General features: G+C 31.5%; 1 protein-coding gene across 5 annotated transcripts; it reads left to right on the forward strand.

Moving 5' to 3' along the window:
- Positions 1–6,148: 6,148 nt before the first annotated feature.
- On the forward strand, positions 6,149–99,705 carry LOC139514443 (regulator of G-protein signaling 7-like). Of its 5 annotated transcripts, XM_071303726.1 has the most exons (17): positions 12,408–12,605; positions 12,722–12,954; positions 26,571–26,667; positions 27,835–27,885; positions 41,611–41,717; positions 57,313–57,364; positions 61,158–61,299; positions 69,493–69,574; positions 72,463–72,537; positions 73,386–73,472; positions 74,372–74,433; positions 74,878–74,991; positions 75,710–75,841; positions 76,404–76,478; positions 77,586–77,700; positions 79,053–79,145; positions 95,179–99,705. In XM_071303726.1, exons 2-17 carry the CDS (start codon positions 12,889–12,891, stop codon positions 95,215–95,217), a joined length of 1,389 nt encoding a protein of 462 aa, XP_071159827.1. In that variant the 5' UTR covers positions 12,408–12,605; positions 12,722–12,888; the 3' UTR covers positions 95,218–99,705. The 5 variants fall into 5 exon arrangements, with proteins under 5 accessions (XP_071159826.1, XP_071159825.1, XP_071159827.1 ...); XM_071303725.1 differs by lacking the exons at positions 12,408–12,605; positions 12,722–12,954; positions 95,179–99,705 and adding exons at positions 6,149–7,146; positions 84,954–88,284; XM_071303724.1 differs by lacking the exons at positions 12,408–12,605; positions 12,722–12,954 and adding an exon at positions 6,421–7,146.
- Positions 99,706–115,136: the final 15,431 nt, after the last annotated feature.

The following is a 115,136-nucleotide window of genomic DNA, read 5'->3' on the forward strand; positions in this document are numbered from 1 at the left end:
ATCATTTTTTTCAAATAATAAAAGCAAATCATATATGAACAAATATTTCATCTTGACAAAGCTTGTTACATTGTTGTAAGTACTTGTAACAAAAGAATACTTAATGATGCCTATAGTCAAGAAGTTCTAATGGTAATGTCACCGCGGAAATTGGGTAACTTGTAGGGTTGTGTAACAAGAGCCTGACTGAATGGCTGCACCAGATCACACAACGAACGATTGCTCTGAATAGCAATGAGAACTTTGACACTGAAACTTTGGTGAAAACTAACTCTTGAGACTCTGCAACTAGCAATGAATAAACCAATAATTCATCATGGAATACTAATACCTATATTAAAGATGGACTTTGTTCAGTGTAAAATCCCGATTCCAAATCATGCTTATCAAAATTATAAACAAGTATCTATAAACCATTGAAATGACACGAATAAACACAACAAATAACAATTAATTTGAGTAATATTGTTCACAGACAAGATTAAACTATTTTTAGAACTTGAAGAATAAAGTCAATTTACTAATCTGATTATAATATTCAAAAACATAAAAAGGTAAAATGTTACTAAATAGCTAACAGATTAAAACATGTCACAAAACTGAGAATAAAATTGCACACCAAAGCATGTCCTGGATATGAAATGTAAATAGAAACGAAATGATAAAATAAAATGAATTATAAAACAGTCGTATTAAGAATTAAAGTGTCTGAAAAGATTGAACAGAAACTGTTGATAATATAAGAAACAAACCTAATGTCCAAAATAAGATATACATAATTTGGTTCGACTTTTTCCACGTTCACAGATTCCTCCAGCCTCGAATGAAACGCAAGGACGCAAGTATTGTAAAGTTGATAAGTATCTATAAAAAGTTCTTTGGTTTTTGAAACGTCCATTTCTGTAACAGTGACTTGCATTTTGATGGTTCATATGATGAGTCCTACAAAAACTTATTTGATTTGCCATATCGGCAGATTTGGTCTGTTCGAATTTTAGAGTTGTTCCGAAGTTCATGGTTTTTAGTAGTTTTATTTCCGATTTCAAAAGTTTGATATTCACACTTGAAAATTAAGAAATTGTTCTGAACACGAGCTTTAACTTATTTTAAAACTTGCCTTCTAAGGAGATCATGTCGTTCTACAACTGTAATATCGGCTACTGAACTTTGGTATTACATAATGCAGATCAAGAAAAAACACGATTGGTGATAGTTGTTAAGAGTTCAACTTTAAAAACTTGTCCAAAGAGGGGACTACTGTATATTCGACAGAGCAGTAATGGCAGTCGTGAGATTCAATGTCTCTGTTATATATGTATATAACATAAGAATAGTTAACAGGAGTGTTTACAAAAAAAATGTTCCACCACTAAGGCACTTGAGAATGATCACTAAACTTTCTTTCTATTTTGTGGTGTTACACTGATATTTCAGGTTAGGGTGAAGGTTGGCGCCTGTTAAAACGTTAAAACCCGCTGCATTTGGTTGCATCTGTCCTAAGTCAAGAACCTGTTGTTTCGTGGCTTTCGTTTTTTTATATAGATTAAAGTAAAACCGTTGATTTTCCTGTTTGAGTGATTTTCCACTAGTCATTATTGGGCTCTTTATAGCTTGCTGTTCGGTGTGATTCACTCAAGGCTCCATGTTGAAGGCCGTTTTTGACTTATAATGGTTTACTTTTACAAATTGTGACTTGGTTGAGGCAAATTCAAGTTAGAGAATGGAAACTAAAAATTCATCAATTGTAAAGGGGCATTCACAAAACCAAATTAATGTCACTTTGACAGTAAAACTTACTGTTGCAAAAGATGAAAAGATACCGAGGGAGCAATCAAACACGATACCGGGTACGCCAAGCACCATACAAACAACACAATGACCAAACGAAAGAAAAAAACCAACAAAAAAAAAGACCCCACCAAAACATTGAAGGAAATAAGTTATCCAAAGGGATCAGTATATGTAACTTTTATTTATTTTTTTTCATCAAAAAGAGGGTTGAAGGTTATTTGTTCATATTTCTTATTGTGACACAGGAGAAAAATCACAGTACAATACAAAACCCCTCTTAAAACAATAAATGAAATTGAGTGGAACTTGCAGAGGTTGATGGTTATGAAGCTATTTCTAAGTAAGCGCTTGAACAAAATAAAGTTTGGCTTCAGCTGATCTCCAGAATCAATTTCGCTATAGATCTATTCTTAACCAGAATCTGAACGATTTTGAAGATTACCACTTCAAGGATACTCCCAACTAATGGCACAAAAGATATCACATGGACTATTTCAGACTGTTTACATTGATTGACTGTTGCTTGCATTTATCCAGAGAAAAAGACACATTGAAGACGAAAACAAAACAACAACGACCGGCATATAGAGCAATTTGTACTGCCAATAGCAAATATAATATGTTTTCGATATGCCTTTCAATGGTAAACCTATGGACCCGTCAGAGGTGCACGGGTTTTAAACGTGCATGCACTCTGCACGGATCACAGGATTCAAAATGACCTCATTCCTACAGGACGTGACTGCACATTCATACATCCTGGACAGCCAATCAGACATCCCATTCTAGCGAGGGATTAACTGCAGGACGGGAGAAGTTAAAGGATGATTTGTTTTTATTTCACCTTTGGGGTCTAAGTTGTATGACATAATTAGATATTTAAGTATTACATCGAGTTGTAAGAGTCCTTATTAACATCTATACCTACTATTTGCCGTTTTATAGCGGGCTAAACCTCTCACTTGTAAGACAGGCGCATCAAATTCCATTATATTGACAACGATGTGTGAACAAAACAAAGAGACATAATAGGTAAAAATGTCAAAAATAGGGGTACAGCAGTCAACAGCGTGTTATTGATATAATCACTATAAAAACAAAAAAATATTGATAACAAAGAAGCGCAAAAAGGCATATAGATACAAACTAATTATTAAAAATGAAAGACACGAATACAAAATTTGTCATAGAACAATAACACAATGACAGGATTTCTAAGTACAGAACCACGTCGTATGCAGCAAGAAACACAAAAAGGCATATAGACAAAGGCCATTAGCAAAAAATGAAAGACACGAATACAAAAAAAAATATATTAGAACAATAACATAATGAGGGATAAATAAGTACCGAGTCACGTCTAATGGATATCATAAAAACAGACTTGACAGTAAAAGTAATATTCATAAAGACAAATAAAAGAATAATATAACACGTTATTTTTAAGACGACGAATGCAACGTCAGTACCCCGAATCTATACTTCAAGACCATCGTGTATTATATGTGAAGTTGATACGGAGTATTATCAACAATTAAGGTCTTGATGCCTTCCGACAAACTTATTTATGAAAAGGACGAGACGTTCTTTGACAAACCCCTGGTTCATCAACTTTCTGCTCAGACATTAGTGGCGTTTTACAAAAACTGAGTAGGAGCTGCAAGCTCTTGAATACCGAATAAGCTGTGACATGTATAGCCCTTATGCAGGTGAAGTTGGTATATTGCTACTAAGGGACGACATCAAAAGTTCAATGAAGGATAAAAAACTCAGTTCACATATTTTTTTTCACTGACCCCCACACCCCCTCTTCACTTAATTTGGGGAAAATTGATTGACCAATAGGGATATATGTAAAATCGATTTTAGATTAACAAAACTTGCAGCAATGTTGACCCCCACCCCAAAACTATTTGATTTAAGTTTTTTTTTATCCTACATCGATCTTTTGATGTCGTCCCTAAGGTTGGGGAAATTGATAATTTCAAAATTAAAATCGTCTCGTTTGTCATAGATTCTTGTACTGAGGTGACTGTGTAAGTCAAATTCGTGGTACAAGTCTAAAAATAAAGCGGAAGGAGTCGTATCTGTTTTTTCTTTAATTCCTGTTTCGGGGAATATATTAATGAAACCTACTCAGTTCGGATTGTTAATTAAAAGAACATCATCAAGATATCTGAATGTGAAATTTAACAACCTGGCTTCTTTGATCTTATTGTTTTTGACAAGTGTCTGAAGGAACTTTTCATATGAAAACAAGGAGAGGTCGATAAGGAGAGGTGCACGGTTGGTTCCCATAGGAATGCCGACAATTTGTTGAAAAAGTCTACCCCCAAATTCAACAGATATATTGTCAATAAGAAACGCATACTAATCACTTGTTCCTCTGTGTAGCATGTCTTACCTTTTTGTACACTATTAACAAAATATGCCGTATGGTATCTTAAAGTAATATACCTATTGCGTATGCTACCATTTTTGTGTTGTGGATTATTTCTTTTGGACGATTTTTCAATTTTATATGGGGAATAGTGGTATACGGGGTTGAAAAATTAAAGGTTTTGATCAAACTAATTTCAGAGTATTTAATTATCCAGAAGTACTCAGTTAAGATATAAAAAAGAAGATGTGGTATGATTGCCAATGAGACAACTCTCCACAAGAGACCAAAATGACACAGAAATCAAAAACTATAGGTCACCGAACGGCCTTCAACAATGAGCAATGTCCATACTGCAAAGTCAGCTATAAAAGGCCCTGAAATAACAATGTAAAACAATTATAACGGCCTAATTTTTGTTTGAATTCACAAATAGTTAATACAACTACGCGAGTAAACAGTTTCACAGTACTTATGAAGACCTTCTTTCACTGCGGACAGAATGTGTGTCAATCTAATGGACATTTTTTTAGTTGAACATGCAGATGAGACGGCAATGTAACAATGTTTACTTTGTACGGAATCTTGTGAAGCCTTGGTATCCAATACAAACAATGAAACGGTCCTCCGATTTGTTATTCAATGTAATGTTCACTGAAGCCATGACGGACTTATGATTCGTCAAAAACTCATCCTTGTCAAATGATATGTTTTTGTATTTGGGGTTACCTGGGTCACGGTGCTCATTTATCCCTAATTCTTTTACAAGACAATCGTGTAATACGATTATTTGAAGCTTTGTCCGCAGTAACAACAACATATTTATCATGAAGAGATGATAGACATTTCACAGCCTCTTTGTCCCTGGAAACAGACTTTGGTCGATTATTCACACAGTTTTTCAACTTATGAATGTGACGTTTTATCTGAGACCTGATTTTTTTTTACCCATTCTGTAGTCAAAGGAGAATAAAGCATGAACGATTTATGTACCACTATCACAACATTTTACGTTATAAGGTTATTTATTGACAATTAGACGAAAGGGTTATGAATGACATAATGTCGTTGAGTTGCTGTCTGTACCAATGCCTCTGTTTATTCAAAATCTATTCAAAAGAAAAATCGTGACGAAAATATGTGTTGTGAAAATGAACGGACGGACGAGGCCACGATTGCAGTATACTAGTAGCTTCCACTCTTATAGTGCCAATCAACAATAATGCAAGACTTTCCCTCAACGCCGATGTAGTTATTCCCCTTTGATTACTGATCAGACTTTTATAGTGTTGAACCAACATGTTAATTACTATATTTTGGACCCAAAAGGATAAATGCTTGCTATTCCTGCGGTGAATACCAGCTGGTAATACCCATGACGATGAAAAACAGATAATTTGAACTTTGGAAGAAAAAACCCACTAAAAGACCGACACGCACACGCAAGGCTCTATATACATGCAAAACTTCTTTTAAATAGAAAGGACGAATGTTTTAGCAATACAAATCCTTATTTGTGGTCAAAAAAGAACTATGATAGATAACTTTAGCTTGCAAAAATGAAACTAAAAGATTTCTAGGACGAACCGATTGTGGATATATTTGAAAGCAGCCCAGTATAGATCAGTATAGCCGTAACACAGATGGAAATGATTACTGAAGAAAGGTCAAACTATCAGATTTCTTTTAGTGATCCCAAAAACTGTTGTCAAACCTAAAAAGTTTCAGTTGTCTTGATTCTGGCCTTTTGATGCAGAATCTTAGTTTTAATTCTACTTTTACAACTACATTTTCTCCGTTTTTACAGTTAATTTTTATATGTTCTATATAAAATTAATGCAATCTACCATAAATATTATTTGATTATTATTCTTGTGATAGTTATAATATGATAACACAAATCAACAGTTTACAGCACACTCATACACACGTGCGTTCTCAATGAACTTCCGTGCTTAACTTCAAAATGATCTTTTCAATACTGAATATTCACACAATGTTACCAGATGATTCAAAAATCATTAATTTATTCCAATTCAAAATGGCGATATTTACATAACACATATTGGAATAAATATTAGATGAATTCTATAACTGCAAATACACCAAACCGATCAGTCATTAGCGACCAATACTAATACTAAACACGCTTAGCAAAAAAAATACAAACAAATATTATACATCAGAGGATATTATTAGATATGCGTAAGTAGACTTAGAAGCAGACGATATCAAATCTGCTAAAGATTGATCGATCCTCTGTTCAGTCAGTGGTAGCGAGATTCCTTTACTTTAAGAAGAATGGCTCTAAAAGACATAATTAGCGACCAGAACAGTGTGCGGAGTGTTCTTTGAAAATGGTCGGTATAAGTACTTTATGTTGTTTTTTCTGGACGGATTAATGTACCATTTATTTTATAGTATGCTGCGGGAAAACCCATGTACATATAAACAACAGCTGATTATCATTTTCTGAAGCTTTAATGAGGTCTAATTAATCTCACTGATCACCGGAAGTTATTGAATTGCAAGGATGTGATGGAAATAAGCAGACGAGAACTTGTTCCGAGGATTTACATAATAAAAATGCAAAATCTAAACACTCTAACAAGATGAGAAAAATTAACTTTAAAGGATGTAAAATGAAGTTACAACGAAAAATATCCACAAATAATTTTTGGAGAGTTGAGTGGAATATTGTTTAGTTTACCCCTTCAGTATTATATAGTTTTTGTGACATATGTTTCTATGAAATGTGATTTAAAAAGAATCTTAAAAGAGTTGCGAGATCTTGGAGATATATTGCTGTATTGGCATAATGATTATTGATGTGTAGTTTAGTTCTGCATAAGGATATGGCTCTAACGCCAAGATATAAGCAAAGAACTGAATCTTTGCCTAATGCATTACATGTTATGTTCGGAAATGGCCAAATCAACCCAGAAGACAATCCAAATCATTTGGTATACAAAAAGGTAAGAGGGAGATGTTATATAGCGATTAAATGCTAATTTTGAAGAAAAAAACTGTGATTTCCAAACCAGACACCGTACGTGCCTCGCTTGACGTTACGTTGAGCACTATGCTGAATTAAATGTATAGAAAGGTACTGTCTTGTGCTCTTTAATCAGATTTGGCACAGTAAATTATACAAATATTCGAATTTTCTTATTTCATATCATGGCATTATTATTGCTGAAGACCGTATGCGACCTTACTTTGACCTATAATGGTTTACTTTTATAAATTGTGACATGGATGGAGAGTTGTCTTTTTGGCTCTCATACCACATCTTCTTATATCTATATAACGTAATTTAAAGGAGTATTAGAAACATCATCTGTAATTTTAAACATCAAATGGTTCAACTGCTGTCGAATTTCTTTGATTGTTATAGGTTATAATCCCAGGCTTAGCCTTTAAAAGTACTCGCACACTCATTGCAAGATGGAACCATTGGACAGACACAATTTAATATATATAATTCGTTGATTGCAAGCATCGAAAGACCAAAGTTAAGACCTTTTGACAAAATTTTGACAGTTTGTGTGATTTACTGTCTTACACTGTCCGGCGAGTCCGATCGCACATCATTATATCGATAATAACTATTGATATATTCAACTAGGTCAAACTATGTATCAATATTGTGCATTTAAAGGCATATTAAAATCAATTTGCACATTCATGGCATACGCATATACGTAGGTTCATATCTATGCGAGTGTAAGACAGAATGCACGATTTTACTCCATAAGAGTGTTAATATTATGTACCTGATGATTTTGCCTTTTTACTTGCTTAGGCATTGTAGGTACGCACTGTAATGGATGTATTGCTATTTGATATATACATTGCTTACTCAAGAATTTCCCAGGACACTGATATTGATAGTTAACTCGATACCTACTATTCTCTAGTACCATTTAAACGATTATCATCTTAAATTCCGTCACCACACAAGAGTTGACTGTGGTATATATGTTTAGAAATATTGTTATCCATTGCTCTTCTTCCTACCGACAGTAATACCCTTGCCACGTTCTCTACACGTTAAGAACCATAGGTGACCTGTTGTAAGTCTTAATTGCTTTCCATATTCAAAATGTCCTTATTTCCCAGTGGCAGCTCAGCTTTCCCTTCCTTCACTCAGTCGATAACATGTTGCAGTACCTACCCTTTGCATGTTTTTTTTTAACTTTGTTTTCGTCTTGGAAGAAGCCTGAAATATTTGCCAATGAACGTAAAGCAAACACTAAACAACCAACCGCGAATCGACCACAAAGTTGATTGACAGGTTCTAGTCATACTTCTCAAAATGTTGATGTATTTTTTGACACCCAATATGACATTGGATTTATTATTCAAGGCTTAGTAGATCTCTTGTGGTCCTACCGTTCTCAACCATTTTCTTGGAACAAATAAAGTTATATCATAGTTTTAACATAACATAGGCTGTTGTTTTTCTCGTTTTAATTATTGCAGACTGTTTCATGTCTATATGCTTGATAGGGCTTTTTGTTCATTGCTTAGAGTTATACGATGACCTATTGTTCCTTACATCTTTTTGGAGATAGTTATCTCGTTTACAATCAATTCACATCTTTTTATGTTTTACATTTAATATAAAATTGGATCGTACGTGCGCATGGTGAGGTATAAATTTCAGCACATTCATATAAACTTTCAATTTCAAAGTCCATACATATTCTCCCTCGCCTTGCTCCTCTGAATGTTAAGTACATCTACTCTTAATTCAATTGGCTATAGACAATCATTATTGTGTTTTTGGTTTTAGTGTGGTGTTCATTTTGCTGAACTATGGTATACATTATTGTTTAGGTGCCAGCTGAAGTCCGTCTCCGAGTGTGAGAGTTTTCTCGCTGCGTTGAACACACATTAGTAGCCTTGTGCTGTTGTTAGGTCTTTGGACGGGTTGTTGTCTCTTTGACATGTTCCTTCATTCTCTATTCTATTCACCTCATAGATAATTTGTGTAGATGCTTAGCGATTTCTATTACCATATTTACAATTGGATTGATTATCATTTGTTGGGTACAAAGATTCGTTGATTTCATGGGTTAGGGTAAAACAAGAATGTAAATGTCCAACAAGATCAAGTTTCTTTAGTCATGTTTACCATGTTTACTGTCTGTGTCAAAACCACGAAACAAAGTGTTCAGGAAAATACACTCAATTTTTCATCAGTCCACAAAATTGGAACAAACGAAAATAGAATGTACAGTACATGATCATGATGATTAATGCTGAAGTTCTTATTTAGAAAGTAATTAATATTGTAAGTTAACTCGTGCATAAAGTTGGTGATATGGAACTGAACTTTCTTTTTTTCCGTATAGAAAATTTAAATTAATATTGATGCTGTATTTTATTTTAATTTTGTAATTTCAGTGTTTTCCAATTTCATAGTCTTAACTTCCCCTTCCAGCCTATATATGCATGTATATACGACATACATGCATATAGTTCCTTGTTTCCAGCAAATATTTTTATACATTTACATGGGTTATCACATTGCATTTACACTGACTTCTTCATAAAGCGGAAAGGGGATCAATTTATATATTGATATATAGTTAAATGAAAAACAGAATATAAATGGATTTAGGTTACGTCACGTTTGTTTGTGTAGTTTCTTATAAATATCACTAGGTACACTAAGTGGGCTAAGCCACAGTACGGTGACCTATAACCATGCTAGGTGTTAAAAAAACTTGTACGTCATTTTGGTCACTAGAAACAGGGACTTTCTATACTATACTTAGTATAGAAAGTCCCTGCTAGAAGAGAGTTGTCTCATTGACAATCATACCACATCTTCTTATTTGTGTATGTCATATATGTAACATTCAACTTTGGCCTGTTGAACCATATCTGAAAATCGAAAAAATAATGCATTTATCTTTTTTTGAATTTTTTGAAATATTAATTTTCTTTCTTCAAAATCAGGTTGATATGTTGTTGGTACATAATATTTCGTTTGCTTGATAAAAAAATAATAAGGTGACCAAGAGAGCAGGGAATACAGAAATTGTCATTAGAAAAAAACCGAGCATTTATGAACTTTTATATATGAATGTTTCTGTTTTCCAAAAGGAAGATCTAGCTGTGTTTATGCCTCTATACTTTGGCTCTTCTATATGTTGTCTAAAGCCGTTTTCTATACCTTTACTGTCACATAATCGCAAGGGGTTCACATTTTTGTGCTGGAAATAAATCTATTTTCATTGTTTAGCTTATTTCTTACCATATAACCACCGTAACGGTCTCGTGTAAGTGCTAATATCGAGTGCAGAAGGTCATGGGTTCAACATGTTCAAGCCAAATCAGGTCAAACCAAAGACATGGAATTGCCATTTGATTTTTCTCTGTAAAACACGTTGCATTTAAACATAGTAAGACTTAGAGCAAGGACGGGTTGGCTCGGTGTCAGAAAAAATGTGTACGGTTAGGGTGACAATCATGTCTTCATGCGACCTTTAACTGTTTAACCTTGTGAATTTAAGTACAAATCCATTTTAGCTTGTTGGTTAGAAGTACAACAACGCATGATTGGTTCATATTCATAGCGCATTGACATGTTCTCGGAATACTGATACATGTAATACTTGCCCATGGATGTTTAACATCAATCTATAATAATCATCTCACCCGATGATATGCATCATTAATGGGACACAATGTTAACCCCATTTGTTCACCGGTTTCGTGGATATTTTGCTGTAGAAAATTGATATTGCATATCTAGTTCTGCTTGCGATGATATTTTTTTTAAAGGCATGCCTTTTTTTAAATGTCACCAAAATTTTTAGAGCTGTCTGGTCCAGTGGCGGATCTAGAAATTTTCATAAGTGGGGGCCCACTGGCTGCCTCAGAGGGGGCCCGCTCCCGTCACGCTTCAGTGATTCCCTATATAATCAACCAAAATGTTTGCTCAAAAGGGGGACCGGGCCCCCTACCCCTCCTACATGCCCTAAATCCGCCTCTGTGGTATCTTTCGATGATGAATCTACTCAACTTCAAGGAGGCTATATTGCCGGAGCCGGTAAAATAGCTATTTATTTAGAGTTTTGCTATTTTGCCGGTCTTAATCAAAATTAAAATAGGATTATATATAAATTATGAATAGAAAAATATCGTTTTTTCTATTCATAATTTATATAGCATATACGATATTTTTTCTATTCATAATTTATATAGCAGCTACACTTTTAAGATCTTAAATAATATATCTCTATACCATGTATACTTGAAATATGTCTTCCTTAACATATTTATACAAATCGTGCATATTAAAATTGACAACTTTTAAATATTTAAACCGATATTAGTATTCTTTTTCTCTAAAATGCAAGGCATGCGACATCATATATAAAAAAAATCGTCATTCTTATTACAACTTTTGATAAAAAATAACAAAAAAACCAAACTCAAACTGCTTTACAAGCGTTACAAAACCAGTGCCTTGCTTTTAGTGCATTTTTTAAGTCAGGGACAAGAAGATTCTGCCATCGCAGACATGAACTGTACATAGCATTTGTTTCTTTCGCGTCTGCGTCAATTTTGCAAAAAAAATAAATGCCGACATACATGTACATTATACTCAACATTCATAGAATATATGCTGACAATAGGCTAGATATGCATCGTCTGTACACTATTTTCTTTATTAATCTAAATACTTATTGCCATGCAGACCAGCTAGATTATTATTAAAGTTTTTCATGAATTAGTAGTCCTCGTTTCACGTTTCCATATTTACACAGTTATGAGGGGGTCAGTTATCGTTTAGTCGGCCGGTCTGAAATCTGCTGTAGCGCTTCATATAAATCGAACTTAGCGTGTAATTCAAGTTTGTTTGATATCAAATTGTCGTCTTCCATTCACGACCGTTAATGTTCAACAAAAATAAACATATACTAATACATCATATATCAAGTTAACGAGTGCAGTTCACAAAAGGCGAATAAACCAGATCTGAATGGAAAGGATGAGACTAAAAGGTTATTGACATCTATTATCATTTGTGCATAAATAGTTTCAATAAAAATGCATTTCATATAATCTGATTGAAAGTATGAAATAAGACCGGCAAAATAGCAAAACTCCATATAAATCGCTATTTTGCCGGAGCCGGTAAAATAGCCACTACCATTTTTTCCCCCTCCGACACAAAGCGGATTTTACACTCAATTCCGTATTGTATTCGTAGCTTAGAATTGTTACATCCGGTGTTTTCCGTCGTTTTCCAGCATCAGTACCTATGTTTTATATCATGATAATTTGTAATTCGTTTGTTATTCAATGAAGAAGAAAAGGTACCTGGTTAGTTATACTATTATTATTTAAATCATTTAAATGTCGAACAATTGTAATTGAAAAGAATAACTACACTTTTTGATATACCTGTAACATCTATGTTCAACTATATTTATTTATAAATACATAAATTTGAAAAATTTTACCAGGCATGCGCCGGAAAGTAAACATCAGTATGTTGATGGTTTTCTGAAACTAAAGAAGAAGAACCGCAAATACTGAAATATGTCACAAGTCGAAAAATGACGTCTTGAAATGCTGTTTTATTTTTTATTTTTAATTGTTTTGATTTCACTCCTCTATGAAAGCGTCACTGTAAAAACCTAAAATAGTCATTTAAGACGTCATAATTATTTGGACTAGTCTGTGACACAAACATGTCCTTTATTCATCACATGTTGTCAGATGTGTTGTCAGGATCAGACATAGGCACTGTACTTCAGGTCAGACATATTCATATAAAAAGTTAATAGAGACAAGTATTACCTGTGAGAGTCTGGAGTATCTGTGATAAATTATCTAAATACAGAATTTTTAAAAATTAAAACCACAGTAAAACATGTTAAACATGTAAAATGGAATCTTGAAATAGGCATTATAGGCCTTCAAAAACTTTACAATTTTTACAAATTGTGACATTTAAAATATACAAAAGAACCAACATTTGAAAACCAAATACCCAAATTCTCAAAATCTGTCCGTCCACTCTATCCTGACTTCAGTCCTGAGTTCCCAAAATTATTAAGAACTGATACATTGATAGTTGCATCCATATTATATCCTAAAGTTGGTTTCTCTACCTTTATTTTGCCTAAACCAAATAGTATGAAACTTTTAAAATACAATGCTAATTACCACAAAACACAGATCAAGTCTGAATTTTGATCGTGTCTCTTTTAACTGTTCTACAGTATAAATGTCCCACAACAAATGGAAAAATGGCTGAATTTTTAGTTTGCCTCAACCAAATTCTATGAAACTTATACACAATGCTTTTTACCACAAAATACAGATCAAGTTTTAATTTTGGTTTTGTATTTATAACCATTTAAGAGTTATGTCCCTCTACAAATTGAAAAATTGCTGAATTTTGCGTTTCTGTTCTTTAACTTTATAAGTTAGCCTCTACCAAATTTTATGACACTTATATACACAATGCTTATTACCACAAAATGCAGATTAAGGTTAAAATTTGTGGATGTCACTTTTATTGTTCTAGAGTTATGCCCTTTAGAAATGGAGAAAATTGCTCCATATTTTGTTATCGCTCTCTTACTTAAGTTAGCCTCAACCAAATTTTATGAAACTTATGACGCAAGAAATTATTATACCTGTTGTTTTCAATTTATTACATCACTGGGTCAATACCTCTGCTGGTGGGACTGTCAGTCTCCGTGTGTATCATCAGCTCAGTAGTTAGTACTTCGGTACTGACATGATTTAACAAATTTTACTAAAATTATCTGTTTATAAATTTTGAAATTATTAAGAAACTAAGGTTTCAACTCCCTAAGGCAAAGTTGGCTTTAGATGAATTTGGCTATTTATTTTAGGCATTTTTGACATATAGCTCTTCAACGGTTTCGGTACTTACACATCTCCGTATTTCAAATGTTTGGCTTTGAGTGTTACTGATGAAGGTAAATCCAGAAAAGTGCTTCGGACGCAAGAAATTATTAAACGTGTTGTTTTTAATTATTTTATGCACAAGACTTACATTGTATAACCACAAAACTTAGATCAAGTACAAATTTGGGTAGCGTCACTTTTCCTGTTCTTTAGCTATGTTCATTTATAACTTGATATGATATTCAAAGTGAGGACATCATCTGTGTCCCATGACACATTCCCCATTTATTTTTTTTTTTTTTTTTTTATGACATAGAATGTAGACAGGTGGGTACACAATTAAAACTAGTTTAACCCCAGAGAGTTTGTGCCAGTACCAAGTCTTGCTATCTAGTCTAAGTGAGTAAGTAGTTATTACTGTAATCACTAACCAGTCAACACTGAGGTTGTGAGTTTGAACCCCAATCGTGCAGGTGCACTCAACTCCAATCTTATTTGACATTTGACTAGGAGTGTCAGTTTTCCTATCTAAGGTCACTGTTTTTCTCTTGGCACTAGCGATTACTCCACCAATAAAAACTGGCTGCCACGAAATAGCTCTAAAGCAGTGCTTAAAAGTGGCTTTAAACACACAAAAAAAAATCAAAAAATCAAATCAAATGATATCTGGATTGTTAGTTTGTTGGATTTTTTTTAAGGATTTGTTTGTTTCTCTGGGTTTCTTTTTAGAGTAGAGTGGTTGATATGGTCTGTTGAGCTGTGCAGTATTTTAATGATTTATTGTATAATTTAGCAAAAAGGTTGTACCAGAAAGGATGAAGTATCATTAACATTAAAGAAAAGAAAAAGAAAAAGAAATGATTTGATTGATATGACTGAAGTACATTGGGTTATTAATCAATTATAGAACTGTTGTCTTATTAATTAAAAGAGAACATGAGAACAAGTTGTTTACTAATGATGGGACATTGTAATCACTAATGTCTGGTTATCTGTAATGAAGAATGATCAATATTTAAAGTCCATTAACCGTTGTATTTATAGCTCACTTTAATCAAAAGAGATGTAAATCTGCTTTAGACACCTTTTATTTGTCATAAAGAATTCAAACTAGAAATCAATGCATAACCTTTAATGTTACATATGTACATGTATCAATGCATTTACTCTTTATGGATGAATTAACTTGTACTTTTATTCCAGTTTTATTGAAAATTCAACATTGATTTTAATTACCTGCATAGTCAGAATGCTGTCGCTGATTTTGGAATTTCAGCATGGCCAAGAATTATATTTTACATGTATCTGCTCTAGAGAAGAAGAAATTGCATTAATTTATTACCTGTTCACTTCATCTCTGATATAACCAAGAATAAAGCTTAAAAGCTTAGAAAATACCATATAATTAAGATATGAGCAAAAGGTCATAGGGATATTCTATATACAATGATATATGGAACCAAACAATTGTTATAAAATAATAATAAAATTAAGAATGGAAATCGGGAATATGTCGAAGAGACGACAAGCCGACCATTGAGAAGACAACTGCTGAAGGATGAATAGATATAAGAAGATGTGGTATGAGTGCCAACGAGAAAACCTTGACCCAACATGTCCAAGTCACAATTTATAAAAAAACATTATAGGGAGAAGTATGGCCTTGAACACAGAGCCTTTGCTCACACTGAACAGCTAGCTACATGTATAAAGGCCCTAAAAATGACTTAGTGTTAACCTCTTTTGAATGATTACCTGGAGATAATTTAAAAGAAACCTTTATCGATGTGAATCTATTATTCTGAAATATTGATGACTCTAAACTCTTCAAGAAGTTGATACGTGTGTGTACCATATCCACTACATATCATACATACCTCAAGCATTTGAACTTAAGAATATTTTAGATTTTGTAAATTTCCAGAATTTTCAAATGTGTTTGTTTGGTATACATTGTATAAAAGTCTTTTTGAAATTTTTACATTATTATCTACATGTACATCATTTTTTGAAATCACAATAATAAATTATCTTGCAAATTTGACCATTGTTCAACAATTGCAATAATAACATGCAAAAATTTCAGAATTTACAGTTTTTCTATCTTGGATTAAAATTTTGAATAGTTCTGCATATCTTGGTGTATTTTTTGGTAAAGTTACATTTACACATCTACTTTTGAAGCAATATCAGTTGTAAGGTTCATATATCATGTATATTTGGTCAAATCATATTTTCACATTTCATATCTTGGTGTAGTCTTTTTCACATTTCATATCATGGTATAGTCTTTTTCACATTTCATATATCATGGTGTAGTCTTTTTCACATTTCATATCATGGTGTAGTCTTTTTCACATTTCATATCATGGGTCTTTGCTAAAATCACATTTTCACATTATTTATTGGATCTTTGATTTTGACAATTAAAATTCATATCTTGGTGAAAAGTAGATATATTTATATCAGTCACATCAAATCATTGTGGACCAGTATTTTGTATAGTTTACAATGGTTTATATCTTGTTGTTATCTGTAGTTTAGTTTTAATTTGATATGGCATCTTTTTGACATCAAACATTCCTATGGTTAAACCTGTTACTGAATGATGAGATATGTGATGAAGTTACATTGATATGTTACATCATTCTGAATGAAAATTTTGTCAAATAATAATAATAATAATAATAATAAATTCTTTATTTAAAGAGGGTAAACACAGTTAGTTACAATCACTAATCTTCCCTGAGGCCCTCATATACATGTATGCAATACAAGTAAAAACAAAATGGTAATAATAAAAGAAAAAAGCAATCATACAACATATAAACACAATTGTATAGACATAATAGTTCAGTGTACATGTACCATGATTAAAAGATATAAAACAGTTAAATATCGCATGTAGTAAATAGACCTAGTATATACAAATCATTAATCAAAAAGATTAATCTGTTTGGAATCAGTCTTTAAGTTGATATTTTGTACCAAGCCTGATATTGGTTATCTAATACTTTGTGACACATTTTCAGATCTATCACTTATTTTTTCTGTCTACTACAATAACATATATTATTGTCTTCTTATTGATGCATATAATTATATGTAAAAAAAACTTTTTGTTGCATTTTATCTCAGCCAGAACAAATCAGCTTAAGTTCCAATTAAGCTATCTATTTGTATTCTTTACCAAATGAATCATTTTCTGATCCATTGCTTATGTACTTCCTGTTGCCAGACACATTTATGTTCTTTACATTACATTTGTTATTTGTTATTGCAAATACATGTATAGGACATTTCTGTAGCATTTTCTCATAGCTTCTTTACATCATATGATACCAAGTTTAACATTAGTTAGCTTTACCATGTGCTTATCTAATTTCTGTTATCTACTTCAACATTGCTCATATGTATTTTATTCTACCCAAAAAAGAGAGCAGGGGTATACATTATTTGGCATTCTAACATCACTGGGGTAAAGCTGATGACCGTAACTGCATTCACGGTCATCCCAAGATGTCGGATGAAAAATTAGGTCAGTTTCTGTATTGTCTGTTAAAGTGTTTCTATATCATTTTCTTTACAAATCATACATTGAAACGATGTAAATTTATAAAAGAATCACTCGGAAATCATTAATTAGTTCCGAGAAATGTGCATGAAACGGGAAATTCGATTTGAAAAAATCGCCAAGATGACCGTAAATCACAATCGAGATGACCCGTAACAGAATCAGCGATTCATAACAAGGCTGACCGTAACTGCTTTTAAGATGACCGTAATTTGTAAATGATGACCGTAACTTTTAAAGGATGACCCTCAATTCTAAGAAATATCCGTAATTATATAACTATCTTTTTGTATCAAATGATTGCCACAAGACATGCAAATGAACAGAAAGGGAAAACATGCCACAAAAGCGCGATAAAATGACACCTTACAAGCATAAAAATGGGGTGCACAGCCTTCAACTGCTCGACAAAAGATTTGTGTTTGTTTCTGGGATTCCTTTTAATGACATATAATAAATACACATTTTTAAAAATGCCAAAAAATTGCATGTACACCCATTGATATTATATCGTCTTTCATTTTGTCGTGCAAATAAAATAACAGAAATATTTTGAAAATATCATTCGAATAAACTAGTGAAGGTGAGCTCCAGCAAAGTAGATCCTTAAAATAGTATTGTACGAAAAGCGTATCACAAGGCGGAACGTTGTCAATTTGTATATATACAGAAATGTTATTCATACAGTCAGGATTCTACTTCTTCAAAATTATCTCCCCATTACGCCAGTTCATGCTATAGTTCAAAACAAGAGGCTGTCACAACGACAGAAAACCGGATTTATCAATATTTATTTGTGTCCTGGCAATATCACAAGAACCATTACTGATGAATGGTGAAAGTGAAAATCGTCAATATCAAATTTGACCTCCATTTTGTCATCAGTATCAACATCTTAAAATTTGAAAAGCTTAGATTGAATGGTTCATGAGTAAATGATACAACGTGAATGGAAACGCAATTTGACCTCTAATTTGCCATCAGTAACAACATATAAAAATTTCAAAAGCTTTGGTTGAATGGTTCATGAGAAAATGCACGGACACGACTGGAAACACCATTTTTTCAATCTTTCAAGAACCATAACTCCTGAACGGTAAAAGTCAAAATCGCCATTATTGAACTTGACCTCCATTTTCTCATCAGTAACACCATATTAAAATTTGGGAAGCTTAGGTAGAACATTTCATGCGTAAATGCACGGACACGACTGGAAACTCCATTTTTCAATCTTTCAAGAACCATAACTCCTGAACGGTAAAAGTCAAAATCGCCATTATTGATCTTGACCTTCATTTAGTTGTCAGTAACAACATATTAAAATTTTAAAAGCTTTGGTTGAACGGTTCATGAGTTAATGCACGGACAACATTTGATTGCCGCCCGCCCGCCCGCCGTACATCCCCAAATCAATAACCGACAGTTTTGTCACAAAAATCCGGTTAAAAAGAAATTTATGAAACATATTCATATCCGCTAACCGAGCCCTTATTGAGATCGACAAACTCAACAAAAAAGCTTTGAATACAATACGGATATTTCTTAGAATTGATGGTCATCCTATAAAAGTTACGGTCGTCCTATATAAATTACAGTCAGTCTTTACAAATTACGGTCATCCTTTACAAGTTACGGTCATCTTTTTACCAATCACGGTCATCCTTGTTTTATGTTACGGTCATCTTGAAAATATTTTGATTATGATTTACGGTCATCTTAACGATTTTTTCAAATCGAATTTCCCGTTTCATGCACATTTCTCGGAAGTAATTAGTGATTTCCGAGTGATTCTTTTATAAATTTACATCGTTTCAATGTATGATTTGTAAAGAAAATGATATAGAAACACTTTAACAAACAATACAGAAACTGACCTAATTTTTCATCCGGCATCTTGGGATGACCGTGAATGCAGTTACGGTCATCAGCTTTACCCCAGTGAACATGACGTCCTTCAAACACCCATGGTAAAATTTGAATATATTGCCTGGGCTATTCCGATCGTACTCCCACAGCATATATGCTTTTTTATGAATTAGGTACCTGAAATCATAGAACTATGACGTAAGAATATAAGCATTTTATTGGAAAATACACACTTGTCAATGTGAAACAGAAAATCATCACAACAAGGAAACTCAAACAAAACTTATTGTAAATAGTTTAAGCATGTAACTAATTCAGTTTGCTATGTTCTTTTACATCAATTTAATAGTGCGTTTATTTATGGAAACGGCAAATATTTGCCTCCACCTAGAGCACTTCGATCCAAAAGTATTGCTGTATTTGTCCTATTAGAATCGAAATAATTCATGGGGGCTTGAATGTATCGTGATTTTTACCACAGGTTGTCCTTTTATGCCGATATTTTACCCCTGGCTATCGCTCAGGGTAAAATATTTGTCAAAGAGCCAACCCATGGTAAAATCACAATATATTCAAGCCTCCATGAATTATTTCTTAATAAGCTAATATTAAATTTGTGGTGCTACTCTGATGGCTGATAATCCTGCTACTACATTTACTACCAAACTTAGATTAAAACTTGGTTTGCATGTAAATACATTCAAATTTGATAAAACACATTTTGTAAAACAATTAAAGTTAGTATTTTATGTTAAATTGCATATTAGACTTGGGTTTAAATTCAGTATTTTTTGTATGTAAATTGTACTTTATTAATGGAAAGAATGGAATACTATCATCTGGCCACCAAAAGAAATTGAAGGGTTATTGAGATTTGGTTTAGGTAACTTTTCAACACCTACATTTGTATGATTGTAATGTTTTTTTAACTATCTTTTTGCAAATAAAAATAACCGGATCACATGATTCCTATATCTGTTTGTCAGGTTTTTTGTTTGGTTGCCATGGTAATGATCAATTATAAACTGATATGTTTGTTATCAAACTTATATTAGTGCAGATTTTGTCATAATGTAACTTATTGATGCTAGCAAAATCAAACAAAAAATGTGATATTTAGTTTGCACTGAAGATAAAAGTAAATAACATTATCTCAATTCTTGTAACTCAAAACATCGCTCTTGTCAGTTGAACAGCTGGTCATGTGCTATCAAATTCTCACAACTTACGTAATACATGTCTTAATAAAATTCAAAATGGAAACTAACAACATGACCAAAGAGCAGAAAACAGCCCAAAGCCACCAATAGGTCTTCAACACATCAAGGAAAATCCACACCTAGAGGCGGACTTCAGCTGGCCCCTAAACAAAAATGTGTACTTGTAGTTCAGAGAAATGGATGACACACTATTTCCAAAACATTTCAATGAACAGAAATTTAAAAAAAAAACGTACAAGGGTTACAAACTAGGCCAGAGGTTCCTGAGTTGCCACCATCGATTTCCATTTTACTGTTTCCGCTATGCGTCGCCAGTAAATATACATTTGCAACTATCAAATCAAAATGGACGGTGGCACCTCTTCAACTACAGTACTGTTATAACAATTCTAGTGCACTGTGCATTACAAGAAGAAATAATACTTTAGACTTTGGAAAAACGTATAAATTTGAAATAAAATAAAATTCCACGAAACTTCATGAATGATTTTGGCGCATAGAAGTCATTGCTAAACATGACATCATACAAATGAAAACTTACAAACGGAAGGTAATTTCGTTCCTTCTAAGATTCAAATTTGGATAAAATCACATCAAAATGGTGATTATTAGGTAGACGTTGTTTTATTTTTGACAATATTGTAGTAATTGACATTTGTTGATCCAGTGAATTAAAATGGTGAGTCCCTCCTTAGTTACGACTTGTCAACTGGATTTGATGATTTTTTTTAGCGAATGAAAAAGATTGTTACATATCAAATGCATTAGAATAAATCTTGTACAATCTGCTAAATGTTTGCTAAGTATTTGAAAATCTTTTCAATTGCCAGATACTAGATATATTGTTAAATGTTGATTGTTCCATGTCATTTAATGTAATTTGCCAGGGATAAATATTACATAAGTTTTGATATCAATTTTTCAAAGAGCTTTTGATAAATTTCAGCGTAACTGTCAAATTGCATGAAAAAGTAATGCAGATTAGATACATCTTTTTTTGCAGTAACCCAGATCATTAGAGAACTGAATCTTTTTGATTAAGATTGTGATGTGTACTTAGTTACTTAATGTAGTAATGTTTCATATTCTACTTTTGACCTTACTTATAAACAGACATTCATGACATTCTAGATATATATTACATGATGACTTTGTTGATTTCTTGTTGAAATCTTCCTTTTTATTTCGAAATAAAGAGAATATTAAGAACACTGTTATAATGAAATAAACATAACCTCCATCGACTTTTCAAATCAATGGGCCAGTTGCATATGTATATATTTGTCTTCTGCATCAGCTGTTTTGTGTAGCAATCCTAGTGTATTGATTTTTCTAAGAGAATTCCAAAGTAAATACTTTTATACATATATTGTGAATGATATTTACATCTGTTGAAATTGACATATTAGAAAATGAAATCATCTCTAGTGAAATCATTGATTTGATCCTCAACATACGAAAAATACATCAACATTTGTCCCCAATAAAACACCTTGAACATTTATATTAAAAAATCTGGAAATTATGAGAAATGCAACTGTTTAAGAATAGAACCATTATTCATGTTATTGGAAAATTTATAGATTTTCTTGTTGTTTTTTTACGTATTGTTTATTAACCAAGTGAAGGAAAGTATGTTCATTTTCGGTTCACTTACTTTCTATACTGTGCGCATAGAGTGAAATTATAGCATCTTTACTTAAAAAATAATATGGAAATGCTAACCATATTTATTTGAAGCAGAACTATATCGATATATGCTTTACAAAAAATTCTGGGCATTAAATGACAGCTACATGTTAATCTCTCCATTTGTCCATATATTACTGTAAACAAATGTTCTTGGATATTAATTTGAACACCCCTAGTAAACTTATACAAATAAAAAATATATATATAGGACAGAAGAAGAAACCTATTGATTTTGGGATAAGTAGGTACAAGTTTAAGATAACTTACTGAAAAAAATATGAAAAAATGGTTCACAATATTTATATATGAAGGCACTGTGATCTATAGCATGCATGAATACTCACTCAATTTGTATGATTTATATATCATCTGATCCAGTTCTTCAGACTTGCTTTCATTAACTGTCCGCACACTTTAACACTGTATAACTTAGTATTGTTTGATTTCAGTTCCTTGTTTTTGGACTGTGTAATATTAACATTAAAGATACAAGTGCTTTTTCTAGTCTGATTAGTGATGCATGTTTTCATCATTCTTTTTGTTGTGGGAAAACCTGGAGCTTCACGTTGGCATCATCGTCTGCGTTGTCGTCGTCTGCGTCATCTTCGTCGTCGTCTTGCGTCCTCGTCGTCCGAATAATTGATTTTGGGAGTTTTGGTCCCAACATTTTAGGAATTAGGGGCCAAAAAGGGCCCAAATAAGCATTTTCTTGGTTTTCGCACTATAACTTTAGTTTTAAGTAAATTGAAATCTATGAAATTTTGACACAAGGTTTATGACCACAAAAGGAAGGTTGGGATTGATTTTAGGAGTTTTGGTTCCAACACTTTAGGAATTAGGGGCCAAAAAAGGGCCCAAATAAGCATTATTCTTGGTTTTCGTACAATAACTTTAGTATAAGTGAATAGAAATCAATGAAATTTAAACACAAGGTTTATGAACACAAAAGGAAGGTTGGGATCGATTTTGGGAGTTTTGGTCCCAACAGTTTAGGAATTAGGGGCCAAAAAGGGGCCCAAATAAGCATTATTCTTGGTTTTCGCATCATAACTTTAGTATTAGTAAATAGAAATCTATGAAATTTAAACACAAGGTTTATGACCATAAAAAAGGAAGGTTGGGTTTGATTTTGGGAGGTTTGGTCCAAACAGTTTAGGAATAAGGGGCCCAAAGGGTCCAAAATTGAACTTTGTTTGATTTCATCAAAAATTGAATAATTGGGGTTCTTTGATATGCCGAATCTAACTGTGTATGTAGATTCTTAATTTTTGGTCCTGTTTTCAAATTGGTCTACATTAAGGTCCATAGGGTCCAAAATTAAACTTAGTTTGATTTTAACAAAAATTGAATCCTTGGGGTTCTTTGATATGCTGAATCTAAAAATGTACTTAGATTTTTGATTATTGGCCCAGTTTTCAAGTTGGTCCAAATCGGGATCCAAAATTAAACTTTGTTTGATTTCATCAAAATTTGAATAATTGGGGTTCTTTGATATGCTAAATCTAACTGTGTATGTAGATTCTTAATTTTTGGTCCCGTTTTCAAATTGGTCTACATTAAAGTCCAAAGGGTCCAAATATAAACTAACTTTGATTTTAACAAAAAATGAATTCTTGGGCTTTTTTGATATGCTGAATCTAAACATATACTTAGATTTTTGATTATGGGCCCAGTTTTCAAGTTGGTTTAAATCAGGATCCAAAATTATTATATTAAGTATTGTACAATAGCAAGAAATTTTCAATTGCACAGTATTCAGCAATAGCAAGAAATCTTCAATTGCACAGTATTGTGCAATAGTAAGCAATTTTCAATTGCACAGTATTGCGCAATAGCAAGAAATCTTCAATTGCACAGTATTGTGCAATAGCAAATATTTTCAATTGCACAGTATTGCGCAATAGCAAGAAATATCTAATTGCACAATATTGTGCAATAGCAAGAAATTTTCAATTGGAGTTATCTTTCTTTGTCCAGAATAGTAGTTGAATCAACTTAAATCATTGTTTTATACAATATACAATGTATATTCACTTTTACTACCAACTGATAAATTAAAACAATCTTTACCATTCAGTGATAACAAGCACTTTATTTTACATTTTAATATTTTATGATGTATTTAAATGAGTAGTTATTGTTGCAAATCCCATTAGGAATTTGAATTGAGATCAGTTTTGGAAAAAGGGAAAGGGGGATGTGAAAAAAAATGGGGGGGGGGGGGGGGGGGTAAATTTTTCTCATTTCAGATTTCATAAATAAAAAGAAAATTTCTTCAAACATTTTTTTGAGAGGATTAATATTCAACAGCATAGTGAATTGCTCAAAGGCAAAAAAAATATTTTAATTCATTAGACCACATTCATTCTGTGTCAGAAACCTATGCTGTGTCAACTATTTAATCACAATCCAAATTTAGAGCTGAATCCAGCTTAAATGTTGTGTCCATACTTGCCCCAACTGTTCAGGGTTCAACCTCTGCGGTCGTATATAGCTGCGCCCTGCAGAGCATCTGGTTCTAGATGAATTGTTTTGAAAAAATCTGACCATGTGAAAATCTAATCACTGGTGGGTGTTTAAAGCTACTGGTGTTAATGGCAGATTTTGGTAGTCTTCTGTATATTTAGGATTTTGTATTCTTTTACATACTTCTTAATACTGTGATATACTCATTTTCTTTAAGGTCAACAAAAGATATATTTTAGATGTTATCACACATTTGATAAAAAATTTACTTTAAAAGTAAATCATGATCAAATTTTGTCTAAGGCTTTGAATGTTCTCAGAACATGACCAAGTATAACAATAAATATAACCCATAAATAAAAGTTAGGGATAGTAATTGACAAATTGTCTAATATAATGATCCCTTGATAAAAAAAAGATGAATTAAAGTCTTGAAGTATTGTGGTAAAATGATGTTAAATTAAGAAATTAATTGCATGGCCTATCTGTCTGTAATGATTATTATAGATCACAGAACTTAAAAGCACCATTTTTATTGAGGCAAGATAACTGACATGTTATAATGTTTATTAAACATGCCTTAATGCTTGTATTGGTATTTTTACACCTAGGAGAATTAATGATTTTGCAGGTTTTGATTTGCACACCTGTAAGGAATAAACTGCACAAACAAAAAAGTTACTGAAAGTGAGATGTTGAATTTAACCAGCATTTTTTTTTAGTGTTTTGATACATTTAATGTCTTTGATCTCTAGTATGTGCTTGGCTCTTTTATTGGGTTATAAAATTGAATGCAAGATTTGCTGGAGTTTACTTTTGATGGTTAAAAACTTATCTATTGCATCTGAAGTTATACTATACTTGTCAGAATATTGTTGAAAAAGAGCTCAAAGTTATACTTTATACTGCAATCAGCTATTTTACTATACAGATAAAGCTATACGTATAAACATTAGCTTTATAACCTCAACTAACCTATAAGCCCCGCCTTCTTACCAGAACTACTATATTTCATCAACAACGTCACGTCACAACCATGACAACGTGTAGTAACAATGGTAAAACTTTTATGAATTTAAACTTGTTATGTCTTCAAATTTATATACCATGTTTATTAAATGTTATTAATTAAGTTCATTTTTCCTTTCTAATTCCTTAAAATGTCAATGTCCTATTGCCTGGACTACGGTCATAGGGAAATACCCAAAAATGGTACCTCAAAAGGGAAATTCCAAACACTTTTTTTTAAACAATATTTGTTACATATTTTATTTTTTTATTTTTTTTATTTTTTATCGATTTCAGTATAAAAACAATATACGTAAAGTGTCTAAATACTTGTCAGAATATTGTTGAAAAAGAGCTCATTGTACAACAAGCACTCATATTTTTTTTTTAAACCAGCCATATATGAAATACAGACTGTACTCGCAATTGTTAAACATGTATATATATATGTATATATTCTGTATTGCTTCCAGAAGTAGAGTGTAAAAGTAATAAACACAGTAAACACAAAATAATTAATCAATTGAACAAAATATGCAAGATAAATCAGAATGTCATGATCAGTTGAAATGACTTAGTGTCAATAATGCATATTTCAGTTATTTTAATCTGGCATTGAAGTTACAAATTTATAGATAAGTAAATAGAATTGTGTATTTTTTAGATGGAGACTATTGTGGAGAAGATGCAGGATGAACAAACTGGTGTTCCTGTTCGAACTGTCAAAAGCTTCATGTCAAAAGTCCCTAGTGTTTTCACAGGTAACGTTAACTGGAATATAGATATCCTGGTCAAAGAAGAGCAGTGTAATTTGTGTTCTTCATGAACGACAATTGTTTCATAGGAACACTGATGTTAACTATTGCTGAAACAGTCTTACAAAAACATGGTGTTTATCTTTTATCAGAGACTATAGAAGTAGGAAGTAAATAACTATACAGCTTTCAATAATGAGCCAAGCCCATACCATATGATATGATATATAAACAAGGCCCTAGCTGGTATGAGAAAATGTGTAACAATTTAAAAGAGAAAACCTATGGCTTAATTTATGCTTAATGTAACTAACGAAAAACAAACCAGACAGCAGCCAATGGCAGTCAATACATGCTCCAGCTGTGACACAGGCAAAAAAGATCTTAGTCACTTTTTAAATTTGATCAGATCTACATGTACATGAATTTCTTTCAAGCTTTAATGCATTAATTATATAAAGCAGGTCTAAAATAGTGATGTGTGAGTTTGTCTATCTATTAGTTTTTTCCCTATATTTTTTGCTCTAAATATCAATGCTGTTGTTTAAAATTGTTTTATTAAAAAACTAAAACAATTGACAATACCTTTTATACCACCCCAATTTATTCAGAAGAATGGATATTGAGGATATGTAAAAGAAAAACTTCAAATCTAAAGTTAGTACGACCTAACTTAAAAGTAATATTTGTATTACTTCCGCCAGTAGATCCTTTTTCTTGTTTTTCTACATCGATTATGAATTGGTGACTTTACCAAAGGAGTAATGACATTGGTAACATGTCAATATGCCTATTGAAGGTCAACAAGTCCTCTAGTTGGATGACCTCATGTAACAGTTGCATGTAAATAGGAGGACTTAGAACAAGGACATTAACTTTTATAATATCAGACGGATTATAGTTAAATCAATGGAAAACTAAAGTACATAAGAAAGGAGTAAACATCGTTTTCATTTCATAATAAAAGTTGTTTACATTTGTTTTTTAGAATTCAAGGTTTAATAGGCATCACAGGTTTGAAATAAGGAAGAAGCTAATAAACCTCTAGATTGACATTATAAAATAATTATCACTAGTGCAGCCAGATATCTTCCTTCAGCACTGTTCTGCTATTACATTTGTTGATAAATTTTACAAAACCAGATAAAGTAAATTGTTAATATTATTTTGCAGGTGTTGATTTGGTGGCCTGGATGATGAAAAATGTAGATGTTGAAGATCAAGGTAGGTTTCGAGAAACATATGGAGAAAAAAAAAATAAAAAAAAACTTTACACTTTGAACCTGAAATCACAGATTGAGTAATGAAAAAGATACATAATGGTATATCTGAATGGCTTTTATAGAGAATATTCATAAATAATGTCTTTAGCCATCTTATCATAATGTGCATTTTTGTATGTGTCCTACATTGGATTAAAACATTGCTAATAATTTTCAAATCACATTTTAAACTTAGCCTTTTTTTTAAGGAAAAAACATTAATTGTTGATGGTAGCCTATATAAATGGTAGTGTTTCTCAAAAAGTTCTAAGAATTGTTATTCTTTGACCCCTAGTTCCCACTCCAGGTTAAGTCCTTCTGCTCAATCCTTCTGTAGACCTTTGACCCAGATCTATTCTCTCTTTATCTATCATCTCTATTCATGTTTTCCTGTCCAGTCAGTAAACTTTTCTTGCTCAACCTTTTTTTTTACTGACTAGGCATATGATAGAAGAAACAATGAGATATAAAAAAAAATAGAGAAGCGCTTGCATTCTTTAAAAAGAAATTACTGTTTTCTCTTGAAGTCACCTTGAAAGTACAGTCATAAACAACTGGTAAAAATGTGGAAATGAAAGTGAGCGAATTAAAGAAGATATTATCTAACTTTAATTGACAATGATATCTTTAACAGAAGTAAGATCATTAGTATACTATTAATATTACATTCATACAAATTCTTGGCTCAAAAGATCGTCTTCCTAATTCATGATATATTAATTTAAGCTCAACATAGAATCCTAACAACTGCTAGTTATATTATTTTATAAGGTCATTTATTTCATTTGAAACCGCTTATTATAATAAATATGTTTTGTGGTTTAAGTAAAAAGTAATGTATTGAGAAAGACCAACCAGTATTATATACCTAAGAAATTTCTTTTTGGGCAATACATTCATAGTTTTATATGAGAATGATATTACAGAATAATAATTCTAGTCGAATAGGTGTATTTCATCATGAAGTCTTTCCACCATGGCCTATAAGGTATTTACATCCAACAGATTTTTTCCACATGAAATTGTCAATTTTCATGAAGAATTTCAGTACCATTACGTTTCTGTATATATTACACAAAAACAGACTTTTATTCTCTGTTTCATGTAGTCAGTAATGTTGAAGATTGATTGTGCTTCAGAGGTGTTTTAAAAGTAAGATTACTAAAACTGAACATAAAATCTGAAAATAGCTTTTCCTACTGCATAATGAAATAAATCATTGCAATCAATCAGAGTTGATTAGAATAATTGCTTTCATCAGGCAATATATTGTTATAACATGTGTTTTATACATACATGTGTTAATTGGTGAAATTTATTAGATTCATAACTTGTTGCATGATTAGAATTGTGTAAATGAAATCCTATTGATAAAACAAGAATAAAATGAAATGATATCTTGTAAACTAAAACCCAACAAGCATATTTAAAACCACTCCCAGGTAAATGTTTATGGGATTCAGAAGCTATAAATCGTTACTCTACACTTGATTTTAGATTTTCCTTTTTGAATTTTCCTCGGAGTTCAGTATTTTTGTGTTTTTACTTTTTTCTAATACAGGATAAAAATTCTAGTACCAAACTTAGAAAATTTCTCAGTAGAAAGGGGTCTAGAAAATGCCTAAATTGTAATGAGGCTGTTAACGACCTAAACACAATTCTTCAAGAAACAGCTTTGGCTTCGGCCAAATTTATTAAAGGGCGCAAACAAATAAACCAAAAAGAAAACCCTGGTTTTCAGGTTCATGCAATGGCTTAAATAAAATCGTTAAGCACTATGCCTTTCTTATAAATAAATTTCCATTTAATGGAGCTTACAGAAAAGAATATTACTCCTATCGTTCAAAATTGAGGCGAAAATGTAAACAAAAAGAAAAAATATACAAGAATAAAATATGTTCAGATCTGTCCAATAATATCAAAAGTGACCCAAAATCCTTCTGGGACTTACTTAATAAATTGAAAGGAGTATCAGAAAATAATATTACAGAAAAACTGGATGAGCAAACATTCTATATGCTCTTCAACTTTGTAATTGTTTGGCTTTATAAATATTTTGATATGAGCGTCACTGATGAGTCTTATGTAGACGAAACGCACGTCTGGCGTACTAAATTATAATCCTGGTACCTTTGATAACTATAACTTCTTAAAAAAATTAAATTCTTGTGAAGCTCAACCAAAGGACAGTAAATTTCATAAAATGGTAATTTTTGAAATCTCAAGAAGAGATTTTATATGAATTTATAGGGTTAAATATACTTACCATGAAATTACATTTATAATATATAGAATATGTTTGCTTTCACAACATGTTCTCATCGCAATTAACTAGGTGATTAAAAATTACATCCATGAGATGTACTCACCTACGTCATAGTTCACCTGTGTAACATACACTAGCTTTAGTTTTAATTTGTCGTTTAATTGAATAATTTCAATTAAGTGAACAAAAAACTGAATTTATTCCAGGGGTGGTGGTGGATTGTGGTAAGTATATTTAACCCTATAAATTCATATAAAATCTCTTCTTGAGATTTCAAAAATTACCATTTTATATGAATTTGGTTAAATATACTTACCATGAAATTACATTTATAATATATAGAATATTTACTGATTAACAAGCAGTATTTCATTTGGTGGAGGATAAATTCTCTCACACACATACAATTTCAACATATAAAAAATTATGTGAATTTTTTTTAAAAAGTAACTCCATTAAATTTTGTAAATACGGATATTAGTAAAAACCGAAATTACTGAATTTATTATACAATGAAGCTATGCTGCATAACTATATGTATCAATGGCAAACTTTGCAGATTGTATAAATACAAGTATGCAAAATTAATAGACTTGATGTAGAGTTGTCTCAATGGCACTCACATGTATATATATACCCCATCTTTCTATATCTGATGAATAAATAATCTGCAGGTCAGTATAGAAATAATTATATTAAAGCTCCTTCATTATGAGCTAAATGTGTTGTAATATTTATGCAACAGTAAATAAGCATTTATTTCTGAATAGGTTGTTCTTGTTGCTTGTACAAATCGACAAGAACTAATCCAACCTTAATTTCATTACTTTCCACTTTGAAACTAAGTTTATTTGGAAACATTATTACCTTTCTTTGACTTTCCATTGTTTTCTCTATATTAATATAATAACAGATAATATATGATTGCTGTCGTCTTTTGATAACCTGATAAATATCACATCTTTCGAAATAAATTCTTTTCTACTTAATTAAAGAATTATAATCAATTAAAATATACTTTGTAAATAGGTGTCCTTAATACAATCAAAGTTTATTAAAGACTCAAACCAAAGTTGTTTCATGATTATGCTAAATCTGGATTAATCTTTAAACTTTTTTAAAGTTATAGTCCCTGAGAATTTGCTTCTCTGCTAGATATACTACTTTTAATATTTTATAGATTTAGAATAAAATATTTTCATCAAGAGAAGTATTGTACTATTGTATAATGACAATTCTCTAAACTGACTAAATTTAAAAAATCTGATAAAATTTCTATGAGTGGTAGAACCTTTGAATACAATGTCTACCATTTCAACCATGAACAATATTTTTGTTTTGTATTGGACTACTCAAGTGTAAAAATACAGAAAAGGACAAATCAGTGGAAAAGTTTCAGTATACATGTTTCCATTGATATACTGCTTCCACAGAACATTTGGATGTTGAGCTGAATTAAAGCCATGATTGTTGTCCTTATAAGTCCAAAAAGAATGCTAACAGATGATTTTCTCCAGCTATGAAAAATCTGTCTAAAATAAAATGTTTTGATATTTCTAATTAACATTCACAACGGTTAACTTTCTAGAATATCTTGCCATGTACAGTTCCAAATTTAAAGAAACAAAAATTTGACATAATGAACAACTCTTGTATGTTGCTCTTGACAATTGTTTATATTAATTTCAGAAATTATTTCGCTATCAGAAATACTAAAATGCAACTTGTCAAATATAGTTCTATAGTTGTATTTAAAGAAAAACACTTGTTTGGCAATATGGAAAACACTTGTACCAACTTGCAGTATCCTTAAGTGTTCTTAGTTATTTCAGAAATGGTTTCACTATCAAAAATGCTCATTTTATTTCTGTCTTGGTTCACCTCATCTGAATCCTATACATTCTGATATGATTCAATATATATCAACCAAACAGCTTTTGGTAGTATTTTGTGACTTCAACCCATTCATTTGGTTAACTTAGTCACTCAGAAGAATTTTGCATTTGTCCCCAGATTTGGCAAAAACAAAATTAATGTGATTTAAATAATCACATCTTTCAAAACAATATTGAATCAAAATTCAAAGTAATTTTTAAAATAAACACATTTCAATTATGTGTAGCATATTCTTGCATAAGATACTAACTGTATGCTATATATTTATATTATTCTGGCTGGTAATATGGAAATTGAAAAGTGAATAATTACCATCAATTCCGAGGTTAAAATCACATGCATTCGGAAAACCTTCCTGCATATAGATAATATACAACTTGACTTTGACCAGACTAGATTTTTGTAACTTTATGCTTATAATGAGCAAAAATAAAAATAAACAGTGACATTTTAATATTTAGGTATAATATTAAGAAAATGTCTCGCATTTGATTTGATATAATCATGGAATTATCATACTATATTTTACTTCCATGTACTATTCTTAGACTATTGAAAGCTATTTGCTAACTATTAATCAGTCTTTTAAATAAATTGCTTTTCCTACATTTTGCTGTAAGATTAACTGCTTCTACACTGGTGCTAAAATTTGAGAACCAATTGAAATGTATATATATTATGTTTATATTGGTACATCATGTGTTACTCCAAAAAAAACCTCTTCTTTTTTTCTGCATCTCGTAAAGACTGACTAAATAAAAGGTTTATATAAAGAGCTGTATAATAGATAGTTTCAAATCTTGAGAACTACTTCAATTTCCTAGACCATGTCTAGCATTTTAAATAAATCCTGCATCCACAATGCTTTAAATCTTATTTATTTATTTACCAATATCTTACTAATTTTTTTACAAGATCTAAATTAATGATAATCTTGTTTCTATAAATAAGCATATTTGAGTCCTCTATACTTCAGAATTCTGAATCAATATTTAACTCTAGGAAAAACAATGTGTAGCCATTGCATAAACTGTTTGGTTCTACCAATCTCACATTAAGAATAAAACGGACCCAATGAATGAATCCTTATAGCAGAAACTTGCCCATCTGTTGGCATTGCTTAGAAAACTTAAGATGTAAATTAAGGCATAATTTTCTATCTTTAAAAGAGCATCCAAACTCCTTTTGCTTTCATGATTGGAAGATATATGTATAATTTGACAGTGATTCCCATATAGTGAGGGTAAGATAGTCTCTTAAGTCTTACGTTATCACCTTTTTTTTTTTTTTTTTTTTTTTTTGTACTCAAAACAAAACAGAATTAGTACATATTATATTTAATAAATGCATTGGCAATGTACACTCTGAATTATGTAATCATTATATAAGCCATTACCTTGAATGAGTCTTTGTGAAATGCATCATGGCATCCCCTAAATTCTTTATTCAATAGACAATCTAATGTTTACATAAAAACATATAAAAGCCTTTGTTTCCTTACTGCCGACAAAAACAAACAATTGGTTATAGCAGTTCATACTTATAATATTCATGTTCTTCTTGTCATAAGTAAACTGACCATGAAATTTAATATAAGTAAAAAGAGTTGTCACAAGCTATCAACTGTATTTAGAACAGTGCTCCATTCTTACTGTCTCCATGTCTGTTAGAGCATTGGAGAATTAATTATCAGTAAAAAAAAAAAAAAAAATAATTAAATATTTACAGCAATTTGCTGTTCTGGAAAAATATTTCAGGCTTCTAAGAATTACTGTCCTGATTTAAACTGGACATATTTAAAAGAAGTATGTATTGGTATGCTTAAACTACAATCACATTTGTATTGTACTAGATAACAATGTATCATTTTCAGTGTCTTTAATATCTGTCTTGACTATTTCCAGACACTTGTTCAATATATTATCAATATGAGCAAATATGTTAATTGACTAAACTGTTGGTTCATCACAAAAAACAATGTGCAACCAAATATTAGCTATGCTTGTGTTGTTTTAAAATATAATAAAAGTAGACATAATGTTCCCTGGGTGGAAGGATGTCTAGAAAAGTCAGATAGACCTGGACTTAAATTCACTAGTCTGATTCTAATTTATTTTATTTGCAACAATCATCCACGTGCAATTCTATGCTCCATAAATATCAATGTGCAATAAATAAATAGTTATGATTTAATTTTATGTAAGATATCAAATCTGTATTTTATTAGAATGAATGCAACTTACAGATTCTAAATCATGCATGTTGTTCTAGTTCCTATGTTTCCTGTATGAAACATGTCAACATTAATCAAATAGACTTGGGCAAAATCCCTATTCTATTTTAAGTCTATAGTGATCCATTGAGCACGTTTTATTTTCAATAAATATGGTTTATGTTCCCTGAATGGAAGGTTAACCAAATAAACATCATCAGTTGTGGGCAAAATCCCTATTCTGATTGTGATGTATTTATCAACTGTTAAAACAGTATCACTGTTGGTCTACGCTCCCTGTATGGAACGTTTTCCAAATAAAACAATCAGAAATGGGCAGATTCCCTTTTCTGATTGAAATTTATTGAACCAATTGAGGTTCTAGTCACAATAGTGGTATACGCTCCCATACGGACGTTATCCACATTAAAATAATCAGATCTGGTCAAAATACCTATTCTGATTTAATAGTTATGTGTTTACACAGTCTCGTGTACCAGGTGTACACGTAACAGACTGCAAATTGTAAACAATCGAACCAATTGAGGTTCTAGTGACAATAGTGGTATACGCTCCCATACGGACGTTTTCCACATGAAAAACAATCAGATCTGGTCATAATACCTATTCTGATTTTAATATAGTGATGTGTTTACACAGTCTCGTGTACAGACTGCAAATTGTAAACAATCGACTTTATCCAAACTTTAAACTCGACCCGTTTCGTAGCATTGCTCTAATGCAGTGAAAAATCCGGTCAGCTGAGCGTGAAAAAAGAAATAAACATCCGTTAAAATATATATCTTTTTAAAAACGTAGCACTCACGTAACATGTCCGATTTTGACAGCTAAATTCTGCCTTTCCTCGGACCCGATTTAATATTTGAAAATGGCGGCTAAACAAAGGTCATTTTCTATGTCGTCGTATTTCCAGACTCGTAAGCTGTAAAAATGACGAAAACGTGCATATCAGAAACTTGGCAGAAGCGCTGTATTCTGATTCACATTAAATTAATCGTATATCGATATTCCGAAAACAAATAATGTCTTTTATAAAACATAAGGATTTTCAACAGTAAACTGTTAAAAATCCTTGCCGACGAGAAACATGCGTTCTCTTGAACGCAAAAATTAAAACTAAAGCTAGTGTATGTTACACAGGTGAACTATGACGTAGGTGAGTACATCTCATGGATGTAATTTTTAATCACCTAGTTAATTGCGATGAGAACATGTTGTGAAAGCAAACATATTCTATATATTATAAATGTAATTTCATGGTAAGTATATTTAACCAAATTCATATAAAACTAAATTTAAAAAATTAGATGAGCTAATTAATGCACTAAAAATCAATGATAATATGTCCTATAACCAACCAATAACATTAGATGAAATAGTTAAAGCCTCTAAAACCTTAAAAAATGGTAAATCCAGTGCAAAGGACTTGATTTCAAATGAAATGATTAAATATGGTATACCTGTACTAGTTGACCCTTTAACTAAATTACTTAACCTAATCTTCAAAGAAGGAACATTTCCTAAGGTATGGAATGAAAGTTTCATTTCTGTAATACACAAAAAGGGCAATAAGCTGGACCCTTCAAAATACAGAGGTATTTCTATAACCTCTAATCTGGGAAAATTATTCAATAAAATTATATATATGAGAATTACAAAATTCATGAATGAACACAACATTATTAGTGAAAACCAAATTGTATTTAAAGAAAAATCCCGTACTTCAGATCACATCTTCACCTTAAAATCTATAATAAAACAAAAGAAAAATAAGAAACAGAAGGTGTTTGCTGCCTTTGTTGATCTCAAGAAGGCCTTTGATACAGTTTGGAGAAATGGATTATTTTATATCCTTTTGGAACTTAAATTACCCTGTAAACTTTTTAATATGATTCATTCTATGTATGATGATACTACATGTGGAATTAAATTCCAAAATGGTCTCAGTGAAGAGTTTGTCTCCAACCGTGGCGTTAAACAGGGAGATGTTCTCAGTCCGTTATTATTTAATCGTTACATAAATAACTTGGTTAAAAGTCTCCAAGATGCTAATACAGATCCCATTGTAATTGGAGATACAACAATAAATTCCCTTTTATTTGCAGATGATTTACTTTTATTATCAAATTCTGAAAAGGGATTACAAACAGCTTTAAATGTTCTTAGTGATTTTTGTAAATGCTGGAAACTAGAAGTTAACATAAACAAATCAAAAGTCATAATATTTTTTTCTTTCTATGAAGAGATAACATAAAAAATGTGGTGCACACTGAATAACGTGCGTAGCGGGTTATTTAACAGTGTGCACCACATTTTTTATGTTATTTCAAATAGACAGATAAAATATTACAGTCATTTCTTATAATTTCTTATAAATTACTTACTTACTTACTTACTTATTTATTATTTAATTCTAAATTCCATTTTAAACTGTAGAAAACCATGAAAAAACGTTGATGACGTCACGGTCACATTACTAAATTATGTCTATGGGCTGATAACAAAATAACGTCAGCCAATCATAAGACGCGTGACATCCAAAATTAAATTATTGTAGTTTGTCTTTAATTTGTTGCCATAACCATTTATTGTCAATGTGTTAGTGCTAATAAAGTTATCTTATCTTATCTGTAACATTACACAATTATTCATGTATATCATTGCTGATCAATTTGAGCATGTTGATATAAAGCCCAATTGTTTCTTCAGCAAATCCAGGATATCAGTCATAGAATTCCCTTTTAACCGATATTTATAATTGACTAGTAATATACATTGTTGTATATTGATATATCAGGAGAAAGCTAAGCATCAGGTGCCTTCCTGTTTTGTTATAAAGGGTTATAGTAGAGTTAATGAGCATTGATGAAGAAAACAAATCTTCTTTTGATGTTTTTATCTTTAAATATGATACACATAGACCTCTCAATGTCTTCAGGTTTTTGTGTCATTGGATTGGTTTTTATTCTAACATACTTTTGATTTTTTAACCCTATATGAGGGGGGATAGGACCTTTATCGGGACTCCGGGATCGGGTGTTTTTAAGCTCGGGATTTCTGGATTGACCCTTTCGGGATCCGGGATTTTTTTTTTCGACTTTCGGGACTTCTGGATTTCGTGTTTTTAAGTCCGGGATTTCGGAATCTCATGTTTTTAAGCCCGGGATTTTGGGATCAGGACCCCTCCTACCCCCTCTCCTATATGCTAACATTGCCTATGTATATTTTAAAATTGATTGTATGCACATTGAACGACAAATCTATGTGACGTATAAAATTTTCTGACGTCAGACACACAAATCAATGAATGTGTTTGTAGATAGATGTTTTTGTGTTCTGTTAAATTGTTCCTTTTAAAATTGTTATACGATGATGACTGATGTACCCATATTTTGACTATTTTATTTAATGTGTCTGTTTAGTTAACGCATCAATGTAAATATAACGGAATTTGATGAGACTGTCATCAAAGTGAGAGGGTTAGCGCTATAAAACCAGGTTTAATCCACCATTTTCTACATTTGATAATGTCTGTATCAAGTCAGGAATATAACAGTTCTTGTCCATTCAATTTTGATGCGTTTTGTTATTTGATTTTGCCATGTGATTATGGACTTTCCGAATTGATTTTCCTCTAAGTTCAGTATTTTTGTGATTTTACTTTTTTTTTTGCACTATGTCAGAATTAGGTTTTTGGCCAAACTGTAAAAAGATATGAGTATGGGATGAAATGTCTGGACAACTTTAATCTGTTTTAATAAAACAAGGTTTTATCTTAGGAATGTAAATATAAACAGGACCAATTTCCCGACCAAATATATTTTAATAGAACATGTCCTGTCGGTCCTGTGCTAATTTGGAGGATTGTATGAAAACGTATGAAATTAAACAAAATCTTTTTTTATTATTTCAATCCTTTTGGTATTGAAGTTTCAGACTTTTATTTTTAAAATAAGAAAAACAGGAATATCAAGCAATCATTATACACAGCTGTTATTTGTTATATTTAAAAAAAATTCAGATGTATTCTTTCTTAAATTTGCTTTTCATTGACATAGCTGTCAATCTTATTGCTGACCTTTTGTATTGAATATTTGGATCAATAGTAATTTTGCTTCTGTATCAATATTGTTTCCTTAGACAAATGTCTAGGACTCCATTATGATAGGATAATCACAACTCTGTCCATCATGAGCAGAATTGTGAAACGTCATATCTATGGAGGTGTCTAACAGACTTTATTGACTTTTTGCATTGATAATTCTCTTGTCAAACCTATTTGAAACACTTGATAACACACTGTAATGACAGAATATAAATAGACCAATGGTGGAGGACAATAGGATTAATTCACTTGGGCGTATGGACATATTTAAGATCCGTTGGACAGGATGTAGCAGTTTTGGACTAATTAAGGAGTAGAATCTGGATGAAAATGATCAAGATAATAATGTGGTCAATATTTATCACATATAGGTCTTGGGGGGGAAAAAAACCAAAGGGACAGTTTTTTTCTACCCTCAAAATATTGATGTAAAAAAATTCCTACATTTTAGACAAAAGTACTTAAACATTTATTGATTGTTGTTGTTTCTCACCACTTTCAGCTCTATTTGTTTTTATTAGCGAAGGAAGCCTGACTGTCTACCAGAAAACTGTCAATCCAACTCAACTAAGATTGGAGTCAAGCGCACCTGCAATGTGCAAGATTTCAAACTCACAACCTCAGTGCTGACAGGCCACTCACAACCTCAGTGCTGACAGGCCAGTGATACACGAGTTACTACTTAGACTACTATGTCACTGATTACTAAAGAAGATGATTATCTAATAGTTCAATGAGGTCCTGATGGAAGTGTTGGTCTATCTCAATTTACACTTTTATTTTTATGGCAATGGCATTTGGTGCTTCCTATGTCAATCTTTTTGTCATATATCTCTATCTGAAATCAAACAGTTGTCTGGAATAATTCTGCAGATATTAGCCTGATTTTGGTATGTTGGGGTAAATTGATGACTTACAGTCTTATTATGCTTCTTCCTGGTTGTCTGACTATGTCCTAGATGCATTTACAAAGTCTGGAATTTCCTAAATACATGTATTGTATTTTTTTGGCTTTTTGCTTGCAATGTCTTCAATAGAGAACTGTTTTTGTGGTAAATTAGTTTACAACATGTATAATGGTGTCAGATTAACAGATTGAGTTTTTTTTCTGTAATACAGACTTTTCACGAAATTTGCATACACACACTTAAAGATGTATAGTTGAGTTTATGAAGACGAGATTTGTAAGGTCTTTGGTGTGATGAGGCCAATTTCTATAATGAAAGATAAATAATTTAATGGTGCCCTTTTTTCAATGCCTATAACTATGTTTTGTTGCTTCTTTAAATTGTGGGGCTTTGGTGTTTGAGTGTTGGAAGTAGTTCATCTACTGAAACACTAGGCTGTCAAAACTGTGGTTGTCAGTTTGAACTGGTTATGTGGCAGGCAAGTTCAACTTTTATCCTTGAGTTGGATTCACAATTTTCCTGTAGAAAGTCAGTGGTTCTCTTTAGACACTCTGACTTCCTCCACCAATGAAAACTGACCACAATAATATAGCCAATAGGGAGGTGGCTTTAAACACCAACAATCAATCAATTATTTCTGGTTTCAAACATCATACAGAATAAGTGGATAGACCTTTCAAACATCATACAGAATAAGTGGATAGACCTATCAAACATCATACAGAATAAGTGGATAGACCTTTCAAACATCATACAGAATAAGTGGATAGACCTTTCAAACATCATACAGAATAAGTGGATAGACCTTTCAAACATCATACAGAATAAGTCGATAGACCTTTCAAACATCATACAGAATAAGTCGATAGACCTTTCAAACATCATACAGAATAAGTCGATAGACCTTTCAAACATCATACAGAATAAGTCGATAGACCTTTCAAACATCATACAGAATAAGTGGATAGACCTTTCAAACATCATACAGAATAAGTCGATAGACCTTTCAAACATCATACAGAATAAGTGGATAGACCTTTCAAACATCATACAGAATAAGTCGATAGACCTTTCAAACATCATACAGAATAAGTCGATAGACCTTTCACAGCCTATTTAATTTTATTGATTAGAGAGAGATTTTGTACCCCCTAAGATGTAATAACACTGTCATGCTGTAGTCCGAAAGTTCTAAGTTGAAGAAACCAATATGATAAACCTGGTTGATGTTTTTATATAAATCTTATTGCGTATTTGTGTTATATGAATATGTTTGATTCCCTATAGAGTATGCAGTAACAAAAACTCAATAAGATTCAGTGTAAATGAAATTAATTTTCTGTTCAATTTTTTTAAAATAGAAAGTAAATATGAAAATCTTTCAACATGATTTTAAATAATGTAATGGTAAGAGTTTGATTGTCCCTAAGTGAGGAGTCTGTGTGCGTCAGTTAAAATCATTTCTGTCAGCTCATACATTCTTTGTTCAAAAAAAAAGAGATTGAATTGATTTTTTTTTGGTGTAATGCATTTTACTTGGTAACAAAGCAAATATATGTAAATATAAAATTGATGAAACTAGCATTGTAAATGCTATCATAGATAAATGAGAAATGTTACTCAAGGGTGCATCTTACACATATGCTTTGTTACATTTTCAGTTTTTAATCTGTTAACTGTCAGATACTTATTTTTATCTCAGGGTTTCAGGTGGATTTTTTCAAAGAATAAAGGGAGATGTGGAGTTAAATTCCATGAGACAATCATGCAACCATAAAAAATGAACAAACTATGAGCATAACTTTACTGATACAAGTTTTTTTGTTGTAGAATAAATGAAATAAGTAGATGTGGTATGTTTGCCAATGAGACAACTATCCATTAATGTCCTAATGATATGGATTAAAATAATTATAGGTCACTGTGCAGCCTCCAACAATGATCAAAACCCATACCGTATAGTCAGTCAGCTATAAAAGGCTTCAACATGACATAATGTAAAACAATTCAAATGAAAAAACAACTGTATTTTAAACTGCATGGTTTAAAACTTGCAACCACAGACTCTAAATTTAATGAAATCGTAAGTTTTTATTGGCCTACACATGGCTGAAAGCAATTTTTCAGGCTTAGGCTGGTGGGCCTGTGTTAAAACCATTCTAACTGCATGTAATATATATTTGTTATGACTTGTTCATGGCATATATATTTACCATGGTAGTGGTATTTCATGTGTATATGTCTGACATGACTTGAGTATTGTTTTTTTTTCTTTTCAGTTGAGGCCCTACATTTGGCTTCATTAATGGCTGCTCATGGATATTTCTTCCCAATAGATGATCATGTTCTAACGGTAAAGAATGACAACACTTACTACAGATTTCAGGTAATAAGATGTATAAAATTATGTGCATGTACTCCCATATTTGTTCTCATTCTAGAGACTAGACTAGCTACAGACAATATGGTTGATATTTTTTGTACCCGTTGAAGATTGATTTATCATACTATACCATTATAGTCCATTTTTTTGTCCATCATGTCTTGCAGTAAAGTTTGCTTTTCAAGATTTTTATACAATATTTGGTTTATCAAAGACAAGCCTCTCTTTTTATTTTGAAGTTTTTGAAGTTCAGGAGTATTGAGACTATTGATTTCAAAATGATGATACCGTTAGTACAAAGATATAAGAAGATGTGGTATGAGTGCCAATGAGACAACTCTCCATCCAAGTCACTATTTGTAAAAGTAAACCATTATATGTGAAAGTACGGTCTGCAACACAGAACATTGGCTCACACCTAACAGCAAGCTTAATAAAGGTCCCGTCATAACTCAAATTGCAGAATTTTTTTTGTTGACCTCAAAATTCTTTTGATTTTAATTATCATAATCAATGTTATTTTAAAAGCATCCTGATGAATGTATTTTTTTTTCATTGTATGACATTTGATATTTTTAATGTTCAAATTCATCCTTCAGATATTTAGAAAAAAACAATGGATTATGTGCATTGAGAAATTGAAATGGCATACATGAACACTTTTAAATTGAAAGTTTATGATATGTTATTTCAGATGTTGAAATAAATATCAAATTAGGCATTTGGCGACAATTTTGTTAATGCTATTGTCATCATGGGGGCGTTATTAATCATAGTAATTGCCATTGTGCTGAATGATAATTAATAATAATGGAAAAAATAGAATGCCCTTTCTGTAAATATAAATTATACATGTTATACATATATTTATTACAAGGAACATTAGAAAATTAACAAATATAATTAAAACCAGACTAAAATATATTTTTATTTATAAATGTCTGGATGTTGTCTGTAACAGACTTGAGTATCTAACTTTATGTTGAAATAGATATACATATGTAAATGCTCTTTTGTTCCGACATTGGAAAGTTCCGGGCGGAAAGAACTTCCTCTGGTTTAAAAGTTCCACCGGAACAAAGTGACTAGTTGAAAAGTTCCAACGGAACATTTCAACTAGTTAGAAAGTTCCTTTTTGCAAAATTAGTCAAAACCGGAACTAACAAACTAGCCCAAAAGTTCCAATGGAACTTATTCACCAGGCAGAAAGTTCCATTTGGAGAATAAATGCAAAGTAAAAGCTCAACATATTTTATTTGAACTTTTCAAAGGGAAACCAAAATACTGATTACAAAAGTCAAAAGGAACTTATCAATTAGTCACAAAGTTTCTCTTCGGCAAATAAGTCAAAACCGGAACTAACAAACTAGCCCAAAAGTTCCAATGGAACTTATCAACCAGTCCCAAAGTTCCATTGGAGAATTGATGCAAAGACCCACATGAGGGTACTATGAATACTAAATTTGTATGATAATGCAACTTATTCTGTTTTATATGAGCTATGAAATACAACTTAAATTTTGCTGGGGGAGTTTGTTCTTCCCCCTCAGTACATCATGTACATCAAAATTTAAATACATTTTCATTATTTCCCCAAATATAAAGTTCCATGCCACATTTTTCATATTTGTCCTCAAAGAAACCCCTTTCAGTGTGTTGGGTATTCTTGTAAATTAATGATTTGCTCTTATATATACTGATACTCATTATTCCCCTTCTTTCTACAAAAAGGACGAAATATGGTATATTCAGAATGATGTAACTAGTTGTTCTGTTCCGCCAGAACTATTCAACTAGCTACATTGTTCCAGGACTTTTCAACTAGCTACCTTTTTCTGGAACTTTTCGACTGCACTCAGAATAAAACAACTAGTTGGAATGTTCCATCGGAAAGAAATAAATAGTTGAAAAGTTCTGCCGGAACAAAGTAACTGACGGAACATAGTGGCTGTTACACATACATGTACACAAACAGGTATAATAGCTTGAAGCAGGAAGTCAATAGTTTTTTACCATTCACAAACATTCTGTATGTGCCTGTCCAAAGTCAGAAGCCTGTAGTTCAGTGGTTGTCATTGGTTCATGTCTGTCATATTTGTTTTTTGTCAATTGTTTTTGTTATAAATTAGGTCGTTCGTTTTCTCAATTGAATGTTTTCATATTTTTCATGTTGGTGCTTTTTATAGCCAACCATAAAGTATGGGTTTTTCCCATTGTTGAAGTTCATATGGTTGCCTATAATTGTTTACATCCACTTTATTTGAACTTTGATTGATGGTTGTGTCATTGGCATTTCCCTATTTTTATATTAACCCTGCCACATTTTTTATGTGCCTGTCTGAAGCCAGGAACATGTAATTTAGAGGAACTTTTGTCCTTGATTTATGTCTGTCATATATTTTGTTTTTCATTAATTGTTTTGTTATAAATCAGGATGACAATTTTTCATTTGCTCATTGTTGAAGATTGTACAGTGACCTACAGTTGCTTACATACACGTTATTTGTGTCAACATATATTTGTTCCGCCTAAAAGAAGTTCTAATGGAATCTTTGTTATAAACATATCACATCATATCACATTTTATTGTTATAAATAGTGGTTCTAATGTCTACTGAATTTGTACACCAGAGAGACAGATGCTGATTAAGTACTGATATATAAATTGTATATTTAGCCTGTGGAATTGTTTTGATATCCATATGAATTATTGCAATCTTTAGCTTGAGGGATGTTTTTGATGATTATTTATAATTATTAGTATTTAATGGAAATAATAGCAGTCCATGATGATTGATGATTGAATATTGATTTAAATATCAGATATATATGTCAAATAAAATGTAGCAACTGATTTGCCAAGGACATCTGACATTTCTTCTTGAATCAGGTCCAAACAGATATAAAGTTATAATCCTTGTTTCTCAACTCTTCCATGATATATGTCCTAACATTCCTATGTATCATATTGAAGTTTTCAGTCTATATAATGACAATTACAAATGTAAAAGTATGATTTTGCTACCTATATATGCTAGTGAAGGATCCATTATTTTTCATAAGAGGGGGCCCACTGACTGCCTAACAGGGGGCTTGCTCCAGTCATGCTTCATTGATTCCCTATGTAATCAACCAATTTGTTTTCCACTAAAAGGGCCCCCACCTAAATGCATGACTTTGTCTAGTTAAAAGACCTGTCACCTTAACAAAATATTTCAGTTTAGTATGTTAATTATCAAACATAGGTGAAGTAAACATATGTTTAATAATAAGGCAGCAGACAAGGGCATTCCTATAATCATGCAAGGGGCCTCAGTAGCTGAGTGGTTTAAGTAGTTACTACTGTAATTACTAGCCAGTCAGTGCTGTTTCACAAACCACACCTCTTTTGGGGAGATATTTGATATTCATATATATATTTTTTATTTTTTTTTTACTTACACACCAGGTTTCCAGATATGTTCTCTATATTTCATTTCTATGTGAACTTTATCTGTACATTAATACACATGGATAGCAGTGGCGGATCCAGGGGGGGGTTCCGGGGGTGCGCACCCCCTTTTATTTTTGCCGATCAATGCATTTGTATCGGGACATATGTTTTGCACCCCCCCCTTTGCCCTGGGTTCCCTGGGTTAGCACCCCCCCTTTCGAAAATTCCTGCATCCGCCCCTGGATAGCAACCAAATCTAATTCTGTAGGAGACCAAAAGTGAAGGGTCAGGGGTAGTACAGAATTTTAGTATAAGATTAAATTCTTAGAAGTTTGAGGCATAACATGTTCAAAATATGCAGCACAGTCCAATGCTTCACCTTTGAAAAGTAGTAGTGCATACCATGATATGAACTTTCCATTTAAGAATATAATTTTTTACGATTTTTATAGTAAAAGTGGCAGTTTTAGCTGTAAAAGGAGTTCCTATGAGAAATTGCATTGTCTATATTAACAGAAGTGCAATCTATGGGATACTAATTCGTTTAATTTAATGCTTTTCATGTGTGTGAGGTCTTTTAATTATATTTGTAGAGATAAGAAGAAGATGTTCTTTTATTTACAGTTAAAGAAATCCCTGTTAATCTTGATGGTTTACTTTCTCTTTAATGTTATGTAAAGGTATTTGGCTATATCCATTAAAATACCAGAGGGATTACTTTATAAAATGCAATAATAGGATTATATGTTTCCATTGCATGTTCTATTTCCCATGGATGTATATCATATTAATAATGTATATTGCATCATCTGTTTACTCTCCAGAAGGGAGTTAAGAGTTATATTACTGTTAATCTCAATCATGAGTAAGATTCTTTGGATTATTCCTATTTACAAATCAGTGGGAGAGTATGTATACTACATCTAATATGGGAAGATTGTTTATTGAATTTATAGAAATCTGATAATATGTAGCCCATTTATTTTCCTGCAGATCTGACACTGTAATTACTATCATATTCCCAAATTTCATTTTCCTTGTCAGATTCTGTAAGCTTGGATCTTATCCTAGCCCAGCTTGCTAGTTTATGTATTATATATTTTATAAGATTTGAAAGGAATTTTTGCAAGAAAAATTGGAGAAAGGAAAAATTCTATTAGACGCTTAAGTAATGATATTAGTTTCAAAGGAAAATTGATTTACATATCAGTTGACAATGGCATTTAGCTCTACTTTTATTTTGAATGAATGTATTGCTGTCTGTTTTTAAAAGAATGTAACTTTCTGGTATAATTGCATTGTAAGCATTGACATACCGCATTAAGTTCATAGATGAAGTAAACCCTCTGTTTCACTTTGTAAAAATACAAGATTTATTGCATGTTGGGGAAGACTTGCTGTTGTCAGTGACTACACAAAGGTTTTGTAAAGTGGTAAATTATTTCCATTTGATTCCAACTGTGTTTCTGTTACAGTTATACCAGAATCAATGCAATACACAGAATAACTACTCTTTGAAATTGAATAAGGAGAGAGAGAAAAAACAGTTTATGACAGAAAACTCTGAAAATTCATTTCAGATTTGCCACATTTATATAGTTTTATCTCAGAGCGTTTTATACGTTAGAATCAGCCAGTTATTGTTCTAGAATTGTTTTTAGTGGAAGAAGACGTCAAGTCTTCTGAAGACTTAAGGGGCTGACCATTGGCATTGAGTCTCCGTATGCCGCATTCATTTCGTGTATTACAATTTCAAAACAACTTAGATTCCTGACACCGATTTTTACACATGATTAGGCATCTGAATCATTTAATTTGTAAATTATGATTGTAAAACAATCACTATCGTAAATATGACCCTTTTATTTATGTAAATTATTAGATTTCATCTCATCCACATGAACGTTATTTGTTTACTTGTAACAGGATGTTTTAACTGTAGATATTTGTATTACGCATGCGTGAATTTGGTATCGGGACAACTCGCCCTGTTTACAAGTTCGCCCTTGAAGTTACGAATTTGCAATCCTGCAGACAAGAAGATTTTGTTTTTATATAAATAAAAAGGATATATAAAGTGTTGTCTTTATTCATGGTTTTCCTTTGTCATGTGAATTATATGCCCTTCGTAACATACATGTGAACCTCCCGTTTAAGGAGAAAAAACTCCCGTGTATGAAATTTTTCAGACGCCATATTTGATCATTTCTTACTACTGTACGGGTGTAATTGACACCTGTGTTAAATTTTACCTGAACATCAAAGAAGATGTATAATTATATGGCTTCACTTGACAGCTTGGGTGTCAAACACACTGGTAATCAACGATGTTTACCTCCGGCTAACTGCCGTTGTGTTATCAAAACGATGTGTATTGGGAATATTGAAATACTTTTTTGTTACTTCCCTTTGTTTTATCCTGTTTTCAGTTATTTTGCTTTTAAAAATGTAAATTGTAAAAAGACTATAAATGATTAATATTTTAATCAAATAATCATAAAAGGATGTTGATTAAATGAATTTAAATGATTTTGGACAAATAAAAAAATTAAAATTTATAAATTATTTTAGCAATCTAGACCTCCTTTCAAGGATTAAATTGAAGTTTATATCATAATTTTGTTTACAACAGAATGATTCTTAAATTAATTTACGATGTTGCAAATATACATGTGGAGCTTATTTCTTTCTTATTTGTCTATACATTTACAAATGATAAGGAGATGAAGACATGAACAAAAATATATACAGATAAGATATATCAATATAATGATTCATTTGCTAGCAGTGAACAATCATTTGTCAAAAACAAAACAAAACAAAACAAGAAACAGATTCTTCTTATTATTTTATTTTATTCAAATAGAGAGGCAATAATGGAACTATAAACATTACAATTTGATGGAAATTTGAAGAAAAAACACAATTTCTACATCATTTGGTTACATTTATGACAAAATTTATGTCGATAAAAAAACATGATGTTTTGACCATTCAGTACTTAACCCTTTCCTCCATAATGACGCTTTTTGACGCCACCCCCTTTACTCCATAATGACACCTTTTGACGCCTGTGTAGTACCTCAGTTGAAACACTTTGACTACAAAGTGTCTGCAGTAGACTCAATAAAATTTGTATCCAATATGAAAAGGAATATCATAGGAATATTCTACTTAAATTTATTTAATGAAATATTTGTTTTTTGCAATGCATTTTAATACTTTAAAGCCTATTTTCAGCATTTTATTGAAAAATTCTATTTTGTGTTTATTTTTTACAGTGGGTTGTGATGATCTTCCAGTTAGGTTACCCTCATTTGGAGTGTTGTTCCCAACCTTCCATCTTTGTGCATAATTCAAAATTGGAAATTTCAACAAGCATCTAATATTCTTAATCTGGAAAATAAACCCTGGTCTGCTAGCTTCATGTATAATTTTTCTACCGATTTAATATATAACTAGAATCATGCAAACAGACTTAAGGAAAAGGCATGTAAGTTCATCATACAAATATGACACTTTTTCTAGACAATCCAGATCTTGCAAAATACGTCGCTAAAAAATGTAACGTTTAAAATTGTTGTGCAGTAAAAACCCATATGGGAACTTTCAAAAGTTGGCAGGTATGTAACAAGTCTTACTATTTTTATGCTCCATTTATGGGCAATATGTTTTCTAGTCTGTCCGTCCGTCCTGCTTCTGGTTATAAAGTTTATGGTCGAGGTAGTTTTTGATGAAGTTGAAATCCAATCAACTTGAAACTTAGTACACATGTGTTCCTCTTGATATGATCTTCTTAATTACTGCCAAATTAAAGATTTTACCTAATTTTTATAGTCAACTGAACATAGAAAATGATTGTACGGATGGGAAATCCATGTACTTATGACCTTTTCTTGTTTGAAGAAAAAAAATACATTTTAACGATAATGGAACAAAGCAGCCTGGGTAAGTGGGGCTGCTTTTATGGTAATTCAAGTTACCTTTTATTCACCTTCTTCCACTTCAGAGCTATCAGCTCTTTGATTGTTACTATTTGCCGTAATCTAGCCTTATGATAGTTATCCACTACAGTTTATGTTACTGCTTGCCTTGTTTTAATTAGCCTTATCCATCAGAGTTGTATGTTACTGTGTGCTTTGTAAACTAGGCTTTTCCACTAGATTTTTATTTTGCCTTGTATCATGTAAATGTGGCTCAATTTTTCTGTTACTGCTTGCCTTGTAAAATGGCCTTATCCACCATATTTTTACCTTTTTCCATTTTATTAACCATTTTTTCTTGACATGTGTTTTTTAAAAAAGCTGAACCAATGAAATCAATCTTGGCAAGCCTATTCCTTAAAACTGTTATATATCAATTTAATCACTTTGGCTTATATCTAAGGGCAAACTTTAATAGTGCAAATGTAAGATTTTTATGATTTGTTAAAATTTCATTGAGGTTTATTTTGAGCACACCCAAACAATCTGAAATCTTGATGTAAATATAACATTAAGAGTTTTTTTATGCACTTACAGCGAGTTGACTGTTAGTGTTGCTCTCCACCAATTGCAACTCATTCAAAATTTTGACCAAATTGCAATTTGTTTTATAAAATCAAATTGTTCAACTGGTCAGAAATTTGAACCAACTGATGTACAAAACCACAGCCAAGTCATGAAAGTGCAAGGTGATAAAATAAAACATACTTACAATCCTATAAGACTTTAACTCCACTTTAATGATGTTGTGACAAAATTAGTTTATCAGTTTGTATAGTTATATTATATTCATTTCCATGCTGAAGGGGAACTGTTTATTTAGAATTGCTATTAAATTGTCCAAACTAAGCTTTCATATAGTTTTTCTTTCTAAAAGTATTCTATATTTATAAGAATCAATAGCATTATGTGAATTAAAACATTTCATATTCAGTAAAATATGTGTAAAATTGCAATATATGTTTGTAGGAAGTTTCCATGGGGGAGATAATAACTTTTCTTTCAAAAAGTCTTTATTCAAAAGAAGAATATTTTAGGTTATCTCCCCTGAAAACTTATCAATAGCATATTGTTATTTCACACATATTTTACTGAATATATGATGTTTTATTTAAAATGATATCTGATTCTTATAAATATAGAATACTTTTATAAAGAAAAACTATATGAAAGCTTAGTTTGGACAATTTTATAGCAATTCAAAATAAACAGTTCCTCTTCAGCATGGAAATGAATATAATATAACTATACAAACTGATAAACTAATTTTGTCACAACGTCATTAAAGTGGAGTTAAAGTCTTATAGGATTGTAAGTATATTTTATTTTATCACCTTGCACTTTCACATTTTGACTGAACAATTTGTTCAATATTCTGACCAGTTGAACAATTTGGTTTAATAAAACAAATTGCAATTTGGTCAAAATTTTGAATGAGTTGCAATTGGTGGAGAGCAACACTAACAGTCAATTCACAGTAATAATAATAGAAGGTTGAAATCAATTCAAAATTTAGATCTTTGTTGGAAGCCTTTTGAATGGCTAACCCAAAATTCAGGAAATACTTCTTACAATGAATAAGGCTGACAGCGCTGTACGTGTGTTACTGATTCTAATAATTCTACCCTCCTGTGTGTGTACATGCCTCCTTTGTTTGCAATCCCTTAAGTTAACTTTCAACCTAGTGTGACCAAAATTATATACAGTTCTATATATTAATGATGAAATCATTTCATGCTCCAGCAGTGAGGTTAAGCTTCCAGAATGAGTCCTATTTCACAGTGACTTTTCATGACAGATCAACAAATCTGTAATTTAGATTAGACTAGTCAATGACTAAAATTTCTTCATTACAATTTTCTTATTTCTAGAACCACTATAAAGCAAACTTATAATTGATTGTTGTCACATTGACCTATTAGTATTTGATAAATGAACTAATTGGAAGTATATGAATTTATTTTGGAACATCATTTATCTTGTTAATGATTGAATATGGTGAAAGATCTTTAAGGTTTAATACCACCATTGATTTTCCCCTATATGTCTTTGTTAAATTTTCACTTTTCAAAAAAATGAGTAGAATTTATCTTTGTTTCAAATAAAGAATACTTGCCATGAGTAAATTTTTATCCTGTCCAGTACTATAGAAAAAAATTCACATAACATTTCACTGCATATAAGAAAATAACCATCACTGGAAGTTAACCAATCAAATTTTCCCTTTATTTTATCTGTGTACAAGGTTTAGTCACCATGTAACCTCAAGATTACAAAATATTCTATAGAAATCCCAAATAAAAAAATAATGGTGCTTTGAAATACCCAAGACATATGTTTATGACACAGAAAATCTTTTACTGCAATAAAATGTAGGATTACATTGTATTAAATTACCTACAACTGTCAAATTCAAGGGAATATTTTTTTCCGATCTATTTTCATATACAACCGGATGTGACGTACCATGATTTGGTGGTATACACCTATGATTCTGCTATATAATAAGCCCAATATTAAGACACAATGTTGTTCAAGATCAACATGGTTTCCCTGCATAATCTATAGAACTGATCTTTTATTTATAAATCTGTGTAGATTGCAGCAGCAGCAACAGCTAAGGAATGGTTTTCTCTAATCTGTTCTAAGTTTCAGAGGGGTTGAAATAGAAAAACTGGCAATTGTGTTAGGTTGTCCAAGTGACTTCGAATTGCAACTATTGTGGTTAGATATCTTGACTTACATTTATAAATTGACAATTAGGATCGATTGATCTCAGTTTCCCAATTTTGGCTTTTCCACATCTGATTTTTGTTTGGGTTCTTGTGTGCATAGTCTTTTGTTTTCTTTGTGTTTTGTGTACTATAGTTTACTGTTAGACCTTCTACAAAGTGAAAAATTCCTACCACATCGTAAGCTATAAAAGGCCTCGAAACACTGTAACCATGAAAACTAAAGTCTGATTTATGTACAAAAAAATAAATGAAAAAGAAGTATGATATACATATGATGTAATCCATTTTGGTTGAAATGTAAAGAAAAATCTAATTTATAATGTCTCAAGCAGGGTGATAGGTAAAACAAACCTTTAATTGCTAAACAAACCAATCAATTTGGAGAGTTGATGTACATACAATGTAGATGCATATATGATTCTATGTACAATTTATTGTGAAATATGGAGAAAAAAATATATGTGCTCAGAATTATATTGTTTGATGTCTTGCCAAATCAAGGAATTAAAACATCAGAAAATGAAACAGTGGACATAATTACTTGAAACCATGAGAAACAACTTACAACTTATATTAACCAAAATCTATTGTCACATTTCACAAATGAAATGTCAAATATCTACCATACATCTCCCATCAAATGCTACAGGTCATCAGAAATGAATCTTTACTATTCCGTCTCTAGTTTCATCAATATTTTCAAGCGAGTTATAACGAAACCAATCATGTGTTTGTCATTGCATATTAGGATTCATCTCTCAGAGGAAATAATCAATTTTGTTTGGACAAAACATTCTACACTTGGTTAATCAAACACACATATATGTACAAATTTCTGTTTGTTTGTACAAATGAAAATCATATTTCCCATTGACTGAAGTGAAAAGAATCTTTATTGCTGTCCCTGTTCCCATTTAATACAGAATAAAAAGACAAAAATGAGAAGTAATATTTAAACAAATATATGCTTCATTTCCCTTTTGATCATGAACCATTTATCAGATTAGAAATATAAAACATTGATGTCCTTACTCAAGGTTAACAAAGTACAATTCTACTGGATTCCTTTGTTATTGAGATAATACTGTTTTGGCAGGGTTTGAATCATTTTATATTGAAACTGCTGGGCCAACCAGTAGAGTGGTCCTTTCAAAACTATATAAAGGCAGTCTTTTTTTTTGTCTGCTGTCCAAGATGGGCCCAGACTCATTGAAATGCTTATTTCTTGTACATTTTTTCTCTGCAAAAAGCTTGGTCGAATAATATTAAACTTTTTCAAACTGTTCCTTTAATGGTCTCTCACTAAAACCTCAAATGCCAATCCAATCATTCATTCAAATGGTCTAAAACTCATCTGATTTAAAGAGATACTTCAACTTATATACTAAGGAAACTCAAAATAGTATAACCTCTAGATAATCCTATGTACCAAGACTCAATAAGGAATCATATCCAATTGACCTTGCCTCCCTCCCATGGGGCTACTGTAACCATGATAGTAATATTGAAAAGTTAGGAAAAGATTGGATTTTACTTATTGGTATTTTTCTTCCATCCATTGGAGAAGTTAGGAGTCAATACCTTTCTTTCCAATATGTATCTGTGTACTTGCTGTCTCAATAGGCAACAAGTTATCAGATTGTTGTCATCGATTGTGGTTGTGTAGTTGTAAATTACAGATTATTACGAATCAGGACATTCTCTGTGATGTAATTACTATTGAATCGTTGTGAAGAGATGTGTTCTATTGTATTGCTTTTTCATTTGAATGCATGTCTCACTGATCTGGATGTCAATAAATTGCTTTTGATGTCTTGAAAAAGAATGAGGATATTTTAAAAGCATATAGTTCTTGTTTTGATCATAATGAGTGCACTTTACAGCTGAATTATTTAGCATATGCATTTGCATTTACGTCAGCTTCAGTGTATCTAATTAAGACTGAATCCATCAGTTGTAATCCATTGACTTTATATATGACATCGTCATATTATTTTCTAATTGACAACAAAGATTTAGATTAGTAGCAAAAACAAAAAAAAGATAAGACAACTACATGACCATGTGTCTGGGTAAAACTAGGTTTTTGAGATCCCAACTGTCCATCTTGTTGCACTGGTACATTTGATTCCCATGAATATTGTTCAACCCCATCAATCCATTGACTTTGACATTTTGTTAAATTTGACATGTTGATGATATGTTTGTGATCAGATAAATATAAAATAAAATATTAGACTATTGATATTAAACGAGTTTTAGTAATTCTTCACAGGTTACATTAATATAGAAATAATGAGATATGGCTTGATTGCCAAAGAGAAGACTACCTCCCCCCCCCCCCCCCCACGCGACAAATGATGTTGATTTAAGCAACCAAATTGGACTGTGCAGCCTTCAACAGCCCTATATATATGCATACATTTTTCTACAAGATTGTTTTATGCCCCACTTAGGGGCATTATTTTTTTCCATCTGTACGTCAATTTGTTTGCCAGGTTGTTCGTCTGTGCGTCTGTTTGTATGCCAGGTCGTTCGTCTGTTCTTTTGTCTATGCATCTGTTTGTTTGCGAGGTCATTCGTCTGTTTGTTGGTCTGTCCGTCTGTTCCGCTTCAGGTTAAAGTTTTTGGTCAAGGTAGTTTAAGATTAAGTTGAAGTCCCAATGAACTTAAAACTTAGTACACATGTTCCCTATGAAATGATCTTTTTAATTTTAATTACAAATTAGAATTTTGCTCTAATTTCAAGGTCCTCTAAAATAGAAAATGATAGTGTTTGTGGGGCATCTGTGTACTATGGACACATTCTTGTTTTGGCTGCACGGGATGATCTCATGTATTAGTGTTGAAAGTTTAGTGCCATTGAATAATTCATTTGAAATATAATGGCTAAAGAAAAAAAGATATTGAGCATAAATCCTATGTGGCATGCATTTTCATTTTATTTATGAATAATTAACGTAAAATATCAATCATAAAAGGAAAAAAATAATTAAGGATAACTTTTTTAAGACCCCCATTAGAGAACATAATTAATGGACTGCATTTTATGAGAGCTCTTAAGTAACCATAACAAACAAGAAATTTTGACATATTTAAGCAGATCATAAGCTTATGGACAGAAGCTGTTATTTTAAATCAATTGCCATACTCAACTTTTGTTTTAAGAATTTATAGCTGTTGATTTGCAATGGCCAATTTCTTTGTTTGCTGAGTACAAGAGCACTTGGAAGTTATCATGGCAAATGAACATAATGTGATATGAACATTAATGTAGTCAAATATTTACTGTGGTCAGAATCTGTTAAATTAATGTTACAATGTTTATTCTTGGTTGATTTGGTGTAAAATGTGTCATAGATATAGTACAATAAATTTCACAGATATAGGGTTTAAACAAAACTTAAAATAAATGGCCTTTTCCATAATCATGACAACACTTTTTCATAGTAATAAATTTGAAATAGTCTTTTGCCTACCTTCAGTTTTCAACTAAAATTTTCATTCTCAAAGGCTCAAATACTAATGATAAAATAATATCATAACATGATAATGAAAGTAAAAGTAAAATGACAATTTAATTGTATCTAAAAAAGTTGAATCTTTTTTAACTTATTTTTCACATTTCTTTGGATATTACTGAAGAGGTTGAACGGAACTTTAGGTTTGCACTCTGTCTGTCTATCCATTCTATTACAATGATTTTTGGAACCGTTAGGGGACTGTATTGACCTGCAATACTCACAGAATGCTTGTTTATCTAGAAAAAGGGGTACACCCAAGTCCTAACAATGGTTTCTGGTGGTTAGTTTTCTCATTGTCAATCATACCTCATCTGTGATGTTTATAAATGCTGTGAACTGTATTTGTCATTTATTATAAAAATGTAATGGAAAATGCAACTTAATTGTATGATACAGGGAAAGTAAATAGTAAAAAAAATGTGGATAGATGAAACACAAATTTGCAGATATGACTTAAATTATCAAGCAGAAACTGACGTGATCAGAAATGTGCACCAACATGTTGTTACTACTTATATTATATGTTGTTATTATGTTTGAAATGTCTGCTAGTTTATCTAGTATGAAATTAACTTATAATTAGCAGCAAAAATTATATATTCTTTGTATGATTGTATTATATTTTATAGACTTACAGTAAAAATGTACCAATTATTGCACATTATTTATTTATGTGTGTCAAAATTATATATAACCTTATGGTTTTATTATATATGATATTTAACCTAATATGTTTAGAATTAGCAGCTGCAACAGCTGTTTGCTTACTGTATATATGTATTCACAACAAGTACAATCTTAATACAACATTGAGAAGGGGTAATTGGTGTACTGTATGGTAACACATGGACAAAAAAATGCATTGAAATAATAATTCTAACAGACTGACTTGTTATTGCTATCCTTCACACTGTAAGATGTTGAAAAAGCTAGTAGAGGGATTAAAACCAAGGACTGTACAGTGGCTTTCTTGGAGCAACTTATTCACTGAAAAATTTAACCTTTATTTTTTAAATACATAACAATGATGTGGAGATCCCTGCAGAAACTGCCTGTATCCCTTCATTATTAAAGTTCATCAAGAGTCTTTGTGATTTTCATTATACAGGATAAACTTGAAAAATTGTTTGTACTTAAGGTCCTTAATCAAGATTCCCTAATGACAGCAGTGCTTATTATCAATTATAAAAATTTAATTTGCTAATTCTTGCAATATAGCATCTTATTTTTTAACCACTCGCTTAATATGGGAAGGAAGAGACGTTCGATGCCCCTGAATGCACAAATGATGGCATGAAAACCAAAATTTTTGTGATGGAAATGCAACGAACTTGAAAGTTGTCTTTTCAAAAGTACATCATTTTAAGGGAAATTACTTGTAATGAATCAATAATATTTGGCATGCAGTTGTATTAGCAACCCAACTATTTCTTGGATATTCCTTGTTCAGTGGCGGATCCAGAACTTTTCCTAAGGGGGGGCCCGCTGACTGACCTAAGAGGAGGCCCGCTCCAGTCATGCTTCAATGATTCCCTATATAATCAACCAAATTTTTCCCACGAAAGGGGGGCCCCCCCCTGGATCCGCCTATGTTGTTTAACTTTTGTCATGGTCTATTGACTTTGAATCTTTTTATAAACTTTATATGTTAAAATTTGTGATAAGGTCAGTGAAAGGGACCGACAAATGGTTAGTTAGATGTTGCGTTTTGTGTACTATTGTTTGTCTGTTTGTCTTTTTTATTTTAAGCCATGGCTTTGTTTTGGATTTATGAGTTTGAATACCCCTTTGGTATCTTTGGCGCCCCTCTTTTGAATTCAACATTTGTTTTATACTATCATCATAACATGAAGGTGAGACTTTTCTGTCCACTCTGTTGTTATAGAAAACTTTAATTATATCAATTATAATATCTATTTTCAGACCCCATGTTTTTGGCCATCAAGATGTGGAGAACCAGAGAATACAGATTATGGTAATAAATCTTTATTTCTATTAGGGTCTAATTATTAGCTCAAGGTCAAGTGAGATTTTCTCATCACTTGGCGTCCATCGTCTATCGTCAGTCGTCGTCGTCAGTTTACTTTTACAAAAATCTTCTCCTCTGAAACATACTGGACCAAATTTAACCAAACTTGGCCACAATCATCACTAGGGTATCTAGTTTAAAAATGTGTCTGATGATCCTGCCTGCCAACCAAAATGGCTGACATGGCTAAAAATAGAACATAGGGGTAAAATGCAGTTTTTGGTTTATATCTCTGAAACCAAAGGATTTAGAGCAAATCAGACAGGGTAAAAATGTTCATCAGATTTAGATTTATCTGCCCTGAATTTTTCAGACAAATCCGGCAACCCCTTGCTGTGTCAACGTATATTTGTTCCACCTAACAGAAGTTCCAATGGAAACTTTATTATAAACATTGCCATAATATCTATTCCTGTTAGAACAAATATCCTATACCATTTATTCCGTTAGGAACATATACTGTAATATTTATTCCTGTGGAAATAATATTCCAGAATATATTTTCCTTTTGGAACTTATATTATGAAGGAACTTCTATTCCGTGACAGCTGTGTTGCTGCCTCTGAGTTTTATGGAAATTTTGCAGTTTTTGTTGAGCCTGCAACTTTTACAGAAAGCTCGACCTAAGGATAGTGATTTGGCGGCGGTTGCGGCGGTGGTAGTGGCCTTTGCTCACTTCTTTAAAGCTTTATATTTTAGAAGGTGGAAGACCTGGATGCTTCATACTTTGTATATAGATGCCTCATGTTATGAAATTTCCGTCAGTCACATGTCCAATGTCCTTGACCTCATTTTCATGGTTTAGTGACTACTTGAAAAAAAGTTAAGATTTTTATGCCCAACCTACGATAGTAGAGGGGCATTATGTTTTCTGGTCTGTGCCTCCGTTCGTCCGTCTGTGCATCCGTTCGTCCATCTGTGCGTCCATTCGCTTCAGGTTTAAGTTTTTGGTCAAGGTAGTTTTTGAAGAAGTTGAAGTCTAATCAACTTAAAACTTAGTTCCCTATGATATGATCTTTCTAATTTTAATTCCAAATTAAAGTTTTGACCCCAATTTCACGGTCCACTGAACATAGAAAATGATAGTGCGAGTGGGGCATCCGTGTACTTGGGACACATTCTTGTTTGTAATGTTAAATTCTCTCTTATTACCCGGTATAAGAAATAGGATAACTATATTTGGTATGTGCGTACCTTGCAAGATTCTCATGCCGGTCAGACAGTTTTCACTTGACCTCGAGCTCATTTCATGGATCAGTGAACAAGGATAAGTTTTGGTGGTCAAGTCCATATCTCAGATGCTATAAGCAATAGGTCTACTATATTTGGTGTATGGCATGATTGTAAGGTGTACATTCCTAGGTGTCAGGTGTCATCTCACCTTGACCTCATTTTCATGGTTCAGTGGTCAAGGTTAAGTTTTTGAGTTTTGGTCTTTTTTTCTATTACAATATGCAATAGGTCAACTATATTTGGTGTATAGAAATATTCTATGATCTATATGTCAGTCGGGCAGGTTTAATATGACTTTGACCTCATTTTCACAGTTCATTGTTCAGTGTTAAGTTTTTGTGTTTTGGTCTGTTTTATTTAAACTATAAGCAATAGGTCAACTATATTTGTTGTACGGAAGAATTGTTAGCTGTACATGTCTGCCTGGCATGGTTCATCTGACCTTGACCTCATTTTCATGGTTCAATGTTTAGTTTTCTTGATTAATGTTAAGTTTATGTGACAATTGTAATAAAGCTTTATATTTAGGACCATCAACATAATATCAATGATTAGTAAAGAAGGCGAGACATTTCAGGGTATGCACACTTGTTTGTTATTATCTTAGATATCATTATAGTTTCTAATAATATCTAATATCTATAATGTAATACTATTAATTATGTTTTAACCTGATTTTACATGATTTCCAAAGCATCAGTAAAACCAGGTGAGCGACACAGGCTCTTGAGAGCCTCTAGTTTTCATAAGCATGTATTTTATGACAATTATTTAAAGTTGATGAAATTTAACTATCATAACTACATCCTCAAAGGAGATAGACATAAAAAATGGTTAACATTGCTTTGATTAAAGATATTCATAATAAAATGGTATGTGTTTATGGTTCATCATAGACTTGTAGTCTTTGATAATTAATGCTAATATTGTTCTTAAACATTAGAACTGTGTTAAAACCTTACACTTATCCTTAGGGATAATCTGTTCGTATGAAAGTTGGAATTTCTATGATGTATCAACTAACCCATCTGGGTAGCATTCATTTAATGTTGATGATCAAGTTAGACAAAGGTTATTATACTGTTCTGCCTTTGATTTCTGGAAATTTCTTTTAATCAAACAAAGAGATTTGTTTTTGATATTTACTTTGATTTAAATCTTGGAACACGGATTATTCAACATATTTTATTTGTATTGCAACATTGTCAAACTTATAATAGAATTATTACAATACAGTGAATAGATCAGATCATGACTTGATGTAAGGCTTCCATCTATCCTTTAAGGTGTTGAGGCATTTACATTTGGGGTTCTAGACATTACTTTTAAGCTATCAAAGTCATTGTCCCTTGTAGAGAGGAAGATCTACTTTTTATGTCCCTTGTAGGGAGGTAGTTCTGCTCTTATTTTTTCCCTTGTAGGGAGGCGACCTGCCCCTAGTTTGTCCTTTGTAGGGAAGTAGATCTATTCTTATTTTGTCCCTTTTAGGGAGGTAGATCTATACTTATTTTGTCCCTTGTAGGGAGGTAGATCTATACTTATGTTGTCCCTTGTAGGGAAGTAGATCTATACTTATTTTGTCCCTTGCAGAGTGGCAGATCTGTTCTTATCTTGAAATTACTAGATCAAAGGTTATAAAAACTATGATAAGTTAGAGATCTGGTAAAATGCCAATAACCTATTTTTGTGACAGGAAAGCTGTAGGATTGAACCACAGGTATTAGCCTAATTGTATTGCCAATTATGTTAAACTAGTTATAATTATGTATACATTTTTAAGACTGGGGTATTCAGTGCCTTTATTCTAAACACATTTGCATATAATAGTGATTCAGCAGTTTCACAGAAATTTGTCAAAATGATTTTTATTTTTCATTAAAAAGTCTACGACCTTCACAATTTTTTTGTCCCTATCTAAACAGGAGTTCACAAACATCATATTGGTTATTTCATTTCTTCTAGTCTGATCTAAACATCCAACAAAAAGGGTTATTTCAACTTTATTTGGTGTCTGGACTAGTTGATAATTGTCTGTCTGACATGCTAGGCTTTATCTGACCTTGAACTCATTCTCGTGGATCTGAAAAATGTTGTGCTTATGTGATACTAGTAATAAATCCTTAATCTTTTAGACTTTCAGCATAAAATCAATGATCAGTAAAGCTAGCAAGACATTTCAGTATGTGCACTTGTTGTTTACCTTCAAAACTTCAACTATCAAAGCATGAATGTTGAAGGTTTTCGCAGAAACCTGAATGCATGTTGAAGGTTATTCTCGAAGCTTGTGTTTTATACACAGAAATCATTACTACATGTTTTTTTTGGAAGCCGTAATTCAGTTCACGACCTGACTTTTTTTCACTGTAAATTTGATTTTATATGTAGCTTGATGATACAATTTAAATTTGATTTATTCCTCATGATTATGTATGTAACTTTATTCAGTAGTAATTTGAGTATATAAAATTTTAATATATAATCATATAGATTTTTTGATTTTTCTTAGCTGTTTATTTATGCAAGAGAACGATGCAAAACAAACAGAGATTAGAACTAGCAGACTATGAGGCAGAAAACTTGGCACGGTTACAGAAAATGTTCTCACGGAAATGGGAATTTATTTTTATGCAAGCAGAGGCTCAAGCTAAGTAAGTTTATAAAGTAAAGACCAGCAGAGTGCAAAAGTAATAGTGATGCAAGGGAAAATTAAAATATTGAAAATTCATAGAAATGATACATCCCCAAAGAGAAGTAAAATATAATAAAATCAAAGTCACCAAGTACTTCAAGTAGTCTTGCAAAGATCTATTATAATGACATAATCAAACCATCGAATAGGCTACCAGAGTATCCAGTAAAATCACATACTCAAAACCTTAAAGGAGTATCCCAAAGAATCCAGAAGATAAACAAACCATCCAGTAGTCTCTTACAGAATCAAGTATAAACACATAATTTAAGCTTTAAAGTAGTCTCCTAAAAAAGCCAGTATTAAATCACAGAATCAAAGCAATGGTATGAGTAGTCTCCCATCACAAAATCATCAAATAGTTTCCCAAAGAATCCATTAAAGTCACATAATAAAAAACATCAAGTAGTCTCAAAAGGAGCTAGTATAATCACATAATCAAACCATCAAATAGATCTCACAAAGAATCCAAAATAATCACATAATCAACAGCATCAAATAGATCTCACAAAGAATCCAAAATAATCACATAAACAAACCATCAAATAGATCTCACAAAGAATCCAAAATAATCACATAAACAAATAGCTCTCACAAAGAATTCAAAATATTCACATAATCAAATAGCTCTCACAAAGAATCCAAAATAATCACATAATCAAAAGAATCAAATAGCTCCCCCAAAGAATCCAAAATAATAACATAATCAAGAGCATCAAAAAGTCTCCCAAAGAATCTAGAATAATCACATAATCAAAACCATCAAGTAGTTCCCAAGAGAATCTAGTATAATCATGTAATTAAAATTTTCAAAAAGCTCTCATAAAGAATCCAGTTCAATCACATGATCACAACCATCAAGAAATCTCACAAAAAAAAAATCAGTTTAATCACAAGAATCCAAACCAGCAAGTAGCTCTTCCTAGAAAACCACTAATTATAATCACAAAATCAAAACCATCAAATAGTCCCCCAAAGAATCAAGTATAATCACATGATCAAAATTATCAAATAGTCCCCCAAGAAAGAGTAAAATCACAAATTCAAAGACACCAAGAAGTCTCACAAAAAAAGGCCAGTATAATCACATTCAAGCCATGAAGTAGTCACATTTATAAAATTTGCCAAGTTTTAGGGAAATTGATAATTGAAGAATTGTTTGATATAAATTAAAGGGGCTGTTTGGATATTTGTCAGTGAGAAAAACCTAAGGTGTTCATTGAAGAACAACATGTGAGGATAGAAATCTTACAATTTACTATAGGTACAAATATCAATGAATTTTCCTTCAAAATTATGAATGACCTAAAATTTCCCTTCCTACTGCACTGATTATAAGACATGCGTTATCTACTATGATGCACTATACCATTATCTATCTATATTCCTATGCAATAGAATGCAGTCGTGATGAGCTACATAAAAGATAAGAAAAGATGAAAACTTGTGATAACTTTAATTAATTTGAAGGAACAGCATTTCTTCAGAACATTTGACTCCTAAAAATCATTAAATAGATTATGCAGTTTTAACAGCATTGAGTTTTTCTTTAAGATTTTGATTAAAGATAATATTGTCATGTTCTTAGCCAATTAAATGTAATTGCTATATTCATTATGCTGATATTGAACTGTGCTTGATTAGGTTGAATTTGATTAGACTATATAATTCTGTTTCAAGGCTCCCTTAAGCTCCTGGGGATATTCTTTATTCATTTTAGATTTTTATATTGTTTTCTGTAAAAACTTTATTGGTTGTGTACATCCATTATCAACATAAAAAGCATACTACAGATCAGAATATGAATTGGAAAAAAAACCCTACTAGATTGATATAAAAGAGGATCAGGGATTTTCAGACGTTGATGAAAATTTTAGACTGTCCCTGGAAAAAGTGAAAATAGTTATATGAACAATAAACATATCCCTTCTAACTACCCTACATGGGATTCTTAATTCAATATTCTTCTTATTTTTATATGATTCTCATTTGATGAAACTGTTAGGCTGCCAGATAGATGACAGATTTGCTTTCCTTATCTAAAATGAGAAAAAAAGTGATTGAGTCAAACTATTTGAAATAAATACATATTATGGACCTAGTATTCAACAAAAATGATCAAATTTAAATTAAAAATTTATCAGATAAATAAAATTCTGTGAAAATATTTTAATTTTTGTACTCCTTACTTGTTTTTAGATGAGCAAACTATTGTTTTATCCCCCAAAACACAAATACCAATTGATTAAACAAGAGCTGTTGATCAATATGTCTTTTTTTTTAATCCAAATAAAAGATTTAAAGGACAATATTAATATCACTTCCTTTATTAATAATATAACTATACAAGTTTGGTGTGCAATACCACTCTTCATTTAATCACTGTTATTAGAATCCTATTTCCTTAATATGTCATGGTAGTTGTTGTACAATTCTGTAAAAGTTTTGACATTTTTATGATATTTATAGCCCTGTACTTTAGTTTTTTTACAAATGGAAATACAATGTACATGTATAATTTTCATTTACATCTAAGATTTACATCCATTTCATTAAAAAACTTTTGTTGATAGTTATCTCATTGGCACATCTCCTTATTGTTATGATGTTTTTGATAATTTAATTTTATTCTTTGAGAGCCCATTTGCCAATAAATTTTTTGAAAATGTTACATTATTATCCCATTTCATGATTTTAAAGTTTTTGTTAAGATTTCATCTTCAGTCAAACATAGCAGTTTACATGAAAAAAAATTAGAATACAAGATAAATTATAAAAGGCAGACGGCTTCTAATCCCTTTTAGGAATTGTGTTTGATGATTTTAACAACCATGGAACGTTTCTGCTACATGAAATAGTTTTCATTTTTTTTTGTTAAGATGAATTGCCTCAACACTTAGGGTAAATGATCCATTTATTATGTCTTGGAAGAAAATTAGTAAAAAAAACCAATTGCCATTAGACAAAACTGCTGACATTTCTGAATAATCATTGCTACTTGTCAAACCTTCTGTCGATTCAAACAATTCTAAGATAAAATGCTGCATCCTAACCTGATTGAATTCATTCATGCGACTTTGATTTTGTAAGTCTTGAATTTTAAAACAATATATGCAAAAAGCTTCTTAGAATTCAGGTAAAGAAAACAGTCTTCCTAAGAGGTACCCAAGTGCAGCAGCAGTAATTATTGTATAACCATGTTTTAAGTTTATGCTAGGGTTTATAAGAAACCATTAGTTCAGAATAAACATTAATTAATTTTTGCACTATTTAGATATCACATTAAAGCATCATTCGTCAGAATGATTGTTTTGTCTTGCCTCTTTTGCATCTCAGATTTATAGCTGATTGAATAATGCTGAGGTGACTTGGTGTAAAATAGGTTTTTATTTGCTTTATTTAGTACTTAAGGAGTGTATATAAGAAAAGAAGATGTGGTATAATTGCCAATGAGACAACTCTCCACAAGAGACCAAAATGACACAGAAACTAACAACTATAGGTCAACGTATGGCCTTCAACAATGAGCAAAGCCCATACCGCTTAGTCAGCTATAAAAGGCCCCGAAAGAGAAAAACTAACAGCCTTATTCATGTAGCATAGTTTCTCAGCAATTTTCTAAGAAATAAGTGAACACTATTTAGTAAAATTGAGAAAGTGTATAGAATAATTTAGTTAGTTTCCTTAGTTACTCTAAATAATAGGTCAACTGTATGTTGCCTGTGGATTGAATATAAGAGTATATACCTTTTTAATGTAGTTAACATGAACGTAACCTCATTTTCATGGTTTATTATTCAGCATTAAGTTTTCGTTAACAGGTCAACTTTTGTTAAGTTTTGTTTATAATTCATATCATTTTGACATTGTTCAGCTGTCCTTGACCTCATTGTCATGGTTCACTGATCAATGTTAAGTGTTTATGATAAAAATTGAGAATGAAAATGGGGAATATGTCAAAGACAACAACCTGCCTGAACTCAGAGCAGACAACAGTTGAAGGCCATTAATGGGTCTTCAATGCAGGGAGAAACTCAAGCACCAGCTGGCCCTTAAACAAATATGTATACTAGTTCAGTGATAATTGATACTAAACTTCAAATTATACACAAGAAACTAAAATTGAAAATCATACAAGAGTAACAAAGGCCAGACAGGCGCAAAATTGTGGCGGGGTTAAACATGTTTTTTGAGATCTCAACCCTCCCCTATACCTATAGCCAATGTAGACAAAAAACAAACATACAACAATACACACAGTGAAACTCAGTTTTAAGAGATGTCTGAGTCCAATGTTAGAATATGAAACAAAAGAGAATGAACAAAATGACAATAATACATAAATAACAACAGACTACTAGCAATTTATGAGTACACTGTATGAGATGAGGTTTGAAAATATTTTTATGCCCCACCTACGTCATTATGTTTTTCCGTTTGTATGTCTGTTTGTTTGTCCCTCTGTCTCGCTTCAGGTTAAAGTTTTTGGTCAAGGTAATTTTTGATGAAGGAAAGGTCTAATCAACTTGAAACTTTATACACATGTTCCTTATGATATAATCTTTCTAGTTTTAATGCCAATTTAAAGTTTTGACCCAAATTTCACGATCCACTGAACATAGAAGATGATAGTGCGCCATGTACTATGTTTAGATTTTTGTTCAGAAACATTGGACAATGGTTGATTGTTGGAATTTAGATCCTACTACTATTTTCTTTTTAGGTTAAAAGCACTCTGATGAAAATCTAATGTGATATCAAAATTAAAGTTTTATTAGAGAACTTGTTATGTCAAAATGTAACTTTTATTATAACCCTCACAAACAAAATGTTTTGGGGCTTTAAAGAATCAATCAGACATCTGTATGTCAATGTTTTTCCATTTGTCCATCGGTTCCTACTCCTTAATACCACTAAGTAGATGTGAATGGAACTTTACATAGTTGGCTTATTTCTGATTTTTGCTAACTCTTGTCAAAGTCCAGAAGTAAACAAATTAGAAAACTACTTATAAAACTCAAAACTAAAAGGGACAATAACTATGGCTGTCAATTATGATATATGTTTTCTCTCCATAGGTAGCTTGAATGAATATTCATAGTAGAGATAATATGTTATTAATGTAGATAATAGTTTACAATCTCAGGAACAGCTGATATTTGTATATAAACATAAACTAAGGTGTTACTATTTTTCAGAACAACTCTGTAAATAACATAACAGGCACAGTTACAAAAATAAAATTCTTGTATTTATGTACAAACCAAACATTTATGTAGTAATGTCTATAATACAAAGAAATCACAGAGATGTGAGGCAGTAAGCTAAATGCTTCTTACCTTTAGGATCCCTTGGAATCCTTGATGTAGGCCAAAATGTAAACACAGCAAAGTCTTATGGACATGTGGAAAATATAAGTGTCCTTGACTCAAAATGCTTATTTCTAATAAACTAATAAACTATTGTGGCTAAACCAATCAAGGTATATTTATTTTTCCAGTAAGACTCTTATGAATGTAAGTTTCCAGGTACATGTTCAAACTATTGTGTCGATCATATTTGACCTAAATGTTACAGCTATTACATGAAAATGAAACATACACTACTTGTTCATTTCAATAAACTTGAAAATGAGAATAGCTACAGAATAACTTATAACTTATAACTTAAGTTATAATAGTATGAAATTCAAAACAGTGTAGCTGTGGCCATTGATTGACACATTAAAATCATTCATTGACTGGGACAATTTAGGTGAACGTTTGTATGTAACGACCAATGCTCACTATGTACTTTTTAAAGACACTTAAACTATGGGGTCACCAAACGTTCTCAACACCTAAATAAAGTAATTCGAAAAATTAATCAGAAATAACACGATATTTTGATTTATATCAATTATATAAATCAAAACACAAAGGTTATTCCTGATTAATTTTTCGAATTATTTTATAATTAAAGGCGTTAAGAAACCTTTGTTGACCCCACAGTTTAAATGTCTATCGTAGGTACGTCATGAACAGTGGTTGTTACAGACAAACGTTCACGTAAATTGTCCCAGTCAATGGATGATTTTGATGGGTCAATCAATGGCCACAGCTACACTGTTTTGAATTTCATACTAAACAGCTGCGCCATGAGCGCATGATACGCTTGACGTCTTGTGTGGAAGTTTTATGCAATAATCATAAATAGTTTCTGAGGAAGTTTTAAGCAATAACCATTTATTGTTTTTGAGACACGGCGGGACATGTGAAACCCCCCCACCCTGTTTTTTTTTTTAAAAATATCACTAAAATAAAATTTTGAATCAAACAAAAAAGTATACAGATCTTTAAATTAGTATAACAAAGAAGTGTGTACAGTTTCAAGCAATAATCATAAATTGTTTTTGAGATACGGCGCGACATGTAAAAAAAAACCTCCCCTTTTTTACAAAATACTCAATAACTCAAAAATGAAATTTTGAGTCATCACCAAAAAGTATACAGATCTTTAGATTAATATAACAAAGAAGTGTGTAAAGTTTTAAGCAATAATCATAAATCGTTTTTGAGATACAGCACGACATGTAAAAAAAAACCTCCCCCTTTTTTACAAAATACTCAATAACTCAAAAATGAAATTTTGAATCATCACCAAAAAGTATACAGATCTTTAGATTAATATAACAAAGAAGTGTGTAAAGTTTTAAGCAATAATCATAAATCGTTTTTGAGATACGGCGCGACATGTAAAAAAAACCTCCCCCTTTTTTACAAAATACTCAAAAACTCAAAAATGAAATTTTGAATCATCACCAAAAAGTATACAGATATTAAGATTAATATAACTAAGAAGTGTGTAAAGTTTTAAGCAATAATCAAGAAAAGTTTTTGAGATACGGTGCGACATGTGAAAAAAAACACACCCCTGTTTTAGTTATAAAGTGCCGTAACTCAAAAAGTTTAAATCTTTTTTTCACCAAAAAGTATACAGATCATTTGACCATCATAAGAAACAAATATATGAAGTTTCATGAAATTTGGATAAGTCGTTCTCAAATTACGGTGTGACATGTTTACCCTGGACAGACGGACAGATGCACGGACGGACGGACACCAGACATTTGTATACCATAATACGTCCCGTCAAAATTTTGATGGGCGTATAAAAACTATGAAAAAATACTATAGTGACAATAATAGGTTATTTGGAAAATATGAATGCACACATAGAATATAATAAGGTGAGATCATGCTAAAGGGGAGATAATCAAATTTACTTTGTTACTTATAAGCAATATCGAATATATATAATAAAAGTTTCTTTCAACATCTCTTGCTGAACAGCTACAATAATATTGATTTTGAATTTGGTGTTTGTAAGAGCTTACAGCTAATGAAAGGAGAGGCACTTTAGGCATGCCAATGGGACCATTTTTTAGAACATCAGATAATTGTTGATACACATTGGCAGTGTTTTGAAAATGTGGATTCATGTTTTTAAATGCTCTGCTGTTGTTAATTAAGAAGGATTTGCTATGTTCTAAACACAATGATGACTACTGTACCCATATTTTGACTATTTTATTTATTATGTCTGTTTAGTTCACGCATCATTGTAAATATAACGGAATTTGATGAGACTGTCAACAAAGTGAGAGGTTTAGCACTATAAAACCAGGTTTAATCCACCATTTTCTACATTTGAAAATGCCTGTACCAAGTCAGGAATATGACAGCTCTTGTCTATTTGTTATTGATGTGTTTTGTCATTTGATTTTGCCATGTGATTATGGACTTTCCGATTAGATTTTCCTCTTGAGTTCAGTATTTTTGTGATTTTACTTTTTCCATGTCTGGAAGAATAGTTTAACTTGTATTTTTTTAATTTTAGTTTCTTGTGTACAATTCGGAAATTAGTATGGCGTTCATTATCACTGAACTAGTATATATTTGTTTAGGGGCCAACTGAAGGACGCCTCCCGGTGCGGGAATGTCTCGCTACATTGAAGACCTGTTGGTGACCTTCTGCTGTTGTTTTTTCTATGATCGGGTTGTTGTCTCTTTGACAAATTCCCCATTTCCATTCTCAATTTTATAAGTAACTTTCATATCATAATACATTTTCTTGTTTGACACAATATGACTTGAAAACTTTTTACTTTCAGAGTTGATAAAAAACGAGATAAATTGGAAAGAAAAGTTTTAGACAGTCAAGAAAGGGCATTTTGGGATGTTCATAGACCTGTGGTAAGTAATCGGATGGATAAATTTGAGGCAAAATCAAGGATACAGGATTATCTATGTGAAAAGTCAAGCATACAGGATAAATTTATATAAAAGTCAAGGATATGGTATAAATTTAAATGAAAAGTCAAACATATGATATAAATATAAATAGAGAGGTTGAGTAATAATGAAGACTATTGGAAAACCTTCAGTTTCTATGTGCATACCTACTTTATAATTCCCAGCCAGTTGCGAGAAATGTATGGACTAACAACCATGTTTAAAGATGTACCTTTTTGTATAACCTGCCAAAAAAAGAAGTCTTCTTACACTTGATACAGACACAAGTTGTAGAGAGGTTAAACCAGCTTTAAAAAGTTGAATACCCCTTATTGAATTTTCACAACTAAATGTGTAAGCTTTTTCTGTATGAAATTTTGTGGAAACCCATGCAATTCCATACGGTACCTTCATGAACAGTTAGACAATGGTATCAAATGGTCATTCCATGGGATATGTTCATTTCTTGAATACATTCTGGAGTTTGATTGTTTAGTTTGATACTTTTTAAATATTTTTCCTTTTCTTGTTTTATTTTTATGGTTAATTGCAATTAATATTTTCAGACTTTCCTGGAGTATCGAGATTATTTGTAAAAAAAAAACCCAACAAAAAACAATCAAGGATCATACTTCTTGCAACTTGACAAAAGTTTCATAGTCCACCATTCCTGTACTATACAGGCATGCCTTAAAAGCATACATACTTCATTAAATGAAATATGAAATAAAAGAGGTTCAAATGTAGTTTATCGACCCAAATGTGTGTCAACTAAGGACAAATAAATCTTACAAAATATGTTTACAACACTTTACAAATCAAGATCTCTTATAAAACCACTGAAAAAACAAAAGAAATTGTAAATATTATGATTTGTTGTTCGATGTAAACAGTAAATTCATTTTTATATAAGAGAATTTGTTTACAAACATTGGATTGAATATTTATTACAATGTATGTGATAATTGAATTGATAGAGCTGATCTTTAAGTAACTGATAATTAAGACCCATCCCACGATTTATTTTCATAAGTCAACATAAATAAGTGATAGTTACAAAATGTCATTTAAAGCTGTTTTTATCATAAAAATGAGTTGTAATGTCAGATAAGTAGGTTATTAGTCGATAATGATATTTGCTTATATTATGCCCCACCTACGATAGTAGAGGGGCTTTAAGTTTTCTGGTCTGTGCGTCCGTTCATCCGTTCGTTCGTCCGTCCGTCCGTCCGTCCGTCCGTCCGTCTGTCCCGCTTCAGGTTAAAGTTTTTGGTCAAGGTAGTTTTTGATGAAGTTGAAGTCCAATCGACTTCAAACTTAGTATACATGTTCCCTATGATATGATCTTTTTAATTTTAATGCCAAATTAGAGGGTTTACCTCAATTTCACGGTCCACTGAACATAGAAAATGATAGTGCGAGTGGGGCATTCGTGTACTGGGGACACATTCTTGTTTTTAGTCTAGTTTAAGTATAACCATAAAGGAGTAAGACTTGTGCTACCAGGGAATATTTGACATACAAGGATATGAAAAAAAAAAGGTTAAATTAATATTTTTTTTGAAAATTGGGGAACAACCAGTTTCTTTTTAAAATTTCTAAAGACACAGAATAAGAACATTCAAAACAAATATCGTACAAAGAAATTACATTTTAACGTTTTGTATTTATCAGTTTTTTATTTACAATCAGACAATTTTTTAACATGAAATACATTAGACATCACAAGTCATCAACTTCTGGTCAAAACAGAAACCTGAATATTTTCCATAGTCTTGAAGCTGGCCAGTTTATACAGGTTTTATTATCTGTAAGTGCCATTTTTTGCCCTGAATTTGAAGTCCATTTTATTTACAAGTCTATATCCTCAGACTGGTAATTTTATCAGTCATAGAAAATCAATTCCAAATTATATTTGTTGAGTCTTGATGAAAATTCAAATACAAAATTGAACACAGAAGAAAACAAAGCCCTAAGCTAAAATAAGACATAATCTGAGGGGTTTATTTTTGTACACATGGGGGTCATTCCATTCATGTCATCAATCCATTGAAGTTCCTGTTGATTCACAACCTTTTACAGACTCAGGACAATTTGGAACTTGCCATATTGTATAGACACCTTAGCAAACTGGATGACTGTTGCTTTATTTATGGTCTTAGGTGGGGTCATATAGTGTTACCCTAAACAGTCATTCTGACATTCTGCAAGGCTTTCATATGTTGAACTGATTTTTAGTGTGTGAGTCTACTGTGATGAGTTACAGATCAAGTCTACATTTGGTTCTGCTCCGCTGATTTCTGCCAAAATTATGGGCTTTGGACTTTCCACTCGAAAATATGGCTTAAAGCTTTTTTTCCAAACAGGGCCATTCTTGCTGAACCAACACATCTAGTGGTTTTAAGTTGCTGTCTCGTTGACTGGTTTCCAAATCTCCTTCTGTTTATAGGAGATATCATCATTAACTGAAAAGTTAAAATTTTGTTCTGAATGTATCAGTATAATGTAATTTAAATAAGGTTTTTAAATTTGTAAGATTTAATGAACTATGAAATATAAGTCACAGTGTCAGTCTGTCTTATACTTATTTATTGTGACAAATGCTACAACATAGTTATACTTGGGGGATCACTATTCAGTTAACAGATGACTAAATACAGATTTCTGGAATTTTATAGAATAACATATTTTTGTTTAAATATTGAATGATGAATTAATCTTTGTTTGTAATGTCTTAATAAATTGTAAAAAAGTTTATCTTTCCCCGAGAGTATTGGATAGATTTTTTTTTATTAATAAATATAAATTTTTGTGTTCATTTAATAAGATAGCATGTATTTCTATTGCAGCCAGGATGTGTAAATACAACAGAAGTAGATATAAAGAAGGCATGTCGGATGAACAGGCACTCAAAAATGACAAGGGTAGGATTTTTAAAAGTAATTGGCTTTTGTTTTTTTAGGCCATTAGTTTTCACCATTGAATTGGTTCATATTTTTCATGTGTGGGCTTTTTGTAGCCAACTATACAGTATGCTTTGTTTTTATTGTTCAAAGCCATACAGAAGTCAATATTTGAGAAGAAAAAAAATCTAAAAAATTCTGTTTATGGCTTATTTTCATTTGTTAAAAGATACATTTATTACCATTTTGTCACTGTCAATTATGGCCATCACTGTAATTAGAATTTAAAAGAATAAACAAAAATATTAAATAAAACATTATGTAAATCATGTGAAGACTGAAGTAAAAAAATCTACGTAATTGTAGTCAAATGATATATTTATGATCTTTACCACAAAGCATTCCCACCATATAAATAAAAGATGTGTTTTGAGTGATGTTTTCTGTCCATGTATGGCCTTCAACATTGAGCCTTGGCTCACACCAAACAACAAGTGATAAAGGGCACAAAAATGACTAGTCAAAAACAATTCAAACAGGAAAACCAAGGGACTAATCTATATAAAAAATGAGAAGCGCTATTGACATCACTGTAAGGCATCAAAGCAGTAAAGTATAATAGACTTTGAAGACGTCATAATCATTTTGGACTAGATCAGTGTAGAATAAAAATCTTGTAGAAAAATCAAATTTTAAAATATCAGTTATTTTAAATTCCCGGCAAAATCATTTTACAACTATTCTTGTATGCTCAGATACAAATATTATAAGAAGCAAGTATTGTTTAACATTTTATATCTTTTGAAATAACTATTGTATCAATTTAAAAAATATCACATAAACTATGAATACCTTTGTTTTTACTTTAGCCAAATTATGCTGTCCCTGGTGGTAGGTTAAGTCCTAGTGTATCAGAGGCAGATTTACACAATCCATGTGAAAGTTTACGGCATGAGGTAGGAACTTGTAGAAATCTTTAAGGCAATTAGAGTTATCCCCCATTGATCACAAATACAACAGATAGGCAAACACATTGTTTCAGGGCTTAACTCAAGTGTGACTTTCTTAACATATTTCTCCAATTTCTTTAAAAATAAATGTATATAAAAAGTAAAACCTTTTAGATAACAAGAAAAAAAGTTTTAAACAAGAAAATAAAATTATATTACCATAAAGATGTAAAGAGATGTTGTATGTATGATTGTCATTGAGACAGCTATCCACCAAAGTCCAAATGATACGGCTGACAACAACTGCCTGAAACAATGCAACTTTTATAAATGAGTAAAACACATAATGTATTGAGAGCTATAAAAATCCCAGTCGAAAAAAAAGGAGCAATTCAAAAGGAAAACAGACAGATTGATTTACAATAAAACCATCTAAGAAAAACAATCATGACCAACAGGTTCCTAGCTTTTGATTGGCATATTAAGACACACATATGACTTAGTAAAAGGATGTTCCAATTCTGCCTTTACAGTCAATTACAAATTTTACCAAAGTGGTCAGTTGAAAAATAAAGATTCTACCACTGCATTGAGTGCATGTGATACAGTATTTATCCACTTGAGACAGTAAAATTTTCAAATTTAAAATGTGAGGATTGCCGAGCATTTGAAATATTTAAGATTTGACTGTCTTGAGTGTAATAAAATATTTAGAATTTGTGAATTGAATACAATATATGAAATGAATCAACTTACAGATTTTGCAAATGTTACTTTTTGTTACCCAGCCTCTCTTTATTTAAAATTTTTCTGAAGAAAAGTTTTAAGTAATACAAATATCTGTTCTGAATTTTAATACAGTCTTTTTATACAAAATCTTTCATATTCAATTGTATCTATTTCAGATTGAAGTTTTAAAGAAAAAATTAGAAAAACGAAGAATAAAAATTTCCAAGGTTACAGAGAGGTATATACAACAAGCTATATAGGGCCCCAAAATATGACTAGTGTAAAACCGTTCAAACAGGAAAACCAACAGTCTAATCTATATAAAAAATGAAAAACAAGAAACATTCATGAACCACATCAACAAAAGAAAACATCAGGTTCTTGACTTAGGACATAAGTCTGCTAGACGGAGAATGAGACAGCAACTATTTACAGATAAAACGTTCTAAAATATATACAATTGAAACTATGTACACTTGGCTGCTGTCTATGGTGTTGATTTCTGAGATATTGAATTACTCAGTCATATATCAATGTTACATTGTATAATGTCATTATCAAAGCAGCATCAGTATCAAAGAAGTTTAATATCCTTATTTCTATGCAATTTTTAGGACAATTTTAAAATGAAGATGTTTTTGCTCAAGCCAAAATAGCACCAATAAAATGTTTTATTTTGTAGTTATGTATCATATTTTGACCAGTATGCTGAATTTGATGCATTTATTACTCCTCCTGACCCTTCTAATCCATGGATCTCAGACTATATAGATTTCTGGGAACAGGAAAAAACAGTGTAAGTCAAGTTAAAATTTTCAGTACTGAAAGCATTGTGAAATGCATAGGAATGATTATTGACAATCTGTGTGTGTGTTTTTGAAATTATTTTTGGGATTCGGGAGGGCATATGTATAGAGAAGATGCATTAACAATCCTGCCAGTTATTACCCATAACTTGAAATGTAAAGAGCGTAATAAAAAGCTTGTCTTGTTTGATGTTTGTATCAGATTGAGATGATATTTTACAAAAATAAGTACTTCAGAAGTCAACTTGTTGTGGTCAAGGATCCTTAAAATGACCATATCGACATTGACAATGACATACCTTCTTTTACTCCCAGTTGGACTTTGAATGATTTTTCCCACTATGTAGAAAGTGGAAAATGTTCATTAAGTTAGTTAAGTATCAAGAAAAAACATAGAGATGTACAGCTAAGCCATAAGGCCCATTGTAGGTTTTTTTTGTGCATTTAATCAGCCCAAGTCATAATGATTTATTTCCCACATAGAATTTTGATAGCTATGTGATTGGTAAACTTTACTCAGTACCTTATTGTTTTAGCACACCATTTAACAAAACCTCTTACAATTTGTATTTGAGATATCCAAGTGATCATAATACATCCTTTCACTGAACCTTTTAGTTTTGATAGCTGTGTATATGAAAAAATAATGTTTTGAATGTTTCTCAGGACCCAAAAATAATAAGAAATCTGTATTGTTATATTTTGTAGCAACCCTCGTGATATACCACAACGCAGAGTAAAAAGATGGGCTTTTTCTATAGAAGAACTACTATGTGATCCTGCTGGGAAGGAACAATTTAGTAAATTCTTAGATAAAGAATTCAGTGGGGAAAATTTAAAGTAAGTAGTCACACCTATTTATTGCAAACCCAATTGTACCTTTCCATAGATTCACCTGATAGTTACCTGTCCATTTAAACTTTTGGCAGTTCTATTGTCCCATCTAACAAATACAACAGGTATTGTTCTCTGTATAGTTTATTCACTCAGACCTTTAAATTGATTCTAAGAGAAATCTATCACTCATTGATTAATCTACCTGAGTAAAAAAATATCTTTGACCTATAATGGTTTTGACTTGAATGGAGAGTTTCATACCACATCTTCTTATATCTATTGATACATTTGTTATGATGAATAAAATACTGTTTGGAAATGTATTGCTAAGCCTTGGACTGATACAGGATTGGGATGCTAGTAAGACATATATTGAAATGATATGTGACAATCAATATTTATTACAGCTTGCCTACTATAATCAATAAAAGAAGATTTGTATTTCCCAGGAAAATGATGCAAATAAATTGCAAATTAAAACAATGGAAAATACTGGCTTTTAACAAATCCTGAGATACTGAGGTAAACAGTGTTTTCAGATAGATATTTTTTTTTCTATTTGTAGATTTTGGTTAGCATGTCAAGATTTAAAATGTCTACCTATTAGAGAAGTAAATTTTAAAGTTACTGAAATATTTTCGTAAGTAGACTTCAATTCAAAAATGAGAATTGTGTACTGAGCTGACTATTGGAAACTGTAATTTACTGCATATAGACTAGAGACAAAACACATTAGCAAAAATGAAAGAAAAGTGTACAAAAAATGACCATAGCACAATGACACAAAAGTGTGATGTATAAATACAGAGCAACGCCAAATGGCTATTACCAAAAATGAGTCAACAATATAAAGTCTTTTACAATGGGTTGAATGGAACAGAATTTTCACTGGATTATTGATTTCAAAGACGTCATTTCTTCTTATTCCATATTTAGAAAAAGAACGTCTCCTGTTCAATTGGTCCAAATACATGTTAACTAGTCTTTTTTGTTACAACCTTTGAAACAAACTTTTGACAGACATTTGTTGAAACACTTGTTGGGAAAAATATTCCAAATGTGATCTTGCCTATATAAATTCCAATAAATGTGTAAAGCTAGGCATGATTTACATATAGATTCTACCACTGCCACGAGTGTGATACGATATTTATCCACTCGAGACAGTTAAATTTTCAAATTTAAAATTTAACTATCAAGAGTGGATAAATATCGTATTACACGAGATTTGGTGGTAGAATCTGTTTCTCCAGTGATTTTCAAACAATACGCAGGCAAAGTTATTCCTTCTTTGCGATTGATCTGCAAAAAGATGTGTTCTTTCTATATGAAGTCACAATAGGAAATTCAGAGGAAAACAAGGAAAGTCGAGGTCACAATCGGATTTCAACCAATGAAGAACTGAGATCAAACGAACAACACATTGATTAAATTTTTTTTATACAATGGGTGCAGAAAGGGATACATTGACGAAAAATTAGAGAAATAAGATTATATGATTATTAAGACTGAACTTATACAGAATAAAACATGTTAAACAAGATTATACAATTTTTAACAAAGAGAAACATCAGTCAGCATACTTTTGTCAATCTGTTTTTGTATCTTCTCTGTAAACATGTATTATTGAATTTGCTTAAAATATTTACATGCTTTATCACTATCAACCCACTACTAGAATTGGCATTCAGACTGCTTCCTTTCATTGGACAACATTTTTCAGTGATATCTATTTATATATTTTCAGAGAATTTTTAGCTCCAGGTGCTCATAATCCAGTTAATGTAGAAGGTCGCATATCAGAATTAGTACGAGGTCGAATAGAAAATCATGTGGATAGATACTGTTTTGAAGAAGCTCAGGTAATGTATGAAAATTATTTAGATAAAAATACCTATGTTCACATCACAAGGTTCAGGTCCTAATTTATCTATTTTGGATTGAGATAGAACCAATCTGAACAATTTTTTTCTCCCAGTAAGGTAGGATTGCTGTTAGCCCATGATAAACTTAAATTTAATCACCTGTTTGAAAATATAAGGTCTGACATCACATGTTAAATTTATGCTGTAAACTGTTAGAATTGTAATGTTAAAATAAAATGTATTTTATCTTTGCTATATTCTTTATAAAAAGTCTTTTAGTAGTACATTTTAGATTCCTACTCAAATTCTGAGTTGATGCTCTGTATTGTGCTAAGGGAGATAATTCAAGTATAAATATTTATTAACGAGTAATGCAGTTGTCATATAAATCATTTGTCTCATGGGGGAAAAATCATGATATAAATAAGCAGGCTAATGAAGATTAATTATTTCATGTTTTTTTTGGTGATAGATGGAAAAATTTGAGAATAGATATTTTATGAATTTTATATCCATATATGAATGTTTTTTCCTTTGAATGCCATGATTAAAAAAAAAGTCATGTAAAATCTGAAAAACAGACTTCTGAAGAAAAAAAGATGGAATTTGTTCACTATTCAGATATAAGCTGTGTATTGTATCCGGCATGTCTTTTTTTCCTTATGTTATCAAGCAAATGATTATGTTTTTTTTAGTTTATAGATAAAGGAAGATGTGGTGTGAGTGCCAATGAGACAACTCTCCATCCAAATAACAATTTAAAAAAGTAAACCATTATAGGTCACTGTACGGCCTTCAACACGGAGCCTTGGCTCACACCGAACAACAAGCTATAAAGGGCCCCAAAATTACTAGTCTAAAACCATTCAAACGTGAAAACCAACGATCTTATACTTGTTATCTGGTTTAAATTTTGATAAATTTCTTCAATTATATACAAAATAGTCATATTTTTCATCAGAAAATCTTCTTTTTGTCAAATTTGATTCCTTTCTAATGCTATGAAAAGCTTTAAAATATCGGATTTTTATATTTGATTCCTAAGCCAATCATTGAACTAAAACTGTTTAGATCACAACGACTATAATTTTGCCAAATTTTGAATTTTTACTGAAGAAAGTTTTAACAATAAGAGAAATAGATGTAACAACTCCTTAAAATAAAATATGGCTTGATATCAACACTTTTTGAAGGCCCTTCCCCCTAGGTGATGGTCCAATGACTTTAAATTTATCAGCAATGTTGCTGTCCGTCAGCTTGTCTTTATAACCAAACTCAAATCTCCATGTCTCAACAGTTTATTGTATAAATGATCAATTATATTAACTTAATTTTGCTTCTTATTTCAGGACCATATATTTAAATTAATGAAAAGTGATAGTTACAGTCGATACCTTCGCTCAGATATGTACAAAGAATTTCTAAGTGGAACACGGAAAAAAGTAAGATTACTTCCAGCAATCAGCAACTTTTCCGCCTTCAAGCACACCTGACACTTATTTGATTTTGTTTACACTTTTGTTGTCAATATCTTTCTGCTTGTGATACATGTACAGTATTTATTTTAAGGGGTTCATCAGGGAAATGCTCTAAAATTCTTCAAATTTTAACTTAAAGGAGCTAATTTTAGTTTGCTTTGCATTATCCTTATTTTAATCCTTATCAGAATTAAGCTAAGTCAGACTTTGCTTATGGCTTCATTATTTTCAACCATGTGAAAAAGAACTGCAAAAAACACCTTTCATGAAAATTGGACCAAATCTTTGTGATAACATTCCCATGAGAGTTTCATTATTTCTTCCATCAGGTCACATGCACATTCTTTGATTTATGATTGGTTGTTTTTATAAACTGTACGATTATGAAGACTAAGGTTATAACCTTGATCATTTTAATAAATGTTCTTCAAATTTATCATATAAAAAGCTCTGATTGTTAAAAAAAGTACTGGTGTTTAAAAAAAAAGGTTAGGCTATCAAAACTTTTATGTATTCTTAAGAATATCACAATATCCCTGGTGAACTTCCCTGTTTATGAGGCATTCATTTTGTACACATGTATGTAACACAGAATGATGTGTAAATTATTGGCACAGTCTTTCATGTACTGCACAACAATGTGATATATAAGCAAAATATTTTTCAGTGTTAGTTAATAGTTTTATGAACATAGAATTTTAATGGAAATGACAAAATGAAATATCAAATTTCTTTGAAATATATAAAATATTTTTTTAAACACGCTTAAAGATTTGGTAGTTATCTTTGGCCAGTATAGTAGTCTGAGCAACCATTTTATAAAATAACGGGGTTTCATCTATTAAAATGGTGGACTAAAACAAAATTATGTTTAGAAAAATATAACCTACGCAAAAGCACATTTTATATAGCAAAAGTATTAAACAAATTAAGAGAATATGTTATTCTAATTTGTTATGAGATGATGTTTTTGGAGAGAAACGAATGAAGAAGTGCTTTTTTCTTTTTCTTTTACTTATATTACATTTTTAATCACTATTTTTTCTTTTTTAATATTTTGATTACAATTGTAGCAGTTTAAGAACTGTTCCAATGGTCCTGTTTTATAGCTTGAATTAAAAAACATTTTATATTTGAGTGAACAAAATACAATTATAGTAACAAAATCTGCATTTATTAACCATTGTTGTTATTCTTATTTTTGCTGTTGTTTTGTAAATATGATATTACCTAGGAATTTTATCTGAACTTCAAAATCAAAATAAATTTGTTCTTTCACTTGTGTGAAAAGATAATGAACAAAGTTATATCTAACTGTTACAAACCAATTAATGTAATATTTATGATCCTAATTCTTTATTTTTTTCATTTAATACAAGTCAATTTACAAAGTTTTTTTTCATTTTTATATTTAAAAGATATAAGTTTTATTTTGACCAATACATTTAATAAGATCAAAAAGATGACAAAAAAATTTATAGAAAATTTATATATTTTGATAGTATAGAAAGTAAATAATTATTTTGATTGAAAAGTTAAACATTCTGCTGTTAATTTTTCTGTTGCAAAAATAATTTTGTGGCTGCTTTTCTGGAGCTTGTATTTGCACCTATAACATTGAGGTTAACATTAGCATTACGTTTTTAAGTAGGTTTTACATCTCAATATTGTTCAATCAAAAATTCAAATTACCAAACAGTAAAGTTGATAAATGTTGCATCTTGTTGATGATTTAACTTTCTCCAATATGCTTTACATGTATTTTATTCATGTAGTTAGTACACACACAGTTGTATTTATTTCATAGTATTTTTATTTTCAAGCCTTTGCAGGGATCAAGGGCATGAGTATTCATTTATGCGTTCATTTTGTAAATACAGTTAGAATTAACATTGAGTGATTGAAAGACACAGGCTGGCTCTGTGATTTTCACAATGAATGTAATGATTGTTTATTGAACTTGTAACCTTATTACCCAGTTTTTTCTTGGTATCTTTTGTACTATAATTGATGTAAATTTTATAGGGGAATTAATAATTTAGATAATGGAGCTCAGAGATTTTTCATATTATGCTGCAAGTTCTGCAATTAGTACAGATTTTCGATACTGCTATTGTTCCATGTTGATTAGGTATAGAAGTTGACAAAGAAAATAACTACTAAAACAGTAAATTTTAAACCTTAATACAAAAACGAATCAGTAATATTTAGTACCCATAATTTGAGTGCACAATGTAATATAGAAATGAAAGTCCTTAGTGAGGATAAATGTCCATTTTCCTTTGATGTTTTTAACAGTTGTTGTACACAATTGCAGCTTTTCCTTTAATGGCATTTCATGCAGGTGTCACATTCTTTCTTCAATAGGGTTTTAGCTCACCACACCAAAAGAGGTAGTGTTTGCTTTTGAGGAACCCACCACTGAGTGTTGATTTATTAAATATAAAAAAAAAAGGGAATTCAAAGGGAATTCATGTCTGATTACTTGATTTTACTTTGTTTTTATCCCTGACCAACTAAGAGAATCAGATGATATTGTGTAAATCTCTAAATGATCCTCATTCAGTCTTACCTAATAACCAGTATAACTGACATTACTATATATTAATGTAAAAATGTTAAACTATAATTACATGTGTTTAATGTCTAGGGATTAACTGTTATTACTGTTTTAGTACTCTGTCTTGCCAGTTCTTTCTTATTGTCTTAATTTTCTGTGTATTTTCATTTTTGTATTACCCTTCAGGATACCAATATATTGGCTTCATGGGTTAATGCCAGTTAGATGCTACTGAGTTACAGTTCTTTTGTTTGTTTGGTTTTTATAAGCTGTTTGATTATTCTCTTATATCTTCTGCTGTTAAAATGGTCAGAAATATACCAGCTAAATTTGTTTTACTTATTGTGGCTATCAAGATGGCTGGAGGTCATTAGATTGGTCTTTTGCGCAATATAAGTGATGCTGAGCTATTCTTTTGTCGAATGTAGGCTTAAACCATGTTCATACATAACCCTAACTAGTAGCCTTTTTAACGAGATATTTACTTTATGCAATTTATAATAGCTTTTAAAATTAGTCAGATTTTTAGATCTCACTTGTTGTAAATGAATTGGTTGATATTTTTATTCTTTTATTTTATTTAATTTTACAATTTAAATTAGTATATTGTGTTCAGCAGTGCAATATTTATTTTTAGATTGTTGTTTGTTATCAATGTTTATGTGTATTTTGTTGTTTATTGAGTTTTTAAAAAGGATACTTTAATGAAATAATTAGGGTTGTATTAATTTAATGTCTTGCCTCAAATTTGATTCCCTGATTTTAGCATTTAGAAAAACACTGATCCTAAATTGATAAACTATTTGCTTCTACTACCTTTGAAGAAAGATAATGACTATTTTGTGGCCAGGATTATTAAAGATTAAAAGTATGGATATAACACTTATTTACTGTTAATGTATAATGTACCCCCAATATTGCCATTTTTTACCTGAAACATCCATATAAAAATAAACTGAAATCATTTTGAATAATTATGATATTATGTAGATATATTTGCTCACAATTTTTTCCAATTTTCTTTATTTTTTTGTCTATCTTATGCTTCAGTATTATTTTATGCTATTATCATAACTGGTAACAATTCCTTAACACTCTTTTACTCATACTTTTATAACCTTTCATACCTGTCAACTCTACATTTTTTCTAGAAAGTTGAATCCATGACATGCATGACAGTTTTAAGATTTTATTCAATCAAAAGTAATGTAAAACAATCAGAGGTCACAGTTTTGTTTCTTGTCACCAATGTTTTGATATTTACAAAATGAAGAAATAAAGTCTTTACAGAAAGTCATCAGTGGCGGATCCAGAAATTTTCATAAGTTGGGGACTTGGGGGCTAACTGACTGCCTAAGAGGGAGCCCACTCCAATCATGCTTCAGTGATACCCTATATAACCAACTAAATATTTCCCAGAAAAGGAGGGGGGCTGGCTCCCCTCTAAATACACCTCTGGTCATTATTCCCTTGTACAACTCTTATAGGTCAGATGCTATCAATTTTCTTTCTATACCTGTAGGTAATATCAGCAAACATTTTACCTTATAAGTGGTGGAGTCTTAATTAGATTCAATAGTAAACTTTTAGTGTAGTGACTTGGTGAGTTTCTCAATGACATTAAGCAATTTAGTACATAGAATCATTGTAAGCTTCATGACCAAGTCAGCTACAGGTCAAATATATTTGGTCCAGGAAATCATCATCTGTACATGTCTGTAGGACAAATGTAACAATACTTTTAATTATTCACATTTAATATACTTTAAACTTTTAAAGTCAGCTATTCCATTAAAATACCTCTGTTCTGATCACTTCTATCTCATAAACTTGAAGATATTATTAAGGATGTACTTAGGTGAAATTTAAAAATCAAGAAATTAAAATTGATACTACATGTCGAAAGAGCACCAGTTAAGGAACAAAATAAGCTAAAAATATTGATAGGTCATGGAGCTCCTTTTGGAGATATTTGAGTTTTAAAAAATGGCGGGAAAAGGCTGACTTGGACTTTTACCTTACTTTTGCATTGGTATTATTTGGGTCTCAAATCGAAAGAACAAAAATTAAGAATCTGCTTAAATTTTGGAAAATGGCCTTATATGAGCTACTGAAGACTTCTATGAAAAGAAAAATGTGTGTTATGTGGCAAATTATTTTACCCTGTATTGATATGAAAAACCAAAGAGTCCAAACATCTGAAATCAATTTCCAAAAACCTCAACTAACTATATCCTTAAGTCATGATAATTTATGAAGGCAGCCTATCCTCTGTTATCTTTTGTGTTGAGGAAAACATTGTTGACAGGTATGAATACACCTTATCGCTATTTGTTCACCATTACTGGATATCACACAGGTTCATGTAAAATTTTTAAGTCATAAAACAAAATATCTGAAGCCACAATGGAAAAGTGATTGTGTATGACGTCAAAAGTTCAAGCGGCCGGGTCAGCCGAGATTAGCGATAAGGTGTATGAAACTAATATAGTATTTGTAGTTTTGTTGCTTCCTATTAAAAGGGTACATATTTTATCTCTCTAGGTCACATCTAGGCGATCAACAACTACCCTAATTTCTAGTATGAAGTTTCATCATATATTCATTAAAACTCAAAATAGTGCTTTATGTATGCAATAACTGTTTCCATGATGCTATAGATGAACATATAAAAAAGTGCATCTTACTGCCACACAATCTGTTTGAAAATGCACATTTGAGATCTTTTATAAATCCATATTTGGTATGATGTTATTGATGTGTTGGTAATTATTGTATCCTTGCATTTTTAGTTCGATGATTACACTGTTGCAGAAATTAAGGCCAATAATTAACACTTGACTTATGATTTTCTAATAAACATAATGATTTTTGTGAAATCTGTTTATCTTGTATTTGAGGTGATATTTTTCTTGTTTAGGAAGGAATTTGCCCACAAGGTAGATTGGTGGTATAAAAGGTTTCAAATAGTTTGGCCCTTTAACAACTTATATGTCTTTTTTGGCATGGTATTTAGTAGTATTAAGGATTGAAAAAAGTGCATGCATTTCATTCAAAACTGTTTCTTTAGAGCTAAAAATTTAATAAGACAAAAGAACAATTCAAACATCAACCAGTGATGTTATCTGATAGGGAGAGAGAATAGTGGTGCATTGATAAATTAACAAAATAGTTAAACAATTTAAAATGTTTTCTTTTTTTCTGTCTCACAGACGAGATCCATTATACCAAAGTTACCCAGTTTAAACCTAGGAGGCAACCTAGGAGGACAGTGATTGCATGGATGCTGCATTCTGCTTTCTTTTCCTGGTTTCCCATCATGCCATTACTGCACTTCCTGTACAAACTGGTATCCTATCCTGCTATATCATCACTTTCTGTAGAGCATGGTATCCCTACTTGATATTTATTGCACTTCCTATCTTTACTTTTAAAACTGTTTGTCACTCTTTGTACACTGATTTTTGTTCAAGGATAATTTTTTTCTACTTTATAAAAGAAAAAAAATCAGGTTTGAATGATAAACCTGCTTTTTCACAAAAAATGTTTTCTCTTCAAATTCATAATTACATATAAATCAAAATTTGTATTCATGAATAGATTCATTGACAAAACTAATGCATATAAATTTAAATATCTAAGCATTTAGTAAATTAAAAATCAGTTTTGGAAAGATTGCTCCTTTTTATTTTTCAAAAGAACTATATATTTACTAATGAATTGATTCAGAGTAATGAGTTTTGAACACTTGTGAAAAGACTACTCAAATATCTGTACATTAATTTGCACATTTATCTCTCATACTTTGATAAAGATTTCCTCATATATACCAAATTTATTCATTATTTTAAAAAACTGTATTGTAAAAAATCTGGTTTGTTTTATTAACATGTTTTTAACAGAGAATAATTATTTGTAAAGAGTTCTTTCAATGGACTAAGCTGTTGAACAAAATTACCTGGAGTAGATTTTGTATACAAATAAATAAGCAGTCTTGGATTTGAGGTTTATAATTTTAAAAATTTTTCTTACTTAAATTAAACAATTATACCATAGATGCTTTTAAAGTCAGTTTTGTACAACTCTTAACCTCAGCAAGGGAACTCTACTTTGTATTATTTATATATTGTTGTTACATAAATCTAAATTAGTTGTTTATTCCAGTACATTTTCATATTTGTTAATGTTTTGTGCTTTCTTTGTTTACCTGCTTTGTTTGTAAACCTGCTTTTCCTTAGATATTTCTTCAATATATGCCTTTTACCTATAACATTACTGAAGTTTTAAAGGGTTTTTCTAACAAGATACTCATCTTGTCCTGGCATGTTTCAAGAGACATGTAAACTTATTTTTCTACAAGCCATTGTACAAGTATTAGGTATACAAATAATTATTTGCTCCATTTGTATAGTGTAAGAATAAAGTTTCCTATTATCTCCTGTGTTGTGCTAATGATGAACTTTAAAATTACTGTTTATGACTATATATCACAGTTCATTTTTTTAGCCCTGTTGGTTTTCCTCTTAAAAGTGCTAAAAGTTAAAAAGTGCAAAGATTTGATTGCGTGATAAAAATAATGTAAGTACTTTAAAAAAAAAAAGTAAAATTATTCTCTACCCCTACCAAACATGAGGAAAACTAACTTAACCTTGGTTTATGACCTGTTTCTAATGATCATTCAAATGAATGGGATATTTTAGGACATTGCCCATGAATAGTTTATAGATTAAGACATATGCTGTATGAACTTAATTCTCAAGTACTTAGTAGTTCTACATATGTAGTTTTTTCAATTTATTGTTGCTGCTTTGAGAGGAAAGAACTTGATTAGAATGACATGTTATTTATAACTATTGTGATTCCCTCAAGATGTTAAGTTATAGCCCTGTCGCATTTATTGCATTTAGATCTGATATTAAAGGTCACATCAATTTTAATTATATCTATATGTATATATTAGTTAATTTAATGATTAGTTGCATATTATGGATGACAACTATATAAAACATTTTCTTAAAATGTATGAAGTTGTTGAATTTGTGTAAGAATAAGCTGTTAAAATATTTGTTCTTTTAAGCTCCCCTAATACGCCATGCAAGAGCTTTTGTCGTCACTTTGTATCATTTGTCATGTATCTCATAACATATATCACTAAGATAAATGGATCCAAGCTTTATAAAAATATTTCTTGACTAGGACTTGTTTCTTTTCCTAACCATCCAATATTCAAGATTAGGATTGCTACTCATAATTTTTTATCTAACAAGGAATAATGCTGTATTTAAACATCTTCATCAATAAAAAAAACCTGTTTATCCGAAAAAGATGTTATTGTGGTGGTTTTAGAAGAATTAGGAATTTTGTAGTAGACATAAAATTCTAGGTAATGTGCTCTGACAAGCATAACTTTACATGAGGCTCTTTTCGAAGTACATGTAAACAGTGTGTTTTTTTGGAAGTTACATAGTCTCTGTAAAGGTTGGAGTACATACCATTAGATATGGATGACCTTAAGTTGTTTTGATCCAAAGTTGGTGGTAATGATGCCAACCTAAAATTAAGATTTCCACCATTGTTAAATATCTATTAATTGAGCTTTATAGTTCATTAGTGAAGACCTTACAACCAATGTCAAGATATAGAACAGCAATAAAAACGTTGTTCCTTTGATGTAATGATTATTTTTTAGTACCTCATCTAATATGTGTCTCATTGAAATCCAATTGATGTTATTTCTTCTAAATATATGTACTTTGTGTAGATACAAATGAAACATAATGTGAGGAAACATCATTGAGACAAAATATATAATTGTAGCATTAGGCAGGTAAAACTATATGCCAACCTCTATATCTTCCAAAGTGTAGATATGCTGAAACTTTATATTATTCATGGATAATTCTATGCTGACCCTACCTCAGATTTAGAGTTGAGTATCTATCAGAATTTTAAGTAAGGTGATTATATCCTTTTCATTTTACCTTTTTCTTTCCCCTTAAGATTCATTATCATATGCTGCTTTCAATTTAAAACATATGACTTCTTGATGACTTGTGACCAACAATAAACTTTTTCAGGTAAACTTGTGTTTAAAAATTATTCTCAATTCATGGCAGTCATAATGCTGTGCCCTGCTAAGTCCTTTACTTTTAGTGTAATTTTGATAATGATGTGCTTGAATTTAAAATGCATATCTGAAATCACGACATTGATTTGGGTCTTATTGCTGAATCTAAATCATAAAGCTTTGCATAGAAAATTATATGTCAAGCTCTTTGCAACAAATTTTTCTTTCCTTTAAAACATTGACTCAAATATAAGTTGGGCAATCACAGGCCCTTTATAACCTATAGTATTTTTTCTTTATAAAGCTAACCATTGTTATAGAATTGATTGTTAACAAGTGAAGTTTGTAAATAGATTTTTATCTCTTTTAAGAAAGAACTTCTAAGATTTTACATGTTGGGTTTTGTGTCCATAGATATATGGAATTTGCATAATATTATGTATAATATAATGATTAATTAAAAGATATGAAAAATGTGTCGTGTTGAAGTTTTCATTTGTAAATGTGATTAAGATTAAACATTAATAATTACTATAACAAGACTGTTTGGGTTTAGTGGTAGTTATTTGCTTTTGTGAATTATAGAAAGATGTGTGTTTATTTAAAACTGTTTACTTTACTGACTATAGGTTACACTTTGTAAATACAGCTGTTTCTCAAACCACGCCTTTTTTGGGGAGATTTAGAATATTCATAGAAAATTAATTTTGTTTACATACTGGTTCCCAGTTATGATCTCTGCGTTACCAGTAAATATACATGTGCAATTTGTTTATATTGAAATCTGTGGTAACCTCTTATTCGAGGTAGGGGTAGTTAAGAAAACTAGTATTAATTTAAACTGTGAGAAGTTCAGGGCATATAAACGTTGAAAATATGCCACACCGCCCTATATTTTGACCTTTGAAAAAAATTGTCGTGCATATGAACTTTCAATTCTAGGATAAGATTTTATTCAAAACTTCATAGTAAAAGTGGTACAGTTTTAGCCGTAAAAGGAGTTCCTATGGGAAATTGAATTGTCAATATTTACAGAAATGCAACCGTAAGAGTTTATGCATACAAAGCGTAATAATCATATGACGTTACAATATGTAAGGTTGACAATAATAGTTGCATAAGTTAGTGTCTCTGTATCTGTGTATTGCGGCTAATTCGTAATAGAGACCTTTAAAAACTGGAGATGAGTGTAAAGATGCATTAATTGACAATAAACAGTACTTGATTTCTAAGTCAACTCCATACATACATAAACAGGAGTTCATCTTCAATGCCATGGGCTTTTGCCTGTATAATGCCTACTCCGTGATTTTCTAATGATTTCTTTTGCGGACCACAGTGTTTCTCTTGATCTTTCTCTCTTTCTTTCACCTTTTGATTTTCAAGGGAGATCTATCTTTATTATATGACTTGTCATTCTTTAAAACAATCAATCCATTTTCAATTGCTTTCTTTAACTTGATCTATTGTATCCCTTTAATGTTAGCTGATATTGTAAATCTTTATTATTTATGGTTTTTATTACTCTCCAAGACTTGACTCCATATATCAAGACTGTTTGAAATTTGTGAATTTTGAATTTTGTAAATTTGAAAAAGTTGCTGACTTCATATTGGTCCAAGTCGGCAGAAAGTCGTTTGCTTTGCTGATTCAATCCATTATATCCATTGTATTGTCTGAAATTCGTAGCAAGAAACTTCTACAATATTTTCTCATTTTCGTGTAATGTATAGTTTAGAAGATTTGTCATTCAGGCCATGTACCTTTGCCTTTCCTACATTGAACTTAATCTTACAGAAAGAGCCGTTTCATTTAGTGTTGAGGTTTTCTTTTGCACAGTTATTCGTCTTGAATAAATTGTGTTCCTTCACCGTCTTATTCTAGTTTTTTCGATTTCAAAGTTTTTTTCATCATGCACATGTCGATGATAACAAGGAAAGGAGAGGAGAAATCGTGCATCCTGGTAACACACCACACTGTGCTTTGAAGGAGTTGGTGTAGAACATATCATTATGATGAAATAAGTAGATGATGTTGATGATTTAATCATTACTTTAAACATGCTGTCACTGTCAAGACATTCGAGAGGCTTTCTAGAAGTCAACATTCTCTTGGCAATTACACAAAGGAAGCCTTTTGCAGGTTCAAAAGTAGAAATGTACCAATCCAGGTGTTCCAGCTTTTCAGGTCGCCTTTTTGCAAGCTTGATCCTTAGCCCCTTTCCCAGTCTTGGAAGAATAACCTCAAATATTCTACTAACTACTGAGTACTGATTTATGTTTTTTCTATATCTCACTTCAGGGGTTCTGCACTGATGTGTCTACCTCATATGATTTCGCATTTCTGGCTTGGTGGTAGCACTTGCTTAATGCTCTTGTTATTTGGTATATTTCAATTTTCTTTTCGCTAGTTTGTCAATTTTCATTATCTCTTCAGTGTTGTCAAATTGTGCTGGTTTGATAAGTCGATGTTTTTGTTTTTGATTTATAGTTTGCAATATATTTTGTATGATTGGGTTACATTTTTGTCCAATTATGGGATCTTTAAGACGGGAAGGTTATATGCAATCCCTTATGCTGTGTTTTCGACTACATTTCTCAATTAAGTTAATCTGTCAAAGTAGAAGATAATGGGGACTTTTTACAGACGCATGTTTCAGAGACTTTCTCTATCTTCAAATTATAATTATGTAGTCTATCTATTTATTTTTAATATCTGCCGTTTGGTGACTTCTATGATAGCTTAGTATATGTCCTTTTGAAAAAACAAAGATCCTTCAAACACAAAGTAATTTACTTGGCGAAGATCTTTTAAAAGACAAAGTATTGCAGTTTGTGGTAAAATTGAGTCCTTTTCCTGCTTCATTGTTAGATGCTTAACATTGAATCAGTGTCATTTTTGAATATTTAGAGTTAGATCGTCTTTTTATAGGTTTCTGATCAACTGGTTGCCAATCTGAGACGAGTCCTTTTTGGTTCTTAACTTAAAAGACTATTGTAAAGCTCCCACGGTTCTTGTTGTATGTTTGTCCTGCGTATACTATGACCACTACCGTGTCCATAACAATCGATCCGTTTGCTTGTCTATTTACATTTGCCAACTTTGTATAAAGTAAATTAACACCAAAAAAAATTCTCAGAGAAAAAAAACCAAACCGAAAGTCTCTAAGCAAAGGGCAACATCAAAGCTCAAACACATCAAACGAATGAATATTGTGACGGATGGGTCAGATAAATGTCTGGACACGCAGTAAGCAGCGTCTATTCCGTTTGATTGTATAATCTCAACTTAATATAGTAACATATTACGTAACAATAGAACAAAGTTTACAAAAGATATGATGACGTTAAAAGTAACGGAAAACGGCGTTTAAAGTAGTTTTAACGTGTGACGCGTAAGTAAACTGTATATAAATCACCGACATACTCGGTGCCACCAGATGCGATGTTCATTAGCTGTGATGTAAAGTGGCATGCGGAAAGAACTTAATAAGATGTATCTCACAAATAAGAAAAATATTATAATATTACATTGAATTTGACAGTCTTTTCACACAAAAAAATAAACACAAGTCTGTTAGTTTCACACGTTAGTTTCTTCGTTCACTTTAGTCCATGCTGTTGACTTCTATTGTGTAAAGTTTCGTCACGGGTCGATTTGTAATTCCTGACTTGGTACACACCATAGCAACGCGTACCAAGCCGTCATTGTCATTAATAGTGTCCTGCACAATACCAAGTTTCCAATGTACGCGTTTCGATTCGTCGTGTATCTGAACAACATCTCCTTTTTTATTCTTCAAATTTCGACTCCAGCATTTTGATGATATTCTTGCAATGAAGTAATGTATTCTCCTTTTCATCGTGCCCAGCAGTTCTCAATCAGTTGTCTCTGTCGTATCGCTTGATAGTTCATGTTTGTATGCGTTAATTCACAAACATTTAGATTTTCATTGTTTGCGATAGATACTGTGTTGTTATTCTTCGTCCCTGTATAAGATGGGATGGTGTGAGCGGCTCCGGATCTCTGATATTTGTTAAAATATACGTGACAGGTTGGTCGTTGAGTGTGGCTTCGATCTCTGTTAATACGATCATCAGAGTCTCATCATTGACATGCACGCGTCCTAATACTTTCTTATTAAAAGTGATGTTTTTATTAAGCTTATCAATCTTTCCCACATGCCCCCGAACCATGGAGCTCTATTTGGCACGAATTTCCATTCAACGTCAAAACTTCGAATATTTTCCATACCTTTTGTAGAATTGCAAAGTCGTGAAATTTTGCTTGATGCCGCTTTAAATGTAAGCACATTTTCTGACTTCATTAATTTATCATTAATCAACTGTCATAGTCCTGACTTGGTACAGCCATTATCTTATTTATAAAATTGTGGATTATTAACCGGTATACCGATGTAACAATTCTTGTCATCGACTTATTTTGTTGTTTCATCTTTCTCATAAATGTTCCATACATTCCACGCTGAGAATGGTTTTTTTTCTTGCTTTTTTCTTGCGGAAAAATATCACAGTTGTGTTCCTTGTTCCATTTCTTAAAATGGTTTGGCTAACCGAATGCGACCCACTATCTTTTCTTAAAATGTCCTGTACCAAGTCAGGAATATGGCAGTTGTTATCAAATATATTCTATGTATGTTTGCGGGTTTTTTTTTTTTGCACTTTAGTGTTCCTGCTGTTTGTTTTCTTCTCATAGTTGATGTGGTACCATCGGTTCTAGTTTGTAGCCCGGATTTGTTTTCTCTCAATCGATTTATGAACTTTGAACACTGGTATACTACTGTTGCCTTTACTTAACATATCCACAGTGTCATCTGTATGACTTGGGTTCTCGTTGATACAATCCGAATGTTTCCGTAGCTGTACTTATTTGTTTTAATCATTTTTATGCTTTTAATTCAATCATAGTTGCTTTGATAGTCTTCTAGATATTTGGTCTGCACGTGCAATGCAAAATGTCTATCACTATTAACTATACCCTCATTTGTAAGCGTCAGTCCATATTTTACCCGAAGTTTAATACGGACGACCTTAATTAAGGACCCATCTCTTGTATTTATTGTTAGTTTGTTCTCGTCCTAAAAATGCATAAAATATTTGCTACGGGACAAATTCAGTTTCATATCCCTACAAGTGAGAAAATAGGAATATGTGACTCTGTTTTTTTGTTAATCATGGGGTGTAACGGTTATAGGCTTTAATCAAATGCTGGCTAAAGAAAATCAAAGTGAGTTTGCTGTTTGACCTATCATACATACCATCCTACCAGGTAGAAACCGCACAAGGATAAAATACATCCGTACTGAAATGAACGTGCACACAATGTGTGGCCAACATATTATTCTACAAACTGATTTAACTGTTACAATACATTTGAAATACTATAATTTTGTACAAAAAATTGTTAAGAACACATAAATTGTAGGACCTTTTACATTCATGCACATAGCATGAAATCATAAACAGATGTCCAAAAATATGCCTTATCAAAAGATCGCTTATTTATAATGTAACCATCAATTGATAGTCATTGTATAAATGTATAAACATAAGCTATCATGAACTTTGTATGAAAACGTATATACACAAAGCATCTCAAAAAAAAGATATAATCGAATACAGCCGTGCATCAATCAAATAAATGTTTTAGAAAGCTTATATAAAATCTAAGATAGAACTGTTTGACAAATCTTAAACCGGCAGTAACCCACGTTGCAAAAACCTCTCTCGGCAAAAAGTTATGTATGTAACAATGCACTCTAAATTGTTTACAGGTGTCTACAGATCTGAATTTACCGCAAGCTAAAGTCTGAACTTTATTACATTTACAACAAGGACATTAATGATAACATACCTAGATTTTTCTAATGAATCTTATTTCTTATTTTCTGATGAAGGTTATAACACAATTTTCAGATGAAGGTTATTTCACATTTTTTTTTATTGTAGATTATTAAAAATAATAAACGCGATCACTGAAAATCGGCGTCATATACTTTATGTGCTGGTTTGTAAGGTCATGCATGCTGCAATGTACATTGCGTTTAAATGTAAAATCAGTATTTAGTTCTATTATAATCTTAAATCAATCCTAATTCTATCTTACTCTTGAGATATAGTTTTTCAAATGTGACGTCATTTTTGTGATGTTTCAGAAATTCAAATGTGACGTAATTTTTGTGCCTTTCCACCACTTCGTATGTGACATCATTTTTATGATTTTTTGCGTTGATGCCTGGACTAAGTCGGGTGTGTCTATTTTTCTGTGTTGGTCTTTGCATTATGTATTCGGGTTTTGTTTTCTGTAATTAGTTAATACTTCAGTTTCATTATGTATATGTTTTATATTCATTTGATAAAATTTACTGTTTGCATAGCATAAATTGTTCTAAATAATAAGGGTGTTATTATCCCAAGCATAAAAACATAACCGTATTTGACACAACCTTTTTCAATTTTTAATTTTCAGTGCTGTACAACTTTGTACTTTTTTTCACTTTCGATCTTTTATATCTGGGCGTCACTGGTGAGTCTTGTGTGTACGAGGCGCGTTTTTGGCGTATTGAATTTTAAACCTGATGCCTTTTGTTATCTATAAATCATGTGTTTCTTTGTCTAATACGTTCTCCTATTTATTTGTATTGTAGTCCTGTAATATTATGTTGTCATTTCAATGTTATATTTAACATTGCCATTAAAGTGCGAGGTTTGGCATGCCACAAAACCAGGTTCAACCCACCATTTTTATCTTTAAAAATGTCCTGTACCAAGTCAGGAAAATGGCCATTGTTATATTATAGTTCGTTTCTGTGTGTGTAACATTTTAACGTTGTGTTTCCGTTGTGTCGTTTGTTTTCTCTTATATTTGAGTGTGAATTCACATTACTATAAGACGTGTCACGGTACGTTTGTATCCCAAATTCATGTATTTGATTTTGATGTTATATTTGTTATTCTCATCGGATTTTGTCTTGTGCTTAGTCCGTTTCTGTGCATGTTACATTTTAATGTTGTGTCGTTGTTCTCCTCTTATATTTAATGCGTTTCCCTCAGGTTTAGTTTGTTACCCCAATTTTGTTTTTTGTCCATAGAATTACGAGTTTTGAACAGCGGTATACTACTGTTGCCTTTATTTATATCATTGAGGCTTTTCCATATCAGAAATATTTGCAAATAGTTGAAGAGAAATGAAAGGAAAATTTGAGAAACAATCAATAAAAGAAATACATTGGTATAAAAAGGTGTTGAGGTACAGTAATACTATTTGAAAGTTGTAAACGCAGTAGTATCAGATGTTGTATTTATTTATTTGTTTACTTTTATACTTTATATTGTTTATTTCTTTTTCAGAGTAAAAAGCGACTAGAAATTAGAAAAGTAGTTGTTTGACAAAATAGTAACCTATAGAAAATATTTTACTGGACATATCAACTAGACGATACATCCTGATGAAAACACATCGGATTGATGTAGAATTTAATTAGAGGCAGTAAACGAGCATCCGGTGTAAAACAACTGCTGAGAAAAACCTGATAAGAATATTCTAATGGAAGTAACGGAAGTCAAAGTCTGACACGACATTATAAGAATAGTCCAATGGATATAAGACAAAAGGAACAATTCCAGTTTAAAAGCAAAAATCTGCTTATAGGAGCGTTGTTTGAAATTAAGGCTCAATGTCCAAACACATAGCAATATAGCAATATACGAAAAAATTTGACTATTGTAGTAAATGATAGCTCTTGAGTTAAGTTGTCAGAAGTTACTGTCAACAACTTATGATGATATGAGGTAATATTTGAATGTGTCTGTTTGTGAATCTGATACCAAATGTAACTTTCAATTTAATATCTCGCTTTCTGAACAATATAATAAGTACAAAATAAGCTCTGTCTGACGAGAGGAGCAATGTAATTTGTGCTGCTGGTTTTTTTATATAATTGTGATAGGGCTTTTTTTAACCGTCTTTCATATTAACTTATACAAAGAGGTTTGACAATTTCCCATGTATTTGATAACTATAGTAATCAAAATCGAAAACGTTTTCTAAATTCTCCACAACACTTTTAAAAATATCAATGGTTGACTGTAAAAGAGGGACGAAATATACCAAAGGGACAGTCAAACTCACAAATCGAAAAGAAACTGACAACGCCATGGCTAAAAATGAAAAAGACAAAAAGACAAACAATAGTACACATGACACAACATAGAAAACTAAAGAATAAACAACACGAACCCCACCAAAAACTAGGGGTGATCTCAGGTGCTCCGGAAGGGTTTGTAGTAGATCCTGCTCCACATGTGGCACCCGTCGTGTTGCTTATGTGATAACAAATCCGGTAAATAGTCTAATTCGGTAGGTCACATTCATGAAAAGGAAGGGGATTGTAGTTACGACGTAAGGAACATATCCGATATCATTTGTGAAACGGTTATTTCATAACGGTCAACCAACTCGTGATGGCGTCCGAAAAATTTACGAAGGGATGATTTCAACTTCACCATTTGGAACTCTTGGTTTAATAGCTTCCTTGTGAGCAGCAATCCTCTATCAAGAAAATCATGATAGGAAATGCAAGCACTGGAATATCGTATCAATTGGGAGATATATACCCCATATACAGGTGCTGCTGGAATGTTGCTACTTAGAAATGGAAAGTTCACAATTGGAAAGCTGAAGTCATCTCTTTTGTCGTAAAGTTTGTTTTCAACCGACCCTCATTGTCAATTTCTAGATGTAAGTCAAAATATGAGGCCGACTTAACTGTATCTGTAGTATTCTTTAGCTCTAGTTCGATGGGATAGATGCGTTCCACATAGTCACCAAATTTTGAATTATTTAGTGAAAGAACATCATCTATATGGTTACATTCCCTTTGGAAAGGAGCATAGAACCAAATCGAATAAGCATGAATAATAAAATCTTTCACGTTTAGTTAAATCATAGTTTTGTTTTGGAAAATACATCTTATTCATTTTTTAAACAATGTCAAAATTGATTAAAATTGCAGTTGTGAGACATATAGAAATACTTATAAATTAATTGAATGTTTAATAATGTTAAATAATTGTACTTATTATTCAAATTCGTTAACATTTATAGAATATTGAATTTTAAATGAAAAGATGACTTTTTGAAAATGAACATAGTAGATATAAGGAAATAGAAAGAAAAATTGTCTGACCTCTTTATCTAATCACTATTACAAATCACGTTCATACCTACGATGAAGTACGATATGTACGTTGGAAAAAGTGATACAATTTAAACTGAATGAGCAACAGGGTATATATGAATAAAAAATGGAATGGATGTATGTATGCACATAGCTGATATATTGAACAAAACACACACTTTAATGCTTTCATTATTTTACAAAAATGTAATTCTGGTAAAGAATGAGTTCATTATATATCTTCAGACACATAAAACATAATTACTGGTATATTTTAAAACAAAAGAAGGGCGGGTCAACTTTTTAAAACTGCTTTAAACAAAGGTTGAATTTGTGTCCGCAAGATAACTGCAGTAATATTAGTCCTATTCAATTAAACATGCAATATTAATTCATTGTTTATAAAAGAATATGTTTTTATATCGAAACATTCTTTGTTTCATGATCAAGTTTTGTTGCATACATGCACACACAATTTAACATTTCTGCTGGACAACTTTACTGATCTGAGCTCGATCTAGATTACTTCTATTGTATATATCATACTATTTACTTCTTGTATTGGATGCTTCCACACATGATTGATCTATATAAAGTATTTTGAACTAAATAATGACATCTCATCGACACTGGCTATTCGAGATTCTAATTTTAGCTCGTTTAGTACACGGACATTCAACAGTTTAAAGGTGTCAGACTACCAATTAAAAATCCTTATCTCTTCAACCAATTGTTACATTTTTCACAGCTTTCTAAAAATTTCACCTTAAGTTTAACTTCATGGAAATCGGTATATCCTGAATCGTTCATGGCAATTTTCAACATACCTTTATAGCCTTCTATGACAAAAAATGACCTAAGAACAGAGGTACTCCAAAAATAACCCCTGGTTTTCTGGAAATCTTCAATTAATATACTATCGAGCGCATTAGTCCTTAATTTTTAATGCAAACTCATAAACAAGTAAATTTTGGCTCAAAATGGTCTAAAGATATTTCTCTTTCATCAATAGCTTCTTTTCTTCAAATTTGTGCACTATTGTGTGTCAGAGTAGGGCTACTTTTACATATGTTCTAAATTGGAGGGTGTAATTGGTGTCTGACACCTTAATTTACCTTGTACCATGTTTGATTATGTTGCTTTTGACGTTATATCGTTTGCATTCATGGAGAAACTTTTAAAGGTTTTCGCATAGTTATGTTTATCTATAATGATCATTTTTATTTAACAAATAAATACTGTACAAAAAGTAAAATAACAAAAGTCCCCAACTTCCAAGAAAAATTAAAAACGGAAAATTCTTCATCAAATGGTACAATGAAAAGATTAAACACATCAAACGAATGGAAAACAACTGTCCATTTTTTTAAATATCTGTTGAGAAGGTGAAAAACTTGTTTTTTTTCAATCAACCATTTAAACTTGATTCGTATCACATACATAGTTGTTTTAAATACTTTAAATTCCACAGGAAAAAAATCAATGTATGTATGCATTTCAAAAAATGGAATGCTTACTTGCTCGTATAGTATAAGTTTGTTTTACCTTATTCAATATGCAAATCATAATTTTCAAGTTATAGCAAAATAGGATGATTGTTACCAATTACATAGTTTCCATAAAATGTCAAACTTTCTATCACACACAATAAAAAAAATTCCCTACAATACAATGTATGGACACATCTTAAAGTAAAAATGTAAATGTGAATAACGACTTTGCATAAGCTTATTAAAATAAAAATGCAGTTCTTAGTGAATATCTTAAGAAGTCACTTACTATACCAATTTTCTCGTTCTTAACATGTTAAATTAATGCTATATTGATGATATTGATAAATTTAATATTTTTTTATCTATTTAAATTAAGTAAAAAAGGATGCAATGGTTGAAGCAGGATGTTAATTAAAAACAAAACGAAAGAGAGAAAAACTTTACAATACAATTCAAACTCCAAGTAAATGATTATTATTAATTTTGATAGTCGTTGGAAAAAAATAACCTCAAAGAGGCAAAGGTCTTTCTTTGATTATACATATTTTTTTTAAAAAAAGATGGAGCAGACACCAAAATGAAAAAAAAATCGAAATCCAGAAGTTCAATAAAGAAATAAAACACTATGATCTATCAGAAACGACGAAAATGCAAACAATAGCCCACAAAACTCTCCACAGAAAACATGGTATAGAGTAACACGACAAACAAAATAATAGGGATAATCTATAATTCTATATCCCGGAAGGGTAAACAGTTCCTAATCCAGTAGTTTCATCTGCCGTGTTACTCAGTACATATTCACCACAAAGAGGGGACGCAATTGCTACAAGTGGGACATATTCGTTGTCGTCTCTGATATCGTAGTTTGTTAAGTTTGCTTTTGCGGTCAAGAAACTTACATACACCTTTCAAAATCCCACCATTCTCAGGATATTCATATATAATAAAAAAAAAAATCATAACAAGTCATATGTAGATAAATATTAATACATCCGTAACTTATTCTAAAATATGTTGCGCTCGCACCTGTACTCAATATAAGCTTCTGTTGAATTATTTATCTGCTTATTTGATCATTGATTACATCGAAATGACTGTTCAGCTTCAATCAAAAAATGAATGCAAGAATACTGTATATAATGAATGTACTTTGTTTGCTGCTGAGTGAAATTTCACATAACATAATAAAACATGATATTATTTGAACTGCTTTGATATTCTTCTTTATATTATTGAAATAAGATGTAAAGTTGGCCAATGAAACAACAACATAATGACATACCTGTCACTGGCGGGTTATTGTATGAATGTAACAAATGTTTGGGAAGGCATAATTTTGATTATGTGGCATTAATCTTGGACATGGTCGGTAATCAAGTATGAAATTTGAAATTAAAAAAGTTTTAAACTGTCTAAGGCCGTAGTTTTTTTATTTTTAGTTTTACGAACCCTCCTACCCTAATTTTTGCCAAATAGGAAAAAAAATAAAATTAAAAATGTTGATTTTTATTTTTTTTTCTCCTCCGACCCAGTGTTTTTCATGCAAAAAAAAATAAATTTTAGTTCATAACTGCATGAAAGAATCTAAATTTATGCTCTTGGTGATTTAGTAAGTTGTTGCACATTGATTTTCAATTCAAACCTTGTCAAGAAAAAAAAATAGTTGTTACACTAGTAGAAAATCTCCTGGAGAAATAAAAATAATTTTTTTTTGATATTGACGGTTGGTATTACAAAAAAAAAATCAGCAGCAGCAGTTTTTTTTTTTTTTTTTTTTCGTCCTCCTACCCATTGGTTTTGTCAAAAAATTTCGTAAAACTAAAAATATAATAACTATGGCCTAATAGTAATAGTAGCTTTATATATACAAGTTTTGCGACTCAATAGGACTGGTCTAACAGAAGACAATCTTTACTGTAACTCAAATATTGTTTCATTGCTGGTTTTTTTCTTGTTGAGATTTCTTTGATAACTTTGATTCTCTCTCTCTGAATGTCAAGTTTGAAATATTGTATGAATATTCAAGATGTCATTTTTATATCTTAATGTTAGAAGGGTTAACAACCTGGGTTTCTATCACACAATTCTAAAGCAAAATTGGGAGTCTCCAATTAAAATTCAAAACGAAATGTAGATGAATAATGCTTTCTTTGAAAAATAATAAATTTCAATGGCATCAATGACAAAAACTTTGACATTCAGAAAGAAGAACGCATTTGATGAGAAGGCTAAGACACAGCGTCGCGGAGCAAAGGATTTTAAAACTGGAATGATCTGCATAATTTGGAATGTGATCTCGAAGTCAACGGTAAGCTTAAGAAGAGTAAGATCTGATCAGTAAGTGACGAAAAGGGAGAAATTTCTCAAGTGTGAGCAGATTCTGTTTTGAACAAAGAGAAAGAATTGGATTGGCATTTATTAGACAGGATGATGGTCAACAGAGAGTGAGGAGTTAACACCGAAATACGTGTCCTACAAATTAGTCTAAACCAAAAATAATAAACAGCGATCGGATCGGGATGGTAGGTAAACGAATCAAAAATTTATTTTGAATTAAGTAAACTGGATTAATAATCGTATTGATGGTACAAAACGGTCCGAACAGAGCACACTGCAAATTCGTCTTCGCTGAAGTCGTTATAATCCATTGCATTGATAATTACATCTTGGATCTTGGATCTGTAGTATCTAGCTTAGTGTATAGATCTTCATGTCAACGTCGACACCATATTGAAGGGCCTGGTACAGGCTTTATAAAAGGGGGGAGGAGGACATAATTCCATTACACAGAAGATATAAAATTTTTGACGATTTAATGCTTAAACAAATCAGACAAATCCGGAAAACATAATATAATTATTTGTTTTTGGCGATCAAATGGGGGGATTGGCCCTATATGCGCCCTGAATCCGCCACCAAATATTCTTATTTAGTTGGCCCAAAAATGCCCAAATAGATGTATATACAGTAAAACAAACTGTCTTTATATGTGGGAAAGAACACGAAACAATGTGGTACTCATATTTACATCTCGTAGGTTTTAACGAGAGCATAAATAAATATACCAAAAATATACCTGTCAAAGAGTGCACAGTCACAATTTTGTTTGTCATTATGTTCCCTTAGAGATTTGCGTATGTATTTACTTCCGTTTAGGAAAGTATATATTTTAAGTATTTATTTGTTTTTTAAGTCGAGGTGCTGCACAATTTTTAACAGGTAGTTACAATTCGCAACGTATATTTTAAAAATAATTATCAATTTTAGATAGATGCGGTCTAGGTTTATTTTAAACTGAATTTTTAACTTTTATTTTCAACGACGTCACATTTATTTGGAAAATTTTATTGATCCGCAAGTATTAAAAAACGATATAATTTACCACAATTTTATCTATATAAAAATCACTTTTTATATAAATATGTGTGTGGTACATGTCCATATGCTCAATATTTCCCCATAACGAAATATTTGTGAAAATATTTCAACATAAAATTTGTGTCCAAAAATTGGAATTTTGCTATCTTATGACTGTACAAAGTAGGATAAAATCAATACCAAATTCCAAGGGAAATTAAAAACAGAAAATCCTTTATAAAATGGCAAAGACATAACCATTTGTCAAAATTGCACTTAAGTGACATAATTGAGTGATATATATTAACATAATGTTCTTAAATATGGTTTCATGTTGCTAAATGTATGTATCAAAGATTCTTTTAAAGAATGAAAAGTAAAATCACAAAAATGATGAAGCTATGTAAATTTAAAAGGAAAATCCCTAATCAAAAGGCAAAACCACAAGCTCAAACACATTAAACGAATATATAACAAGTGTCATATTTCTGACTTGGTACAGGTATTTATGTAGAAAATGTTGGATTAAACCTTGTTTTATAGCTATCCAAACCTTTCACTTGTATGACAGTCGCAAAAAATTACATTATATTGACAACGACGTGTGAACGAAACAGACATAATAGGTAAAAATGTCAAAAAAGGGTATAGCAGTGAACATTGTGTTACAAAATTTTTATAATCTCAAACACTATAAATACATATGTAACAAAGTAGCACAAAAATGCATGTAGACAAAGCACATAAGCATAAATGACGGACAAAAATACAATAACACAATAACACAATTGACGGGATGTATAAGTACAGACCCACGTCATACTTATCAAAGAAACACAAAGAGGCACATAGACCAAGCACATTAGCAAAAATGAAAGACAAGATTCCAAAAATTATCATAGAACAATAACACAATGACGAGATGTATAAGTACAGAGCCACATCATATGTAACAAAGAAACACAAAATGCATATAGACGAAGCACGTTAGCAAAAATGAAAGACAAGAATACAAAAATTATTATTGAACAAAAACATAATGACGGAATGTTGCGAATTATCTTATAATAATCTTATTATCGTTTCTCCGTTTCCTGCTCGTAACTAAATCTGTGAAGGTTGACGGTTTGTCATGATAAGTCAACAAAGGGGTCAGCTGAAGCACGCCTTTGGGTGCGGGATTTTCTCGTTGTATTAAAGACACATTGGTAGCCTTCAACTATTTTCTGCTCTTTGGTCGGATTGACACATTCTCTATTTTCGTTTTCAATTTAATGAACATTTGAAAATATCAAGAATGTGCGATTTTATCCTCTAACATTATTGTTACCGATACAGTGAAACATTGAATTCAACTCACTTGTACAGAACAAATGTTATAATTTTATTCCCTTTAAGTTTTGTATTTAAAGTTTTATATGTACATGTATCATAAAATTGAGAATGGCAATGGGGAATGTGTCAAAGAGACAACAACCCGACCAAATAAAAAACAACAGCAGAGGGTCACCAACAGGTTTTCAATGTAGCGAGAAATTCCCGCACCCGGAGGCGTCCTTCAGCTGGCCCCTAAACAAATATATGCTAGTGCAGTGATAATGAACGCCATACTAATTTCCAAACTGTACACAAGAACTAAAATTAAAATAATACAAGACTAACAAAGGCCAGAGGCTCCTGACTTGGGACAGGCGCAAAAATGCGGCGGGGTTAAACATGTTTGTGAGATCTCAACCCTCCCCCTATACCTCTAACCAATGTAGAAAAGTAAACGCATAACAATACGCACATTAAAATTCAGATCAAGAGAAGTCCGAGTCTGATGTCAGAAGATGTAACCAAAGAAAATAAACAAAATGACAATAATACATAAATAACAACAGACTACTAACAGTTAACTGACATGCCAGCTCCAGACTTCAATTAAACTGACTAAAAGATTATGTTTTCATCATATGAACATCAGGCACAATCTTTCCCGTTAGGGGTTTAGTATCATACCATCATAACATATATGAGAAGAACATAACCCGTGTCATGCCAACAACTGTTTTTGGAATAAATGTGTTTAGTTCCGATGCAAAGACCTTATCAGTGACTCAATATTAACGCCAAAATATGCAATCTTTAATGACTTGACAACAGTATCGTAATTATATCCCTTCTTAATAAGTCTATTCAAAGCTTTTGTACGTTTCTGAGGTGAATATTGACACCTTTGTGCTTTATAAAGAATATTTCCATAAAAAATTGGATGTGAAATACCTGAACGTATTAGAAGTCTGCATGTTGAGCTATATTTACGAATGATGTCTTTGTACCGATGATAACATTTAGTAAATGTTTTGACTAGTTTGTGATATCGAAAACCCTGGTGTAATAATAATTCAGTAATACATAAATTTCTCTCGTTAAAATCTAAAACATTATAACATACACGAGCGAATCGTACAAGTTGAGATATATAAAAACCGTAAGATGGTGACAAGGGAACGTCACCATCTAAAAACGGATAATTATCGATAGGAAATGAAAAATCATCCCTTTTATCATAAATTGTAGTATTCAGCTTTCCATTAGTGATATAGATATCAAGATCGAGAAAATGACAGTGGTCATTGTTAGTATTAGCTTTATTTAAAGTAAGTTCAACAGGATAAATTTCATTAATATACATACTGAAGTCGTCATTATTGAGAGCCAAAATATCATCCAAATATCTAAAAGCATTATTAAATTTGTTTATCAGATGTTGTTTCGATGGGTCTTTGCATATTTTTGTCATAAATTGTAACTCATAACAATACAAAAACAGGTCCGCAATAAGTGGTGCACAGTTAGTCCCCATTGGAATTCCGATAATCGGACGATATACGGAATCCCCAAAGCGAACAAAAATGTTATCTAGTAAAAATTCAAGGGCATATATAGTATCAAAGCATGTCCAATTAACATAGTTTTTTTGTTTATTGCTACTAAAAAATGACCTAAAAGAGTTTGAACATATATATTCACATTCTGATTTTTTGAATGCCCATTTAATTAGGTGTGTGAATTTTTTCTCAATGAGAATGTGAGGCAATGTGGTATGCAGGGTAGAAAAATCAAAACTTTGAACAGATTCAAAATCACCAATATAAGCATGCAATTTATCAAGTACTTCCAACGAGTTCTTGACACTCCAAAAGTAATTTATTCCACTATTTTCGAAGGCCTTATTTGAACAATTTATTATCAGGTTTTTAATTGTACCAAGTGTGCTGGTAAGAAGAATAGACAATTTAGTAGTTGAACAATGGCTTGAAGACGAAATAAATCTATATTTGTAAGGGGTTTTGTGTAGCTTCGGAAGCCAATACATAGTTGGGACTTTCATTGTATTTGGCTCTGCTTGTAAAGCGGTGGCTAAAAGTTTATGTTTGTTACAGATTTCGTTTTCTGAAAATGGAGTCAGTTGGAATGTTGGTGAATTGGTGATTTCCTTTTCATGTGTATATTAGTGTATTTTTAAGAAATTATTGATATGAATAACACTTATTCTTTATATTGATTTTGCAAATTATCTTATTATATCAATCAATACGTTTATTAATTTATGAGAAAGACATACTTAATTTCCATTAAATTTACCATAAATTCATGCTAAAAGATGAAAATTTTAAGAATTTACGACAAGTTTTATGATATATCTGCTCAGATTATAGTAAGACAGCTTCGAAGCGAGGTCTGATATATATGTTCTAAGATAATCATAAAAGGACCATACGACCATCCTTTGATAGTCATGAGAGGATCATAAGACATGTCATAAGATAGTCATAAGAGGATCATAAGACATGTCCTAAGATATGTCTTATGACAGGTCTAAAGATAGGTTCGCGAAACTGGTCAATGACAATCAAAATGATATATAAGTCAAAATACACTTTAATTCAGTTTAAAACTTCTTATATAAAATAACTGGATCTGATTTTATTCATGATCAAGTTCCAATTATTATAAAATATTCGGGGTCAGTAGTCAAGATGGCACAGTAGTATTTGCATTCCGGAACTTAGGTTGCTCTTTTGTGTACATTCTTAAGTCAATGTATCTGACTGTGGACAAAAAATACAGTACCAACTGAACATACTTTTCCTAACTGAAGGATTAATCAGGTGTAGAAAAATATTTTGTATACAGGTGAAAATGAATTTTTGAGATTTAAAAAAATTTTGTATTCACTGCATGATTAAAGACCTAAAAGCACTAGTGGCCTTATTTTTTAAAGTCATATGAAACGAGTGACTGGTGAAAGATAACGTTTATCCAATTCTTGAACCGTTGCATGTATATATCATAAACTTAGTCTTATATCATGTAACCGTCATTTTTTTTCTCTCTGTCTTTTATGGTTTAACAAATATGGCAGCTCATTAAATGCTGTGTTTTGACTCCGAAGTTTACCGATTGTCACCTTATTGTCAAAATCAACAAAAAAGCATGGATTTTGAGCACGTGTTTAACATGTACAATCAGATAATAGTTTATTTTAGTGACAGATCATGCGTATTGCGAGCACCGGATTTTAAGGAGGAGGTTCACGCTAAGTTAAATCTGGGCGTCACTGGTGGGTCTTGTGTGGACGAGGCGCGTTTTTGGCGTACTAAATTTTAAACCTGATGCTTTTTGTTATTCATTAATCATGTGTTTCTTTGTCTAATACGTTTTCCTATTTATTTGTATTGTAGTCCTGTAATATTATGTTGTCATTTCTATGTTATATTTAACATTGCCATTACAGTGCGAGGTTTGGCATGCCACAAAACCAGGTTCAACCCACCATTTTTTCCTTTAAAAATGTCCTGTACCAAGTCAGGAAGATGGCCATTGTTAAATTATAGTTCGTTTCTGTGTGTGTAACAATTTAACGTTGCGTCGTTTGTTTTCTCTTATTTTTGAGTGTAAATTGACAATGCGATAAGACGTGTCACGGTACTTGTCTATCCCAAATTCATGTATTTAGTTTTGATGTTATATTTGTTATTCTCGTGGGATTTTGTCCGTTTCTGTGTGTGTTAGTTACATTGTAGTGTTGTGTCGTTGTTCTCCTCTTATAATTATGCGTTTCCCTCAGTTTTAGTTTGTTACCTCGATTTTGTTTTTTGTCCATGGATTTATGAGTTTGAACAGCGGTATACTACTGTTGCCTTTATTTAAGGTCACTTTGCATACGGAAAATATGTCGGCGTATTGCTTCCTGGAAGCAAGCAATTAAAAAAATAAACTTCTTCTAAATGTGGACAAATTAAAGAATTTTCTTCAGAAATAAGTATGTGTACATAAGTTTAATAATGAAAACTATCCATTTTGTTATAAAAAAACATATGCATATTTTTTTTCATTTGAGGTTTCATATATGACTTTAAAGATAACAATTAAAGTAATTGGTCATAAGATATTTACAAATTCTTTCCTGAATATTATAATGAAAGTGCATTGATTAACTGCATGTGTATGTAAAATTTACGGTAGTGTAATAAAGTGGTGAAAATTCTAAAAAGGCTATCATTATCCCTTTGGGCCAGGAAATACTACCGTGCCGCCTCCACTTGATAGAAATGAAATTGTCTTATCATAAATTGTTATTTCAAAATGTTATAAAAGTTAGAACCCGAATAAAAATATTACCAAACAAACATCAGTTTTGATTCAAACCACATAATTGTTCTTTTATCGAGTTCCGTTAACATAAATAGACTTTTAAAAAAAGTACTGGTGTTAAAAAAAATCCGGGTGAATCTTTCTGTGTTTCCCTCGGTTTTAGTAAATAATCCGGATTTGGTTTTTTTTTTCTCAATATATTTATGACTTTAAAATACCGTTATACTACTGTTGTCTTTATTTACCTAATCAAAATGCATCACACATTTTTGTTTACGTACAAGTTATGCTTTTTGAATGATTTACGTTTCCAGATATTTTCCTACATTAATTATGTAAATAACACTGCTGTTTTTACAGAAAATGTTGATTGTAACAGATCCACATCATTTGATTATGTCAAATTTTCTTGTATACTTCATGTATCGAAATCGCAATAGTGTTACGATAAAATGAAATTTTGAACAGGATCTTGCTTTCAAAGGGGCTCAATTGGGGCTACTAGGAATCCCTACATCTTGCCGATCAAATGATGAAAGCAACATGTCTGTTAGGGAAAAAACTAAAATTTTAAATGTAGCTTTCAGTTTGATCTTACGATTTCTAAACAACATCATATGTACAAAAAAAGCTCTGTCTGTCTTTATTATAGAGAGACAGCATAATGTGTCCTGCTGTTTTTTTTACAACAATATAGCAAATTTTAGCCATTTTACCGTCATTGATTATCTCATTCAAAACTGTATATATATATACATGTATTTGTTTCACTCGCATCGTCAAAATAGGAAACATTGATGTCATCGACTGGAATTGTATTTTCTAAATTCTCTATTTTCCAAAAAAATAGTAATGATTACTTGTAATTATAGATTATCGTTGATCGTCTCAACTCGATTGCTTTTCTCGCTTGAGCCGATCTGTTTATCTCTATTTTACCTATGACGACGTTGTTAATTTCATGACAACGGGCACGTGCGTCCTTAGTTTCTAGCGATAACTTTCATATCATTCGACGCCGTTGAGAAAGAAAATTATTAAAATTTCGTAAAATGGCAATTATACAAATTTTAGAACGGTTCCCGGAACAGAAAAAAAAGGTAGTACTCTTAAAATATTTTATTAAAGTTAATTTATGGTTTTGCTTTCTTGCCCATTTTTTTAAAAACATTGTTAATTTGATCAGAATTGTAGTTTTTAGACATAAATAAGTGTTAAAATTTAATTTGATGTTTATTAATGTTATATAATGTTGCTTATTATTCAAAGCTGTAAAAATTTATATAACGAGTTTTTGACTTTTTGAAAATGAACAATTAAAGTGAATACGGAAATACAAAGAAAAATTGTCTGACCTCTTTATTTAATCATTATTCCAGATCATGTTCATACGATGTGTACATTGGTTGATAGAAAACTAATACCATTTGCAACTGAATGAGCAATAGGGTATACATGAATAATAACTAGAATACATGTAGGTACTTTTCTGGTATAACGAGTACAACACACATTTGATTGTGCTGCCCTTTGCTTTACAATAATGTAATCACGTCAAATAGTCAGTCCAGTATGTATTTGCAGACACGTCAAAAAGGAAGATGACTTATATATGTTAAAACAAAAGAAGGGCGGACCAAACATTTAATGCTGGCGTCACACATTGGCGTGTAGACCGGCGCGCACCAGACGTACAGAGAAAATTGACAAAGTCCGTATACGTTAGTTGCACGCTAGAGGAACGCTAAGCAATCGTTAAACGCGCGTTGCATACGTTTGAAGTACGTCGAAATGCAAAAATATATGCTTGGTGAACGCTATGACTCCAAGAAATTTGTATGCAGCATCAAAAAATTTCATCCAGCTCAAGCGTTTGCCAAGCGTATAACTATACGTTACACGCATGTAACACATACTCAACAAGCGCGTTGAAAACGCTACAGATAAGTTTGAGACACGTTTAGGGCACGTTGTATACGCTTTAAGATCATTCGACTATAACTAAAACAAACGTATGCGGGTATGTTTGTAACAAACACCCCATATTTAAACGTCCAAGACAGGCCGAAAATTATTTTTGTAAAAGAAGATGTAACATTGGTCAATGAAACAGCAACATAGCGACATACCTGTTGTATGAATGATTCAAATGTTTGGAAAGGAACAATTTTGATTATTTGCATTAATCTTGGACACGGTAGGTAATCAATTTGTTACATTTATTGCAAATCAATTAGATGGAAATTTACCACCAAACTAGACGACCTTGATTTTGCTAACGACCTGGCACTACTATCTTTGAAATTCTAACATATACAACTGAAAACAAGTAAACTTCAAGAAAATGCCAGAAAAATAGGACTAAAGATAAATACATCCAAAACAAAAGTAATGCGGATGAACACCACAAATAACATCCTAGTTAAGTAAAACGAGAAAAACCTAGAGGATGTCGATACATTCACTTATCTAGAAGGAATAGTTCGAACTAAAGGTGGCTGTGACAATGATATGGACAACAGGTTCAAGAAAACTTAAGGCCAATTTAGCAGATTAAGAAAAATATGGAGATCATCAGTACTGTCATTTAAAACAAAGGTCAGATTATTTAACAGCTTAGTCATAACCGTCCTACTGTATGGATGTGAAACCTGGAAAACAACTGAACAAGAAGAAAAAAATTAAACACCTTCCAAATTAGATGTCTGAGACAGATACTGAAAATAAGATGGCCCAGTACAATATCAAACGAAAACCTCAACATCAGAGCTGAAACAAAACAAAACTAAGTGATGACATAATAAAACGGCGATGAAGATGGATTGGCCATGAACTAGGGATGGATACCAACAGTTCATTTGTACTGACATGAAAACCAGGGGGAAAATGAATGTTGGACGTCCCAAAACCACCTGAAGACGAACTGTAGAGACAGAACGAGCATCACATGGATGGAACTGCTAGGCTACAGCAAGAACAGCAGCCAAAGACCGTGTGAAATTGAAAAAAATGTATCGAGGCCTTAAATGCCGACCAGCCTGAAGTGGATAGGTGAGGTGAGGTGTATTACAAATAAAAAAGTCTTAAACTGTCTAATAGAAGACTTTTACAATGTTTTGAGGTTAAAATGGAGTGGCCTCAAGGAAAAACATCTTTACTGTAACTCAGATATTGTTCCATTAGTGTTTTTTTAATAGTGGTTTTATTAATTACTTTGATTCTTACCCTCTGAATGTCACATTTGAAATATTTCATGCATATTCCAGATGTCATGTATATCATTATGTAAGTATTATAGATAAGTTGTGTCTGTTGCTTCTAGTATCACACAACTTATAGGCAAATGAGGAGACAAAAAGTTAAAAGGGTAATGCAAACGAATAATACGTCCATTGAGTAGTAATAAATGTCAATGGCATCAATAACCAAAAAAACGGAAAGGTGACTGACGAAGAACAGGCAGGGTCAGGAAAATTCATGAAAGATTATGAATGTGATCGAACTCGAAGGTATGTTTCCTAAGAGTAAGATCAGGTCAGTGAAAGACAAAAAGGAAGAAACATCTGAAGTTTGTGCATGTACTGATGTGAAAAAAAAGAAAGTTGGAATGGATGTATATGAGTAATGACGAAGGTCCACAGATGTGTAAGAAGTCGGTACAGAAATACTTTTGCTACAAATAAGTCCGATCGAAAATAGACAGCGATCGGATCGGGAGGGAAGACTACGAAACAAACAAAATATTTTGGATCAAGAATACTGGTTTGAAAATCGAATAGATGGTTTAAACGGTAACAATCGGAGCACACAACGGAGGGATGTGTGTAGTGCAGGAATACTTTATTTTATCGGCGCAATGAGATCCCCATTTAATGTAATCAAACGTTGTCACAGTTTTGATTCTTGTGTATTAAAATCGTTAAGCATTTGACAACGTCTGCAAATTCGTTTTCGCTGAAGTCTGTATCATCCAAACCATTGATGATTACATCTTTGATCATTGATTTGTAGGAACTAGCTACGTGTATAGATCTGCGCGTTTCTTCCGTTTCTTGTCAATACAGTTTCACCACAAAATCAACACCTCACATATTACAAGGGCGGATCAAGGATGTTTGAAAGGGGCATAATTCCATTAAATGGATGATATAGATTTTTCATGGTTTTATGAAGAAAAAAAATCATATAAATCGTAAAAATCATAATACAGTTATTTGTTTTGGCGATCGAATAGGTCCTCTACGCCCCTCTACCCCTGGTTCCGCCGATGAATATTCAAATTGAAATGACCAAAGTTTGCCCAAACAGCTGCATACACAGATAAAAAAAACCTCTCTTAAGCTCTTTGAAAGAAACTAAAATAATATGGTACCAAAATCTACATCTCATGCGTTTTAAATCAGGATGAGACTACTCCTGTAAAAGAGTGCACAGTCGAATTTCCCCCTGGATGTTTTCATATGTCTTAAACAGTTTCCAAGTAAGAATAGATTTAAAATATTTATACCAATATTTAAAAAAAAATATTTATCAAACTTTGGATAGCTGCTTTAAGAACACATCTAACGGGTTTTCTTTTTTTTACTAAAAAATTAATTTACTTTTAGATGTCCAACTAGGTCTGTTTTAAATTCGAACTGATGAACAACTTTTAACAAAAAGTTACGATTCACGACGTCACATATCTTCGGATATTTTATGGACCCGCAAATATAAATAGATGATCGAATTTACCACAATGTTTGCCTATAAAGATATTATTGTGGCTCCCGCAGTTGATCAGTATTTCCCCATAAACAAAATATGTGTGAAAATATTTTGACTTTAAATTATTTGTAGAAAAAAATGGAATTTTATTATCGATCGACTGTAAATCTCCTTAAACGTTCGTTATGATTTAAATGTATTACAGTTTAAACTTACAAATACATAAACAGTATCATCTCTAAGTTAAATTCACCGGATTTTGTAATACATGGACTTCATCAATTTCCATAGATGTATTTTAAAATATATTGTTCATTCCAAGTGTGTACATTTAAACAACAACTTGTGATTATAGTTTGACTATCATTTACGTCATTAAAGAGGCAGCATACCATGTACTTGTTTGACTCACATCATCAAAATTGGAAACGCTGATGACATCGATTGGACTAAGATTTTTTTAATCGCTTTGCCTTTATTTACCTTTTTGCAAATACTCATCAAATGTTATTGATGTTCAGTAGTAAAAACTAATGTTGAAAATATAGAGAAGACAATATTAAACAATTAACAATTTCAGGTAAACCAAAATAAATAAGTAGTCATCATATTACTTTTACACTCAGTATTTTTTTTTTAAACATCTGGAATATCCTCCTCAACGTTCATTTTTAAATAAAGGCAACAATAGGGTACTGCTTTTCAATAGTCATAGTTAAAAAAAAGTTAAACATAGACCTAGCGAATTAATAATTACTCTGATCAACGAACTATGTCGAGATGTCGTTGGGTATGATTCTGATAAGAGGTTTAGCTAGCTTTAAAACCAGGTTTAACCCACAATATTCTACATAAGAAAATGCCTGCACCAAGTCAGGAATGTGTCAGTAGTTGTCTATTCCTTTGATGTGTTTGAGCTTTTGACCTTGCCATTTGATTACGGACTTCCCGATTTGAATTTTCCTCGGAGTTAGGTATTTTTGTAATTTAACTTTTTTCTTATACAACTGAAGTTAACTGAGTAACCAAAAATCAGTAATGCATATAGCATATAATTTTAAAACATATTTCTGAAGATTTTGTAGTTAAAGAGTTGTGTAATTTAAACATTACTAAAAGCACAGGTTTAGATGGTATACCAGCCAACTTTTTAAGAGACGCAGCTCCTATTATTAAGATTCCTATTACTTTGTTAATAAATATGTCTATATCAGAAGCAACTGTGCCTGATGATTAAAGCTTGCTAAAGTAAAACCTCTTTTTAAGAAAGGGGAATCGATTGATTAAAGCTGAAAATTATCGTCCTGTCAGTATATTGAGTATTGTTTCAAAAATATTATAAAAGGCTGTATACGTACAATTAGCGATATTTTCAGTAGAAAATAATATTTTGTATGAATTTCAATCAGGTTTTAGAAATTCATTTTCTACCGACAGCTGTCTCATACATTTAACAGATCATATAAAGTCAAAAACAGACAAATGTCTTTTTACAGGCATGATTTTTCTCGATCTACAGAAGGCATTTGATACGGTTGATCACAAAATATTATGTGATAAGCTTGATGTGATAGGAGTTAGGTATGTAGATTGGTTTTATTCATATTTGACAAACAGACAACAGATTGTTATTATTAACAAAACAAACTCTGAAGTGTTTAATGTAACTTGCGGTGTACCCCAAGGTAGTATATTGGGACCGCTTTTATTTGTAATATATGTGAATGATTTAAAAGTTAGCATTGATACTGATTGTAAGGTTTTATTATATGCTGATGATACAGCAATTCTTTTTTTTCACATTCAGATCCAAAAATAATTTCTAGAAAACTATCACTTATGTTGAAATCATCACTGGTGTCAACGTGATGAGCGTAACTGCAATTATGATCATCCCAATATGGCGGACACAATTCAGGGAAATTTAAGAAGGCTGATTTCTCCACTTTGACTGCTTATTTTCAGATTTGTTTTTATATGTCAGGAAACATCTTAATAAGCATTACCATTGAATTATATTTTTCGTTTATGATAAAAAAGCAACAAGAAGAATGACAATCGAGATACAAAAAATCACGATGATAATCGTAACTTTTTTTTTATTTTTATCAACGATGATCGTAACTTTTATTTAAGATGATGATAATTGTCTGTTCCAACGAAGCATTTTTTGATAAATAAAGCTGTCTGGTATGCACAAAAGGGTACATTATCAGCTAATATTGTGAAAAAAAGTGAGGGACGGTCACTGGAGGGGTGGGTAACGTCCCATTGGTAAGTGCACAAATGGTTATGATTTCGCGAGATTTCGTTGTTTATTTTCATCAAGTTCAATATTAAAATACATTTTAATAGGATTAAAAACTTTATATTGATTACATATATTTTATATAAATAAGGTATTGGACATTTCTTATTAATGGCCAGTTTGGTAAAATTAGAGATTTGTTTTCTTTTTTTCCCCTACACTTTGTAGGGACAATAGTACCTTTCGAGAACCTGGTATTTTATGGGAATTCAAACTTTATAGTTTTTTATTAACAGATTGAGGATTTTTAAAGCAGAGGTTGAAAAACTATAGCATTAAGAAGCCTTTACCTGAAAATTATTATTATTATTATTATTAGCTGATGCTTATGAAGAAACAACACAAACGTCAATGCTTTCTTTTATTCAACAAATATGTAAATATGCGAAATAATCATTCCAATATCTGCATACAATCCGAAATAAGGATGGCTAATTTCTTTAAGAGCATAAGATGGACGGAGCAATTATTTAGAACGGTTTTAAACAAAGTTTGAAATGTACAGTGTTGTTTTTTTTCCTCTTGAAGAGAAAAAATATAATATACATGTTTGAAAAAAGAATAATGTAATATAATACATGTAATACAATTCTTTCAAATATGTTTTAAATTAAGGCA

This window comes from Mytilus edulis, chromosome 3 (genome assembly GCF_963676685.1).
Source record: "Mytilus edulis chromosome 3, xbMytEdul2.2, whole genome shotgun sequence".
Classification (NCBI taxonomy): Eukaryota; Metazoa; Mollusca; class Bivalvia; order Mytilida; family Mytilidae; genus Mytilus; species Mytilus edulis.

What these genes read in the sequence shown, in the direction of transcription:
- LOC139514443 (XM_071303725.1), top strand. Translation starts at nt 7,000, where the DNA reads ATGTGTAGTTTAGTTCTGCATAAGGATATGGCTCTAACGCCAAGATAT. An exon ending in CAAGCAGAGGCTCAAGCTAA is followed by an intron (nt 61,300 to 69,492) that starts GTAAGTTTATAA and finishes TTTTACTTTCAG; the next exon opens with AGTTGATAAAAAACGAGATA. An exon ending in AAAGTTACTGAAATATTTTC is followed by an intron (nt 76,479 to 77,585) that starts GTAAGTAGACTT and finishes ATATATTTTCAG; the next exon opens with AGAATTTTTAGCTCCAGGTG.